Raw genomic sequence first — 144,179 nt, forward strand, 5'->3', positions numbered from 1 at the left:
CACAGAAATGGTACAAATGGCATGGAACTCGCCATAGAAGTAGTGATGTAACAGGATTATTACCATGTAGAGTTTGGGCCAGACTATTTCTGAATGTTTCCCTGCACTTTAGTCTATATGAAGACTGCGCATGCCCTCATAACCTTTGTATGTGTGCAATCTCAGATTGAATACAGTAAGCCAAAGAATTAAGGTACCAGTTGTGTTCATCCCTGTATATCCTAATTAAAGGCAATTATGTCAAAATTAAAACAAGCAACCAATACCTGTACACTTCAGCTCTGATTCAAGTAGGGGGGGTGTGTTATTTTGTGAAAATGAACTTTATATTTTGGGGCCCCCTTCAAATTATGGTATGACCATTGTGAAACTAGAATATGAAAAAATTTTATGAAAAAAAGTTGCAGAACCCCCCTGTACATGCCCCTTGAAAATCAAGATCTTATTTGTTGAAATTGGTTGAGAATTAAAGAAACGGTGATCTAAATCCTGATGAAGAAACTAAATGAAAAGTTGCATTTTTGTGTTCTAATCAATCAGAGCACGACGCTACTTTGAACGTGCTAATCAATGGGAAGCACGGGCTAGTTATCATGTTTCGCGAAGCTTTGTGTACAAATCAATAGGGCATGCAATGCAGCAAACTGCATCTCTTTTAAATTCGCATGTTCCATGGTTTTTTGGATTGCAGCGTCTTTATTTCTTCCCAATTATGACATATCTACAGGTCTTTGTTTAGGATATATAGAGGGGGTGAACATAACAGTTACCTTAATTCTTTGGCTTACTGTGATATATCACTCTGTTCAAGGATGCTAATCCCCCGGGGGGTCACTCCCATTGTGGCCTGTACACCATCCGCGATAATCAACTTTTGAAAAGCACCCAAAACAAGGATTAAACAGGGATTTTATTCCTTGCATCAAATTTCATACCCTAAATTTCATTTCCGCGTATTAGCAATTGGAATTTTGCAACCCTTTTTTCCAATTTTTCATGTTTTTGACACCCTAAACACGATACGTGTGTATCGTGCCTACCCACCCTTTTTACGCATTTTCATTATCGCGGATGGTGTACAGGCCACAATGGGAGTGACCCCCCGGCGCTAATCTTACAGGTGCAACCAATGGTGCTTTAAAAAGTCTTGATGTCATCATATTTGCAATATAAAAACTTCACAAAAAGCAACACAGCCATTATAAATACGCCTATAGCTTCAAGACTATATTAATCGTATTCACAGTATTTTAATTATGCATACATTGTGGCATGTAAAACCCACTGAATTCAAATCAATACAAATAACTGCAACTTTTAAATTTTGGTATAATTCTTTAAAAACACTCAAAAATGCATTGGATGTATGGGGTGTCAAAATGTTATGAATACAATAGTTCTGAAGCTATAGACGTATTTATAATGGCTGTGTTACTTTTTGTGAAGCCTATTATGTGAAAGAAGAGAAGGCCACATATTTGCAATTGTCACTCTGGCATGTAATGTCATCAGTGGCAGGTGTCTGTGTTTTTAATCTTATAAGTTTTATGTTCTGAAAGAAGAAAAAAAAGATTTTTTTTTCAATACTTTATAAAAAATAAAGTTTTCAAAATAACAATGTGTGTATTGGTTTGTTTGCTGGTGTGATTACTTTGAATATACTGTCAACTGTTGTGGGGGATGGGTAGCATATGAGTCATATTATGAGTGGGGTATTTTTGTACATCTCAAGACAGAGTCTGAAGCAGTATACTACAACTGTACTGGTTCTATTTTGGAATTATGTGGTTATATTGAAGCACTAGCGAGAAGTTAATTTTTTTATATCCATTTTATATTGAAGTGCCCCCTGGTCTCATGTGCTCTGGTCCACAAAAACACTGTGCAAAGGAAACGTCGCTATCCTATTCAGTGATAAAGCTCATCCGGATAAAAATCATCCAAATTAGTCGGGTTTAAAATGTTGAATCTTGTTACATTTATTTGAATATGGGCTTCAACTGTTTCAATCGAAAATACTTAATGTCAACACTTTTTTTTTAGACAATTTCATCAACAATTTTAAGTGTTTTCACACTGCACAGGATCACTGAATAGGTTTAATAAGAAAGGGTGGAAGAACTACTAGTAGAACATACAGAGAGAAACAAGAAAGCGAGAACAGGAAAAGAAAGAACTTGAAGAAAAACTTTCAATGCAAAGGCAAGTGCCTATATAGAAAATCCAAAAGTAGAAACCAGAAGTTCAACTTTGGAAAAAGAACTAAAGAAAGAAAACAAGAATCAAGTGAAATGTTCTCGCTAGCTGCCTGTTCTGTCCGGCCTGCTCTGAATCAGGAAGTCGTAAGTCGAAGACTGCCCTCTCACACTTTCACCGCTGATCTTGTTAAGTGGACAATTCCATTTCAGATCTTGAGGGACTGTTAGTGTGATTAAGAAATAAAGGACGATTATAAATCGCACTTTAACACTGTCCTAAACCCATTTATAGTAAAAGCAATTGATGAAACATATAGGCCTATCAATATGTACAAAATACGTTATATTATGGTCGAATATGGAATTTATGGGAATCTGACTGCATTTATTCAAATAATGTTGCCCCTATTTAGCAGAATGAACTAGTCCATCAAGTTGAAAACTTGTATACTTACTTCCGGGTACGAGGACAAGTGGTTGTTGTTTTGCTTTTTGGGTGATCAGCAAAGCACACACACTTGGCAAATACTACAAATTCACGACTTGATTTGTCATTTGTGATCAAAGTTTTCGTGATGTGATGGTAGTGGTCTAGAGAAGACGCAGACCATCGTATACACCATAATACATATATTTTTGGATCATTATTGTCGTACGTTGGCCTGGAATGATGGCACACGTTGTGCAAGATACTCCAGAGTCTCCATCAAGGAGTGGAACATACAGATATTATGAAGGATTTGTTGAAAAGAAGGGACCCAAAGATAAGGTAATAAATTTATATCCGGGGTTTCAATTGTAGGCCTATTCAATTCATGCAGTACTACTACTAACAGTAGCTCTCATGTCATGACATATTGTATTTTCAAGGTTAAACATTGTTAAATACAAAAACTAACTGTGGTAAAGTCTTATTCAGATTTCATTTGACAAATCACGATCTCGCGCCTGGGGTCACTTGCATACCAAAGTGGTATGCATGCTTGTCCCAGCACCTCAAAAATGGACCCTAAATGGCGTAATCAGTGTGGAAAAATTTCACCCCTTTAATATTGGCGTAAGGCTCTGTAAATCTTACCCCTAAAATATGGCGTATTAAATTCAGCGTAAGAAACTAAAATGGACCCCTAAATCATGTAAATGGCGTAAATTCTGAAACAAACCCACTGAAGTTGAAAAAATATACCCTAAACGTCGAAACTTTACCTGAAAAGCACCCTTTTTTCTAAAAACGTCGACGCCGCCACAAGCCAAGGGCAAGGCCAAAAATCAACCCTTTTTCGACGTTTTTGGGGACGAGCATGCGTACCACTTTGGTATGTCAGCGACGTCAAGCGTGTGCATTGGACCTTGTGCAAATAATTCGCGCTGGACGGCTAGCAGTACGCTTAATTTGTAAAAGGGAATCTGAAAAAGACTTTATGGTGCAGTTGTAATGTAGGTCTACTACAAATTTCATACGTTAGGACTTGTTCTCAAGTTGAAGTTGTATGTCCCAAAATATTAATATTGACAATAATTAACAACCTGTTGACCTATCCATATATATTCATACATTGCTTACCTGTGTTTTCATGTTTATTCGTTGCGACAGCTAATTAGTATGCATGTGAAATTGTGAATAATAATAGCTGAATTCCTCTAGTAGCCTTCACCACTCCGCACGAAGGCTAGAACATCATTGCATTGAAAAACACAGACTTGACCCGGCAGGTTTGTCAGTAATAAGACCCGGCGGGAAGAAAAGAGCATTTCGTGATCCACAACATCATCCCCCACTTTTCGCAAAAAAAGTTGAGATTTTTATATTGATCACTGGAAACCTGTGGCTACATAATGTTTATGTACAAAAAATCTCTTGCAGATTAATTTGTTTAGCAAAAATATTGTCAAATTTCAATTTCGTTTTGGTATACCAGAACGAAATTACAACACATTGTCTATGGAGCAGTGTACTGTAACGTAATCAAGCATAAGGCCAAGGAAAGTCGATTTTGAGTTTCCCGTCACCCGCCCTCACTTCATTTTCTGACCCTCACTTGAATTCATTATTGTGATTTTCCAAAAAAATACTGATAAAAACTGGTTATATTTGCAGAAAAAATTATGAATATCCCTTTATTTTTTGTGGAAAAATCAAAATCAAAACATGCATTTTGCTGTCAACCTTGCAGACTCTTTTTAATATACTTTAAAATCTCATTTGGGGTAAACATCCATCTTCAAGTGAGTGAGCGGCAAATAACAATGTATTTTACATGTGTGTTGGTCATATAATGAAAGGCAGAAAAATAATGAATAATGAAAAAGTTACCTCACTTGTTTTCAGAAATTATGTGACAGGAAACTCAAAATTGACTGTTAGGGGCCTAACGCGTAAACACAAAATCGGGATCAACTGAAATTTTGGGAATAAGATTTTTAATCTACTGAAAAATGTCATAAAAAGAGGATGTTAGGATCACGAAATACTAGACTTTAATAATTTACTACGATATCTTCTGTTTTTGGTATGCATCGCCTTCGATTCCATAAATTATCAAGATTACTATTTATTTTCACGTAACCGGCATATGATGAAGGAAGTATATGTAACAATTTATCCCGCAATTTATATAATTTGGCCAAAGTGCATAACATGTACAAGAAAGCCTCATCTACAACAAGTTTACTTACTATTTCATGATTGATTAAAAAAATTTTGCATATTTTCTGTGTTGTCTGGATGATTTTCTATGGTACACAAGTTCAATTTCGCAACCCTTCTAAGGTTTCAGACCTAATATAGCGACATCCCAATATTGGAGAATATCAGTCTGATAACCTCGGACTATCATGTGAATGCATACAAAACCGCAGCGACACATACACATACAGCACTTCTCTTCGAACTCCCGGTCGGAGGTGAGAGTTTCGAACTGGGTATGGTGCAATTGCAATCAAATCTTAAAGCCATATTGTAACATTCGCTGAGGTAGTACAAGGTTGCTCAGACTGATATTCTCTAAATATATTTGGACACATGGCACATAAAAATGCGGGTTTTTTGTAGCCCACACTACTGCACTTTTTAATCAATGTTTTCTGTGACTTTATCTTTCAATTTCAAATTATATAAAATCGAATGGTAAAATCCTAATCTTGTACAAAAAATGTACACATTCTACAATCTAAACTACAATCCAAATACTGCTCGGTGTTCGCTTCCCTCGCTATTCGAGAGGCGTTGCGGTTTGTAAACAAGGCTAGTTCTACTGTGTCCACCACAAATTGAATGAGATGGGTCCAATTACATTTGTACCGTCCACAGCTTTTTCACCTTTTGAGATATAAGCTACGGACAGGTGACTTTTCCTCAAAATAAAAAATAAGCTTTACATTGATAAATGTCTCTGTTGCTGGTTTGCAAGTCAGTAAAAGAGTTGGGAATCTCCTCAAGTTTATTGAGAGGTTCAATGGACCATATCACAGAACAAGCTCTGCCAACATTACAGCCCATCAGGATTCACAGTTTATCTCCTTTTCGCGTCCAGGATGCTTTTTGAACTCACTGGACCCGGAAAAAGTAAGATTATGTAACCTGAATGGGTCCAGCAGGCTGTGCTTGGACCCGGAAAAAATCCCATCCAAGAAATATAAAATATCATCATAAATCGTCATTGTGCAATAACCCAGCTCAATCATTTTTTAACGACTTTTCATTCATAAATTACATACAATTACAAAAATCGCTGCAACATGTCATACACACCTCATCGCTATTTCATGCACAGATATTTGATATACGAGGGGAACTGTGGAAGAGGTTGACTCATGCAAATTTTATGTGCCAAATAATAATGTCAACAAAACATGGTCAATTCCTGGTGACATCGTAAAAACACGTTTTTGCGGTACCGGTAGTTGCATATTTCAACCGAGCAAATATATAAACAAAATAACCAAATATTTAGATGATTTAAGTATGGTAGTCCATGTTATTAGGTAGTAATTGTAGTTCTTTATGAGAAAGTCGGCCGGTTGCGGCAAGTCGTCTTTTACCCGTAAAATTTGACTCGACTTTGGTAAGTTTTGGGTGCAGAATTCGCATACTTTAATATTTATCGCTTGCTCCAGTACTGAAAATACATTTCGGTGTTTCTGAATTTTCAGACACAAGTACAATTTGGACCCACAAAAATCAATTTGGGACCCGCAAATTTCAACTAAATGGGATCTGAATGGGTCCAGCATAAAAAAGTGGACCCGCTTATTTGAGAGCAAACTGTGAACCCTGCAGCCCATTCCTTGTGGATGGTCAACTTAGTCACATACCAACCCTTGAAAGAGTTGGGAATCCTTTGTTTATATTGAGAGGTTCAGTGGACCATATCTCAAAACAAACTCTGCCAACATTACAACCCATTCCTGGTGGATGGTTAACTTACCAACCCTTGAATGACCCAGGAATGAATGAAAAGTTTTGGATCTACATAGCTTCCAGGAAGGAAGTGAAATTTGGGTTCAGATAATATCTTGGCACATACTTTGGCACATCTTTCATTCTTTCCTAAATTTTTTTCTTTTCTTAAATTCTTAAATTTATATAAGATTATTAAATTTAAAACAAGTTTTTATGAGAATATTCAGTCATGATCACAAATGACACAATCACATACTATCATCCATGGAGGATCCAAAAATTATCTATTTTTGAATTTTTGTTCTAATTTTGGAAGATCAATCTCAATGTCATGAACCACATGAAGATGAGCAATGCATAACCTTTCAACAAAGAACACTTGCATACACTATGCAGTAATATACACATAGGGTCTACACAATGTGTAGGTGGCTGCTTAAATCATCAGCTCAAATCAGCAACCCTTTGGGCTGCTCAGCTATACTGTGCATACATAATAAAGTCTACATCCACAGTGTAATGTTTTAAAAATACCTTCATAATGTTTGTGTTTTTGGAACGACCCCTTGTCAAGGATTTAGTGCAGTTTGGTGCAAATTTGACCCCCAGCCAAATTTGAGCCAAAGAATAGTCGTTCATGATAAACTTGGGGGTAAACCAATGTGGATTAACCAACTTGCAGTGCAACTCAAGTGCATGTACATGTACAATCCTTGGGCACAGTCGGGCTTGATCCCAGGACTCAACGGTGCAATGCGAGAGAACAACTATTGCACCAACTCGTTTTCCATGATGACTTTCATTAGACTATAAAATCATATTAGCAATTATTTCCCCGTCTTTATTTTATAGTGCAAGACGATCTGTCGATCTTGACCAAACAGCATGGTCATTCCACTACCCGGATCTTTAAGATAAGATTTGTTAGTGGTTTACTAAGTATACATGTAAGATAACATACTTACAAGTTTATCTGGTTTGATATTCAGTGTGTATGTAAGTCCTGTTTGACATTGACATCAAGGAACAATGTATTATTCCTTTGCTTGGTTTTAGTTTGTTTGTTTGGTTATTTTATTTTGCTTTTTGAATACGTAACGGTACATGTAGACCTACTTGAAAATTTGGGATACAAAGCTGGCTAAAAAGATACAAAGTTTGTAAATAAACAATTTTCCATCAGCCCAAAATCGGTCAAGTGACAATGAGCATTTTTGTGTTTTTTTAACCATTCAGGCATGGAATTGTAGGTATTTACTTCCACAACAACAAGTCAACAAATACATGGGACAGGGAAGGGAATGCCTTGGAATTCTTTTGAATATTTTTTGACAAGGACACAACATAGGATGCCCTATTTTAAAAAATACACAAATATATTCTATTGAAAGTTTTGTGTTTGGGAAATCCACTGCACATAATACATGCATTTATTTAGAAATACACAAATATATTCTATTGAAAGTTTTTGTGTTTGGGAAATGCGCTGCACACACATTGCACATATGCATGCATTGCCTGTTTTGAATTGTCTCTGAAATGGTTTATATCTCTTTTGATTCAGATTTAAAATATTTATTATTTTTTACACTCACCTGATAAATGAAAAACTAGTACAATACTACAAAATTACAAATATTTCATGGACTTTCAAATGTGTAATAATCTTAAGGATATCTATGTGTAGGCCTGCTTGCAAGAGATTTTTGGTCCTGCTACAAGTATCTCAAAATGCTAAGAAAATGACCACGAGCAGTGTCAAATGAAAGACAAAGTAAAAAAACAATTCCCCACCAGGGGTAACACTCTTCAGAAGACATGGGTCAATATTTGTGGGTCCTTTTCATATCTCAAAATGTCAAGAAAGTATGGATCCCAGTGGAAGAAGTAAAGAATGTACATTAAAATTATTTTCCCCACCGGGGGTGACACAACTCATAAGACACGGGTCAATAATCCTATTTTGGGTCCTTTCATATCTCAATATGCAAGAGAAAAAAGTAAAGAATAAATTCCCCTCCGGGGGTGACACTTCTCATAAGCCCTCCAGGGGTCATTATTCATATTAGCCGTGTTCAGACGGGCTTAGGGGTAAGTTTGTGTTAAGCTAACACGAAGCTACCTCTAAGGTAGCTTCGTGTTAGCGACCGTCTGAACAAGTATCGTGTTAACTACCTCGAAGCTTAACACGGAAGATTTACCACAGAGAAATCTCTGTGGTAGCGCCACTAACACGGCGATCGTTCCCGTGTTAGTGCCCGTATGAACAAGATTCTGGGGTAAAGCTTGACCTTATGGATACAACACTTACAATTTCGCAGTATTTTAAATTTCTTTAGCATAAATTCACAATAATTTATCTCCGTTTCTCACCGAGAATGAACATAATGAAAGAAGCACCACAAAAACGAAAAAACAAACAAACAAAAACCTAACCAAACAAAACATTAAACTGGTCAAAAGAAGAAACGGAAGAGCTGATATTAGTGTCTTGAAAGACAAAGAAATTGAGTGGAGAAGAAAATAACAGCTAAAAACATGTGTAGGACATAATTGCCCTGAAACTAAGAGACATGGCTTCCACAGTGTACTTGCAGTATAGCAAACGGCCCTAAAACGTCCAGGAAATTCCTATATTTACCACGAAGTAAAGACCGAGCCGTGCAGCTAACACAGAGTGCTTAGAGTTACGAGGAAGGACCGTGTGGACAAGTATCCGTGTTAAGTCATGACCTTGCACTACCTCCGTATTACGGTAACACGGAGGTAAGCTCCCGTGTGATCATGCCTATTGTGGGTCCTTTTCATCAGAGTTTACTCTCTCTGGAAATTGGGTGTGCCAAGATCTGTGGCCAGAAGCATTTTGCCCTCAAATTAGCCCAATTTTGGCAAGTAATTCCTCAAATTGTAATACAGCATTGCACATTTGTGTGTACCAAATCTAATTTTCACTGGGCCAAAATTGCCACATGCAGCCTCTGAGTCCCGGTCCCCGCACTCCGTGCATCCGCGGGTATTCATGCTTGTCGAAATTTTCGCGAAATAAGGGGTGTTTTCAGATGAAGAAAGCGCGATTCATGAAACACACAAAAAAGGGTGTTTTTTCAAACCATGTGTTCGCGAAATTAAACAAAAGGGTATTTTCATCGAGCAGCCTACGCGCTTCTGCCAGAAAAGGGTATATTAAAGATATCGCTCGCGTTTAGCGAAAATAGGGTATTGTTGAAGGGCAAATAATTCGTGAAATCGCTAAAAAAAGGGGTCTTTTTCCCCAAAAAACTTCGCGAAATGAGGTGCAAAAGGGGTGTTTTAAAGTTCACCGACAAGCATGAATACCGCGGATGCACGGAGTGCGGGACCGGCTCTGAGTAAACACTGCTTTTCATATCTTAAAAGCCAAGAAGGTATAACGCTCATACTCCTCATACGACTCTGGTCAAAATTCCTATTTTGGGTGTATATCTCGAAATCCCACCCCCGGTGACAGTGGCACTATATACTGCCGAAGCCCCATGGTTCAGCTATGGTGTGGTACGTAATACACTAGTCAACAGGATTGTAACTCCAGCACTTACAGTACATGGATGGTAAATATTAATTTGATGTGATCAAAAAGAATTAGGCCTACCGCTTTTCAGTCAGTTACTTTTGAGGGGCACTTGTTTTTTTAAAAACAATGAAACAAAATCAAAGGTTGAAATTGTGCACATAAAAATTGAACAGGAACATTGTTTCAAAATGAGCAATGGCAAGTGTTTTCAATTATGTGCAGACATGCACTCATGAACTTGTCCAGAAATGGATTATTTATGGACTTACATTCATGCAAATATGCATTACACTTTTTAATTTAAAAAATATTTATTACGAGAGCAGCTGCATACATTGGTGCTGTTGATCAATCAAAAGCAAAAGAGTCTTATTCAAGCAAAATCAGTTTTTACCTCTCCATATTCTTGCCCAAAGTGCAAAGATCCAGGAATAATCCACAAACCGACAGTTTTTTCATGATTTTTCAGAAGTAATCGGGAACATTTCAGGATGCAAAATCTCATCAACAATAAGGTAAATCGGGGTTAAGATGAGACTATTGATTGGGGCACAGGCCTTTATGTAAAATCATTCAAAATCTGCTAATTTGCTAACACTTGTTTTGGCCACTTGACTTGATTTGAATACAAATTGGATCTGGATGTTATAGGCCTACTGTTAAGCTATGCTATCAATAACTATAAAAAACTATTTTATTATTTTCATTACCCACAAAATGTAATGATATAAACTTTCTATCTCAGTACAAAAAGTCTCTTACTCTTTCTTACTATACATGTAGTAGTTGTTAAGGCTACAGGCTGGTATTTTGTGGTGCCATTGCCAGCATTTTGTTATATTTAGGACAGATTGTGCAAACAAAAATAATAGATAGGCCTATGCTTAATTTCCGATAAAATAGAATATTGTCAGGAGTCAGCCATGTGACACACAATGTTGAACCATTGAGTGGACTGTACTAGTATTGCTGCCAGTGTCTGAAAAAGCCTGACTAAAGAAACAAGACTGCTGATTGTGTATCCATACATCTGCATTTTATACAATAATTTGTCTTGTCTTTGACTTTGACTTTAACTTTGTTCTTGATTTGTTACAATAGGCCTATTCTTGATGTTATTGTAACATGAGACCTTTTTGGAATATTGCTAAGCGTAGTTTTAGATAAAAGTTCAATGAAACAGGAACTAACTTTCAGCCAGACAAGATTCTTGGCTTGAAAAATGCTTAGTGATTGTTCAGGATGGACAAGACCTCTGGGCGGGTTAGTGTAGTGGTCTTCTCACTCGCTTCTCACCACTGTGGCCAGGGTTCAATTCCCCGCGGTGCCACATGTGAGTTTGGTTGCCGATCCATGCTCGTCCCTCGCAGGTTTTTCTCCGGTGCTCCGGTTTTCCTCCTGCATCTAAAATCGGACCTCTTCCCATATCCCTGTCCCGTCATATCCGGATGGCGTCCCTTGAATTTAGTAGCCTCTGAGCACTATTGGGTTTAGCCTGGCTTCGGCCGAATGTTATAAATAAAAAATAAATAAATATGATCAGGGGTGGTTGTTTTTTCACCAAATGACTGTCTGAATGTCGTCAGCCCAAGTAATTTTGAGAACAAAGTACAAAATGTGGTTCAAGCATCCATTTAAACATATTTATTATTCACCAATCTTTGTGCAAGAATGAATAATAATGATACAAATTAAAGTGAATAATCCAAAATAATTAGCTTGATTATGAAATTGATGCATGCTTCAACCATATTTTGTACTTTGTTCTCAAAATTACATAAAATGACTTGTAGAGAACTCAGTAGACTGATCGGAGATCAAAGCCCTTTAATTAATGTAATTCCATGGTCATTTCAATTAATTTTACCAGGTGCGAATCAAAAGAAAGAAAGAAAGAATGAAAAGGTGAACCCAAACAATAATAGTTGTGCACCGTAGAATGGCATAGGAATGAGTAATCAGATTGTTCATCCATATCATGTAAACAATGGACAAAAAGTGAACTTTCGCAGGGCAAGAGTATAGGACAAGTGCAAGTGGCTAAAAGGTGGTAAAAAGTTTGCTGGGTTTGTTTTTGTGACTCCGAAATACAGGCTGTATCAAAATGATTGTTGCCCTCAGATTGTTCTCCAAATGTTTTTAAATTGTTTTGAAATTTTGTAATCATGTTGCTGAAATCTGTTGGCAATTTTGTTTGATTAATATTGCTAAGAATATCAGGTTTAGTAAGAATTTTAACTTATGAGAATAGCACACTTTGTGAAGAAATTGTGCACTTTTTATTATTAAAAGGAAGGTCTGATTCTTTGCATGATTTTGTCACAAAACTGGCTTGGTGGCGTATCCCTACAACAACAATGTGAATTGGCGGGGAAATGTTTGAAAGCAGTTTGTTTTTTCAATTATTAAATAATTACATGTACAGGGCCTATAAGTATTTATCTTAAACATGTTTACAACCCTAGTATTATATTGTTTGAAAAAATTAAACTAAATTATGACTGCAAAGTACAGAAATTATCATTTTGCTTTGCACAGTAGAAGCACTTGTGTAATCAATCTTGCAAGCAGTGAACAAATTATTTTGAGCTGGGAGTGAAATTTGCATTCACCTTCATTCATTCAAAGTGCAATATCTCTAAAATGCAATTTGGCAAATTCCAACAAAATCAACAAGTAGTTGGTCATAATTTGCATTCCAAATGAAATCAATATAACTTTTAAAATATTTTCTTGAAAATGACTCATGAATGTGTCAAGAACAATCAATTTGATGCAGCCTGTATGAAAGATAGAAATGCTGCCTTTTTCACAAGGTTTGTATCAATTATTTTGTAAATCAGGGAACAATTTGGTGGAAAAATAAAGAATATTGAAATGTCAACACTTGTGCAAATCTTGGTTAAGGTTTTGTCCAAAAAAGCCATTTTTGAGGGATTGGAAGAATGTCTTAACAGGTAAAATAAGGGCTGTGTGTCGAAAAGATTTTTAATTTTGCCAAAAGATATTGACTATTGTGATTCACCCTTAAATTTCGACTTTCAACCTGCATAAAATAACACATGGTAGTGATTTCAATATTTAGCTGGCAAATAGTTGTGGCAATGGCTCTGGCAATGGCTTTGTATATGGCTATAGGGTAAGGCTGGTCTCTGATTACTTTCACCTCTGTGATCATTCACAAATAAAACGTTAAGTTCAATTGTTGTAACAAATGTTTTGGTCATTGTTGTGGCGCTTTAATGAACTCCAGTAACTTGTAACCCTGGTCCTATTGGCTCTTTATTATGATCTCTGCTTTTGGTGTGTTAATGTTGCATAGAACTTGGGTTAGGTAGCTTCCTATCCCAGAGGCATTTTGGTAGCCCCCATCTTGACCCCGTCCCCAATGTTGGCTGATAGGTTTATATAGCTTGAATATCACTTGCCAAGATTTTGTGTAATTTAGTAACAAGTTGTACCTAGGAAATAACTCCCTGAAATAACTAGCATGTGTTCAAGAAGGACAGCAGACTGCAGATTTACAGCCTCATTTCAAAATCATCATGATCCCCTCTGCCCCATGATCCCCATATCAAAATAAAAATGGATAGAATAGTAGTACCCTAGTACCCTACACCCACAGAATGACCCAAATATGTTGGGCACAAGCAAGTCTGGAAATAAGCAGGTCTGGACCTGGACCCACAAATTTGGGAATATCGACTCCTGGTCCTGGGATTATCTAGTGAATTTTTTTAAGGTGCGTATTTTGGCTTCTAAAATCATGTTTTAAATCATGTTTCCTCCTGTGCATTATGAGCTACACTTATTTTTGGTGTGCAATTGTTTCTGAACAGTTGCATGAGAGTATGCATTGAAAATTGAAATTGTCTTTAGTGGTAAAATTTGGACCATGATAAAAGCAAAGGCATATTGCTATGGCACCCATATACCAAACTTGTGCATGTAGCGTACTGGTGGGATTTTGCTCTGTGAATGAATTGACAAGAAACCAGTGTACATAATAGATCCCACTTAATTTACAGGTGAATTTGTTGTTATTTATTCAAAATTTGCAAGCTGCGTCCAAGAGTTACCAATTCAACATTTGTCAAATTTTTCTCTTTATCAATGGTTTCTATGGGACAGGAAAGTAAAGAAGCTACCGAAATTTGCAGTGGTCAATGTTGAAAAATCAATTAATTTCTTGACAATTGTTTTCGCCAGCCCATTCGGGCTGGTACCTGTTTCAGGTTTGGGGTCAGTTTACTCAAGAGATTATATTTTAGTGGTATTGGAATGATTTTTTTTATTACTTTTTGTGGTTAAATTTGTTTTTAAATATTTTAATTCTGTTTTGTTAGGAAAAGTAAGTATGTTTTGCCGTTTCAACGAACGAAAACGAGTGAGTATTACCAAAGTTATGTTTGAACTAATTAATTATGACTTTAAAAGTTTAAAGGCCTAAATGTAACAATAATAGTTAATATATATAGCATCATATGGTCAGCAGAAGAAAATCTGACATCACCTATGATGTCATATCAGTGTCCTTGACCGGGGTCCTTACTCCTTGACCACTGAACAGCGTGATATCATGTTGATAACAGATCTATAGAATCAAAATCTTCATCATATCCTCGGATCATATCACAGATTCTCAACAATCTGTGATCATATGGACCATATTGATGTGAAAGTAGTTATCTATCATATCCTGTGTCGTTTTATGGATAAAAATGACTCAAAATGTTATTGATGAAATGGTTGCTATCATAAACATCAGTTTTGTCTTTTCAACGGGAAAAATCCGATGCAAAATAAAGTTTTTAGGGCCTAGCTATAATATGGGCATAATTTATGCATATAGTATTGAACAATGTACCCCATTTGACATGCACTTATAGATAAATAAATTGTCTTACTTTATTAATTTAATAACTTCTTTATTATAAATAAAATGACACATAACTAAATTAACTATTTGATTCATAAAATTACATTCAACAAAATGATTGAAGAGAAAACACACAAGGCACTAGGCAGACTGTTATAGAATGGAGTATGTAAGATGCCATGTCCATAGCTTCATGAGGAGTTTCCGACTAGCAATCAACATGATCAGCACATTCAGAAAAACACAGTTTAAGAGTGAAGATTGTAGTGAGTAACCAGTCCTTTATAAATGTGCTGGCCACTATCTATAAGGCTTAAACTATACATTGCGAATTAATTAAGTTATTTTAAAATAAAATGTACATGTAAGTTAACTCAAACCGCAGTGTATATATCGAAAAGCAGTGAAATCGGACATTCCTAAGCGAAGATATTGAGTTCGTAAGTTCTGGTATTACAAAATTGGAAATTGAGATATCGTGGGTAAAAAGCTGAAAAGACAAAAAAAACCAACGACAACAACAACAACAACAACAAAACAAACAGACCAGAACAATTTGAAGTACATGTAATGAATTAAAAGAGTTGACATGAGATTAGGAATTAATGTTTTCTGCTGTTTCAGTGTGCATGTTCTCATCGTTGATGGTTTGGTGGACTGTCATGTAGATGTAAGCGTGATCCTAAAAATGCCTTTCACATTGACCAAAACTAATTACAAGACCTCTTCTACATTGAGGCTGGCTTTCCTTTTAAAGGGAATTTTATTATGAATCCGGATTGGGAAATAGTCAATAGCCCAATGGGTTTGGTAAAGTTTTGTAAGTGTGCAGGCAAGGGGTATAAGTTGGAAAGTCAGTAGCAAATGAGTCATCGTTGATAAAATGGTTCAGTTCACACGCATGACCCAGCTACTTCTTGCATGGCTTCATTGCTTCATTGCTTCAATGGGATATTCTGTTTGAAATCCATACACCACCTATGGAAGATATCATCATAATCTTCCACACATGGAGTATGAATTTCATAAATGGGGTTACCCAAATTGGTGACTCTATGTGAAATCTACACCACCTGTAGATTAAAGGCATGTCTTCCACTGGGGGCACAGTGCACTGGGGGTGTATGGATTGATATTGAATAGCCCAATGCGCCAACGGTGTTCTACCAATATTGAGAGTACATGTAAATGCTTGCAGATGATACCAAATGGTATCACCTCTGGCAACTGGCTCCAAATTATACAGTTTAGGACTTCAAATTTTTAAGTGACAAAAATTCCTTTGCAAGTGTGCAAGTGCTTAAGGGACCATTCACAAACACTTGTTAGGGGGGGCTGATGCAAAAAGGGGGCCCTGAAAAGTTTTGACCCTCCTGGGGGAGGCTGAAAAAAATGACCACAAATTTTCCTGGGAAAATTGAGTGTATATATACTTTTCTATGGGGTTGACCCATAATTTTCATGTCAAAAAGGGGGGCCCTGAAATTTTTGAGGACTGTAAAGGGGGGCCCCAAAAATGTTCACGATAATTTTTTTGCAACAGGCCTCCCCCCTTTAAAGTGTTTGACCAGGAGTATGATGAAGTAAAAAATTAAATTCAATGTGGATTGCATTTTCCCCCTTGACATATACTTAAGTCAAAATAAGTTTGAGATGCTCCAAACTTTCATAAATGATTGTTTTCACCAATTTAAAGTGTGACCGTAATAACACAATTCTTCCAACCACTGCTTTAGAAACATTTATTTTTTTGTGGGAAAAATAGAATGCGCACCATAAAACACAAAGGAGCGGCAAGCTCTGAAACACACTTCTTTCCCCGAAAATCATAGTTTTCCTCGTAAAAATTCATTCTTTCCACTACAATAGTATCTCTCCGGATAGAGGACCTAAGCCATGTACAACCTGCAATTGTTATTTCTGACTATTCCAAGGTTCAGTCATGTTTCTGAGACTAGTTCTGGGAATTCCCCTTACAATATGGTATGATTCCAAACATGCTTAATTGTTTTGATTTGACTGAGCAATTAAAACTGAAAGTTTGTTTTATGAATTGTTTTCTCATTAAAATAGACTTGTTATTGGTTTACTTCAGTGTGGTACTATATGTAAGTAGGTCATTATAGTGCTGTAATCGATTGTCGTAAGTATCGATAGTCGGAAAATACATAGACTTCCGACATGTCGAAACACTCAATGTCAGTATCGATACACAAACGACATGGCACACATGCTTAGATTATCTCAAATTGCGGATTTGCAATACCACTTTCGTTTGTTTGATGCATGATCCATGTAGTTTTAGCTGTTAGGCTTCAATACACTTGTTGTTAACTTGTTTCTGGAACTTACTGATAATAAAATTGGTAATTAAACTCAAATCCGTGTTTCAAACTGCGTGAGTATCGATAATAGTATCGACATGTCGGATGTTTGCCTCCCGACATATCGATACCCAGAAAGCTTATCGATTACAGCACTAGGTCATTAGAGAATATTTCTTGCTAGTTAAAACTTCCTACTCACTTTCAAACCCTGTTTCAAAGATAAATAAAGCGCATCTGCATTGGCTGATATGAAAGAAACACAACTTAGTAGTAAAAATCCGAGAATTTCAGGGCACTAGGATAGTTCTTAATTAGATCGATCTACCAACAGTTGGTGTTGTAAAATAATTATTTTCAACCGTGAATTGGCAGATTTGTAATTATACCTAACTGAAGAACCACAGAATGAAGCATATGAAATGTATTTTGTGAAGTTTTAAGAAGGTTTGTCAGCACAAAATCCAATACATAAAATCCCATATTACTGATACTTGATGTTCTTTCTTTTTCAGAGTTTGGAAAAAAGATGGGCCGTCTTGGAAGGAGACAAAATGTATTTTTATCAAAACAAAGTTGGCAACAGAGAGTTATCAACACAGAAAGTAAGTATCTAAGATACACAGGGTGAATAGAAATCATATGTACCCAGCTTTACTCATCAATGGTCAGTCCATGCCAAACAGACGGAGTGTACACCCACCCTCTTGGATTTTGCTCTCCTTTGGCTCAGAGGTACCTTTCGATGGATCCCTAGGTGAGGTCGTAAGAAAAAAATTCAAATTCCATTTCGTTTGCGAATGGTAGGCTATCAAAGTTTGGCGACCTTGACCAAAATTGGGAATTTAAGTGGTCCAGGTCCAAATGACAAAGTGCTCTCTTTGATGGGCATTGTTCTTCTCAGTCTGTTTTGGCATGGACTGAACCTATTTTGTTCTGGAATTTTGGACTGATATGTTTGATAGATTTTGAAGTTGGGTACAGATCCCCGGGTACAGATAATTGTATAAAAACCCTTTTTTTACTTTGAGATGAATACCACAGTGGTCTGGCTGGACAACAATGGTATTTTTGTTTGCACCGTGTCTCAATTGATTACAAGTGACAAATTTGCAATGAACTGCTTTGGCCGAATACCAAGAGAGCATTTTACTTTTTCTGCAATAAAAACACTGCAATGATAAGTAGCTAGCCTTGCATTCATGTGATTTTAAAATGCAACAAATATAGTAAGGTATAATTTTAATCTCACACTGTAGCTTTGATTGGAGACTCAAGTTAAGTTTTTGACAAATCAAAGCAATAGTTTCACCAAATCAAAAAGGCAAACTTTTTGGTCATCCTGCAATTTCACCACAACCACTTTGAATTTTGCATGCAAATTCCAGAGTTCTGTATCATGATCAAGAACTTTTAATCAACTTTAATTTGATGTCAATCCATTCATCAGAATGATGTATATGACCACAGATATTGGAAAGACCCATCAAGTTTTCATAATTGAAAACATTGGGTATTTATAAAAACCTCAAAAATAAGTTTAAACTTAAAGACATTGTTCTCATTTAGCTTGATCAGGCCACATATTTCCCCACCATTTATGATAAAATGCAACAAGATTATTATGGTAGGATTGAAACTGCAGCATAATTTTCATTCCAATCCTAGTTTGTTTTGACCTGTCAATTCCATTTCATGAAGACTTCAGATCATTTTGGGGTTTTGACATCCATAATAACATGTGCTCAGATGGGCATGAATCTTTCAAGGGTTTGACCACAGATCCTCGAAATGTGGTTTGTCCCTATGTATTGGAATTCAAAATTACTCTGAATTGTGTCCACACAGAGGTTTTTCCAGCTAAAAGCCCTAAAATACTGACTGAAGTGGCTAACATGTGTATTGTTTGTATTAAATGTTCCCCTCTAATAAATGCCCCCTCCACAAAAATGCAAATATTTCCATGCAATATCATGTGAGTAAGCGTAAAACTTGCATCAGTCATATGAATGTGTGTGACAATCGCTAAATTGCATGGACAAAACCTATTATGACTCAAACTTCCATCCAGTTCATTACCTAATTATGGTAGAATTTAACTAATTTCATCAGATTCTTGTTTGAATATACGGATGCAATTTTGTTGTATATGCTGTAAAAATACCATGTTCCATGTGGTTCTGTGGGTGCCGCCATCTTGAATTTGATTTTTGAAGCTTTTTAAACTGAAAATTCACTTATACACACCCCATTTTAGCATTATTACAAACAATATAGTAAATGTGCTTGCCCCTATATCTTAGGCTCAACCTCCAAATTTCCCTTGGTGGCTTGGCATGTAGAAGTGCATCCAATCCAACATGAGCTAAACCCCCTGACTAAACCAGTGGCGTGCGCAATGGGGGCCGGGCACATGCCCCCCACTTTTGTTGGTCATTCGGGGGACGGTGCAAAAACATCAAAATTTGCCCCCTCAAAATAGGATTCCTTGGCCTTTTAAAACGCTAAGCACCCGTGAGGGCTTCGCGGCAAGCCGCTCTAGGTGCGGGCTACGCCAGCACTCCTAATCAGACTCCATTACACTCCTAATCAGACTCCATTCGGGGGGACTGAACAACCTGGCCCGCCACTTTCAATGTGCTGCGCACGCCACTGGACTAAACCTTCATGGTTCTGATCCTCTTGAGTTCCCTCTGAGTGTCTGCCTCAGTATGGACATGCCTATAATTCACTGTGGACAAATTTGATGAATTATGATTTCAAGTGTGTCTAGCCAGCCAGGTAGGCCACCTTGGCTGTTGACATTGGGTTGCTTGGTGGTGGCTATAACTTTCACCTGTCAACATCATTAACAAGTTCAATGTCTTGTTTAGTTGTGGAATTACATATTTTTAATGGGTTTATTTTTGTGATCTAGGTATCAATCCACTTTGGTTTTGAATTCTATTTTATTAAAGCACTTTGTCAAATTTGTTTATTTACTATTTTCTCTGGTAGCATAATCACCGGCGTGTCCAGGATCTTTTCCTCATGGGGGCTCAGCCCTTTTTCAGATTTATGGGGGTTTATGGCTAAAATCGCCAAAAAACGGCTGATTTTACATGATTTTTAACAAAGTGCGGGGGGCTTCAGCACCCAAAGCTCCCCCCCTGGACACGCTACTGATAATTATATTTTGCAAGTATACATGTAGGTAGGTTTCTAAAACTTTGCAAAGGGGTACAAATTTGAACAAAACATGCATCATGCTATGTGATATCAAAGGCATCCATGAACATCCAATGCCCCCTTGCTCTTCTCATTGCATAGATACAGGCCTATGCCCAATATTGAATCAGATCAAAACATTAAAGTGAGATTTGTGATACATGGCAGTGTTATGAACCCAGAATTTTGGTCGGTTGGTTTGGTCAGCCCCCCACATTTTGAAAATCTTCCTATGAAGCCAATGGTATATGAATATGAAGGGAACGTGAGAGGGATGTTACCCATCAATCTGCAAAATCAGCCTATTTTAGCCCTAGGTACCAACCATCCCCATTTGGAAAGGCCACCTGTGTTCACCACTGCATTGCAACATAGACCTGGACCTGCAATGTATCAGTATGTTGTAAGCTGTTTCGGAATGCAAATGAGGACATACATTTATTTTTTCCAGAAAAGACATACGTTTTTATAGAAAGAGGAAAGTCATAGCTTTTTTGTACGCTTATGTGAAAATGTTTGTTTGCGAAAATTTTGTGACTTGGCAGTCATTGCTTGCATATTTGAGCATTGAGATCATGATCAGATGACATAATTTCAAGGTATTGCATTTTATCTATCCCAACAGAATTTTGGAATGTTTTCTCTTTGGGCACAGTAAACATTTCATAAATTTGGGGATCCAAATAATATGATATCATAATATGATGGTGCAGTATGTCAAAGTGAATAGTAAATGTTGTTAAACTTTTATAAAGTGACCCATAAATCTGTAGTAAATTGAAGTGTCTGTTAGGTCAAATAGGTTTTAGTAATACATTTATCAGTTTGAGAAGTATTTGAACTTGATGTTTTGACAACTTGTAGCCATGTTTATGTAGCAGACATGTACATGATTAGTGGTCTTCAGCAATAGGGAAAACATTTTATGGAAATATGATGACCTATCATTCTTGATGGGTCTCCATGTATTAAGGTAGAAAACTGTCCACCATATGATAAAAATGTACCTCCCATGTCTTAAATGAATTCAAGAATTAAGTGAATACTCCCTATTCCAGATCATAGGCTTAGGAACAGGGGGGGGGGGGCTCAGCCCTCAATAATTTTGGTGTGGGGTGGAATACCTTTCAGCCCCCCAATAATCCTAGGTGAAGTTAAAAAATTGTGATAAAATAGAGGGAAAATGGGTGTTTGTGACCTATATCTTGCATCTCTCTGAAGGGGAAACCCGGGGGGTCACTCCCATTGTGGCCTGTACACCATCCGCGATAAGCAACTTTTGAAAAGCACCCTAAACAAGGATTTAACCCTTGGCTAAAATGATACCCTAAACAGGAAACATGCGCCTGTTTTCACACTCTAATCAGGGATTTTATTCCTTGTATCAAATTTCATACCCTAAATTTCATTTTTGCGTATTAGCCATTGCAATTTTGCTACCCTTTTTTCTGATTTTTCATGTTTTTGACACCCTAAACACGGTACGCGCGTATCGTGCCTACCAACGAACTCCCCTCGGACACCCCCTGGGTGGCCCACCAAAAAATTCCTTTTCAAATAGTAGTGTATTTTTCTGGAATAGGAGTAGGTGATGATGCTAATATAGTTTACATGTCTGGTTTTTGTGTTAAAGAAAGTAGACAAAGTATAGGACTTAATTAATAATTTGTGATGCTTCTTGCGAGATGCCACCAGAAAATTCTCAAAATAAAATATTTTGATATTAATCCGTGATGTTATAAGGCCCGCTGATTATGAGCTGATCAAAGTATAGGTGGTGATGCTACACTGTTACATGTCAGTATTATTATTATCACATCTTAGTGATTGCGCTGTACAACTTGACCATTGTACTATGAAACTGGTGAGGAAGATAATAATGTTGAGAATTTAATATCATTTCATAGATAGCGGAAGAGGAAGTAATCGAGGAATATTGTGGTTATGTTTGTTGATATTATGCATACATTTACTATCTGTGGCCTACACTATTTGTTTTGTGTTTTTATAACTAAGGTGGAATCATATTTTTGATATTCAATTCATAATAAGTAGTTTTCTCCTTGCACTCGCATGAGCAAAAAGTGCAAACACAGTAAGACTCAGTACACCGGTCGATCTTACCGTTTCCGATGTTGATTAAGATACTTCTTGCATCGATCCCGAGATGCGGAAAAAACCAATAGTCATTTTGTCCCACATAAATGAATAAATAACAAAACCCCCGATCCCCGAGTGGACTCACCCATTCGGTGACGTCCACACACGATAATCACCCTTATCCTCCTTGGTTTCTAGATGAGATAGACGTGTGGATTTTTCTTTACCAACGCTTAAGTATCATTACTGAACCAAAGGATTTAGATATACAGTTTGTTTGTTACACTGAGGTAAAAACCAACCAGTATAGTCGCTAGGAGATAGTTTTGACGACATTTTTCGCTAGAAAAGTGACAAAAACGATCCAAAAACTTAGCTTGTATGTGTGTTTCCGTTAATATACGGGACACACGTTTTCAAAATGGCCGCCTTAGGGCGCCATTTTATTTTTGTTCTCACGTAAAACAACTATAACAGACTAGTAAGTTACAATAGATGTTTGTACAGTACTGTGTATACATGTATGGTGAGTGATTATCGCTATGTTTATGGTGTGCTCTATCGTTATATCTTTCAGTACGCGTCTGATGACGAGTTACTGCTAAGAGTTCGGTGGGTTTCCGAAGGGACCAGCCTGACAAATCTTCCCCAAAAGGTTTTCAGTTTTTCATCCCTTTGTATATATATTTTTATATCATACCACTACATCAGCGTCAGCCACTGTGCGTGTGGGTCTGTTTATTGGGCTTGAGCTTGTGTTCGGGGGTAGTGCTGTACGCTCCCGATTACTACAATGTCTAGGCCTTGTCAATCATGCCCTTCCTTGTGCCAGAGTGGGACCCGCATCCACTCTGCTACTCCCACAGGGATTGCTCTAAATCAAATAAGTGTGCTTCCTTTTGCATAGGCTTATCGGACATCCACTTGAGGATTTAGAAAGTAGCGCTCGTTTAGGTCTTGACACAGACAGAAGACGAAGACTAAGAAACAGAAGCCTACAGGTAAGATTGATATGGTAGGTACTAGCGAGGCGGCAAGGGCCACGCTAAGGTAACCTCTGGGGCTCCGGTCCCGGGCAAGCAGGCGGACCCTCCGGGGACGGCTAGCGAGCCCGAAGGCCTAGCAGCCAGCGAAAGCACTGACTTTACGTCTAAGCTAGTAGCAGGCAGCAGGGCGGTACTTGCCCTAACAGGCGAGTACCAGTCTACCAGTGAGATCTCTAGCGAGCTTCTTGCAGGTGGACACCCGTCTATTGCTGGCGAGCAGCGGGTCTAGCACCCGCGAAGTAGCCGGCGACGGACAGTATGCCAAGGGTACCCGGGCTTGCCTGGGTTGAATCTAGCATACAGCGTGCAGCGGACTTGCCTCGGCCGGTCTGTAGCACGCGGCGTGCCAGCGAAACCCCGGGCTTGGCTGGGATGAGCCACTGCACGCAGCACGCCTTTCGTTCCCGCAAGGGTCGAATGAAAACGCATGGGTTTAGCAGAGACGATACCGGGCTAACGCTTCAGGTGTAGTCTTAGCAGAACCAACTGGGGTTGTCACACGGCAGCGTTCCATGGTGGGACCGCCGAGTGATTCCCTGGGCCTTGGAATGGCTGCCGGCTGTCCTCCGGGACTGGCTAGCGGCTATACCGGGTTGGGCTCGCAGTCTCTCACGGGACAGCGACCCAAGTGCAAACAGTGGCAGCTACCGAGGCGAGCTACGGCTTGACTTCAGTGGTAGCCACTATGCACGCGCCCATAGCTGCCGTGAGTGGTCCGCCACACACAGCGACCTTAGGCGAGGCTCAAGAGGTTAGGGTAGGTAGTTTGAACAGCCTGGCTGATCAACAACCCACTTATGTCCTCGAGAGCCAGCAGAGCGTGGGTGATCCATTACAGTCAATGGGTCAATTACCCTCTTATGATCGATCACTATCTATTCAGCGGAGCATGGCTCCATTGATTGATACTGCCTATTCAGGTAGCGAGGTGACTGATCGAGGGTATACACGCTCAGCTACCCGTGAGACTAGGCGGGCTCCTTTTAGCCAAGGGACAGCCAGGATGGCGGGGTACCCAGACACACGGCTTGGTCCTCTAGCGGGGAACGCTGTGAGGCATGGGTACAGTGGTACGCAGCCGAGCCCTACCGGGCACCTACGCTACAACCACGCAGGTACCGCAGTACTCGTCCTGGTTACCACAGTCTCTGTGGCAACAGGGGGGGGGGGGGCGGGACGGGTACTGCCGTTCCATGGGGTTTCCCTGGTGGCGGATCCTTTCAGGGTCAGCTACCAACAGGGTATGCCCCGTGGTATCCGCCGCAGGGTGGTTTCTTCCACGGTCTTCCACCGTGGCAAGTGCCGCCTAGCGTTGGGCAAGCAGTACCACCAGTTGTTACCCAACCCGGCGGCGAGTGGCTAACCCTGATACAGCTCAGGGTAGGCCGCACACTGCTATGGCTAGGGCGACAGCAGCGAGAGCGTCGCGGATCCCGGGTGCTATAGCTAGCATCTCGGGGTCTAGCGGAGTACTCCCTCTTCTGCTGGTGTTCAGTTGGCTAGCCACACGGTGGCGACACCTCCCTGTCCACCTTCAGATGCCCGTCGTCAGATCTCTTCCTCATCAGAGAGTGAGTCAGAGTCTGAAGGCGAGGGAAAGGAGTCGGAAGATGAAACCAGTAGCGACTCACAGTCTGATGAGACTGTGCAGCTAGCTTCAGGTATCCTTCCCCGCTTCCCGTGAGGAACTTCGCTAGCAATGGTCTGCCTGCGGACACCGCTGAGGTGATGAGCCGTGTGGCCCAAGGTTTGGGCCTGGCTTTCTCTCAGGAGGAGTCCGTTCAGGAGGACCAGGGCATCTTTTCAGTAGGATGCCCAGCTAGCGCGTCCACACAAGGGTCGCCTGCGCACTTGCATTCCCGGACCTCAAGGGTAGGTTTCAGTAGGGCTGTCAGGCTCGCTGGAGCTTCGACGCCGCGTGCTTGCACGCTTCCACTGCGTGTTTCGCAGGAGGACTACGAAACCTACCTCAGGGTCCCTGACATGGATCCAGACGTTGCCAAGCGCCTGCCGCTAGCGGCCAAGGCGCACGGGTCGTTCTCCCCCCAGTGGGAGGAGGAGCTAAAGCTCATCGATAAGCGAGCACGCTCGCTTATCAGAGTCTCTAGCGTCGCTACCACGCTTGCCGAGCACCTCGGTAGGAAGGTAGCGAATCGACCACGGGCAACGTCGAACTCTTCCGCGAGGTTAATCTGTTAGCGGTGCTAACAGCTAACCTCAACGAGAGTTCTATGGGCCTAGCCCATAGGATGTCATCTCGCCGCCGGGAGAAGGCCTGGCTGTCCCTCCAGTCAACTTACGGCTCCGACTTTGCTGATGCAATGAAGAAGTCAGACTCGGTGGGACAGGGGCTACTCTTTGGACAGGCCTTTTGCGCTACGGTTGAGGACCGGGCAAAGAAGGCCACCAATGAGAGCACTCTGAAGAAGTCGGAGGCTGCCCTGACCCAGGGGAAGGGCAGTAAGGCGAAGAAGAAGCACAAGAAGAAGAAGTCTTCTAAGCGTTCTTCAGCGCCAGCTCCGGCTTCAGCAGGACGCGCACCACAGACTACACCCGAGCCCGAGGCTACTCCAGCACCTCCCAAAAAATCTGGGAAGCGCCAGAGTAGTGCTGGACCGTGTGGCAAGCCCCCTAAGAAGAGCCGTTCTTCTAAGGGTGGCAAACCAGATCGGTCCTGAGGGCACGGCGGTCGACAGTCCATGCCGGCAGGTTTGGACTTCCACAGGGATTCCCCTGTGGGCGGCCGCTGTGCATTACGCCCAGAGATGGCATGCCATCTCACCGGGCGCCTGGGTATTGTCAGTGGTCAGTGGGGTTACAGGCTGGAATTTACCAGCCACCCTCGTGCGCCTGCACGATTCAGAGGTCCACGGTAGTGCCGCCAGACGGCCCACAGCGTCGGGCACTCATGTCAGAGGTCACTCAGCTTCTCACGAAGCAAGCGATTGTCCCGGTCTACCCCCTTTCACCAAGGGGTTTTGGAGCACGTTTTTCTGGCTCCAAAGAAGACCGGCGACTGAGGCCCATTCTGAACCTCAAGCCGTTGAACGAGTTCATCAGGCCCAAGAGGTTCAGAATGGAGACTCTCGCTTCGGTGCTAGCCTGCCCCATCAAGGGTATGTGGGCGGCATCGCTAGATCTCTCGGACGCATATCTGCATGTTCCGATCGCACCTCAAGATCAGAGGTTTCTACGCTTCAAGGTACAGGGTCAAACTTACCAGTTTCGATGCCTGCCATTCGCTTGTCCACCTCCCCAGAGTGTTTACACTCCTGGTCAGGGCGGTGGCAGCGCATTCCCTGAAGCGCAGGGGAGTCAACATGTGTTGCTACCTGGACGATTGGTTCATTTACGGACGCACCCGCTGGAGACACAGTGTCTCGTGGAGTTAGTAGTCCGTGCGGTGCGGGACCTGGGATTTCTGATCAACGCCAAGAAATCCAATTTGGTCCCGACGCAGACACCACTATTCTTAGGGGCCCAGATCAACCTCAAGGAGGGGATCGCGGTGCCCTCACCCGAGAGGGTGACGAACATGGCGAGGTGTGCCCGACTCTTGGCCGAGTCAGAGGGGCACCCGCTGTGGCATGGATGAAGGTTTTGGGCCTTATGGCCAGTATGGTAGACCTCGTGCTGCACTGCCGCTTTCACATGAGGCCTATACAACTACACCTTCTAGCCTTTTACAGGCCCAGTCGTCACCCAATATCCCTCGCGGTTCCGATGTCGGAGATCGCGCGCGAGGAACTCTGGTGGTGGACCCATCAGCCCAATTTGACTCAAGGTGTCAGGTTTCCTGCACCAGCGGTGCGTCACGTAGGGTCGACCGACGCGTCAAAGCTGGGCTGGGGGCCACATCCACGGGACTCAGTCTCGGCCTATGGTCGGCCACGGAGACGGAGTTCCATATCAACCTTCTCGAACTTTGGGCAGTGGAGAGAACTCTCCAGCATTTCGAGAAGGTGATCGTGGGATCTCATATCGTTGTCCAAACAGACAACACAACCGTGGTGGCCTACCTCAACAGACAAGGGGGCACCAGGTCACCACGGTTATGCCTGCACGCACTTCGCCTGATAGGGTGGTGCAAGGCCAGGCAGATTACGTTGAGAGCGATGCACATAGCGGAGTCACCAACATCCTCGCGGACGATCTGTCACGAGGAAAGGTGTCGGGACCTACAGAATGGTCCCGTGCTCCGCAGGTCGCCCAGACGATCTTCGGTGATGTACCACCCCTCGATAGATTTGTTCGCATCTCATCGAAATCATCAGCTGCCGTGTATTGCTCAAGGGTCGCAGACCCACAGGCATTCGCCGTGGGCGCTCTGTCCGTAGACTGGGAGGAATGACTGCTTACGCTTTCCCCGATCTCACTGCTCGCAAGGGTGGTGACCAAGATCGGGAGGAGGATTGCAACGTCATTCTGATAGCACCGTTCTGGCCAAACACCTGTGGTTTCGACCGATGGTGGATCTACTAGCGGCTCAGCCGCCTCCCCGAGTTACCAAATCTACTCCGGATGCCCGGAGGAGAGGTACCAAGTCTACCACTAGAGCACCTGCAGTTAGCTGCATGGCCCTTATCAGGGAACGCGTGCCGCGGAGGGAGGCTTTTCATCAGAAGCTGCTTCTCTCATCGCCGGGGTAGACGAGTCTACCCTCCGTCACGTATAGTCAGCGCTTTGGCTCCCTACTACGCATGGTGCGATGAGAGAAATACATCTCCCACTAGAGCCCCTGTGCCTCTAGTGGCAGATTTTCTGACAGAAAAGTTCAGGTCAGGACTTCAGCAGGCAACGATAGCCAACTATAAGTCAGCCATTCTCTCGATTCATCGGGATTTGAAGACGGGTCGACTATCAATTCAGATGGGTCCCTAAGTCTTCTTCTCGACGGTATGTTCAACGAGCGCCCGCCGAAAAGGAAGGTGGTCCTCCATGGGACCTCAACACAGTCTTGGAGTATATTAAGGGTCCCCTTTTGAGCCCCTGTCAAAAGCGACCCTTAAATACCTCACTCTTAAGGCGGCCTTTCTTCTGGCGTTGGCTTCGGGACGGCGCTGCTCAGAGTTGCACGCAGTCTCGAAGTCAGCCTCCGTATTTACTAACAACGGAGCGACGCTGTTTCTTCGCCGGATTTCCTTGCAAAAATGAGCGAAGCATTCCGACACTCGCCTCTTCCTCCCCAATATTGGGCAGGGTTCGTCAATAGCCAAGACAGGTTGTGGTGCCCGTGAGGCGCTACAGCACTACCTTGGCCGAACACAAACCTTAAGAGGGGCTCATGACCGCTTATTTATCACTCACGCAGAACCGCACGGTCCAGCCGCTAAACAGACTCTGGCACGGTGGCTGGTCCAGGTGTTGGTGGACTCGGGGCGGCAAAAGACGCTTCGCCCAAGGCCCACTCAACCAGATCTATCTCATCTTCGTGGGCCTACCATAGGGGGGGGTCCCCATAGAAGAGATTTGTCAGGCTGTGTCTTGGAAGAACCCGTCGTCCTTTTCCACGGTTTACTACAAAAACGTAAACCAACGACCAGGCGATAAGTTCTCCAGGGCTATTCTGCGGAGATAATATGGTGGTTGGGTATCAGGTGTTTTATGGACAATCAGAATTCCAACATGGTAAGAACCAGTGTTTCTATTCTTAACCACTGAACTTTCAGTTCAGGGGTTTTTTGTCTGTTCACGTAGTCTTTCTGTTTCCCGGCCGTGAGGGGGGGAAATAGTTTGACCTCGCGATTACCATGCTACCCACTCTCCCGATCCTTATCAGATGCTGGCCAATCTTGTACCTCCATCCGTCGGTTACTTGCTAGATCGATCTTTCAGATGTTGATGCAAGAAGTATCTTAATCAACATCGGAAGCGGTAAGATCGACCGGTGTACTGAGTCTAGTCCCAAACAAAAATGTTTGGTAGACTCATAACCGGTGCGATCTTACCTTTCCGATGTTGATTATCCCGACCCCGCCGCCCCTACAAGTTTGGCCGAGTAGGGCTGCCCAAGTCGGATAAGGGTGATTATCGTGTGTGACGTCACCGAATGGGTGAGTCCACTCGGGGATCGGGGTTTTTGTTATTTATTCATTTATGTGGGAAAAAATGACTATTGGTTTTTTCCGCATCTCGGGATCGATGCAAGAAGTATCTTAATCAACATCGGAAAGGTAAGATCGCACCGGTTATGAGTCTACCAAACATTTTGTTTGGGACTATTAAAACACACGCTTGACAGGCGTGACGCACACAACACACACTTTGCAGGTACTCGGTTTTTTTTAGATGACCATGCAAAGGGTCAATACCACATTCAGGCATAAAAAAAAGATTGCCCTTTTCAAACAAACCCAAAATCCAGAAAAAGAGAGTTGTCCCCCATGATTATTTGAATTTTCATATAATTGGTATCAAATTTGCAAAATGTTTTGCCTGTTTATAATTTGTATTGCACAACTCTGATGACAAACCTTGTTGTTTTAGCTTTGTATGTAGTTTTGTTTAGGGCTTAATAGAAATCTTTTGTTTAATGCCCTCCGTAAATGTTCCCTTCTATATATTATTACATGTATTTTATTAAATCATTATTTACCATCATATTTTGTAGTGAACTTGCATTTTGTAATATTGCACTGGCGTGTAGCCAGCGTTGTCAGTCCGTTGGGGCAAACATCAGTATCAACCCTATTTTCCCCTTTTCTTTTTCCCTCCCTTACCCTTCTCTTTCCCCTCTCCTTTCTCTTCTCTTTCTCCTTCTCCCCCTTTCTCTTCTCTTTCTCCTTCTCCTCCCCCTTTCTCTTCTCTTTCTCCCTCTCCTTCCCCTTTTTTTTCTCTCTTTTCTCCGCTTCTTCTCATGCTCATTTTCCCCCTTCTCTGTCACCATTTTAGGTGTTGGGGGAAACCTCCCCCCCCCGCTGGCTACGCTACTATAATAGTGTATGTGGCATAATGTAAAAAAAAAGGAAAAGAAACAGTAACTGATCCTGACTTGGGAGCTTTAATTATGTTAAAGGCAACATAAACATTTTTATGCCTATTTTACATAATAACATGTGCCTGGTCATCATATGCATTATATAGTCCATCAACTCGGAAGTACAAAGTAAATAGACCTCGGAAACTGGAGGTATAATGAGAATAATTATTTCAGTGCAATGCATACTATGCGTGCAACTGCTGCACGATTTGTACTTGCTGAGCGCAGTCAGCGCACCATGCTCTTTATGCATCACGTTTTTTTAAACACACTGCATGTGACGCAAAGCATGAAGCCCTGATGCCACAGATTTTGTACTTCTAGGTTGAAGCAGAAGTTTTGTTCAAATTAAGCATACCGTATCTGTGAATTGATTCTTGTAAAGATTCTCACTTCAAACAAATTTAGGTTTTAAAATCAAACTTGATTCTTGTGAACTTCTTTTTATGTCTGGCAATGTGTAATGAAATTCTGCCCCAGATTGAACTGGGGGTTCACAACAATTGTCATCAAAGTAGACAAAGATTGTGTGAACAAACTGACTTATGACCCCCATCCCCCATGCACATTAAATTTGTGATATTTTCATTATGAATACTGGTATATACATTATCAATCATGATTTAAAAAGTGCATGCATATACTAACTTGCAGAGCAGAACATGGAATTGATGTGTGGGAAGATTCCCAGGGTCTGAATTAGCAATTGTGGTTAAATCGCTTCTGCTGTGAAGTGACAATCAGGAAGCTTCATATCAAAATATTACGGATATTATTAAGTTGATTTTAGAAAAATAATTGAAATTTAGATTTGAAAGACATACATTAGGGCAGGTATGTTGTGAATAAAAATATCATTTGTTAAAACAAAATTCCAGTTGATTTAGGGTGTCAAGTCTTCAAAAAATTAGGTATCATTTTTGCCAAATGGCCAACGGGAGTCAAATCCAAGATGGCCGTCAGTCACGATGGCTAGTGATTATAGAGCCCCCTCCCCAAAAGTCATTTGGCCTGGCCCTGTGATGTGGGCTTTCTTAATATTTTTGTAGGCATACATCATGTACATGTTGCATAAGGACACTTTCAACAATAAGTCAACATGGCCGACAGTTCTGCATGAGTGATCAAATCAGAGAGAATCAAAACAAACTGATATTGTTATGGCAGGCAGGGTTAGATATTCAGATCACTTGCTTTGATTCTCAAGCTGTGACTATGTCTCCAATTAGCAAGATAACTGAATAGACACAATTATTTGTATTCAAATTTGATAAACCACAGTTTGAAAAAAACACAAAAAAACACCAGAACTGACCTGCTCCCAAAACCAGTAGTTGGTCAAAAAATTTAAGATTTTACAGAATTTGGGATGGAATATTACCAAAAATCTATGAAAATGGGGATTTTAGATGTGTATACATACCCCAAAAGTCAGATTTTGAATGAAGAATTTGAAGGGCCAGTCCATGCAAAGGCACACTCAAAATCTTCTTTTGAGTGAGTGACTTGAATGAAAACATAGATCAAAGCAACTACCCTGCTTCAGTTATGGATTTGAACCATGACTTTGCAGATAATATTACTTTCAGAGGAGAGCTATAGAAACACAAATCTGTGCTACAGACCATGTACCTGAACAAATTTTAATCTTGACCCAGAGCAGCCAGCGCATGTAAACGTGGAATAAAACCAGTGCATCTGGCCAGATTCGAACCGGCGACCTTTGTAATACCAGCATAACACTCTAGCGTACTGAGCCACAGAGGCACGCTGGAGAAGGGCAAAAGATATAAATCTATTATAGTGAAACACACTACTATGATACTTTTTTATCTATTTTAGAGGTCCCTTATAAGTTATACCCATCACAGAACAAAGCCAGCTTTGATGCAGAGCCATCGTTTGTCAATTGCCCCTGTTATTGGTACCAGTAATTGTAAAAAGGGTGTTTTTTTTCTCAAAATTTCATCAACAATTTCGGGTCTGTTTTTCATCAGATTTGATAGTCGGGTAGTTTTTCTGAGTCCACACATTCCCACTCAAACCAAAGTTGAGAACCCTGTCCCAGGAGGCTGTTCCAAGATGCCAGCAAAATTAAATAGCTACAAATTGGGAACAGTTCCTTTATCACCCCAGGAGTAAACTCTAGGTTTGTATATAATTTATAAATTCAAGTTTTCTCTGGATCTATTGTCACATAATTTACACAGTCACATAGTCACTAGTTTCCATTTTAGTCACCTGAATGAATAAATTGATTACTCCAAATACAGCATGTCCCTGGCCTGACCCACACTGATTTATATCAGGTATAGCAACAAAAAAGGTAATTGTTCAAAAAAAACCAAGTAAGCCAATAGTAAAATCAATTCAAGTATTGTGTCATATTAAAATCTGACATCTTGGAATTTGACTTTTATGCTAGTAAAAAAAAATCAAAATTGAGATCACAGGTACCAGAATGGCTGGAGGAGATTGCAGTTTACTGATAATAAATGAACCAGCCAACCCAAAGTCAACCTGTTCATTCACATGAAATAACCATTTCTCTAGTGTAGTAAACATAGCCTATATATTAACCCCCGTATAAAAAAAGCCATATTGTAACATTTCCATAAAAATAGATTAGGATTTCTTTTCCATAAAAATTATGTTAGTTTTTACTGTCAGATATGCTCCTTTTTAATTTTAGCCAAACAATTGAGGTAAAACAAAGCAAATTCGAATTTACTATCAGCGCTGATGTCGCTAATGCGTGTCACTCCGTCCGTCGTGCTACGGTACGGTCCTTTGATGTGTGTATGACCATCCCACACACCATGAACATACTGTGTTATGAACATCGTGTACGCATTTGAATTTTGCAGGGTATGTTAGTTTACTAATGTACATTACAGTTGTGTAAAAAAATATTGAGGGCGTCCTCGTCAGCAAGTGTTACAATATGGCTTTAAGGGGTCAGTTTCATCAAAAATGTTGCAATGGTAAAGATAAAACACTGATAGGACTAGATTGTAGTAGTCCCTCATTTGCTTCGACAAAAAAATGCTGAAGTCACCAGGCACCATCTGCATAAAAAATTTATTACAATTAGGACTACTGATTGTGAGAAGTGTAGGCCTATTAATATATCACATTATATACCTCATATATAGATTCCTCTCATCTGATTGGTTAAAAGTGGAGTCATTAAAATAGCTGTGCCCCCTTTTTCTATCAAGATGACGTCATACAACAACTGTGCCCCGGGCACAGTTGATTCTATGCCCGAAAATAATTGGATATTCGCAACCCCGAATACACAGATCGCTTGTATACATTGCGCACCCACTATACGGCCGGCGTTGATTACGAGTGTTGACACTATCGCGTCACAGTTCGCAATGAATTTGACCTCTCCTTGCTTGACGACGATCTTTCACCGGCCGCCGTAGTGAGTGCAGTGATTGTTTACAAAATGTTACATGTCAAGGATTTATACCTGCCAAATGTCACTTTTTAGACAAATTACTACGACCTGGAGACTAGGCAGTGTGTGATGTTAGCACAGAAACGGTAGGGTTGTTTTAGATTATGACATCGGTAGATATCGGTCTAAATTCTGCACCCTTGCTCTTGCATGCACTGTCATGCTGTGTGCATTTAAGCCTAAAGGCCTATGCAGTTAAAAGCTTGTAGGCCTTGTCAGTCAGGAAATCTTTTAACCAATCAAATGAGAAGAATCTATATTATTCGGTATATAAAACAAATATTGACTGCTTAATATTAAGGGCACAGTTTAAAATTATAGGCCCTCGGTGATGTCAAAACCATGACTATGCCCTCAGCTTCGCTTCGGGCATAGTCATGGTTTTGACATCACCGAGGCCTATAATTTTAAACTGTGCCCCTCATAGCAGTCAATATTTGTATACCATTCACTGAAGTATTTACAAGAACATCACAATTTCTATGTGAAAATAAATCAGAATAACTATTTCTGTAATTGGAAACTAATGTGACTGAAGATTAATTCAGTCAAAATATCAAACGGAAATGTACAGCCTATCATGTTTTAACAATGGTGACATTTTAATGGTTGTAGACTCACCATGCTTAAGACCTGTAGCCTAATCGCTTTGTATGAATGTCAAAATCTTATTTGTTTATGATGTTTGATCAATTTCATATCCAGTGTGACATGTGACCATATTTAAAGTTCAGACTAAATTAGAATGTGGGTGCATATGTTGCTAGGGTGCCAATTGGTAATATGAACCATTCAAAAACTAATAATCCCTCTACCAAAATGTAGAATTTCTTCCTGCAAATATCCGTTTGTAACTAAGTGACCCACAGAAGTCCAGGCTATAATCTTGATTGAAAATAGCATACTGTAAAATTCCATCTGCAAGCATTTACCTCAAAATTAGGGTTTTTTTTACAAATGAGAATATATTAATGGGAATAGTTAATAAAGATATCAAATTGTGATATATATTTGATGTCAAATACTCAAAGTCTGTAGTGGCCTTAAGACCTCTTTTAAAGTGACAGAGGTGTCATCAAAATTGGAATATAATAATACTTCTTAGAATTGGCATGTTTATAAAACATAGTCACATGCATGTTCGTTAATGGTTACTGTTTAAAAGAAAGTGGAAAATATGTTTCTCTTGTGACATTTGGCATCATTTTAAAGACATTTTGAGACAATGGACTTGATGGAGCTTGATCAGTTAGTATACTTGCACAGGTTTACATAGATACGGGCAATTGTCTTAAATGGTGCTCAATTTATTCTGTAAATAAGTATAGGAAAAGGTGCATTTTTTGGAAATAATGTAGGCACTTCAAAATATTGTTTAGCAATATTCTTTGACATTTTGTGTATCATTTCCCCATACGAGCAGGTCAGAGTCCATGTAAATATCATTGCAACTACCAATCAGATCAAAGTACTTTTTTGGGAAATTCCAAAACTGTGCCACTTCTGATGTTCACAGTGCTCTGTACCAAGGTTTAGTTGGACCTGTCTATCATATAGCAGCAGTCGGAAATGGATGCTGGTTGACAGAAACTTGAACTTTAATTTGGGCCTATATCCTTGTTGCTGTTTACTTGTGTTGACTTATAGCCATAGATGCCATGTTTCACTTGTATATGTGATGCAATCCAGCCTGACCCATGGGTGACAAACTAATAAACAATAACAGACATAGGGGGGGGGGGGAGTGAATTTCAGGGGGGAATCAACAAGAGTTCTGACTACCCCCTCCTCATGTTACCACCACTGATAATAACATCTGATGACTTTGGAACTAAGAATGCTATTGCTTGTTACCTCAAGATTAGTAGTGACATCAAAAATAAAGTGTCTCTGTTAATGAGAGAGTATTCTGATTTCTGATTGTGCCGTCTTAACACATGTGTCTAATGCTGTGATTCCGAGAATGGTGCAGGTGTTTCAAAGCTACAGTAGCACTTGTTCAGTGCCTGTATGGGACCATGACAACCCCTCCCTGACATTACAAAATCCACCAGACCTCGCTCACGCACCTCGTTGGCCGCTTCGCGGCCATGCGCGCTTCATGTGCACCCCCCCTCGAGGAACTAGAACTAGTTCTAAGCTACACAACCTAAAGTTTAAAGGCTTGTAGGAATTATGGAACAGGTGCAATGTCAAGATAAATGTACATAACAACATTGTTTCCTTTATTAATGTGATATGTTCAATTTGTATTTTTCAGCCTTTAGACACATTAGTACTGGACAGAAATACAACAGCAATACCAGAACAGAAAGATAGATGTAGGATGACGGTCAAGTGTAAACATGCAACATATAAAATAAAGGTAATTTTGATATGCAGCTTACTAATTATCTACCATATTTTTATCTAACTTTAATATGGTGGTTTGTGTAATTGTTTTCTACCAAGTTCAGCGATGTTGAAAGAAAGTAAATTGGCAGGCTTTTATGTAGAGATCTCGTAATTTGTTTGATGACACTTCAGGTTGGCTTCAGAGCAGATCAGGGCCGTAGCAAGGTATCAAAATGTGGGGCGGCCATCAAAATGTCAGACGGCCAAAATACAAATATATGCCAAAATGGGAATAAAGCTATAAAGAAAAACATAATAAATTTTGGCCCTTGAGCAGATACCTTTCAAGTAGAACATGTGGGATGCTAAAAATCTTGTAATGCAAGGATCAAGTCATATTCTGTTATACAGTACCTTGACATTCATGTACTACTATTGCTTTCAAATGTAACACTTGATCCAGTTGCTATCCTGTATGGTATTATTAGCAATGTGTGGGCAGTCCCATAACATGTTGGCAAGTCTACATAGATATGGATTTTGGAAATACTATGTAGGCCTACACGTAGATGGAAATTAAGCTCCCAGTGTAGATTGCCCCCACACACAAGAATTAAAGCGATATATAGTAAGCAAATTTAAACTTGGGGTGTTAATCATTTGGGTACATATACATTGTTGTACATTGCAGTTACAATATGATTATCTGATTTCTACAATTTTGTTTTGTTCCTTATTGCAGGCATCGTCAGCAGAAGAATTAGAAAACATATGGCTCAAAGTAGTCGCAGTATCGTCAGTAAGTTAATAACAAACTTCATAACCAAAGTAAATGTAGAATTGTAATGACATAACAATGACACAAACTTTGACAACTGAATATCAACTGAAGGAAATCAGACACAAGTAGGTGGGCATGCCATTCACGGTACTGTAACTTTTCTCAATGTGTTCAGTGAATTGGCTTAGCTGGCTGAGCTGGCCTAGTCTGACATGCATGTGTAAAGATCATTGTGAATATCCAGCCTCATGCTGTGTGGCTGAATGGAAATAAAAACTTCCAACATTTAAAAGAAAACATCCCTGGGATTTGAAGTGAATGACACAAGCAATACTTGAGGATCAAAAAATGCACAAAAATGGCAACATTGGGAAAGATAATTATTTTATTGAAAATCACTTCCAGGCTAGAACACAATTACGCTTTAACTTCAGATGTTGAGTGCATGGTGGCGCTGCGGTAAAGATCTGGACTCATAATCGTGGGGTACCTCAAGGCGTGGGTTCGAATCCCAATGTCAAATCAGCACCAATGTGTTGGCCCTTTGCCTCATTTGCTTGCCCACCCAGGTGAAATACTGTTCGGAAATAATTAGAACCTTAAATGCTGAGAGGACCTGTGCTTTGGTTGCACCCAATGTTGAAGCAAAATAATTCTGATGTATCTCAGTGGTAATAGAATAAATTATTGTGTGCTGGTACCTAAGGTGAAGTGCACGATAAATCGCATACACTTGATATTTTATTTATGTTCACACTTGTATTGAAATCCTACTTGTTCTTGATTTAACTCATTTTTGTATCTCAGCATAAATAGACCATCATTCTTGCATATATAAATCACTTTAATTAACAATATACTTAGACCAATCAGTGATATAGTGTGTATTCCTTATCGGGCATCTGCTGAATGCAACATAAAATAGAAAAGCATACACACTGTTGTATTTGAGTGTATGTTGCATTCAACAGTTTAGCCATCCTTGTTTCTTAATTCTTTAGACTGGATCTGATTCAGCCACAAAAAAGGTGGCAATTGAGAAATCAAGATGCAGGCAAAATTAGAGCGCAAAAAACAATAAAAGTTAAGTGGCATTGTAAAAGCTATTATAATTTGCAACAAACTGTGTTATGACTAAGGATTTCCACAATGGCACACTTGGTCACTGTGCAAATTGATGATGACGAAATTTTCTACTTTGCCTGGTTGGATCAAATCATATACATTCTTGTTTCTTTAAACTGTACATTACATTTATATGTCACCTGCAGGCAAATATGCCCAAAGAGAGGGATCTTCTACCAGGTCAGAAGCAAATGTTTGCAGACATAGCAAGCAAAGAACAAGATAGGAAGTCGATGCCACCAGTGGTTGCTAGCGGCGATAGCAAGACTCCAGGTGGATCAGCAAGTTTTAGCAGGAGGCCACTACAAAAATCTAATACAACAATTGGTTTAGTTTCTTCTGCGCCACCAACACCATCAAGACACAGCGCCCCTGCAGGAGGGCAGTGGGACGAAAGCGATGATGTGGTAATTGATTCACTTTGCTATAATGCTTCTCATCTTGAGATTGGTAGTAATGTTAAAATGCGTCTCTGTATGTGAGAGAGCCTTATCGATGTGCTGCAATGACATGCGAGCATATTTTGCTGTGATTCCAAGAACAGTGCACTTTTCAAGGGTATGCAACCTAAAAGCATTGACATCACAACCTGTGATCGCAACCAATCTGGAGGAGAGAAGTAGTATAGTTTGTACCTTTAACATTTACACAGCCAGGCTACTCCTCATGGGTACAATTTCACACATGTACATATTTCTTCATTCAAAATCTTTCACCTACAAGACCCATTTCAAACTTTGCTGAAAAATGCGGAGCTGAGGTGCACTGTCATATTAACCCAAGTGTAACAAATAACATTCCCAGATGGCTGATCTCCCATTGATAGGATTACTGAATTAGATATAACATAATATTCTGTTTTCTCCCCTTGAAGTTCTTCAGCTGTGTAGAGGTGACTGTCCGGAATGTTTTCTCTTTATTAGAAATTTCAACAGCAATGTGGAGAAGTACAATTAGACAAAAAATGTTGTATTGGGGCATGTTCCAATATCTGTGATCGGGGTAACCATACTTACCCTAAAAGTAAGGGATGACTCTGGGTTTTGTTTCTTTAGGGCAGGGGAATTTTAAATTAAAAACAAAATAATTGTTTTATCAAATGCAATTTACAGCTTTGAATGCTCATGTAAAAATAAATAAATAAGAATCAAAAATCCCTACCTACCTGCCCTTTTAATTCTGCCCGTTATGTCAATACAACAATTTTGTTGACTTATTTATTTGTCTTTCACAACATTCCAGAGTTTAGAGTTAAGAGTTAACAGAACCTGGAACCAAGCCTCATTATGGCTTTTCCTGCACAGCACTTTATTCTGTTTAGCAAATTACGAACTTGTTGAGATAAATTAATTTAAATAGTTCTTTTGATAAGCTATTTATATATTTATTTATTACCGTTTCACAGATATTGCCATAAATAGCAACTTGAATCTAAAATACCCTGCAGCAGCTCGCCTAATATTGTTTTGCTTGTTACAAGTCACTAGTTAACAATGAATCTCCCAACTGATTTACTATTGCATTACTGTAGTATAGGTCTCTTCATATTACTCTTATCAAAAAAACAGCATAGGTTTTCAATCCTAGTGACCTAGTTTATGGGCCAGTTGCCAGTGTACAATAGTTTAGGTAGAAAATGTAGAATCAATAGATTTAAGTTCATTTGTACATATTGATCAGCTATTTATATCATCTTTTCTCCAAATACTTTTATTTTGTTTAGTTGAGGTCACACATTACAGGTCAGTACACAAATTGTCTTCAAAATCAATTTCTTGCTTGGGCTTCTGAACGGGTGTCGTTACTAGGTGCGGATTGCCACGCAAAAACTGATAGTATGAAAGAACAAAACAACACTTCTGGCCCAATGTCATGGCTGTATTTAAGGGATTGGCCACCTGCCTAAGGCTAATCCTTTAGTCATGGAAGCACTATTTTTAATACAGGGACACTTATTTAGATGCCTGTAAGGCTGTAATTCTCATCATTTTACAAATTTGTTATATCAAATTTGTGGCCATATTGCTAAAATATCTGCTTTAGAGATGCATTCCAATAAGAACAAACAGTCCCAGTATTGGTTCAGTGGCTTCAAAGATATGCACCGATCAAGTTTTTGGAGGAACCATTTTTAGGAGTGATGAATATTTATGTTTTTGAAGAGATCCAATATCATAGCTGGATGGAATACTAAATAACTATAATGGGGAAGTAGGATTTCTCTGGTAGATGCATGTAGTTTATGGGGGCATTGAAGGTGCGACAGGGTAATGTTCATTTGTTACATGTCCTGAACCAAGGTTTTGAACTTTAAACAAAATGACCTAATCTTTCTAAGAAGCAACAAAAATAGACAACAAGTTTAGGCAACAAGATTGATGAAGCTTAATAAGATATGAATAGTTATGATTCACTTGTACATCACTTCATTCTTATTTTTAACCAATTTAGAAGTTTGAACCAGCTGTTTTAAAAAATTACATAGCAAAAATTCTCTTAAAGGAAAGTGATAAACAAATCTGAAGGTGAACTGAGATTGTTTGAAGAAATATAAAGAAATATAGCAGCATGTTAACTGACATTGGACTGACATGTTTGACATTTGCTTAAAAAGTTACCATATTCAGAGTCTTGGTCAGGAGCAACGGAGCTTGCGATGTCATCAGCGTCTTCATTCAGCGTAGTGTTTACGACCGTCCAGTCACATGACCATCCGATAACGAACCCGACATCAGTCTGGACAATGTGAAGATCATCTGTGGAACAGGAAGATCAGGGAAGCCATAGAGATAAAGACTCAAACATGGGTGGTCATGTGACTGGAGGATTACAAACTCTATGCTGAATGAAGACCCTGTGGTGGCATCGCAAGCTACATCGCTGCTAACCAAGACTCTGAAAAGGGTAACTTTTTAAGGAAATAAAGAAATGTGTTACAATGTATGTGAGTTTATATATCTGCCATAGAACCTTTGAATTCGGGAACCAAACTTAACATTTTATTTTAACAGAAGAGTGTGTTTTTTTAAATAATGAAATTGACCTACAAATTTGTTGTTGTTGATTAATTAGAGCAGTTTGGCAAGAATTTGTATCCAAATTTTAAGTTCAACTAAATTTGGGCCCTTCATGCACTGTGATATACAAATAAAATACAATATCAAATATTTGCACTACAATTGTGTATCTACACAAGTCTGATGTCGTTCTGAAGGTTTTATTATGTCATAGCTAGACTGCCATGCATATCATCACAAAAGTCCTACTGTTCCATTTGTATTTGCCCATTCATTTGAAGTAGATTTAATTGTTTGTGCGGTGACCTATGAGTAATAACTGTTTCTCCTGTTCCTTAGGTGAACATTTTGTTAGTGGCAGTGACATTGGGCTATTCCCGTTGAAATCCATACACCCCTCTATGGAAGACATGACCTTAGTCTTCTTAACAGGGAGTGTGAATTTCAAATGGAGTTACCTGAATGAGTGATTCCATTTGAAACCTACACCCCCTGAGATGGGATTAAGGTCATGCCTTCCATAGGGGGTGTATGGAATTCAGCTGGAATAGCCTATCATTTTGAGATTAATTGGCATGGCTGATAAAAAAAACCTAGATAAATAAGGACCTGAAACTTTTATATATATATCCCTGTATTATTTTACAATTTTTACTGCATTTGTATAATAGTTTATAAATGAAGCAAACTTGCTCAAAATACCACTATAGTTTGTCTGTCTGTCTGTCTGGTCTCAAGTTGAGAGTAATGCCATGTTGGATTTTGGAGTGGCAGATTCGAATCGGGCATATACACACTCATGGAAGGGTAATTTTTGCGTACGCCTGAGATGCAACCATGTAAACACACTGATTCAAATCTACCACAGGAAAATCCAACATGGCGTTACTCTCAACTTGAGATGAGATTGAGTATAGTAGCAATATGGCCAGTAGTAACCAGTCAGAGCTGAGGCTCTGGGAAACTTAGCAATCAGCTTGGCCAATACCCAAAATCTACATGCTCATCACTCGCAATATGTGTAACATTTGAATCTAAGGGACCTGGGCCAGGTCTGAATCCGATATCAAACAATATAACAACTTTATTCACAAGCCTCGACTGCAGTGTTTGTGTGAGCTATGTCCTTGAAATGTGATATTTGATGCTAGGGAAAACAAAACAAATGAAAAATAAAACGAGAGCCCCTGCAGGATGCATTGTTTGTATTGATAAGAGTTTTCCATTGTCAAAGTTGTCATGTGAAATAATATGCTATTGACAAGAAATATATATTTGTGCATTGCTCGTAATTAAACTACTGATAAAAAATAATAGAAACAACAATAACAAACAACAATGGCCTTGTTTGCTCGGTATTCTAGTTTAATAGCTTGATATGATGCCAACATTTTTGTACAGATGGATTTTGTTGCAAATATTATTTTACCCTTCTGAGTTCATGTAAACATGCTGCTTAGGTATCCGTTTATTGCATTTGACTGAAGTTTGCTATTTCGGCATCCCAAATCACTTTGAATTATATCTGCCCAGCACTAAATATGCAAAGATATTGACATAACTTATTTATTCTTATTTTCTATTTTCTTTCTCTAGTATAAATTTTACCCAGATCACCTAAAATTGCAACTGCCAACGCCGCCACCATGGTTCTTTCACAAAATTTCCAGAGATCATGCGGAGCAGATTCTCTTAAAGAACCCCGACCAGGGTCACTTGCTTATTCGAGTCAGCGAATCACATCCTGGGGAGTACTCACTCTCAGTGAGGCAAGACATGGGTGGAATAGTCGTCAAACATTACAGATTCCGATGGGAAACTAACACATATAAGTTACTTATTGATGAGGTGGTGAGTTGAAGACATTCATAAGGACATAGAAGTATTTTTATTTATTTATTTATTTTTTTTTTATGTCGAGCATATCTAGGCATTAACAGCTGAAATCAAGGAGATAAAGCTGAGGAAACTTCGGCCAGGTACAAGTGACCTGGTGGACGAAGGGGGTCACCGTAGATAGCTGGTCGGGGATTTTACAGGACAGTCAAGTGTAACCAACAATCAGGCATATTACCCTGATCCGAACCGACTGTAACAAGGTTTTTTATCATGGGTCATCTGCACCGCCATTACCAGATGAGCCACGGGGAGAGCGTTTTTTGCATACATGCACTTCTCAAACGAGCTTTCACCCTCAACTTGCTGCATGTTGTGTGTTCATATGCTGTTCATGCACATGAATTACTCCATATATTTTGCAAATGCCTTCTGACATGTTGCTTGGAAGGTGTGAAAAACAAAAATGCACTTTTTATGCACATGCGATTTTAAGTTTTCGTATATACACTTATGCATAAAAAGGACATATTTGTGTGTTTTTATTTTTGTGGTAGCTGTTTTGAGGGTGAAAATTAAATACTCCTTTAAAATTGCCTCCGCCATGTGATTGAAATCTTGTTCTGTAAATAAATAGGGAAGTTCTGCGAAAAAAGTAATTGCGACCTGTGGAAAATGCAAAATAGGGGTCAAAATTGTTTCGTTTATTTCAGCTAACACTAATTCTGAGACTGATGATGGACGAAAAATGTGTTAATGTATCTTTTGGCAGTTTGTAGTATTATGTGCTATTGAATAACTTTTGATGGCACACCAATTATATGTTGCAGTTGGACCAAAGTTGGCAATTGGGAAATTGAAGTAAATTGGCATTACAAAGCCCATAACTTTTGTCAACTATAATAGTCCATTTGGTTTCATTGAGACAGTATCGTCTGTGTGTGATATACATGCGATCAAAGGCGATGTATATGTAAGGCCAAGTCACTTTGTGCCGCATCACACGCTAGATGCACCGCTACTGTCTTGAGGAAGTCAAATAGACTATTGTCCTGCTAATCATGCAAGAATGATACTATGTATGAATACTCATGATGATATCTCAGTTGTCTAAATTGCCTCTTTCGGCCTGATTGGACCATTCACATTATGGCATTAGCACCAATAGAGTACAAGTTATGTCTAGATCCATAATATTTCTCTTATCTAATAAACATCCTTTTGTAAATTTGTGTTGCCAATTTGTGTTGTCCTTGAGATAATGAGAGTGGACAACTATGAAGACCAGCACCAATTTGTGGTCAAGCAAGTTTCCTGTGTATAGGACCACAGAGATACAGAAATTTTGAATTTATAAATTAGTTTATAGTGAAGCTAACACAACTTTGACAATAATAATGCCTTCTCCTTGTATCTCACACATAACGGACCAAATGCTGGGTTTACTTTTATGGTTTATTTAAAAAACACAGTCGCAGCTTAAAGCTGAATTGATGTACAGTGTATACAACAAACTGTAAGACATAGAATATCAAAAAACACATAACGCACAAACTTTAGACCATGGGGCAAGACCACCTCCTCGCACCGAATGTTGCGCCTTTGGCCGTTCAGCCCCCTCGATCTACCTATATACAACCAAATCCCAAGGTCAGAAATGTCTGTAGCTGAAAGTGTAGACATATTTGACACCTTATACACCAAAATAACATTGAAAAGTACTGAACGAGTAATGCTTTAAACTGGCTCCAGTCATATATTATATAGTCTTCAAAACGTCTACGTTTTGTATGCCTTGCTACAGTGCTAGGATATAGCACATAAGTTTTGGATCTTTAGTAAGAATTTGGAATGACTGCAGGCCCAATAGAAATTAGGGTTAGAATGAGTTTAGATTTGTGGGTAGCAATTTCTGTGTTTGCTGCTATAATTCTTGTATAAATTACAAACACAAAAAATGTTTTGCAAATTTTCAAAATTGTGGAAATTAAAAAATGTGAATCAAGATATTCTTTTTTTGGTCGGTCAGAAAAGGGCAATACAACTTTGTCATGTGACCGCGGGTTACCCCATTGGTCACATGACTAGTTGTTTTCCACTCTACCTCACTTTCTGATGAAACCCCATGGATGTAGGATAAAATATCAAATAAGTCAAATATTTGTTGAGAGAACCGTTTAAAATCTCTGTTTATCAATACAGCTTTGTTTGTGTCTAAATGGCAGAGTAAAGATTGCCAACACACTCAAATTTGCCAACTTTATTTCCATGTATGTAGTAAATACCATGTTCTATATGGATGTATGCCACAAAGGTCAAATTCCAGCTCTGCATTTCAGCTGAAACCTCTTCATTGTTAGTGCTCTTGTTAATTGTATGAAATGCGCTATTCTGGTTATAATCCATACACCCTCTAAGGAAGACATAACCTTAATCTACCTCCCAGGAAGTGTGCATTTTAAATGGGGTTACCTGAATGGGTGACTTCATTTGAAATCTACACCCCCTGTGTGTCTTCCATAGGGTGTATGGATTTCAGCTGGGATAGCCCAGTGTGATTTGGTTGCACACATAGGCCTACATTTATTGCTTATTGCAACAAGGAAGTATTATGTGTTTTTAGGATCATTCTTTCTTGACGATCAGTAACAGCAACATTGTTTGATTTTGAATAAAGTGAAGAATAGACTTATTCATTGCCATATCACAAAGAGAGAAAAGGGGGAAATCCTTCACAAGCAATTCATTTTCATCATGGCAAATATTCTGGTCTACTCTGTATGGAAAATGTATTCATTAGTATTATGCAAAGAATATAAAGCACAAACTGTGGACTTCAAATCTTCAAGAAAATTACAAAGAATCTAACTTGCAATTAATTATAATGATACTTTAACTGTGATTTCTAAAGTGGTGAGTTTATTAGTTTGAGAAGCATGAGCTGCATGTTTTGTTGTTGTAGCAGGTCCACTATTTGTTGTGTAAAGGTAATTAAAATATTAATTGATGACATTGTTTGTCTACTAGAATTCAAGTTGTGAGTACCACAAAAGACATTAGATAATTAAAACTATTAACCACTGAGAAAGAAAGTAATTAAATGCACTGTTCTTTAGACTAATGATTCTCTCAGTGACAACAGAATAGGGAGATAGGCTGACTTAATGACAGCCAGCAAAGGTACTCGGAACTGAAAAAAGGCTAATTGAGATTTGTTCTGGTGGATCCACACATCCCCTTTGCATGTTTATAATTCTGCAAATGACAAATCTGCCAGAATTTGCTGTAAGGTTTTACTTTTAAAAGCTAGCAGACGACGGTATTATATGTGACGTGTCATGTCAAAAGGAGACACTTTTGGGCAGGTTACCAATTTTGAGGTTTTTACATATCTTAAATATAGAGATATTTTGCTCCACACTGCAGTTTTCCCCAATTAAATCGGACATTCCTAAGCGAAGATATTGAGTTCGGAAGTTATGGTATGATAAAATTAGAAATTGAGATATCGGCCTTTAAAAATATTATTGACAATGTTGAGAGTGGGAATTAATTTGAAAAATGTCTCAAAAAATACAAGATGTCAGTTATATTCTGGTCTAAAACTATCAGACAATATTTTTAACTATAATAACATCACAAATTCGCAACAAACCTAAATTGTGAAAAAATCACCCACTGGTAGATTTTTGGCTATTTCTCCATTTACGATCCTGCCCAAAAGTGTCTCCTTTTGACATGACACGTCACATATGCCAACAGTAAAAATGATTTCACAAGCTGTTTTATAACCTTTTTGACCTATTTGATCAACAATTTAGAGCAGTTAACTGAAATTTCTGCATGTTCCTTTAATTTACTGAATGATAGTATGTAATTGACCTTTTTGGTAAATGATGTGCACATCGGCGTGACGTCAATGATGACATTCTGGGTCTACCGCAAAGGCTTATGGGATTTACCAAAATGTCAATTATGGGAATTATTAAATTATGATTTCACAGAGGTTGACCACGCAACCACCATACTTCACATGATTGTGTGTATGCACATGTGCTTGATGTACCATATACTACCTGTTGATTAATGCCCTGGGCACTTAATAAGTCAGTAACTTTAGGGTGCTTGATGAATAAAATTTGAAGCAATTGAAGTCAAATTCATCATAACCCAAAACTGACAGGTTTAAATGATAATTTTACTTAGACATTTTACATAATTTACTTATAATACAAGTGTTTTGAAAAATGAATGCTTAGACAGTTGTCACTTGAAAAATGTCTCCTAGAGACCTTGCACTGGCTGTTTAAAATCCTTTTGTACGTCTATAAATCTATGCAACATCAGAGTCCCAACTACATCTCGGACTACTTTACCGTTTATGTTCCTCCTCATAACTTGCGATCATCTTTTGACAGTAACTGGCTCGCTATTCCAAGATGCAGCCACAGAATGACTGGTGAAAACAGATTTCACATTGCACATAAAATCTGCTGTGACCACATCCGCGTTCAAGTCTATGCTAAAGACTCATTTGTTTTCTTGAACTGTTTCTCTTGTTATATGACTTTTTGTGTATTTTTGTTGTAAGTGCCATGGTATCTTGGTGAATGGCGCCATAAATGCCTGTAAATGTAAAATGTAATAGGAAGTGACAATATTCATCATCACAAAAAATATGTGCAAACTATTTTTCATTTAAAATTTTTACTTTTTTTTCTCTCTCTCTCTATCAGCAACCAGAACTGCTGAACATGTATGATCTAATAATGTTCTTCATAGAGCGAAGTGGCGGCAACTTAAAACCAATACAAACCAGAGACCCCAAAGTACTCAAACTACCTGATAATTTGTATGAGCATAGGTTTCAACAATGTAAGTATACAGAAGAATTCATTTAATGCATGTCACTCACTTTTTTTTCTCTTCACAAACACTTGATTTTCTAGTAGAAACACTTACACTAACTCCATTTTGTAGAGTTTTCAATTACAGTTTAAAAAGAGGATAGAAAAGTGTGACTTTGTATTCATGATATTACAATCTAAATGTGTATATCTCCAAAACTATATACTTTGTTTGACTTATATATGGCAAGACACATAACATTGAGGATTTGTTGAGCGCAGCACCTGTGCTAGTTGAGCTTTGTGTAATGCGTGACTGGCGCAACAAAATCCAAATCGTTATTGCCATTAGAAGTTGATCAAAGTATGAAGGAGTTGATCATAAACGAAAACAAAATATTCCAAAAATAATTAAGTAGAAGAACATTAACATGGAACATAGTTACAATGTTCAAGTCACACTTTTTATCCAAATCAGTTTGATTTAACAAACCCATCTTGCATTTAATATTGCCTGCTTGTAAGCATTTCATAAAACATTTTCATGATGGGAGTTTTTTGGAGGGAAACCCCCAAGTCAAACAAACCAATATAAACATTGAAACCATTGGTGCTCCAAGCAAGGCAACAAATGTACACATGGCATAAAGAGTAATACTCGGTTGTATAAGCCACCATTGTTTGTAAGTCATTCAATAAAACAAAAATCTGAAATGTTCAATTTGTTACAGAAGATGGCTTTAATTTGGCACCTCATTTGAGCAAGAATTGACACAGAAAACAGGCCAGCAAGTCTGTTTATCGTCCAATTGACACCTTATGAAATTGTCAATGTGCATGGTACAACACAGAGAGTGAGCATTTATACATGCATGCGATCCTTACAAGGGATAGCCGTGCTGTGATATAGCACTTTGTGGCCTGATCTCACAATTGTTTCTTGCTTAATTTTCACAAACGAGGTATCAATTTAAAGAAGACATTTTCTGTAATAGAATGTAGGCTATATTTCTAAATTTTGTTGATGAAATGACTGACCAACAATAGTAGCTTCTAATTTTAGTAGTTACTTTTTATGCCAGGTATATGCAATCACAATCATCATGATGCACACTGCTTCAAGCAGCTTGCAGGCTTAAACGCAAGATATTTGAACTAATTTCTCGCACAAATCACACATATAGTTCATTTTCTAGTTGGTGGGTCCTTTTGATGGGAACATTTTCACATTATTAGCTTAATATTTGAACATAAACCGCAGAATTGAAATAGGTTTTTTTTATGGAATTCATTTATTATCGTTACAAAAGATTTGTAACATTTCTTGCATGAAATTTTTTATTTTTTAAAGCATGATGTTTTTAATTAATTATGATATAATAAAATCAGCATGCAGAATATAATTTATTTTGATAAAAATTGTTTTTTATTTAAAGATGAGTTATTATGCATGACACAATGCAGTTAGCTATTCCAGTTGAAATCCATACATCCTCTATTGAAGACATGACCTTAATATCCCACACAGGGGGTGTAGATCTCAGGGCTCGGTGGTTACGGCCTTGGACTCATAATCCGAGAGCTTGCTCGACGTGCGTGGGTTCGATTCCCGTCCCACCACCGTGTTGCGCCTTGGGCAAGGCGCTTTGCCTCACTTGCCTCACCCCACCCAGGTGCAATGGGAAGCTGTTAGGGGTAGTCACAGTCGTTGTACTGATGGACCCTGCGCCACTTGTAGGCTGCAAACGTGGTTCCGACATATTCTAATGACGGCGAATAAATGTAAAGCGCTTTGAGGCTGTTTACGGCATAAAGCGCTATATAAATATCTACATTTATTTTATTTTTTTTTTAAATTCCATTAGAAATTTAAATTCACACTGTGGAAGACTAAGATTATGTCTTCCATTGGGGGTGCACAGATTTCAACTGGAATAGCACAAATTTTGCAGACAGCATGCAGATAATTTAGTTGATGGGTTTGGATTTTGGATTGCTGTAACTGAAACCATTTCATGTTAAAGAATTAATTTAAAGAGGTTTTGTTTAAAAATTGTTTGATTTTATAGAAAAATTAGTATGCATGATTTCATTTTCAATTAGTTCAATTCTCTCAGACAGCATGCAGTTTATTATGAAATTGAATTTTGTTTAATCGAAGCACCAAACAAAGATGAATTTGATGTTTTTGTTACCAAAAGCACTGCAGTCTCTTTCATGTACTGAAAATGTGTGAGATTAGAAAAAGAAATACATTCTTTAGTCACAGTTGCATATTGACCAATGAGAGTGGGGAGAGTTTCCCTAGACTCGAAATATCAAATATTGCTATGTTTTAGACCAAAATCAACTTCATTCACAAAGTCTATACACATTCATTGGACTCTCATTTGAATTCAATTGCAGCTCCTTATATTAATAATTCTTTGCAGCCTACTGGATGGGCAAGGAGTTCAAATATAGCTTTGATTTATGTACTTTACCCTTCTATTTTTAAGTTAACAGCCCTTTTTTTTTATGGCTACTAGTCATTAATAAGTAAGCCAGGATACCCACATAGTATATCAAAATACACCTGTTGATTGAAACTTACATGAAAGAGACTTTGCCTTGGTAGCAACCATATCCTATTCATCCTTGTCTTTTTCTGCTCTGCAGTAACACAAGGAATAAATCCTGAAAATGGCGAGGCCCCATATAGAAACAGATTGTCACTACAGCGGTCTAAGACCGTCAACAACGGCAGGCCGCAAGAGGGTACTTATCTTATTCCCGAAAATAATTCTTCAGGTATCGGCTTCTTAATTTTTAGTGCATGCTAAACAATTTTTAAAAAAATTCTGCTTTTTTAAATAGAAATGTGCACATTGTTGGAAAGTTGACATCTACAAAAGTCAAATTTTTATTATGAATCAAGAAGAATATTAATTAATATGTACACAACATTTCAAAAAGTAACATTGGAGATGAATTGAGGTGTATCAAAAGAGATTAGTCCAAAGAGTCCCGACTCAGAATTGCCCTGTGTGTAACACTATCTACCACATTGGTCTGTTATGCATGAAGAGCAGAATAGCAAAATCAAATTTGCATCTTTAACCCTAACAGTCATAGATACCACAAAATACCAGGATGAAAACCACTGCGCATGCGTCAATCCCAGGGTCTGCAATGACGCAATCACCCTCAGTGTTATATGCTCATGGAATGGCTGCCCGGGGCAGCGTTACCTGTGGAGCTACCGGTCAGTGATCGTGCGCTTGGCATGCGGGGGGTCAAAGGTCGAATCCCGGGGGTGCCAAGTAATTCTTTCTTCATCTTCTCTCCTTTTTCGTTTCTTCTTTAACTTACGATAGCAAAAAGCAGGGTTGGGTGTTAGGGTTAAGCTTGCGTGTTACAAAAGGTTTGCGGATAGTAGTTTGCATATATGCTATCATCATCACAAGGTCTGGCACACAAGACGCAATCAAGCACATGCCTTAAATACATAAATGGTATTAATATTCATGATGCAATCATTGCAATGAAAGAAAGTGAGCATTTGATAAGTGCTTTTCTTGCATTCATTTCATTTTGTCAGTACACAGATGTGTTCGCATCTTATTGTGTGACATGCACCATCTACAAAATGCTGGCTTGATGTGTACCAAATTTAATTTTGATATTACTTTTCCTGTTAATTTTTTAATACCTTGATAATAAATGGATTTATAACAACTATGGTTTTATAATGTTTATAAATGAAGTTAATGACTGATAGTATTTCGCTGATGTTCAAATGACAAAAATTAATGCTTTTGCCCTTACATTTTATCCATTACAGTGCACTCCGCTTTTGGGGTTTTGCATTGTTCGGTGAAAAATTATAGGGCGTGTACATTGGTTTATGTTATTTTCACTACAACAAAATGATATTCAGTCACTAACCTGTTATCAACGTTTGCTGAGTGGAGGTGCACTATTTTGCCCTCCGACACACAAACATGGCAGAGTCTGAACTCTTTGGTTCTAATCTCTTTTGGGTACCTAATTGTCATTGTTTTTGCATTCAATTGGTCTTGAATTACACATGAAACAACCATGTATATGTCATTCTATACATGCTTCAAATACCAAATCAGAAACTTCCAAATATATTAATATGCTAAAAAATGTCATCAAATTATGGTCAAATAAGCACCCAGAATCTTTGTAGATGTCATTTTCATTCTTAGTGTGTGCTTAAGCTGTATAGTAGGTAATAGCTTTGGTTTTTGAAGTGTGGGAGGTTAATGGAGTTGGGTGCTGGATTCTAAAAATCTGTTGTGCTGTAATACTGTAGCTGATCTAAACATCTTTCTAACAACTTTGTGTGGTATTGCTGTGAAAAATCTTTGTGGGAATAAGTGGGAATAAGTTAGAAGCAACATTCATTTTTACAGTATTTGTTTTGTGTTTGGTGTTGTGAGCATGAAATGGGACTTTCATATTTCCTTAAAACATGTTTCTATTTTAGATGACACATATAATTTTAGGAAAGAAATATGCAACTTACACACAATTTTTTGATGTGTTAGAAATTGAAAACTGTTTTGTTCTTTAAAAATATCATGAAAGAAAACTTGTTTTGACATTAAAAGCAGAGTTTAACGACCTATTAAAACCACAATCTGCCCAACATTGCAAATTTTCCCAAAATTGGATATTATTTGTATTCAAATTTAACAATATATAGATTTAAAAACCTTACGTTTCTTTCATATCTTCTAAATATGATCACATTTTGAAATGAAGAATAAAATCTTTGTAGTTATCTGAACACATCATGTTTAATCTCACTGTGGAGGGAAACTCACATTTATGCACTGGAAATCAGCCATCAGTTAAGCTTCCTCACTGCACACTGTCTGTCATCACAAATGCTTATTTTGAGGTATTTCAAGTTATTTTGGGTCAACATTTATTAAAGTGTTATTTTGATCATGCATTCCAAGTGAAACCTTACATTAATTTTAAGATAATTTGAGTTATTTTTAATTTAGTTCATGTGCAAAATTATTCTTATTTTTGCATTGGAGTCATGTTTGAATTGGGTGGGAAATGTTTATCCTGTTTTAATTAACAGTTTGTAAAAGTTATACTTAATTTTTGTTTTGCATGTACAAGTTAACTTTTATTTAAAATATTTATGTCCAAATTTGATACTGTATCTGCTGTTATTTTCATAATTTTAGCATTTTGGGAAATTGTGCGAGTTGTTTATTTTGCGCAATGTATGCAAATGTAAAGCTGAATTTTTACTTGATCACTTTTGCACAAAAGCGATTCTCACGCATGCTCAGTGTTTACTTCTGTTTTCAGAGCATCAAGCCAATCAATCGATGTCAAGTCAACCAATCATTTACAACCATCTGGATCTATTATTTTGCTAATTAATTTGTTTCTCGATTATTAACTTCTGGTGATGAATTAATTCAAATCAATAATTATTGACAGCAATGGATGTTGTAAAAATGTATTTTGGCATTTAGTAAAAAAAACTGTATATTTGTGTCTTGTTAAATAAAACCCTTGTGAAAAATAATAGCATTTAAAGTACTTTGGATTTTGGTAGGTATGTAGGCCTATAACTTGTATTACAATTAATTGACTGATTTAAGTATGAGGTGGTAAAGTTGTGTGGGCATTTGCAATGCCTAAAATGGGTGATTTTCTGGCTTATCATTTCTAGCAATTTGAACAAAAACCTAACAGCCTGATCTGTACATATTTGACCAATGGTGACTCTGATGACCTTGAAATGACCTTGAAAATTTGTAGCCCAATGTTGATCAATTCCACCAAGTTTAGTGGGAATTAAAAGTTTTTGCCATTTTGCCATCTAGTTGTTTTTGATTTCAAAATTATCGCCTGTAGGTAAATTTGCTGCAATTGTTTTCTGTGAGCTAGCTTAGTTCATGCTGATATTTGATGTGTGTGTTTGCTAAATTGCAAAAGCAAAATTTGGGCATGTTGAGCATTGACTTTGTTGCAAGCATAGCAAGCGGCAGGCATAACAATGTTTGATATGGGATGGTAATAGGAAATAGTTGGAAGTTCCGTACGTATTTGTTGTATATGGTAATTAGCTTTCCCCATTAAACTAAATCTGTCTAGGGTCCTTGTAGCATGAAATTTGGTGAAATTCTATATAAAATGACAGAAAATCTCTTGGGGACTCAAGTTGCAATAATTGTGATCATACAATGTATGCTCCTCTCACTGGATCCCACTCAATAGTGCCCCTCCCCCTATATTCATGTTAGGCCAACAACAGGTGGAACTATATACAACATAAATTGGTAGGTCTTTTCTGTTTGCTGTGTATGCTTCCCTAAATTAGCACAAGTGTAGAAATACATTTTTGAAATAATGAATTCAGTACCTCTAATGTTCATATTTCCTTGTTTAGATGTTTGTTTTATGATATTATCACATTTTCAAAACCAACATCAGAGCTCATATGATTTTATTTTAATGTTGAGATTTGGTGAAAATTATCCAGGGCAAATTATATGGGAAATATATGACTTGTTAAGCCTGTATTTGTATCCTTTCTAAGCAATAAGTCGGTTTAGCTTGTGTTGTTGTAGGCTTGGCATAGCCTTGAAAGGTGCACACCGTTCTTGGAAACATAGCATAATACTCTCGCATGTGAAGGTGTCACAATCAGGTTGCTCTCTCAAATCCAGACATACATTTTGATATCACTACCAAACACAAAGCAACACAAGGTATAGAAAGTATTGTCAGATTGATTAAAGTTTGTTAAAAAAGGGTACCCCAGATACATTTTAGAAACATAAAAGGGACCAGGTACAAAGAAACAGCAAAAAAAACCCATAAACATAATGTAAGTTCACATCAGATGAATGTCAGATTTGGTCTTTTTTTGAGATTGCTTTCACATTTGTTCTTTCACATTTGTTGTCTCACGGTTTAAATAGTGCAGTACAATGTGGCACAATGAATGGCTTTTTAGTCTTTGTATGTATGTACATACTGCTAAATCTGGTCACTCATTCGTACATACTGCTACATCTGGTCACTCATATTTGTCTTAGATCTTGCTTGTTCATATTTTCTCTGTTTAAATTGACCTCATAACTTCATACACACAAAGCAAATCAGGATATTCCTCAAATCTTCAAGGCTTAAATATGATTGCAATGGTAATTAGTAAGGAACCAATTAATACCGGACAGGAAGGAGACAAACAGCAGCAGGTGGTTTTATTGAAGGCTAGGGTGTACGTACTAAATTGTGTCCGCTATCAAAATGTTACATATTTAGGTACAATTCTGGTTTACCCTGCGCATCCTGTATTCCTATATGGTACAATTCCGGTTTACCCTGTTGTAGGGTTAGGTTACGGTAGGGTTAGGGTTAGGGTCATACTTGTGTGCAGGGTAGCAGGATATCAGGCATATACCCAGGCTTTTATACATAAAAAACCAAACAAAACAACATGTACGCAAGTGTATAGTTATTCCCTCAATATAAACACCTGCACAAAAAGAAAGTGTATACTTGTTTGAGTGGTCATAATTCTTAATAGGATTGATTAAGAACATTGCAATGTGCCAAGAAATTGTTAGCTGCAGTTTAATATCTCACTTGTGTATTAAGAGTTCCAAATTGTACAGATTTGAATGATTTTTTTGGCAATTTGTTCGATTTGAAAATGTCTATTACTGTGAAGATTTACTTGAGAACTCTAGCTTTGAATTTGCTTACATTTATTACGCATTCAATGCTAGAGTAGGCTGCCATTTTACAGTAGACCAGCATTGACATTTTTTGCAATTCGTTAGAAAAGGCCGCATATTTTGAAGTCTAAAATCGTGTTCTGCTGTGTTTACTTCCTAACTTCCACGCTTTACACAGTGTCAAGCTTCATTGATTAATACTAGATTATGAATGCAAATGTTGCTAGCCTCGAATGTGAAGCTATCGGTGAGCAAATTCATGGCTACACTTTCGGAGCAAAGAAAGATATGTTTTTTAATTGATATATAAAATGCTTTAGTGAGGAACTAAACTGAAGCTGACCAAATTATTAGCATGTTCATATCTATTTCAATGTTCAAAATCATGATCACCGAAACATGTGTAGACTTGTGCTGTGTTTATATGTAATTTGCAGAGTCATGAATGTTGCACAATTTTCTTAGATTATGATAAGTGGTGAATCACTTGACCAAAATTTATTAAAATTAAAAGCATTGCAGAATGCTCCCTTTCATGCTCACAGTGTCATATGATTGATTGATTGATTGATTGATTGATTGATTGATTGATTGGTACTTTTTTTAAAGGAATCAAGATAGATATCTATTTCTTAAACCAGTTTTGTGATTAAGTGCCCATCCATGAAAGCAATTTTGTGATTATGTAACAATCTATCATTTATATTATATCTGCAGATGCTAATGGTTCTGTCAGACCAAACAGAGTGTCATTACCAGCAACTTTTAACCAGGGTTATAATGGCAACCCTAGTAGAGGTACCATTCCTCAGCCAATACAAGAAGGGGTACAGCAGGATGAGTTCACAGGGATAAACAGGGTAAGTGTCATTACTAGTAAGTTCTAACCAGGGTTATAATGAAAATCCTAGTAGAGGTATAAGTTCTTATGAGCCAATACAAGAAGGGATACAACAGGATGAGTTCACAGGGATAAACAGGGTAGGCCCTAAGTGTCATTACTAATATAAAGTTCTAACCAGGGTTATAATGAAAATCCTAGTAGAGGTAACAGTTCTCATGAGCCAATACAAGAAGGGATACAACAGGATGAGTTCACAGGGATAAACGGGGTAGGCCCTAAGTGTCATTTAGTAAGTTCTAACCAGGGTTATAATGAAAATCCTAGTATAGGTAACAGTTCTCATGAGCCAATACAAGAAGGGATACAACAGGATGAGTTCACAGGGATAAACGGGGTAGGCCCTAAGTGTCATTTAGTAAGTTCTAACCAGGGTTATAATGAAAATCCTAGTATAGGTAACAGTTCTCATGAGCCAATACAAGAAGGGATACAACAGGATGTGTTCACAGGGATAAACGGGGTAAGTTTCATTACTAGCAAGTTCTAACCAGGGTTATAAGCAATTCCTCAGCCAATAGAAGAAAGGTACTGTGACAACAGGATTAGTTTACATGGATAAATATGGTAGGTGTCATAAACAGGGTTCTTGTAGGCATTATATTGCTAAACTGACCACTGACACCTGTCAGAACCGATGGTATAACCATGGGGTAGATTTAGAAAATAAAATTCACATGCTCAAATGAGCTTTTTTTTCCTAAAATCTAGCTAAAAAGTACATTCACAGCAACAAAGTTACATGCACACCTAGAAACCTACATGCATTTATACATGTAAAATCCTTCTAAATAAGCCCTGAAACCAGGCCTAATCGCTGGTTCTGCCAGCGTGCTGGCAATCATGTTTTTAAGTTATCCCTAAATGTGCATGTAGTGTTGAAAAATGTGGGTCTATCAACTGATTTCTGCACATCCTGGTAAACTGATGCGATGTCACACAAATGTATGTATGAGCACACATACCCCACACGCATGTTTACTCCAAACACCTGTGCATGAACATACACTAGTATGTCACTTGCTACAAACATAACTGCAAGAGGGTGCGAATTTGATTGTTCCAATGATATAGATCACTTATAAAGGAAAAGATGATGTCAAAACGGTGCATAGTAACTCAACAATGCAAGGCCAAGGACAAACATGATTTCCCATCAAATTTCCCATTGATGGGGAACCAAAAGGTGGGAACGGAGTCTGGACATATTATTTGATGATTTTGATGGTGGATCCCACCTGGGGCACCACACCTCCAAATATTTTCGGACACGACCATTGAAACAAACTAAAAAGAAAAGGTCCAGACCCTGATCCCCCTGAAAAACATGCCGTACCTGGCTGAGCACAAGGCTGCAAGATATCTTGCCAGCCCACCCCACATCCGAACGGGACTGCATAAAAAGACCTGGCCAGCTGCCCCAGACACCACCAGTTGGGGAACGACCCCCCAAACCCTCCCCAGCTACAATACTGGGTGGGTTTGGAGGGATTTTCACACGAACTTGACCACTTCAGCCGAAAAAGTGAGTAGGGAAGGAACAAAAAGCGCGAAAAACCGGACGCTTGCTAACACAAGATCCGATTGGCCTGAGCCAGGCCATTAAGTCGTAAGGCAGCCAATCAAAATCGCTGATGGAAAAATAATAAACCCCGCCGCAGTTACTACCTCACAAGGGTGACATTATTGATATGGCTGAGGCTGGGACAATTAAGCTAGATGCCTTACTCCCCCCGAAACAGCTAGAAAAATCCCAGCCAAAACTAACCCAAAAAGGGGAGACCCCATGAAGCCAAAAACGCTTTTGAATAGACAAACTATTAAAAACCGCACTTACATACACACCTAGAAACCGACATGCATTTATACATGTAAAATCCTTCTAAATAAGCCCTGAAACCAGGCCTAATCGCTGGTTCTGCCAGCGTGCTGGCAATCATGTTTTTAAGTTATCCCTAAATGTGCATGTAGTGTTGAAAAATGTCGGTCTATCAACTGATTTCTGCATATCCTGGTAAACTGATGCGATGTCACACAAATGTATGTATGAGCACATATACCCCACACGCATGTTTACTCCAAACACCTGTGCATGAACATACACTAGTATATCACTTGCTACAAACAAAACTGTAAGAGGGTGTGCATTTTGATTGTTCCAATGATATGGATATAAAGGAAAAGATGATGTCAAAACGGTGCGTATAGTATCTCGACAATGCAAGGCCAAGGACAAACATGATTAAGTACATGCAACAGTCAAAAGGGTTCATTAACCAGTGTGGATATTGCTCATGTTGCTTATTAGGCTACTTGGAAATAGGTCAATGAGATTGGAGAGGTATAGGACAACAATTTGAACTGTTCAACACACTTTTTTTTGGTAGGAACTTTTTGATTAATCTTCATCCTTCCTGGGCAGTGTAGTTTAATTGATCCGCTTTTGATCCTAGATATATGTAGCCACCTGTACTGGGCTCATGCATGGGAGTTGAGGTGATCAGGTGGCCCATGTGTAACAGTTTGACATTTTGTGTGAGTTTTTTTTCCTGCTACGAGGTGCAGCCATAAGCTATAGTTATCAAGAATAACAACAAAGCTGTGAGCAAAATTCATTATTTGAGTGAAATGATATTAGGTTCTAAGGGCACCTAGAAGCTTACAAGTTTGTAGTTGGAACAAGAATCTTCATGACCCACACAGTTTAGTCTCCTATCCCAATGCATTATTTCTGCAAACACCCACATCCAAAGTAGCCATATGCCATGCAGCTTATATCACAAAGTACCTTTTAGGCTTTATTGGCAAATTGCTATATCTTAACTGATAGTCTTGAGGTCACTGAGCACAGCAGCTGAAGGGGCTATCCCATTATGCTTTGCAGTACAGTAATAAAACTACATGTGCCATAGAAAATGTACACAAAATCCCTCACTTCAGCTTCCAATTACTTACTTATATCAGGAGTGCTTAGACTTATATAATGAAAAAATGTGTCCTCTAAAAATAGCTCTCAATATCTAAACACTCTTATCACCGAGATGTGCTTTTTGTTGTATATTTGCTATGGAGCAAGCAGAAACACTGCAATGCATGATGGGATACTCGCCTCAGCTGCTTTGGTCACTGAGAGTTGTCTAGCACTTATAAATGATGTGTTAAGTAGGTCAGCAACCTTAAGGTCAATGGTCTGAAGAAGACTGACAATGATAGTATTATACATAGGCTTTTGCTTTAAGACATTGTGTTACATACACATAGGACATATGCCTACATTAATTTGTAAGGTACCTTTTGCTCAGTCTCAAGTGGACTGATTATTGTGGATATCAAAATCAGATCACTTCCTCCAAGACTGACATTTCCTTGCATTCAAGTTAGCTCAATCGGTAAGGCATTAGTCTCCAGTGCATTGATCTTTAGCAATGCAAATTCAAATCCAGTGTAGTATTGGGCTAACTTCAAATTCCCATGGACAATAAGTACCTGCTTCTTGTCTCGGTTACCCGTACAAGGACTTGTGAGAGCTGATCCAGGGTGCGATGGTTTGATGTAGGCTAACTAGGGGCCTATTTAGAGCTATGTCCTTGAATGATGCTACATGGTTTGTTTACACAGTGGTCAGTGAATTCCTGTAAAGTCTGTTGAGGCTTGTGGGTTTATGCCTATAAATCACTGTTTTTAATGAAGCCAAACTTTACTTAGATTTTGGATATCCAAACAGCAAGTCTTAAAATCAGTCGTAACTTATGTCGCATCGTAAAATCCATTTCACTTAAATGACTTACGAACAGTACCCATCATAAGTAATAGGGATTTACTACATTTACCCATTGTAAAGTAACATCTTGTAAAAGGGTATTCATAGCTTACGAACAGTTACTTGAGTTATGAAGGGTTAAAAGTTTAGTGAATTAAACGGCATGAAGATGACATGCCAACTCAGTTTGATTGTGTATTGGCAGGTCTGTATAATACTGAAAGAAAATTGTTGCTCCAATTTTTTACTTTAGTATACCATGTTGAAAACTTAGACAGCACAAATGACAAGGATGACTGGCTTGATGCCATGTGTTGATTCAGGAATCATAAGAAACTTTCAGGTCCTTATTTCATGAGTAACAGTATGACATGTGTTTTGCTGAAAGTTAACAATCACAAATCACACAAAAATGCATGCAATATTGTAGGAATATCCGGGTTACTGATAGTTGTCAATCATTTACTGTAGAGATGTTGCATTTTGTCACGTAACGTTTTTGAACCTTATAAGCTTACATCAACCAAGGGATATATAGGATTAATTATTTCAAAACCCGTACTTCTATCTGTATTGGTATATGTATGGCTTTACCTACATCTTCCACAATGGAAGTGAGTATTTCTATTTGAAGATACTTAATTGTCTGTTTTATTTGAAAACCTTTGTTAAAAAGACTGTAGCTAAATCTTCCACAGGGGAGTGGTTTGCAAATGAAATAGCTACTACTGAATTGCAAGAGACCATCCGTTTTGAAATGTTTTGATGTCAAATTGGTAGCCAATGGAATTCAAGTAGTGTCACTAGACGTGATCTCTCATCAGATATTGCAGTTGACCTTTTTCGGTAAATCCCATAAGCCTTTGCGAGTACACCTGAGATGTCGTCATTTGACATCAGTTTGCGTCAAGCCAATGCGCACATTGTTTAGCGAACATCGTTACTGCGCATTACAAGTCGGCGTGACATCAAATGAAGACATCTCAGGTTTACTCACAAAGGCTTATGGGATTTACCGAAAAGTTCAATACTCTGATGTTACTGTAGTGTCAGACTTTATCATGCTTGCAGGTCGTGATCGGTAGTTGACTAGTACAGTGATAGGATAGATAACTTTGTCCTTGGCCCGACATAATGGTTTGTAAACTAGTATTTTTTTCATGCAGCATTATTTTTGTTGATTTCCTTCAAAAGTATTCCTTTAGATGAGTTTTGGATAATTGATGCAGAGCTAAAGTAAAAATCGCTAAAAGAGGCATATTTATGATACATTTTCTAGGTTATGGTTCTTTGGTATATGCAAGGGCAGCATCTATGTACGTTTTCATGATTTGGATGCTTTCTATCAGTTCTTTCTGATCTTGGCTGTGCTGTCTTACATGTATAGTGGGGCGTGTACCTTTATCTTAAATACCATGCAGGAAGTTCATGTTTGTGGTTGCATATGATGGTTCATGATGTCTTAAGCCATTGTGATAAATTAAAATATGGTAATTTTGCTGAGGCCATGTATGTTTGGTATAGCACACTCTAAATCACCAGTCTTTAAAAACATCTTTGTGCTGTTGCCTTTAATTTTACATATAAGTATAACACTAATATCAATTTCATGATAGATTGTGACAGTCAGGGGTTAACACCCTACTCTTTTCTAAACTGACTGTAATCTACATGTACTGTACAGGTATGGCTCGCTGTGCACAGGACCAAAGGCTTAACATCACCTCAACATCAATTCTAAGAGAGCGAAAGTCTTACTTCTATTGATGTCACCAATAAATTCAGCCTTTTTTCCCCAAGTTAATACCTTGGCAGCAAGTTACCACTGTCAGAGATTGAGCCTGGGACCTCATGCACCAAAGGGGGTAAATTAACTATTAGGCTTCCTAGTCATAGCTTCAATTCCAATGGAACTTGAAAGGGAAAACATTTACATTTCCAAGGCTGAATTATCAATAATGTAATCAATTGCAAACTTCTGGTATTTACAGCATTGTTTTTGTGTGACATTTATTAAAAAATAAAAGTAAATAAAAAATTGAAATAGTAATTTTAATTGTACTTCCAAATATTATATGCACATACCTTCTTATAACAATAGCTAACAAATTAAAAATTTGTCTGTGTAAAAATATGAGTTAAACTCTAGATGCCTTATTTAGTATGGTGTTTTAGGCTGGCAGGTAGGGACTTCCTTACTAATATTGTGGATGAGTAATATGTGGTGTAATATGTCTGTCAAAACATGCTATAGTTGATAAAGTAGTTGCCTATGACACGTGTTGTCATCAAGAACAATTGGGTGTTAATGCTCTGCATGCTGGTCATAGACTTCAACATAAAAAGTTTTGAGACATGTTAATATCAAGAGCTATCTCAATAACCACTGAACCAATACCAGGCTTGTTTGTACTCATTTATAAATGCATTTTTCATGCTGATTCCAAGTATGGTCATGCCAATTTACCATTCTGAATTTTTTTATTTAAAAAAGAAATTGAAACTTGTCGTGTGCAGTGGACATCCACATGGAAAAGGTTAACATTGTGCTGCACTTTAAGTTGGAAGACATTTCTCAGTTATCTATGATGTGTTCAACTTATTATTTATGTAATTGTGTCTCGGGCTCTCAGCATAAGATGTTGGCAAACCAACATATGCCGGATAGGTGTAATTTTACTGCGTAAAAATATCCCTTCACTTTAAACAAAACCGATATCTTAAAGACACTAGACCTAAATTATTAAATAAATTTTAATAGAAAAGAGAGCATTTCAAAAGTGACACATAACATAAGAAACATTGTTCACTGTTTTTCCATGTTTATTTCCTCTACAGGGAGCATGGCAATTTATTCTTGCATTTTAGGCCCTACATAGATACTATGGGTATTTTGTGGAGAGTGGTTAAGACACAGATCTCATAAACCTGAAGTCCCGGGTTCGAATCCCAGGTGGGATCACTTTTTCTATATGTCTCCTTTATTATTTGCAATGCCTGGTGAAAAATTATGTTCATTAATATTCCACACTTTAGTCCGATTGTCACTAAATATGGTTTATATGGTGTGTCTTGGGCCACATTGGTCAGCACTAATGTATATAGATTATGCCTGTGTGGAGGGCACTAATGTATACATCACTGCAATTTCTGTAATTGGGGTATAGCAGCCCTTCCCATTGATGACTAGGACAAGGTAATATTCGATTTCAGAAAGTATTGTGCTGATTACCAATACATGACACGGCAATTACATAATTATATGTTGTGTTGATTCATCTGTTTGAGATCATGAATCCTGTGAATATGTATCCTCAACACACAGCCTAGTTCAGTCAGTCTATCTTTTTTTCTCCTTTGCCACACTTGTAAACTAGGAAAGCGTTCCATGACATTGACACATTTGTCACTTAGAGGAAATGCTACACATGAGGTAACATACAGTTCAGAATGCACACTTGTCACATTCAGGAAACGCTCTTAGTATTGACAACATACACATGCACATAAAAATTATTGTTATATAATATCCTATGCAGAATAGGTAACACATACAGAGTACCTCATTACTGAGATGCCCATCAGAGGTACATTGCAGTCATTAGTATGATTCTTACGTAAACAGGATTTATTGGGGGGGGTGCTGATTTTGAAAAAGTGGCCCTTCGGACCTTTTTGAACTAGGGGGCGAATTTTGAAAAAAAATTGATTTTTTTTCAGAATTTGACCAAAAAGGCATAACAATTTTTTTCGCTCGCTACACTCGCAAATGGGACTTTCTGGGTCAAAAAGGGGGACTTTTTTGGCCTTGGGTGAGGGGGTTCTGCTCCCCAGCCCACCTGGTTACGGGCCTGTTAATGCATAATGGAGACAAAATACAAAGAATTTATTTTTTAACATCAGTGACATGTTTTGGACCCAATCACAAAATGTTGACAACAATTATATAATTTTCCAAGTTTTCAAAAATATGTGTGATTTAAATCTGAAATGGATAATTTTGTTGTTAAAATTTATTATGGAACCAAATTTATGATGTGAAAGTATCAGGGACAGGTCCTTGCTTGGGCAATGTGTTTGACTGTAGATTATAGGGAGAGTTTTGCAATTTGGTCATGCAATTTGCATGTGCTGTTACAGGTGCGTGGCTTAATTTTAGTCCAGTTAAGCATGCTGTAATCACACTGATTATTACTTGAAGGTGTGTGATGATGTGCACTTATTCTGCACTTGCAGGTGCCAATTTACAAGGCCTGCACATGGCCATAATTGATAGTACCCCATACGCCAGGCACATTAGCAGACGCAGATCACTGTGGTCATTTAGGCCACTTAGGATAATACAGGACCAACCATAGCGGGTCTGTCAAATAAGATTTTAAAAAAGAAGCAAAATTGGGTCGGTTGAGTTCATTTCCCCACGGTGGACTTATAAATCCAGTGTGTGCCTGCCCAAGCTGTCTGGAGATGGAGTGAATGCATACTCAACATGAGTGATGGAATGATTGATTTAGTGAGTACACTAATCATGTGTAATTCTCTTGCACCTGTTACCCATAAGTAGGATGTACTTTTTGGTTATTCCCTAGATACTTTGGGCTTGAACTTCACTCATTAACAAGTGCTCTTGATTGAGTCATCTACTGCTCATTGTAAACATGCATTGGCTGTCCTCTACTATACTGCCTGCACCAAATTTTGAAAACTGGAAAAAAGTTTTTACTGTACAAAACAACCATGTACAAATTTAATTTTTTTCAATATTTGCATTTTTAATTAGTATGATTTCAAAGTTTTTAAAACTGTTAGATGACACTTGTAAACTGAATAACAACATGATTGAAGGTAATATTATTGTGAAGTAGCCCGCGGCATTAGCCTATAGGCTTCATTGGTAAGTTTTGACCATGTAAAACACCTACCACAGAAAGGTTGTGTATAGAACAACCAAGCAATTTATTCTTGACCGAACTATGAATATTCAACTTAACCTTGAATCCCCAGGATTGAATCTATCATTTTGTATTTATGAACTTTGCTGTGATAAGTTATTTTGATACCCTGAAGAAGTGAACAAAACTTACTGTCATATATACTGACAAATGCTGGTTTGTGAACTGGGTTAAAATGGGTTTGTGAGTCAGTATGTGTGGGTTTCCCTTGGCAGATGATATATTGACATACAAGTGAAGATGGTATATAACTAGGTTAAGAAAGTACATTTGAATTAGGGTTCAACTCAGTGTAAAAAGAGATGCTTGTATGTAATAATTAAAGTATTCATGGGTTCATCTATGTCAAATTTGATGGGAATCAAAGCAGATTTGGTATCAACCATGACCATGAAAATCTTGAAGGATTGCCCAATCAATTATTTAAGCAGTCAAGTTAGCTCAATCGATAAAGCGTTCGACTGTGGTGCAAGAGAGTTGCGGGTTCAAACCCTGACGGTGGTTTAGTACGCTCTTGTGGAAAAATTGAGTGAGCTTGAAATTCCCCTGGACAAGGAACTTACTGCTAATTGTCTCGTTGTAACCCGTACGAAACTTGGGGAGCTGATCCTGGTTGCAGCGGTTATTTGTGGAATGTCTTGAAGCTGCAAAGTCCCTGTGTTGTTGTTAAGTGGGGCTGTAGTTGTCAGCGACGACCTGTAAAGTGTGCCGAGGCTTGTGGATCAACGTCTAGGCATTGTGCCTGTGCGTAGCACACTATAAATCACTGCGCTTTTTTTCAATTTAATAAATGAATAAATAAATAAGATTAATAAAAGTGTTCAGTCAGATATTATGAAAAAAATTTGGGCAAAAATAGATTTTGCTCATATTCTGACAACTGGACCCAAGTGACATGATCCTTTGAAGACTCTGCTAAATAAGTTATCTCTGGTGTCATCACTTCTGAATGATAATAATTTCAATAATTAAAACAAAATTGTACCTTTAAAGGGAGTCTCTGGCAATCACAGCATTATGTCTTATATGTAAGAAAAATAATTATCAAGCACAAATCACGTGGTTTTATTTAAAACAAACTCATATTGACCATAAAAACAAATAAAAACATCCATCTCTCAATACGCGATATTCAAAATTCCCGGACGAGTGCAATGACGTCCCAGTAATACAATGAAGGCTGATGACAATTGAGCACAAACAACCATTACGTCATTGCACTTACACAATTTCGGCGCAGGAATTTTGAATATCGCGTGTTGAGAGCCGACTGTTTTATTTGTTTTTATGGTCAATATAAGTTTGTTTTAAATAAAACCATATGATTTGTGCTTGATAATTATTTTTCTAACATATATGGCATAAGGTTATGATTGCCGGAGTCCCCCTTTAAGCAAGTACATGATTTAGTTTTAGTGTTATCATTGTGGCATTGACAGGGCTTCTGTTAGTGATTTCATTGAGAAAAAGGAAGTACACTATAGTCATCAAACCTATTTCCTCTGTTTGTTAAGAGATTGGTTCAAGAGGAAGTCTTTATAGTTGTACATGTAGGCCTACAGAGTACTTTGTGAGTCAACAAGTTCCAAGTCTTTCAAAAAATTACAGTAATTAGCATTGTATGTTAACAAATATTTAATTTGAAGACATTGGATGTTTTGAGAAATAAAGGGCAAACAGTATTCGTGAAGAATGTATTCAAAGTTTTAAAAAATATGAAATTAAAAATATTTTGAACATGAAATAAAAAACTGCAGTGTACTTCTTTCCAATTTCAAATCAATTCAAGAAACATTTATTTCACAACTTCAGTAATACATGATATAATGACAAATGCCTGAATTAACATAACAATTACATACATAAATATCAAAGCGATATCCGATCACAAGCCCACTGATGACAATCAAATGCGATCACCAGGGCAAAACAAGAGAAGAGACAGGCAAACAAACAACCCTGTGATGGGCAAGGAAGCAGTTTTTTGGCACATATTTGAAGTTGCTTACACACAGTCTGAGCAAACACATATTACCCCTATTGCAAGTGATAGAAAATTGGGCACATAACATTGGGCAACACTCAATATAAAATGTGATGTGATCAAGCAAAATTAGTCGGATGTCGGGAATATTGATTTTGAGATATAATCAATAATAGTATTTAACTTCCTTTGTATTTTATTGTTCTAAGCAACACTAAAATGGCTATATCTCTGGAACCATAAGTCTAATTATGCTGGGGATTTCAGTAAAATAAAGCTCTGAGAATGGCTCATATAGTGAAATTGAAACTGAATTTTGATTTCGATCGACATCAGACTCATTTTGCTTGATCGCATCACAAATATGTCCTTCTTCACTGGGAATTGAATGCCAACAAAACATTATTTTAAATAATGGATCAGTTAAATACATGTTCTATGGGTCTTTTGTAATGTGGGTGCTGCAATATGCAATTTACTTTATAAGATGAAAAATGATAAAAGATAAGAATTATTGTTGATAACTATCTATGTCATTTGTGATTGTATTTTTTGGAAACAGTGTGTGTTTGAAATTAAAAAAGGAAGAGGGAGACGAAACGTAAGTAAAACTGCAACAAATTTGACCGACATGCCATTGCCTGTTTGCATCATGCTAGAAGGATGAATATTAACTATAAATAATTGAATCTATAAAGTACATAGAATTGTATTCATTATTATATTTTTTTGTTGTTTTCAGGGATTTGGCAGTCAGAGTGTTAGAGTGTCAGGCAGCAATGGATATAATTGTAAGTATCATATGAGTACATTGTCATGTAGCTCCAGACGATACATTCACTTTGCAAACAAAATGACTTGATGATCTGAAAGATAACCACATTTCTATTCCTGAAACTATACTCTGTTTGACTTATAAACGGCAAGACTCGTAACATCGTGGAATGATATTTAATGGTATGAACACAGTTGGTGGGCAGCACCTCCGCTAGTTACACTTTTTGAATGCATGACAGGTGTACGTTATGTGAATTTACATGAGCATAAGTTGGGACTTTATTGACAAAAACCGAATATTTTTTGCCATTTATAAGTAGAACAAAGAATAGGATGAAAATCTCGGGCTTATAATCCAGGGATTCAGATTTGGGTTATGGTCAACAATTGATCTATGCACTGATGAATTGGAGATGACCTTAACTCTTACGATTAAAATTAGTAAATTTTAAGGGCCATTATATGGTTTGACATTTTGTGTGCATTTTGACAAACATAGCGGCAGTCAAGACATTGAGAAGAAAGAACCCAGAAAGTTAACAATTTCAGTCGAATATCAATGAAGAACTGAGAAATAGAGCAGAGAACAGGATAAACAGCTTTTGTATACTTTGTTTAACCTAAAAGTGGCAACAATTCTTAGGGTTTTGTTACACATCATAAAGTTCCAACTTCACATAAGCATGTACCAGTCATGCACATGCAGAGCATACATCGCATAGGTGTTGCACCCCAATGCATGCACGCTATTCTAGATCAATCCACATGAGTCGCGCCAATGTATAGCAATAGTGAAACGTACAAAAGCGTTATGTATTGACGCTTGCCATAATTAAGTGAGAATGTTAAAATACTGATCATTTGAACATTAAGATATTGATTAAGCTTGCTGTATTCTTACTAAATCTGAATAATAAGTCCCTGATGTCTTCGAACTTCCCAAGCATGAGCTGTAAGCGCCCTCAGCCTGGAAAATATTGGATAAAATGTAATGTAATTGGCACCCTATTCAATTCATAAGTTGCCAGAGTATTTGATTTGGCTAATACCTTTCCTGGATTACTATTGTCTTGTCTACTCTTGCCTTGTCCATTTATGTGGTGAATTGTATTAATGACATTTTGTGTGACTAAAATCTGTTTTGTATTCTCTGTAACTCAAATATGAGAGTGAATTTGGGTAAATTCTTGCACCAGATTTTGGAAGAAACTGGTGACTAAATGCATCAATAAGTTAACCATGGTTGATGTCAATTTGCCATCAATGTGCTATGTGTAATCTGATTATTATTTTGTCAACTGGATCACACTTTTGAGTCCTGAACTTCAATCAAAATGATCCCCACACAAAGTCTGCCCATGTACTATCTCATTCCAAAAGGTGTACTATCCACTTACGATCCACTTTGCTGGCGAATAGACCAGGAATTCCCAATTTATTTGGATACATGCAAACCTGTTCCTTAAATATTCTATCACTGTTGACCCATGTGGAAATTATCTTACATGAATATAGGCCCAAAACCATTGCATTGCAAGTAGCTGTATTTGGGTTTGAGTAGCCTTTGGTGCATTTAGGTATTTATTGTGAACGGTGCTAATAAGCAAATTTGGGCATTTACAGAAAGCTTTTGCCCCATTATTTTTTATTTTTTCCCCAAAATATGGTCAATATTGTAAGATTTGTATCTAGTGTGAGTGTTCCTATATGTTTGTGTACTAATAATGTTTACCCGTAAATGTGCTAACACTTTGTTATCGTTTGTTGCGTTCTCTTCTTTTCTCATTCTTTCACTTCTATATGTGCTACCTGCATACCCATATGTCCCATGCGATCCTTCAGTGGCTCCGCCTGAGAGTCCAGACGCAAATAATGGCTACATGATCATGTCAGCAAACCGTTTGGGGAATGTGGATAAAGGCCCGTATGTTAATATACCTAAAGTATCTTCATCTAGCGATTTAAATAGTGAGTAGACTAACATATTCATGTACTAATATCATTCAATAACAATTCTACTTAAATGGCATACTATAAGTATTAGTAATGAGTGTTGAGTTAGCTCTGAGTACTTATGGGGTACTACACCCCTCGATAAATTTGTGTCTATTGTTGCATTTTTCTCAAAAACTAATAACACAGTGGTAACAAAACTTATGTATATTATAGGGGCAAGGAATCCAATTACTACACTGGAATTTCAGTGACCCAAGACAAGCAGTTTGTTATTTATGATAAGAAATAAGGTACCGCTAGCATGTACCTTGTTTCCTATCATATATACTGAACCGCTTGTCTTGAGTCACTGAAATTTCAGTGTAGTAATTGATTCCTTTGCCCCAAAATATGTATAACTTTTGTTACCAGTGTGTTATTATTTTGTGAGAAAAATTAAAAAATAGTCACAAATTTACCACAGGGGTGTAGTACCTCCTTAGCAATCATGGTGAATATCATCATGGTGGGGACAGGTAAAAGGGTGAGTTACGGGGAAAAAAATCAAGTTGAAAAAGCATGTTACCCCCACAAAGTGACCTCTTGCTGAGATTCAGCAAGTCTCAGTGGTGAGTTAGAATATTTACACCAAGTCCCAGTAGCGAGTTAAGGGTAACTCGCTTTTCTAGTTAGCCTTTTCCCTAACTCGCCTTTCCTTAACTCGCCAAAATCTATCCCGTCATAGTGAACATGTCATTGTGATTTCCACATATTGGTTAATAACAGGTTATCGTAAACCATCCTTATGAAGAGCACTTGATCATTACAACATTATGATCATGCTGCCCTCAATGGATAGCGCAAAGGAATGGCTTGTAGTTATATGTGGTTCATTAATTTAAGAAAACCACATTGATATTATGTGTATAGGATAATACAGCTTTCCATAATTTAACTTTACTCACATATAATTTGTGTATATACCGTAAGAACTTGATAGTTAGTATAGGCCTATGTGCTGACTATTGAGTGCTTTTAAAACAGAGCCCCATCCACAAAAGTGTAAAGGGTTTTGAGCAAATCATCAATACACATAGTTATATATGAACAAGTAAACCTGCAAATTTGTGTCTCAACCCCATCAGCTCAGTTGGTAAAGCACCGGACTATGGTACAATTTCATGATTTCAAAAGCGCTCAATAGTTAGCACATATGCTAACTGTCAAGTTTTTATTACGGCATTAAATTGAGATTAAACAAGCCTAAAATACTGAGGCATTTCATGAAGACGTAAATGTGTGCTAATATGATAGAGTAACATTTTAAAATATATTTAATAGTGTATAATATTCATTCCATCTATTCTTTTATATGCTAAGAGATGTATATATAAATAACAAACTATAATACCTCAAACTAAGATTTTGCCAAAAATATGTTGCAATGATTTGAAAAAAAGCAAGCTTTGGCTGTGCTGTGTGACATGACGTGACTGTCTTAACACAAGTCTTGTAAGAAGCTGAGCTTGAGCATGACACTCAAAGAAATACAGTTTTTGCAGCAAGTATTAAATATGCATAATCAGATATTCGAATCTTTCAATTTTTAAGTAAATGAATGTGAGAAATGCTCCCACATTTATTTAATCTACTAAACAGATCAGTTAAATATTCATTACCACTTATCTAATCAGATATTTTATAACAATTTTGTTTGTTTTTCTTCATTTTGAACACTCTTGTGTTCCACCATTCCCTTTTCAATATGGCGGCCATTTTAATTTAGTTCGACCACTCCCAGTCCCCCCTCCTGGAAGCAACAGGAAGCGATCTTTGTCAACGACAGCTATACCAACCGGTTTTGTCCCTGAAGCACCAACCAATTTTCTTTCAAATAGTTGTGAGTGCTGTGTTTTATTCTCGTTGGGATGGATTCATAGTGGTGTGGCTTAGCATTTTAATTGTGCACATAGTATATTCCAAATACATATGACATTACAAGTCAATTAGCTGTCAATAACCACATTATTATAAAAGACAGCATAATGGTTTTCAGTAAAGTTTGATTTTAATTGTTTTTAAAAACAAAACAAAAACACTCACATACATCTACCCCACATACCTGCACACCCCCAGACAAACAAGTACCTAGACCTATGACTTTGGTTTGCATAGTGAAGTCAACACTGCTTAGCAACGATTTTGACAAGGGCGCAACCGGACGCAAACAAGCAGACATGTTCGGCGTCTACAGAACATGTTGCATTTGACGCTGAGCGATAACGGCGCAGCAATCACGAAAACGATAGTTTTTCGTTCCAGACATGACCGCTTATTTCTCCGCGTCCGACCACCCGACCAAAATCACCTTGGATATGTGGCTTGACCTACTGCCATGGTTAGGGATGGGCAGTCATAGGTCTAGGTGGTATGTCTATGTGCACACCCACATACCACTGATGACTGATGTGATCATACATAACACCACTAAACACCGGCAACTGTGTGGCTCGAGCAACCCAATTGACTTTTTCTTATCCAACTACGGACACATGTGTGAGTCAGTTTAACCGTGGACTCTTACTATATGAGTGCAAACCTAACCCTGCATCGACAAATGCAGCTGTATTTAAATGTGTTTGTTCTTATGTCATTTTGGATCTAGAAACACTGTCCATGAACTGCAGATATACAGAGAGATTCTCATGTGTGTATCCTTATTTGCTGGTGTTTACAACATAGATGCACACACACCCCACACACACATACCGGCCTATTATTTCAAACACACACATCTAGACGCATAAGATACAAAAATCAAGATTCACATAATCTGTCTTTAAACTGAACCACATTCAGGCATTGGTGTATTTTGGATATGATAAGGTGCAAATTATATTGCTAGTCACGCCACTAGGAGCCATCCAAAGCCCTGCATTGAAGCTTGGATTATGTTACCTCATAGGCCAGCTTAGAGCTAGTATTATTAACAACAGTTTTATTTTATTTTAAGAAAGCTTTTGTTTTGCCTTGCAGCTATAGCTTGGGTATAGCAGTTGTTTTAGTCTGTTTGTGATGATTGATATAGCATACAACCAAAGAGATAAGACCCAAAGAGTATTGACTCAGAATAGTCCCATGCATAATGATGTGGTAAATGTGCCATTTTGGTTTGTCACTCATGGAGGACAAAATAGTGTACGGCTGGCATTTATGGGCTAAAGCCCAGAATCAAATGATAATTGGGAGTCTCTAAGCTTGAGTGTTACAGAAGGTTTGTGCATGCAACACTTAACTTGCATTACTTAGCACAATGGCTACATGAAGGACTTTAATTCATTATTATGTTTTGATGTGAAAATATTGGATCCTAAACACATTAATGATCAAATTGGATGCTTACACAAGCCCAATAATTATAATCTTGCTATGAGTTTCAAAATATTGGACTCATCAAGTCTCGTCCAATATTTTAAAATTGTTGGCTGAATCGATCTAATTTTATGTCAAAATTTGCCTGGCGCACACTTTTTTGTCCTCCATGAGCGACGCACAAACATGGTGGAGTCAGTACTCTTTGGGTTTAACTTCTTTGTATAAAACAAAAAGAAAGTCAACATTTGCATGTTCAGTCCTTTTATTCATTCTCAAAGACATGATTTTAATTCAAAATGCTTTTTTACATTATAAATAATATTTATAATGTAAAAAAAGCATTTTGAATTAAAATCATGTCTTTCATATTATGAAAGAAAGGTTTCTGCATGTCATTGAATGCAACAGGATTTCTAGCAATGGAATTCTATATTTAAATGCAAACAGGAATTAGAATAACAGAAGCAAGTGGACTTTCTATTTGTGAAGTGTTATAAGTTGGATATATGGTGTAGATATTTTTAGTTTCACATAGATACCAAGTTGAAATACTCAAATCACCTGTATATGATATTCAATATTGTTTTCTCTAACAAGGGGAAATTTCGTTCAGGGATTATAGGAATTTGCATGGAAGGAATGTAGCAAAACTTGACCAACTTGTGCATATAAATACTAATGATTGCATGATGGATTTGAAAACTTGACAGTAAATGATTTTTTGCATAAAATATACGGGTTCAGTCGATTAGCGAAAATTTCATGCACGCAATTTGTTTTCTTTCTTAGTGCATTACAGCTTGCTACAGTGTGCGTGTAAGGCGCTCATTACACAGTGTCTTCTGCATCTGGCTTCTTGTGTGTACGTAGTCTCTCATAGGTGGCTGTTACTACTGCTTGATTAATCATAGTTGTGTTTTTTCTTCAGATGCTATTTACTGCTTTGATATGCTAGCAGCTCTCTACACATAGAAGCAAGGATGACTGTTATTGAGCCCAGGGGAGGTTACTTTGTACTCAGGTTGGGTGCTATGCTCATATTATTACAGGAAAGTGTGTGGAATTACGGGAAAGTATGTGGAATTCATAACTTCAAAGACATTCCTAGAAATAAATGTCAAATTTTGCTGTTAACCGTGACCTCACATTCTTTAACAGTCCTGGAGACTGGACAAAATCTCAGTGATCAAAGTCAATATTTTGCTCTGCAGAACCATAGACTATAGTCTATGGCAGAACCCTCCTAAGGGTAGGATATTGGGTCAATTTTATACCATCTTTGGATCCTGCAAAGGAGATATCCAAATTGTCTCAAGGATGAAAGGTTACATCCTTATTCCCTGTCAGAGCATGAGTACCCAACCTCAATTCAAAGAAATCTCCCTGGGGGAGAATGGGGGATGGTTATAATAGAATGCAGTATTGAACTTTGGCCATCTTAATTTAATAGTTTGTCTCAAGCCCTTCTGAAGTTGAAAACCTAATGCGGAATGCGTTTTTTTTTACTTTAATTATTTTTTTATCAAAACTGGGACAAGCTAATTTTTGTATGGTGAATTTTGAGATAACAGTGCAGGAATAACACACAAAAATAGGGGTGATTTTACTCATCCACATAGGGATTTTAAGACAAATTATTAAATTAAGATGGCCTATTGGAAAAAAATAGTTGTCTTACAATCAGAATGTCAAATGAATGAACAAAGTGTGACAAATGCTTGTGAACATGGTGTGACACAGAAGGGAATCCAACTCACTACTGATTGGTTGGCATTTCCGATCATGTCTTTTGATTGGTTTGATCAGTATTTTCACCAGCCCACATTTTGTCCTTTAAAATATGGTAACTTGTTGTGTTCATTCATTCACCATTCTGACTAATTCATTATTTGGGTGGGTGTTACCTACCTTATTTGGGTAGGTAGTAGTTGGACTCACTTCAAATCATTCCTAAGTCACATGGTTTTAAATTGGAATACAGAGAACATTCCTAAACCATGTGACTTTGGAATAATTTGAAGACGCATGAAGCAGCCGGCAAAATAAGTAACAAATAATAAAAAAGCGGAAGATAATAGGCATTTTGAAATATCAAAATTTCAACCAATTATATTGGAAAGTCGGGGATATTCAGTTCACCATGGCAGTAAGTCATATTAAGAATTTTATAATAATTTTTTTATTCTAAAAAAATGGTGCTGTATTTTTCTGGAATCGGGAGTAAGGATGGGTTGAATGACTAACAATTATTACTCTCTTTGAAACCATGGCACATAATGTTGCTATTGTTATTATTATTAGTTTTTGTTTGTTTGTTTATTTCTATTTATTTTGCCTTGTCATGTTTTATTGTCTTGTGTTTTGGTTTTCCAGCTGAAAGATCTAGGAATAATGACTTACATTGCTCATATAAACTTGTTTAAATTATTCTATTTTTACTCTTCTATTCTAACATCTTATTGTTTCTTTTTCATTACACTCCACATACATTTCTAACCCAAGTATATAACACTTGTTACTTGAATATTATAGCTCACCAACCCTATCCTTACCTTACCAAGAGACGAGCACACACTGTGGCTGGGCATACTAATATACAGTATAATGGTAAACTGCCATATGCTTTGCTAAAATGAAACAACATAGAGGTCCTGTTTGGTTACATTTTACAAGTTCCAAATAAACCTTACAACTGGTATTTAGTATCATGATGTAGGACAGTAGAATAACAAATATATGGTGATATATCCAATGACCCAACAAGAGCATGATTTCATGAGAAAATGTCCTAATTTTTTCCTGCGTTTTTAAAGTAGTTTACAGTAAGGCGTGCATGTGTATATCTATATGTTAACTAGTAACAGCATGCAATGTTTCACTCTGTTGTGATTCAGATGCTTGGGGTTCATTATCATGATAAATAGACAGCAGTTGGACCAATCAAATAATCATGCATCATGTATTTGAATGATAAACCCTGAGAGTAACTTGATATACATGCAGTTGAACGCTCTCTATAGTACAAATGCACAACTTCTTGCAAATACAAGCACATTTGGAGTTGGAGGGGGTCATAGGGTATAGCTGTTCAGACCCATTATGTAAAAAATCTGGATGAGCTACCATTTCGTATATATACCGTACCATGAGATATGCTCTTACTTATTCCATAGGGTTTGATCATTCATTGGCTCTAAACTTTCACCCAATTTATCCTTGATTCCTTTGAAAGGAAATATTTGTAGTTATTCCTGTCTAATTTAAATTAAATACCACCAAACAATACATTAAATTATTGTTAAAATTACATTTTTCGTTGAATTACAAGTGTTATATAGTGTAAACGTATTAATAGACAGGGCCTCTATTGTCACCATGCTTATTAATTGGCAATGCTTTGCTATGTAGATTTGTGCTTTTGTGATTTATGTTGATCACAGTTAGTGGTCCTCATTATCAGATCATCATTGTCATCATCGATGTTATTGTCATCATCATCATCTTAATGTTGTTGTCATCATCATCAATTTTGTTGTTGTTGTTGCAATTGTCAATGCTTATTGCTAAAAAATATATATCAAAATAAATTTTGCCTTCAAATGTTGAGATGCTGTATTTGTTATGCATAACAAATATAAACAGCAAGATGAGCACCATACTGCACCATCAATCTACCTAACTTCTCATATCACCTTAAAATGTCTGAAATAGACACATTTTAACTTCCTTTACCCATGCATTAACAAAGCTTTTAATATGCCTCAGGGCCCATTTCACAAAGTTGATATTCATTTTGTTTTGTCAAGTATCAAAACTTTATGAATCAAACTTAAGAGTGACTATGTTTTTGTGAAATGGCCCTCAAAGCATCTAATCCATATTTTCTTTGCTAACTAACTAATATCATACCTGTGTGTTTGCTTCCTTAGCTTCAACCCCACCATCTCTTCCTCCCAGACCCAGATCCAATATTAGCGACACTGATGATATTGGTACCTCTGCTACTCTTAACAGAGGTAGAGCAACCAGCTCACCCCCTGGTGTTGGAGCTAGAGGGTTTCCTTTGCATGGACTGGGTATGAATTAACTAACAGCTTTTGGTGTTGATTGTTGAATATTGCTAGACACACATACCTAGAATACCGGCTATACCTGGTGTTGCTTTGAGTTTGGTAGTGACATCAAAATGTGTCTCTTTTGTGCTTAGCAGGAAAAGGTTCTATTTTTTCTAAGATCCGTCTCATCACCATGACCTGGCTCTGCCAGTTATTGCACAAAATTTAATTTAACATAATGGGTGTTTACAGTATTCAACAATTAACCCCAGTATTTTTCTAATTAATACCACTAACTTATAACATGCCTATCGCTAACTTGAAGACCTTACAATTTATAACAACAGCTTGTTTTGTTTTCGTTGTTGTTGCTAGTTTGTTTGGATTATTTTATCACTATTATTATTGTACTATGTTACATTTTACAAGACTGATAATTGTTGTAATAAATGGTGTATTATATAAATGTACATTGTTTTTGGGTTTAGCAAATACATGTGCAAAATATACATTGGGATATATGGAGACTAAATCGATTATTATATTGATGAGAAGGTGGTGAGAAGCTACATAGAGGCATTATCTAATGATAGTATATATAGCCAATATTCTTGGGAGTATATGTAGCATTGACCCAAAGGTTAAGATGCATTAATATTGAGTAGAGCATGGTACAGACGTATTTGCACATTAGAGATAGTTTGAATATTGTTGCTTGAAATTGATAAAACACAACACTTTTTGCACATGGGTGTTTATTTGCCATCTTCAATTGGACCTTGAATATCATCTCATCAAACCAAAACTGGAAATGTTTCTTATTAATATGTTATGTTTATTTCTCTTACAGCAAATGATGCCCAGCTTAGGAGTCAATTTGATAAACTAGGAATAGACAGGCAGTGATGCTAACAAACTTCTGCAAGCAATTAAGGACTTTACCAGACTAGAAGGCCAGCCATTGCTTTAAAAGGCATCTTTACTGAAGCCTGTATCTGTACAGGTAAACCGCAGATGTACTGTATTCATATGACATGGTGTGGTAGAAGAGGTGCTGCAGAATAAGAAGGAAATAATGTTAATGAACATACATATTGTGTTGTGTGCAAAAGAAGTGAAACTTTTTTAATCAAAGAGCAGGATGGCTTTTCCAAGGGAATAGCTGGAATATAGAGGATGTAAAATATCTATGCTATTCTGTCGGTCAGACATCTGAGTCTTTGCTCCATCTATGGCTCTTACTCCCTGGATTACCATTTTCTTGAGCTGAAATTGAAACTGGACAATATTTTACAAGTCTGAACTTTTTCATGAAAAGATTAGGATGCTGCTTCAAATTCTGTTAACATTCCCATTCACCACAACAACTATCTTTCAATCCAGTGTCAGGAGGAGGCTGAAGAAAAGCCATGCAATTACCAAGTTATGACGACAGTCCAACCAACACCTGTAAATGAGCGCCCATTTATCGTCATCATAAAAGACAGTGATATTATCAAATCTTGATCAGCATGTATGTATTGCAACTATGTGGAAATAGCTGTAAAATATGATATCTTGTAGATAGATATACATTACACAGCTTCAGGTACTCATGTGATGGAGTCTTGTCATGAACATGAGTGCTTTTCATGTGACACCATTGTATAGAAAATCCCTGTCACATAGATTTTGTATTTACGTGTCTGCCTTGATCAGCGCAGAAAAAGAATCAAGCAAATTTGCTCAATCAACCAAAGAGATGCTTAAAATTTTGTTACATAATTCAATCAGCCAATCAGAATCCAACTTCTGTATTTGCATATTCATGAGCTATATCACTTTTCAAAAGCATGTGACAGGGATATTAGTATTAGGTATATTGATATCTCCAAGTGTACCAGGGCACATACATAGGTACAGAATGTGCTTTTTATTTATTCCATACAGGTTGCTGCATGTTTATGGATCAGCGACACAAAGACTTATCTCCATTAGTTGCTGTATCTATGATGGAATGCACATTGCGTTCCCTATATGAGTGTTTTAATGCATTAGCATGTACAACATATACAACAGCTAATGGAGATATCGCTCTCTGCTGCTGAGTCATTGATTTACATTTAGTCTAAAATACAGGGAAAATTAGTTGGCATATTTGTTTAAAACTGTTAAGTGCATGCTCTATCACTACTATACAAATGCCAGTATAGTTTTCCCTGTGATTGCAGATTTGAACAGCCCAGATTGATATGTGTGTAATGTGTAAAAGATTTAGAAACTTGTATATTATACAGTCTACATAATATGGGGTTTGGGGCTCGTAATTATTCATCAAAAAGGACATACTCAAGAGCAATATGTATTATTTATTATTTGTGCCTTCCTTTTGTATTTTAACAAAGATTTGTTTTAGAAATATAACAAAAGATAAATGTTATTTAAGAAATTGTGTAATGTATAACCAATGTTGTATGTTGTTCCAATCATCAATGCCAGTTACACCTTTTAGTTGCCATGATTAGAGCATGTTTTCTTAATCAAATGGACGTTGCTCATCATACTTACAAAGCTTAAGTAGACAATTTTCTCAAAAGCCTTTGTGAGGCATGTCGTTTGTGATTGCTACTGCGCATGTCAATGTGCACATATTGATGTGTGAATTGATTACAAAGCACTCTGAGATTTACCTTAAAAGTCTAGTGAAAATAATGCTTTGAGTGTAACAACATGTTTTACTACAGGTTGTAATTGTCAAATTGGAAAGACACTTATGAAGGCCAAACTTGGAATTTGTAGTGCCACTTTGATTGTTAAGAAGGTAAAAATGTTTAAACAATGCAAGTATATAGTGCTCAGTAATGACAGTAAACCTCAGTGTGGTACATATGAAAAGGCGAGCTTTATAGCTTTGACCAACCAGCTTACAAGGTTCCATCAGACACCAATGTCAAAGAATTAACGGTTTGATGAATGAAAATTTAATATTTCCTTAGATGTATTGTGAATGAAATGTGATGTTTTGTCATCAGTCTTTCTGCAGTGTATTATTGGAATTTGATATTTCAGTAACAAACAAGGATACGGAAAGTGTGTGCTCGATGTCATCTTATAAACTCTTCATTGAGATACGGATACTTATCTCATTGTGATAATCATGTTTTGCATGATTCAATTAAATTTAAGATTAAGGGTCAGTTGACACCATCAATAGATGACCAATATGCCACCCTAATGCTCCCCATTTTTTTAGATCAGTAAAGAGATCATTCTTACTTGTCTCTATGCAAAATCAGTGTTTTGTATAAGGGGAAACAAGCCAACACACATGATGGTAAAATATAAATAAATAAGGGCAGAATTGTTCTCTCCCTTCTATCTATTACAATCCTATAATGTTGGGTGATGTCAAAATGCTTCCATTCATATTGAATTGAGGGAGGGTTGAGCTATACTTCCCCTTGATAGTAGTAAATTCAAAGTTGTAAGTACTTTATTGTTATATACTTGCAGCCCTTGTAACCTTCCCCATTGGAAGCTGGTTTTGTACGTCAGCGATGTATGTTGCGGTGGTGCATGATTGGCGCAGGCTACATATTGTAATTTGTTTGACTTATAAATGGCAATTCTCATAACATCCTGGATTGATATAGAATGGTGTGCACGCAGTTACTTGTAGCACCTATGCTAGTTGCGCTTTGTGTATTGTGTGACTGGCATGTGTATTATGTAGTTTATGTAGCATCGCGTAAGTTAGGATTTCATTGACACATACAGTAACAAAAACCAAATGTTGCCATTTACAAGTTAAACAGAGTATATCGCTCAATGTGAACTTGCAGTGGGCTAATCCATTTTAAGTCGACACTCCCCCTGATGAAGATTTCAGTAATATCTTCTACAGGGGGAGTATTTATTTAAATGGAATTAGTACATTAACCAACTATATTTGAAACTCATCCTCCTCCTATGTAAAATTCAGCTTGACCCTTTCTCTGAGGGTGTATGACATTCAAATGGAGCTGCCTAATGTGTTCATTCCATTTGAAATTCATACTCCTTCTGTGGAATATATTCCCAAAATCTCCCACAGGGGTAGTGTGGATTTTAAATGGAATAGCCCAATGTCAATGCCAAGTATTCTTTTTATCTGGCAATATTTGTGCAAGTCAAGGTAAGCTGAGAGATGCAGGTGTGGTTTGCATAGATAGAATATTTGAAAATAGTGAAATGATGAAAATTGCAAAATATATTGAATTTATTTTTTGTTTGTATTTTTTAAACATATATTTTTGTGTCTTAAAACTTTGGATATATATATGCAAATAAAGTAATAAAAATGGTTAAGTGCCAACTTTGTTCACATTGACAGTAATGTTTTGTAAATTTGTTAATTTCTTTGTCTTCCAATCATCAAATTGTGCTTAAATTTGATTAAAATTTTGTGAAATTTTGTATAGCAAGTCGTTATTGCTCTGTATATTTTGCTGTACATACATCATCATGTCTTCTATGTGATATGCAAAACTTAACCATAGATATTTAACGCAAGGGACATTTTGGTTATATAATTAATGATTAATTAAATCTGTTGTGTGTGTTCAATATCCTCAGATTTTGAAAGTAGAAAAAAGGCTTTCACTCACATAGCCCCTCTGTCTCTACATTCGATTCCGCTCACTCCACACATTAAGCTGCTGCCAAAGTTTATGTATAACACAATTTCTGATTGGCTAAGAGAAATATTCACTCGGGAACTTTGAGCCTTGTTTCAAGAGCCACATCTTGATGACATCATGGGAAAAGTTTAGTTGATCAAAATGGCTTGTGATGTTATCATTGGTTGACAGTTTGTGTGGAGCGAGTGGATTCAAACTAGTGACAGAGAAGACCGACTCAGACAATTGTGTTAAATCTGTGTGAAGTGTTATCACCCTTGTGTTTAGCTTTTGAGGATATGCTGCTCATTTGTGATTGCAACACATGTAAAAGTTGCATGTAATTGTAGATATACCTTATATCCTGGACAAGAAAACATTGATTTTGTTTTGTGAATGTTTTGTAACAGGGTCAGATTTTTTTAGAAACTTTGTCAGAAACTCGTAGATCTCTCTGTAGCCAACAGATAGTTACAAATGAAATTTGTAAGATTTTTGGTAGAGATGATAATATTATACATGTACCTACTATTTGCTCTTCTTCCCCCCAAGATTGTTAACCAAAGAAATTCAGATGGGAGTAGTCAGATTTTAAATATACCCCTAACATAGCAATATGGGGAATCCGCCATGTAGGATGGCCACAATATGGGGACCAATAGAGTGTACCAGGCTCATAGTTCTATCAAAAGGTGGACACTGATGGTGTATTTATAAGAAAGAAAATGTTTATAGTATTGTAAATGTGATCAATGACCACGTGGTACAATCTCACCAATCAAATGGCCAGAATCTATGGATGAGTTGTGATTTCCACAAATGGACAAATACCAGATTATTATAAACCATTCCTATGTAAATACACCCAATATCTCCCAAATACACCCAACCTCTCCGAAATACACCCAATGTCTCAAATACAAAATGTCTTGTAAATACACCCAAATGTATCATAAATACACCCAATTTCTCCCAAATACACCCAGATGTCTCACAAATGCACACATTGCCTTACTTGATTCAAGGGGATAATTAATAGATGTCTACGAGGAAAGTAACAATATTTTACAGTGCAAATCTTCTTAAAATCTGACCCTGGTAGGGGAAAGGGTACATTATACATTACAAATCTTCTTGAAATCTGACCCTGATTGGGGAATATGGATACATTGAAGGACCATACATCACAAATTTGGTCAAATTTCATGATGTTATAGGTTAATGTATTTTGCCATAATCTGATGAATGATTGGGTCTTTAGTGTACCTGTCATGATTTAGATTTCTTAACTGTGTTAGTCATTTGTTTGTAAATTTTATGTATGTAAGAAAGCAAAATGTTCTTTGAAAAAGAAAAGCAGCTCTATTCCTTAAGCTTAACAAATTCCCAATATGTCTTTATTTTGAACATAGATACGGAATTTTTAACTGAAATTTAAAATGCTTGTTTTGGTAGCTGTGTTATGAAAGAACATTTTCTTTCGTGTGCTACTAGAGTAAGATTTGACAAAGTTATGCAATGAATTTATATGAAATGAAATGTGCTGTTTATGTGTGAGGGTTAAGATCTTTTTTAGCTGTTGTTCATATTTTCAAAGACAGCTATTTATGAGATATCATGCTCTGTCTATCTGCCTGCACCTGGAAAGAATTAGAAAAATAAAATTAATGTTATTTGGCCTCTGAGTTTTAGCTTCCTCAATGCTTTGATGCACTTGCATGATGTTATTGGTTAAATTCCAGCGGAAAATATTGAAATCTGGTGTGATTTTACACATTGTGGCCCTTGTATCCGGGGATATTGGTTTGAATTCCAAAGTAATCCACACCTTTCCACTGTATTTGGATGAAAATGGTTGGATCTAGAATTGCTATAACAGTTTACAGAATAACAGAATATATTTGGAATTCCAAAATACTTGGTTTTCAAATAAAAATAATCTAATGCTCAGTATGTGTGTGCACCCCAACATAAGATTTCACACACTTAGCTCACTGCCTGGGGAAGAAAATATGTATTATAAAAAAAGATCTTACTTCAGGTGGTTAAAGTGCATGTTTCCTATAAAGTATGGTCTGTGGACTCCTATGACAATTAGAATTATTGTCAACTTTTGAACACACAATATTTTTAATTGAGTATAAAAGTGTCTTAGTCATACAGTTATGAAAAAAAGTTAACAGTTAGTTTCCTACATAAAATGTCTATTTTAAGGGCTTCCATTAATTGTCTTTCTAATTAATGTAACCATGAAAACAAAGTCTTCCTGTGACAAGGTGTTTTATACATTTGGCCCATTAAATGGTAGCCACTTACATACATTTGGCCCATTAAATTGTAGCCACGTACAAAAATAGAATAATGAAATTTGTAAGTCTTTCCACTTTTTGAGTAGTTTTCTTTGGCTTTCATTTTTCATAACTTGTATCTTTGCAAAGAATTCATGTAGGCCTTCACCCTGATGTGGCAGTGACGTCAGTGCAGATTTCATTGGACGCAAACTCAAATCACTAGCATTCGCTCAAAGGGCTGGTGTATACACGCACACGCTTAAAGATGCTGCATTACGTATAGATGTGCGGGCAAAACAGTTCCTTCAACGCATTGACATCACTGCCACATCAGGGTGGAAAATGGTATAGTTTAAAAAAGCATGTTGGACATGTTCAATGTTTATATCTCTTCTGTAGTTTATGTTATTTTAATTACCTAATTATACTAGGATTATTTTAAAACAGAAGATTCTCCAAACCAAAAACGTTTATTTTGATGTTTATTTTTTGATGTGACGCTTTTGCCAATTTCAAATCTGTTTTTGTGTTTTATCAAAATAGGAGATTATTTGAAAGAGGTAAACAAGGAGAGTGCAGATTTTGCCATTGAAGGGGAAATAGCATATCACTGCATTATTTTGCTATGTGCTTGGCAAACCTGCTAGAGGTGGTTACTTGCTCACTTTTAAGGCCATGGCATCTATTTGTTGCCCTTAAGACTTGGCCATGGTGTCCCTCAATGTCATTCTTCAGAACATAGTGGCCTTTGTTCACTGGCCTGAAAATGAGTGCCTTTGAAAATTTGAATTTTGGAAGAGATACTTAACTCTACCCACACTTCACTCACTTGGTGACAGGCGAGACTCGTAACATTGTGAATTGATGTAGAATGGCATGCGGACAGCTAGCTGTTGCAGACAGTCACTGCACTGAGTATAGAGGTGCATGATGTTTATACAATATGCACAATAAATATTGTACCAGTTTTAGGACACGACCCCACCATTAAAATGAGGGTAGATTTTGACAATCAGGATGTGTGCAAGAATGTTTTCTTTCAGATATTAGTGACAGCATAAGACAAAAACTGATTAAAGCGGAGCGTAGCAAGCCCCATTGTCCACTCTCTGACATGCATTTGACTGAGTAAGGTTACTGTTGTGGCCTGGCACTCATGTACAATTCAATGGGGTTTGTCAGAACTGAAAATTGCAATTTTTTAATATGTACCTTTTTTGGTTTTTGTTTTATAATTTAGTTATTTCTGCATCATTTTTGTCACTGATATCTCAAATTGAATAAAACATTCTTGTGAACAATGTGGTTACTATTATTCTCAAAATCTACCCTGATTTTGGTTGTGTGGTCATGCTGTAAACTGAAAACTGGTAACATATTTATTGTGCAGACTAGTTCAAATTACCATTTTAATTTGATTTGTCCCTTTTAGTAAAATTTCAACCTGTAGCTAAGTCCTCAGATGTGAGTCAAGTGTCTCGAGATATTTTATCTTAGTAAATTGTATGGAATAACAAAAGATTATTCTTGTTATATTGAATGTGACTTGTGTAGTATACTTCTCTTTCTTTGTCATTCACATGTCAATATAAATATCATATCATTTGAACCATTTTGTGACTATTTTATAAAGAGGTGGGTATCTAATAAAATATTGAAAAGTGTATCATAACTTACATTGTGTGGACATGATTCATGAACTGTGTATATGCATTTTCCCTAAACAATTTTCAGGTCTGATTTAGTAAAGTTTTGATTTTTTTTTTGCTCTTTGCAAGAAAGCATGAAAAATACAGTTTTACATTTTTTTACTTTGGATTACACAGGGATGCAAGCTGGCCTGAAGGAAAAAGCCTGGAAAGTGTGTGAATCTGGGCCAAAAGCCTCCAAAGGGCTGAAAATAAAGAAAAATGTAGGAATTTGGACTTCATGAAAGCAGGAATTCCTGCAAAAGCAGTAAAACTTGCATCCCTGATTACAACTTGTGGCATCCTTATAGTAAAAATTTCATTTGAATGAACACAGCTGCGAACAGCTGTATGCAATCCAACTGCAATTGTATTTCAAAATACAATGCAAATGCGAGCCCTTGCATACTTATTGTAAATACTAACCAATTACAAATGAGCGTCATGTCACATAACAATATCATATTTCAGAGACGTCTCATAAATCACTCCCTAGTTTCAAAACCCAGTCGCAAACGATATTTTGATGAACGTGCCAGCGCAGTGGGAATAATTTTGTGTATAGGCCTTATCAGGGTTGTAGCTAGCCCAAGTTGAGTGCCTGCTAATTTTACTATCCAATTCATGAATTGGATAGTAAAATTGGGATTTTTTACTTCAAAACATTTGATTTTGGCCATTGCAATCTAAGTGTGTTCTGGGACCATTTGTCAGAATTTGCACAGATAGATATAATTTTTGCACAGGTAGATATTTGCTAAACATAAGAAAGCTTATTCTAAATACACTCAGCTTCGTTCCGATGTGCTGCATCAAGTGCCCAGCTGTCAACAAAGCTCGACGTATGTGATATCACAGACCCCCGTATGTGAAATCACTGACCCGTCTTTGAAATCAGAGACGTCCGGTTATTACGAGTGCCCCCGAACTGATGTAGCTCTGTTCATTCAAATGAAATTTCTAGTATAATTGTCCCAATTAGTGATTTCAGGCAAATGTATGCATGTAGTTAGTGTCTTGGTTTCACTTTCTTCCAAGTCAAACAGACGAAACTAAGGGCTTCTCATCTTGTCCAAACTTATTCCCCAAGAAGTCTGTGAGCCGCATTTCCAATCTTATTTCTGGGTAGTCTTATGACCTTAACGTGGAGTTAACAACCCACATGATTGGAAACCTACCTGGACTAAAGTAATATAAGGCCAAAAAAAATAATGGTTTGTCTCAAAGCTCACGAATGGTTTGAAAACAAATGCGAAATGCAATTTTTTTTTATTCCCGACTTTTTTCATGGTATTTGGAGAAAAAAAAAACAGATTTTCGGCGAATTTTTCTGGAAAAACTAAAAAAAAAAAAAAAATTTGTTTGGAAATAAAAAAAAATTCTGCTTTTCTTTTTTTCCAAATCTCACGAATTTACAAATGCGCGCGCGAGCTTTGAGACAAACCTTTTTTTGGGGGGCCTAACATTTATTACATATTTGTCTTCAGAAATAATAATTTTAAAACACTCAAAAATAAGACAACTACAATATTTAAACAAAAATTTTAACATAGCTTTTTTTATTTTCCTTCTTGAAACAGTTTACATTTTTCAATAGATCTGATTGTGCCATTTTATTGTCTATACCTAAATGTCCATTTTAAATATTAAAATAATATTATTAAAATAACAGTAATAATTATTATTAAAATAACATTATTTTGTAAACCACTGTAACATCCTTCATGCGTAAAAGAGAGGTCCTTTGGCCCCATCTTCAACACATTCAAATATCTGCTACACATCTTGACACTCTCTCACAAAATCCTTAATGCACTTCACTGGCTAACCAATTCAACAATGCATCAACTGCAATATTTTGCTTATATGCATTTACAGTACAGAGATGAGTCTCAGAGTCTGTGATTTGGATTAGTGGCCATAAAAATTAAGGGACCACTAGGCTATGTTTAAGATTTTTGGAAAATGAAAATGGCTGCAATCATAAGAGAACAACCAAAAAGTTTTTCGGGTTAGAATTTTGAACTTAGATGTCAGGGAGGGGAAGGGGTCAGCCTTATCAAACATTTGATTTGTTATTTAAGCATATTAAGCATATTGCAAATCACCATATAACTACATTTGTAGACCATTTTCATTGCAAAAACTACTGCACCATTATCAGAGGTATATATGTGTACATCCATATCAAAACGATGCATTTGTCGGCTGCCACATGTGTCTCATTTTACATAACAGCTAGGAATAAATAGGTCACTTCAAATCATCCCAAGTCACATGGTTAAGGAATATTCTTTGTATTCCTAAACAATGTGATCTGGGATGGTTGGAAGTGACCTCCACTTCGGAAATGAGTCTGGTATTTATTCTTTGCTATTATGTGAAATGAGACACATGTAGCAGCCGACAAGTGCATCGTTTTGATATGGATGTACACATATACTGTGCACAAAAAGTATCCGAACACTTGAGGGAAAAACCATATTTGGGTAAATTTATTTCTTTAATAGATACCCTATCTAATCCTTTTCAGGGGTTACCAAACCAACCTCAAGATAGCTATACTTAGCAGAGTTTTGGATAATTCTAGGCTATTGCACCAAACTGCCAAATCTTCTTCTTTCTTTAATTCTATGTTTGTTTCACTTCCACGTCTTTGGAATGGAATTCCCTCTGAATTACATCATGTTAACAGCCTTGTCGTATTTAAGTCTGAATGTAAATCGTTTTACTTGAATATGCTTAAATGATTTTATGTGTTACACATTTTGGCTTATGTATTTTCAAATGCCTGTATTTTACTTATTTATAATATTGATTCAAGATAATGGTTATATTATTTTCCAAAATGTTGCTTTTCTATATTTTATGTACTTTTAATTTTAAATTATTCTTTCTAATGTGCAGGATGAGTGGGCACTTCTGTGTTTGGACTTTTCAGCCCATTCACCCATCCTGAATTACTTGCTTTTGTCATGTGTAAGAAATGTAAAGTGTGTATAAGTGTACTGTTATTTTGTTACTTTTGTATTTTGCAAGTAATTCAAATAAATATTATTATTATTATTATTATTATTATTATTATTAAGAATATCAGGAACTGAAAGAAGCAGGAATCACCCATGGTAATAAACATTACAATGTCGTCCTCGTGCAATCATATGCAATGCTCAGGCAAGGGAGTACTTGAAGGCGATTAAAGGTCATACCGGCTACTACAGTTGCAAAAGGTGTATGATTAGAGGAACATGGGAAGGAAGGGTAGTGTTTAATGGCGAGGAAACAAGTTCCCCAAGAACCGAGGATGACTTTAATAATGTACAATATGCACCAGACCATCAAAATGGGCCATCGCCGTTCATTGGTGCCGGGGTTGCATGTATCAGCGCAATCATATGCAATGCTCAGGCAAGGGAGTACTTGAAGGCAATTAAAGGTCATACCGGCTACTACAGTTGCAAAAGATGTATGATTAGAGGAACATGGGAAGGAAGGGTAGTGTTTAATGGCGAGGAAACAAGTTCCCCAAGAACCGAGGATGACTTTAATAATGTACGATATGCACCAGACCATCAAAATGGGCCATCGCCGTTCATTGGTGCCGGGTTGCATGTATCAGCGCAATCATATGCAATGCTCAGGCAAGGGAGTACTTGAAGGCAATTAAAGGTCATACCGGCTACTACAGTTGCAAAAGATGTATGATTAGAGGAACATGGGAAGGAAGGGTAGTGTTTAATGGCGAGGAAACAAGTTCCCCAAGAACCGAGGATGACTTTAATAGTGTACAATATGCACCAGACCATCAAAATGGGCCATCGCCGTTCATTGGTGCCGGGGTTGCATGTATCAGCGCAATCATATGCAACGCTCAGGCAAGGGAGTACTTGAAGGCGATTAAAGGTCATACCGGCTACTACAGTTGCGAAAGGTGTATGATTAGAGGAACATGGGAAGGAAGGGTAGTGTTTAATGGCAAGGAAACAAGTTCCCCAAGAACCGAGGATGACTTTAATAATGTACGATATGCACCAGACCATCAAAATGGGCCATCGCCGTTCATTGGTGCCGGGGTTGCATGTATCAGCGCAATCATATGCAATGCTCAGGCAAGGGAGTACTTGAAGGCAATTAAAGGTCATACCGGCTACTACAGTTGCAAAAGATGTATGATTAGAGGAACATGGGAAGGAAGGGTAGTGTTTAATGGCGAGGAAACAAGTCCCCAAGAACCGAGGATGACTTTAATAGTGTACAATATGCACCAGACCATCAAAATGGGCCATCGCCGTTCATTGGTGCCGGGGTTGCATGTATCAGCGCAATCATATGCAACGCTCAGGCAAGGGAGTACTTGAAGGCGATTAAAGGTCATACCGGCTACTACAGTTGCGAAAGATGTATGATTAGAGGAACATGGGAAGGAAGGGTAGTGTTTAATGGCAAGGAAACAAGTTCCCCAAGAACCGAGGATGACTTTAATAATGTACAATATGCACCAGACCATCAAAACAGTTGCGAAAGGTGTATGATTAGAGGAACATGGGAAGGAAGGGTAGTGTTTAATGGCGAGGAAACAAGTTCCCCAAGAACCGAGGATGACTTTAATAGTGTACAATATGCACCAGACCATCAAAATGGGCCATCGCCGTTCATTGGTGCCGGGGTTGCATGTATCAGCACAATCATATGCAACGCTCAGGCAAGGGAGTACTTGAAGGCAATTAAAGGTCATACCGGCTACTACAGTTGCAAAAGATGTATGATTAGAGGAACATGGGAAGGAAGGGTAGTGTTTAATGGCGAGGAAACAAGTTCCCCAAGAACCGAGAATGGCTTTAATAGTGTACAATATGCACCAGACCATCAAAATGGGCCATCGCCGTTCATTGGTGCCGGGGTTGCATGTATCAGCGCAATCATATGCAACGCTCAGGCAAGGGAGTACTTGAAGGCAATTAAAGGTCATACCGGCTACTACAGTTGCGAAAGATGTATGATTAGAGGAACATGGGAAGGAAGGGTAGTGTTTAATGGCGAGGAAACAAGTTCCCCAAGAACCGAGGATGACTTTAATAGTGTACAATATGCACCAGACCATCAAAATGGGCCATCGCCGTTCATTGGTGCCGGGGTTGCATGTATCAGCGCAATCATATGCAACGCTCAGGCAAGGGAGTACTTGAAGGCAATTAAAGGTCATACCGGCTACTACAGTTGCGAAAGATGTATGATTAGAGGAACATGGGAAGGAAGGGTAGTGTTTAAGGGCGAGGAAACAAGTTCCCCAAGAACCGAGGATGACTTTAATAATGTACAATATGCACCAGACCATCAAAACAGTTGCGAAAGGTGTATGATTAGAGGAACATGGGAAGGAAGGGTAGTGTTTAATGGCGAGGAAACAAGTTCCCCAAGAACCGAGGATGACTTTAATAATGTACGATATGCACCAGACCATCAAAATGGGCCATCGCCGTTCAATGATGCCGGGGTTGCATGTATCAGCGCAATCATATGCAACGCTCAGGCAAGGGAGTACTTGAAGGCAATTAAAGGTCATACCGGCTATTACAGTTGCAAAAGGTGTATGATTAGAGGAACATGGGAAGGAAGGGTAGTGTTTAATGGCGAGGAAACAAGTTCCCCATTAAGAACCGAGGATGACTTTAATAATGTACGATATGCACCAGACCATCAAAATGGGCCATCGCCGTTCATTGGAAGAATATCAGGAACTGACAGAAGCAGGAATCACCCATGGTAATAAACATTACAATGTCGTCCTCGTGCAATCATATGCATTGCTCAGGCAAGGGAGTACTTGAAGGCAATTAAAGGTCATACCGGCTACTACAGTTGCGAAAGGTGTATGATTAGAGGAACATGGGAAGGAAGGGTAGTGTTTAATGGCGAGGAAACAAGTTCCCCAAGAACCGAGGATGGCTTTAATAACGTCCGATATGCAGCAGACCATCAAAATGGGCCATCGCCGTTCATGGGTGCCGGGGTTGCATGTATCAGCACATTTGTGCTTGATTACATGCACCTTGATGCCTAGGTGTAGTCAAACGAATACTGAAATATCTTGTTAAAGGACCAAGGCGATGCAGACTTTCAGCAGGCCAACGACAGCAGTTATCAGCACATCTTGTTAATTTCAATGGCAAGATGCCTTCTGAATTTGCCAGACAACCCAGAGGGTTGGAGCATTTAGATCGTTGGAAGGCAACAGAATTTCGACAGTTTTTAATTTACACCGGTCCTATTGTTCTATTAGGTATAGTTTCTCGCTCCTTATACAACCACTTTGTCATGTTATCTGTTGCTATGGCAATCATGCTGGACGACTGCGATGTTAGGAGATCAGCTTACCTCCAATACGCTCGCCAGTTGATGAAGGAAGGTGAGATTCATCTATGGCAAGACCTTTACTGTCTGGCTATTCAAAAATCAATGGATTAAGACTTCTGGTTTGAAAGTGGTGGATGGCTAATTTATGCACACTTTTTTATTTCAATTTTAAAACCAATTGTTTGAAGCATGGTGCATCAATTGATAGAAAATAATGGTGAGATTGAGGACTTTGAAAGAAGAATGAATCTCCATTCCGATCAAGAAGTCAGTGCTCCAAAGGTAGGCACAAGCAGTAGTTTTAGTTTTTGGAGCATCCACTACTGCATTTTGGAGAGACTGGTTCCAGACTACTGGCAATGTAAAAAATCTTCAAAGGAGCGGGCAGCCAAGAGTAACTTCAGCAAGACAAGATGCCTCCATCATCAACAATGGCAACCAGAAAGAAAACATTTACAGGTACAAATTGATTCGGAGGTTTTTGATAAGTTAGATTTGTTTGAAGGTTTTGAATGAGACATCTCAAATGTTTTTTTATGTCTATTTCACCCATTTATCACATGCTTGCATTGTGTTTTCTTTCAGCTGCTCAAATCAAGAAGCATCTACACAGAAGGAGAAGACAACAACCTGGCCAGATTAGTGTCCAGATGGTAATGGTTAGAAACCGGCTGCATAGAGTATGTTTGCGATCCAGAAGAATGGTTACAGGTGTATACTCCTCCCACATCAAAAGCAAGCTCATTTTGCATTTGTAAGATCGCATAGGAGGTGGAGTTGTTGTCAATGGCAAAAGTGCTGTTTACTGGCAAATACAGAGTTTGTCTTCAAATGGTTGATGGACGCATTCAGGTTTGAAACAGGTGAATGCCCAGTTTGTGGGTGGAAGCTTGATGGTTTGGGCAGGTATAATAAGCAAAGATGGTAAAACCAACTTTTTTAGAGGTGGAATTACTGCTCAGGTTTACATCAACAAAGTTCTTCAACCAGTTGTTGTCCCGTATGCAGCTGCCATTGGAGATGGGTTTTGTCTAAACGGACAATAATGGGACACCACACAGAGCACGTATCACCAACAACTTCTTTGATCAAGACGGCATAGATAGTCTAGATTGGCCTGCAAAGAGCCTTGATCTGAACCGTTTGAAAAACTTACGGGACATTTTTAAGAGAAATAAGATAATAAGATTTACATCGCATCCTACTCGGGCAATGGAACAACATTGACCAAGGACAGATCAGACGCCTAATTGGAAGTATGCGACGGCATTGCACAGCATTAGGCCAAAATCGACCGACCCTAAATCCTGAAAAAATGATGATTTTTACAGATTTGTTCAAAAAATCAATGTTTTTTACTTTAAATTAATATTTTATTGAAAGACTAGTCTTAAATTGATTATCTAACATGTATAACAAGTATTCAGAAGTCAAAATTGACAAATGTCCCTGTTTGAAGTAAGCATTATTTAATATTTGAGGGGATTTTTAAAAACTGAAGGTTTAAAAAAAAAATCTGACCGACCGGCCCAACTTTCCATTTTTCCCACTTATGGACAATAACGGTGGCCACACAAGATATTGATGGAAGGAAAAGAACTGAAACAAATTGCACTAAAGAAAACTGAAAAAAAAACCCACTGAAAAAGAAGAATCTTGGAATCATTTTGCCTTGTAATAGGCCAGTTTGTCACTTTTAAAATGCGACCTTTGGCCATTCAAATGCTTGTAATTTTGCTTGTTGAGGTCGCAGGAGATGCAAAGGGGCTTCAAAATGTGCAGGATAAGATATTACATCAATTAATAAAATTAATTTACCCAAAATATGGTTTAGTTTTAAAATTATTTTTTTCCAAGTGTTCGGATACTTTTGTGCACAATAAATATTTTTACAGAAGGGTGTACGTTTTCCCAAACCTTAATTGTTTATTTGTATTGCTTATATTTCCATGATTTCTTCAGGATATCATTACCCACACTTAATCTCACCACTTCACTATTTGGTTCTCAACCACTTCTGTTATCTCACCTGTTACAGTCGTTCTACTCTAACATTATGGAATTCTTTCTTGTCACATACATAATGATTTTTAATAATTATAAACAATTTTATTCACATCATTCATTTTATCCAAGAATGGTTTTAAATTCTTATACATGATTAAACAACCTTATTTGATTCCTTATCAGATTTTCTTTATATTTCATTACAATTCTTGCTATATAAAATGTTTAAATTATTCAAAACATCGATTACCAAAATGACATTGTTTTCCTTGACTTTTGTAGTCAAAACTGATTGCCATATGGCAGTATAGGTGATTTAACAGAACACAGGGAAGTGACCGCACCTACCATGATCATTGATATCCTGCTAATTTGTCCTGTACACTACATTTCAATTACAATTACAAAAATTAAATTACAATTATAGTGTAAGTACAAAATTATAATTTATGTTCAATTACATTAATTACACTTCCTTTCTTCAATTACAATTTTTAATTTTACAATTTGTAATTCCAATAGCTAGATAGGTGCCATACCGGTTCATTTGCTTCTCCAACATTTATGCAACACTTTTTCTGTTCACATTTAAACATGTTGAAAAATTATGAATATCAGTGATTAAACATATCTATGTCTGAGATATCATCAATGGTTTGGGATACCCCACACAACTAATCACTGATTCCTTGTATTTTTTCCTGTTACAGACTAGTAGTGTCAATGTCATGGTATATCAACAACCACAAGCAGGATCTCGTGATGGACATTTCATTTTAATGCTCTTTTTGTACCTACCAACACTGCTGTGCAAATCAGATGCAAGAATACATTCGCACCAAACATTTAAACAAAAGCCCTGATCAGAATCAACCAGTTCCTTCCCAATATGATATGATACCCCACCATTGGCCATCGCCGGGCCACTGGTGGCACCACCACAAAATAGATACTAAAACCTTGCCACAATTACCTGTAACAGGAACCACAAAGCAATTACAACTTTATACAAGGTGTCCCAGAATGATTTATACTGTGTTTGAACAAAATATCAAAAATATATAGTCAACAGTGTGTCTAATCTTAATAATTCCAATACAATGCCACACATGTCTCCTACTTATTCTGTGACTTTCATGGAAATAGCTTGATTCGTTTTTGTGTGACATTGCTATTACTGAAAATGGACGAAAACTGCATGTGTGTAATTTACAGTGCAAAAGCATCATAACACATGGATCCTTTATCACCATCGTCCAGCCGCACTGTGCAATATATTGGAGAAATCCTACATTCTTTTATAGGAAATACACCAAATTTGGCACAGATGTAGAGCTTACAATGCTAAATAATTCTTGATATGGGATTAAGTGAAACATTTCAATATGACATCAGATATTTAGGTTGAAAAACATACTTTTTGTGTGATTTTTACCCCAATTTTGACCCAAAAATGTCATTATTACAGAGGATGTAACTTCCCCAAGGATCCTCCGCAGTAAATTTTAATCTTCTTTGTTACGTAGCTGTGGGTTTGTCAATATGTGGAGTTATTTGTGGACATAAATGCATGCTGTGATACTAAGGACGAACCTTCTCTATTCTTTTATGAAAAATCCATCTCTGTCGGCATTTCAAATGATGAAACTCACACACCGCAATAATTGGCTGCAAAACGGCCGCCAAAGGAAGAATAGTTTAAGGTCACTCAAGCATATAGCAAATCCTTTATTCCATACAATGATTGCTTCGTAACATCATAAATAAACGATAGATATCGACTATTTAGTAGAAGTAAGAACAGGACACAACAAATATACTGCATAACATTTTCCAAATAACTTTGTGCTGAACGGTTAGTAATTTTACAGATTTTCAAAATAGATTGCTTTGTCAAAACTTGGAATTCACCATTTTTACGCAATCCTCTCTGAACTTCTACTAGAAACGTCCAATTTTTAAAATCTAAAAAAATCTGAGAAAGCTAAATATATGTAGAACTTTTAAGTAACATAAAAAAAAATGCAAAACAATATGACCAATAAAAATGCAAAACAATATGACAAATAAAAATGCCGTTCATACCTAAAAAATTCCATCTTTCAAGGTATAAATCATTCTGGGACACCACACCCTGTATTGATCAAGCCAGATTGGCAACCTAAAAGAAATTGATTTTCAACTTTATGTTGACACACAGATGTTCAAGAAGCTGCGAATGTTTGGGATTACTGCTTCACAGGATATTGCCACATCACACAATAAATATGACCAGAAACTACAGAGATGGAGGAGGGCAATAACTGAACAAGAGAGTATAAAGGTATCTATGAACAAATTGTCGCTTACACCACATACTGTCGTATCTCTCGTTTTTTACATTCTTGAGATATTTGGCATATATTTATATTGTTATGTACTACAAATACACCACATTTCAAATGTTTAAATATGGTCTAATTAGTGAGATAATACTAGATATTAATTTGGAAATTACATTATGTGCATTTCAACATTTTGGGTTTCACATACTGTCATAACTGTGTCATACCTGTGAAATAGTTATCTCTCCAAAGGTAAGTCAAAGAGACAATGTATTCAATTTTATGTATGTATAGGGATGTGTGGGTAGCTGTTATTGTATGCAACAAATTGGTTAAAGTTTTGGTTAAAAAATACTATCAGGTGAACAGTTCAAATCCTATTGCAACCATATTTCATGAATGTAATAAACACACCCCAATTAAAAAGAAGCGTGATAGGAAAGAGAAATCTCCTTGGCTTACTGATGATATTGTTAATCTCATGTGTGAGCGCAACAACCTCAAAAAGAAAGCTATATTGCATGGTCTTAGTAGTGACTGGTCTAATTTTCATGCAATGAAAAACAGAGTTAATTATAATATTAGGTACAGTAAGCAATGTTATAATGCCCCGTAAAAGTGGTGAAAACACTAAAAAGGTTTGGGATACAATAAGACATATAATTCCCAAGAAAACAGTTATTACAAATATTACTTTTATGAAAAGTATTAAGGGTGATGAAACCGAGCTTAAGAAAGTAGACAATGTTTTGAATGATTTTTTTGCAAATATTGGTCCCAACTTGGCATCCAAAGTCCCCGCTACGGGCCCAGCGTAAACCAGCACCAGTGAAATGAGGACTCTTTTAGGTTTCAACCTGTCAGCGAATGTTATGTCCTCAATAAGTTACAGTCATTACCTGAGGGAAAAGCTACAGGTTCTGATGATCCTCCTGCAAAACTCCTCAAAATGGAGGCCACATCTATTACTGGACTTGATGCCTATTTAATTAATTTCTCACTGGCTACAAGGATATTTCCAGTTTACTGGAGTTAAACCTACATTATGTGACACAAAGCACTGACAAATAAAAGTTTAGTTTTGTGAAGAAACTTTTATATAGTGATGCATGTTTGATCGGAGAATCTGATTCCATTTTATAGGATTTAGTGCTGTATTTAGCTCCAACAGAAGATCAGATAGCCTAGGAATTGAGGTACCAACACTGCATAGTAGTTAGAACCCAATCGTAGGACGGAAATAATTGACTCTTCACTACTCATTTACAGTTTCTGAGCGAGGGTCACGCCACATGCAACCGCAGACATATTCAAGTTTCAAGCTTTTCAAGTTTCACAAATGGACTCACAGGGGAAGCTTCCAATTACAGGACGAAGTGGAAGGACAGTTCATATATACTGATCCGTCCAATGGATTTAGAGTGAAATTCATTCAAAAAAAGGGAAGAGCAGTTTTCACTACAAAGGGATTTAAAAGAGGTGAATTTCTTCTATATTACGGGGGAGAACTAATTACGCACCAAGAAGGCGAAAATAGAGAGGCTGTCAAAGAAACTGACTTCAGATATTTCTTCACACACAAAGGGAAAGGAATTGTCGGGATGCATATCAATTTCCAAACCCACCAGAATATATCCGAGGTGAAGCAGAAGAAAGTGAAACCGTTGATAACTTGGAAATGGAGCTAATGGCAAGATGGGAGCGTCAAGACTTGATTAAACTTCTCTGGCGATTGGGGAATACAATCAGGAAGCGGTGAAAACTTTTAAAAATGTTAACTTTTTAAAAAGGCGCGCTTTAGCTCAATGTCAGGTCAATGCCCGCATGTTAGCGTGGATAGCCAGGCAATGTATTTCCACGGGGGGATGGGGTTGGAAAAAATTTCTTGAAGTATAGTAAATTTAGCACCTTTTGGTGACATAATAAGTTTATGGTAGACATGCCATCCCATACCAAATCCCATCCGTGGGTGTGATGCACTCAGAAAGTTTTCCAATATGTGTGGTGCTTCCGAGCCAGACCTGTTGCGGTCTACTAGATTAAGAAAACACGTGGCTGTTATGAGCCAAGTTATGAACCTAGAAAACAATGAGTTAGATGTTCTTGCAAACTTCCTGGGCCATAACATTAACATTCATCGGGAATTGAGTATTACAGGTTTCCAGACGCAGTGCTACAGGTCGCTAAGGTGTCAAAGTTGTTGGTGGCAATGGAAAGGACAAATGCCACCACAGTACTCCAAGGGGTGTCCTTGGATGAGCTGGAGGTCACTGCAGATGAAGGTATGGACTGTGATGATGTTGATGCCTTTTGTTTTAATGTGATAAAATGCAGCAATTTAGCCAGGTCAAAAAATTTGCCTGTGTGTCCATTAATTGAAATAGTTAGCCTTGATTGGTTTGGAAAATTGGGTTACCCTTTCATGATTATTGTCAAATCAATGCAAAATGTTGTTAAAACACATATTTATACACTTAGCGCCCATGGATTTCAGTTGGGGCAAATTAGGGTTAGTTTTCTCATAAAAATGAAATGGCGATCTGATAAGAAATCAACAATTTTTATGGCATGGTTAGGAAAGTTCTGGGGTCCAGTAATTAATGCAATGATTTATTCAAATAAATGGTTAAAACATGATTTTAAGGGAATTTCTTGATTTGTGGCTGTTTTTGTTTATTTTTCTAAACTGATAAAAAGGTATAATTATGTTTGGACTCTTCTGGACTGGCAAGATGTGAAAGCAGACATGAAATGATCGATTTTGTGTACGAGGCAGACAATGGTTGCTAAAGTCAAGGAAGGGCTGGAAGAGTTCAAGAAGGAATTAGACTGTTTGAAGCTAGAAACAGGGACAAGGCGATGGGAAGCGGAGGTCAAGGTAGCGGAGGAGAGGAGGGAGTGGGAACTAGAATAGAGAGCGATAAGGAAGGAGTTTGTGGATAGGTGGAGAGAGGAACAAGAAAGACGGTTGGAGTCGTTTAGGGAGGAACTGAAGGTCTGGATAAAAGATGTAAAACAGAGGATGGGGAGGCTACTCGAAGAGGAGGGAACAGGCAGAAGATAAGTGAACTGTGGAATTCTGGTCCTGCCTGACCCCCAGAGAGCGGTTTCCCTGAGTGCAGGAGAAGCAGCCCCCTGCCCTGGGATAATTCTGCCCTTTTGCGGGCCATGTTCAAATCAGGGAAGAACTGCCACTGACTGGCCAGCTGTAAAAAAATAAATATATACATGTATATAGAGTTGTTTGCGTTGAAATGTTAATTGAACATGTGTTCTACTGTAGAATGCTTTATGTTTTAGAATATTTAATCATGAAATGTCCACGGCTATTGCATAATTTTTTTAGCTGGTGTAATATCACAATTATGATATATCAAGGTGCTGGCGCTGTTAGCAATTACAATTTCCCTCGCATGTATATGTGCAAAATTATATTATGCTACAGTATATGCAAAAATAACACTACAGTCCAACTTCTTTTATCCGGCCATGATGGGACCAAGCATTGTCCGGATAAGTGGAAAATCTGGATAAGTGAATTATATGTAATTCTGTATTGACTGTCCCAAGTACTGAAATTGTGATAAATATTGTTTTAAGGGATGGGGTATGAATGTTTGGACAGTATTTATTGTGGGACATTAGAGCACATCAGACATATCGAATTGCATTCTGAATACTGAAGAATGTCCTTCTGATATCAAATAATTTTGATTTTTGAAATTCACAATGTAATACACATTTTATGGCAAATCATTAAAAATTGATTTGGCTGAAATGGCTGTTCCATTTAATTCACATAGAATGGAATCGTTTTCCCCTAATCATGTTGTATAGCCTCGCTGTGAATAAGAGAGACTGACAACAGCAACCTATGGAGAGTAAGAGAGATGCTTCCCCTGGGAGGGGCCTTTGACAATTTCTTTATTTTAAGTGCTACAAGAGTGCAACCTACATTAAATTAAAGCTTGTGACTTGGACTTTCACTTTTTACACATTTTCCACCCAATTGGGCGACTTTTTATAATTTCTTTATTTTTAAGTCCTCAGCAAATAAGGACTGTAAGTTTTCATGCGGGTATAGCCGTATTTGTGTACAAATATAAGGCCTTCTAGTGTTCTGTTCTCATTCAAACAGAATCTGGAATATATCTCGCCCTGGCTTAAGGGATCTGGAATGAGCGTTTTGAGTGTTTCGACAGTATTTTTTGTGGGACATGAGAGCACCTCAGATGTATGATTTGCCATAAAATGTGTATTACATTGCGAATTTCAAAAAATCAAAATTATTTGATATCAGGACATTCTTCGTATTCAGAATGCAATTCGATATGTCTGATGTGCTCTGATGTCCCACAATAAATACTGTCCAAACGTTCATACCCCTTCCCTTAATCAGCTTAACATTTGCCACTGCTATTTGTAACAGAATATCCCTCTATGGATTTTATCCATTTTACAAGGATGAGAACAACAAACCTCTCTCTAATCATTACTATGAGTCTTTCAAATTTAACTTTACGTCGATTCAGTTCACACATATAATGACGAATATTCCTTATTAAGGGAATTAAATAGAACTGGTGCAATTCGGTTGGTAACATCACCGTGTAGCTCTGGTAACAAGATTGCTAATACTATTAATGTACATTAAAGGAACACTCCGGCAATCACAACGTTATGCCTTTATATGTTAGAAGCATGAATCACATGTTTGACCATAGAAACGAATAAAAACAGCAAGCTCTCAAAACGCGATATTCAAATTTCCAGAGCCGAAATTGCTTAAAGGCAATGACGTCATGGTTATTTGTGGTCAATTGTCGCCAGCCTTCATTGTGTTACTGGGACGTCATTGCCACGAGCAATTTCGGTGCCCGGGTAATTTGAATATCGCGTGGAGAGAAACGGCTGTTTTTATTTGTGTTTAAGATCAATATGAGTTTGTTTTAAATAAAACCATGTGATTCGTGCTTGATAATTATTTTTCTAACATATACGGCATAATGTTGTGATTGCCGGAGTGTGCTTTTAAGTTGTATGTGTACGAACACTTTAAGAATACCTTAAGAACACCTGAAGTTGCCTCCTCTATTGTGATTGCCGGAGTGTGCCTTTAAGAACACCTTTAAAAGTTGTCTAATATAATGTACGAATACCTTAAGAACACCTTCAGAATACTTTAAGAACACCTTTTAAGGCCTTAAAAAGCCTTAAAGTACGATCTTATAATATGAAATTGGTTAATTTTTTTCAAACCTGATTTTTTTTGCATATTTGTAATGTTTACACATGTCCCAACTTGTACCTAAATGGTTAAAGTTTGCAGGGCACTGTGCAAGAAGCGAAGAGGAAGCAGCTTCAAGTGTTCTTATGTGGCAGCCCAAACATGGAAAGCGAACAAGAGGTGCACCCAAGAAGGATTATATCAAGATGTTGGCAGATGATACAGGATTAACAGGCCCAGACATCAAGAATTGTATGCTTGACAGAGCAGTTTGGAGAGCCATTATGGGAGTCCGACTACAAGAGTCGACATAAGCAAAATACATAAGACAATATCATACTGAAGATCTAGCCTTGTACATCTGGGGCCAAAATGGGCAAAAGGCACTTCTACAACTTAGGGCCCATACATATGCCACATATGAGCCCTAGTGATCTTGTACCTTTAGAGCTAGGCTTGTCAATCTGTTGCTGCATGCGGGTATAACTACAAGGGCCCCAGGGCCCATATGTGGTACACTTATGGGCCCTACGCCGTAGATGGGCCTTTAGCCCATCTCGACCCCAGAGGTCAAAGGTCACGGGCCCCAGGGGCCCAAATGTAAAAACACAAACTATGCTGTTTCTCTTCAGATGAAGCAGCCTCAGGGCCCTGAGTTGGTACACTGATAGCCTTAGGGGTACTCTATAAATACAAGTAGACATGAGCCCCATATGTTATATATGTTAAAATAAGGGGCAACAGATTGACAAGGCTAGCTCTAAAGCTACAAGGACACTAGGGCTCATATGTGGCACATGTATGAGCCCTAAATTGTAGATGTGCCTTTTGCCCATTTTGGCCCTAGATGTTCAAGGCTAGGGGCCCCAGAGGCCCAAATGTTAAAACAAAGGGCCGGCCATTTCTCAGTAAGCAAATAAAGCAGCTACAGGGTTCATATTTGGTACACTAATAGGTCTTCAGCATTATATTGTTATATTATATATGAGCCCCATGTGTCACACAATATTGGCCCCAGGGCCCCAAACGCTAAACCAGAGGGTCGGCCGTTACTCAGTAAATAAAGCAGCTACAATGCCCAGCTTAAGTCTACTGATAGAACTAGAAAATTATACTTCAACATATGTACATGAGCCTCATAAGTCAAATATTATGGGCCCCAGGGCCCCAAATGATAAAACAAAGGGCCGGCCGTTTCTCATCTAATAAAGCAGCTTCCGGGCTCAGAATTGGTACACAGATAGCACCTGAGAATTTTGATTTGGACTTTCACTTTTTACACATTTTCCGCCCAATTGGGCGACTTTTTACAATTTCTTTATTTTAAGTCCTCAGCAAATAAGGACTATAAGTTTGTCTACACCGATAACATGCGGGTATAGCCGTATTTGTGTACAAATATAGGGCCTTCTAGTCTTTTTTTGCAATCTTGTCATCAGAGTTTTTAATGTCACTTTGGTCCACAAATTATGACACTTTCTTTATGACAACATTTATAATGCATCCACCAGGCAGGAAATGTCTGGAAGGATAGTTCCCAATGTTGGCCTACAAATGTCTAAAGTAGGTATATGTAATTAATATGCACATCCACACAATTCTTATTACAGGATAGTTTGCTATGTATCTGAGAAGTCACCTTATTCTAGAATCATGGGTCCGAGTTCTACAACCCTATATATCCAATTCAGTACATAACCTTGACAATTCATAGGTATAGCATAAAATCTAGACTCGGTTGATATGGCAAACTATATATTTTGTGTTTCATTTTATATCATTTGCAATATTCTAATTAATTAGGATTGTGACATGTTTTCTTTGTATCTTTTGATATTCATTTTGTCCAGTGCTTAGAGACCTAATTTGTTTAATACACTTACTAAATTTGCATTATTATTATAATTATTAAAATGTGTAAAAAATATTTTGCATTCATTCATTAATAAGAAACTTCATTATTTAATAAAGACTCATTCAAAATAACATAGAAATAGATGACAACCTACTGCCATGTAGCACATCTTCCATGGTGACATGTAAAAGTTGTGCACAACCCATCCCAATCAACTACTTACGATCGCATGTGGAGCAATGTAGTCTTGAAAAAGATAATGAGGTAAATTTTGTCTTACAAATTCAGTCATACATACATGTATATGGTTATGGAAAAGTCAAGTGTTAATTATAAATGTACAAAAGATTAATGCCCTTTTATTTTTTATTATAGATTTTTATATCAGAAAAATCAGGCGCTGATTTCAGGAATCATGTCTGTCTAGCTTTTGTGTTTGCCAATGGAAACAGAGCATGCGAGATACACAAGGTCACAACTGATGACTATCACAGGAGAAAGTAATTTGTTAAACAACAGCGAGGTGCTGATTTCAGGAATCATGTCTGTCTAGCTTTTGTGTTTGGCAATGGAAACAGGGCATGCAAGATACACAAGGTCACAACTGATGACTATCACAGAAGAAAGTAATTTGTTAAACAACAGCGGGTGCTGATTTCAGGAATCATGTCTGTCTAGCTTTTGTGTTTGGCAATGGAAACAGGGCATGCCAGATACACAAGGTCACAACTGATGACTATCACAGGAAAAGTAATTTGTTAAACAACAGCGGGTGCTGATTTCAGGAATCACGCCTGTCTAGCTTTTGTGTTAGGCAATGGAAACGGGGCATGCCAGATACACAAGGTCAGAACTGATGACTATCACAGGAGAAAGTAATTTGTTAAACAACAGTGAGGCACTGATTTCAGGAATCATGTCTGTTTAGCTTTTGTGTTTGCAATGGAAATAGGGCATGCGAGATACACAAGGTCACAACTGATGACTATCACAGGAGAAAGTAATTTGTTAAACAACAGCGGGGCTCTGATTTCAGGAATCATGTCTGTCTAGCTTTTGTGTTTGGCAATGGAAACAGGGCATGTGAAATACACAAGGTCACAACTGATGACTATCACAGGAGAAAGTAATTTGTTAAACAACAGCGGGGCACTGATTTCAGGAATCATGTCTGTTTAGCTTTTGTGTTTGGCAATGGAAATAGGGCATGCAAGATACACAAGGTTACAACTGATGACTATCACAGAAGAAAGAAATTTGTTAAACAACAGCGGGTGCTGATTTCAGGAATCATGTCTGTTTAGCTTTTGTGTTTGGCAATGGAAACAGGGCATGCGAGATACACAAGGTCACAACTGATGACTATCACAGGAGAAAGTAATTTGTTAAACAACAGCGAGGTGCCGATTTCAGGAATCATGTCTGTCTAGCTTTTGTGTTTGGCAATGGAAACAGGGCATGCGAGACACACAAGGTTACAACTGATGACTATCACAGAAGAAAGAAATTTGTTAAACAACAGCGGGTGCTGATTTCAGGAATCATGTCTGTTTAGCTTTTGTGTTTGGCAATGGAAACAGGGCACGTGAGATACACAAGGTCACAACTGATGACTATCACAGGAGAAAGTAATTGTTAAACAACAGCAAGGTGCTGATTTCAGGAATCATGTCTGTTTAGCCTTTGTGTTTGGCAATGGAAACAGGGCATGCAGATACACAAGGTCAAAACTGATGACTATCACAGGAGAAAGTAATTTGTTAAACAACAGCGAGGCGCTGATTTCAGGAATCATGTCTGTCTAGCTTTTGTGTTTGGCAATGGAAACAGGGCATGCGAGATACACAAGGTCACAACTGATGACTATCACAGGAGAAAGTAATTTGTTAAACAACAGCGGGGCGCTGATTTCAGGAATCATGTCTGTCTAGCTTTTGTGTTTGGCAATGGAAACAGGGCATGCGAGATACAAAAGGTCACAACTGATGACTATCACAGGAGAAAGTAATTTGTTAAACAACAGCGAGGTGCTGATTTCAGGAATCATGTCTGTTTAGCTTTTGTGTTTGGCAATGGAAACAGGGCATGTGAGATACACAAGGTCACAACTGATGACTATCACAGGAGAAAGTAATTTGTTAAACAACAGCGAGGTGCTGATTTCAGGAATCATGTCTGTTTAGCCTTTGTGTTTGGCAATGGAAACAGGGCATGCGAGATACACAAGGTCAAAACTGATGACTATCACAGGAGAAAGTAATTTGTTAAACAACAGCGAGGCGCTGATTTCAGGAATCGTGTCTGTCTAGCTTTTGTGTTTGGCAATGGAAACAGGGCATGCGAGATACACAAGGTCACAACTGATGACTATCACAGGAGAAAGTAATTTGTTAAACAACAGCGGGGCGCTGATTTCAGGAATCATGTCTGTCTAGCTTTTGTGTTTGGCAATGGAAACAGGGCATGCGAGATACACAAGGTCACAACTGATGACTATCACAGGAGAAAGTAATTTGTTAAACAACAGCGGGGTGCTGATTTCAGGAATCATGTCTGTCTAGCTTTTGTGTTTGGCAATGGAAATAGGGCATGCAAGATACACAAGGTCACAACTGATGACTATCACAGGAGAAAGTAATTTGTTAAACAACAGCGGGGCGCTGATTTCAGGAATCATGTCTGTTTAGCTTTTGTGTTTGGCAATGGAAACAGGGCATGCAAGATACACAAGGTCACAACTGATGACTATCACAGGATAATGTAATTTGTTAAACAACAGCGAGGTGCTGATTTCAGGAATCATGTCTGTCTAGCTTTTGTGTTTGGCAATGGAAATAGGGCATGCGAGATACACAAGGTCACAACTGATGACTATCACAGGAGAAAGTAATTTGTTAAACAACAGCGAGGTGCTGATTTCAGGAATCATGTCTGTCTAGCTTTTGTGTTTGGCAATGGAAATAGGGCATGCAAGATACACAAGGTCACAACTGATGACTATCACAGGAAAAGTAATTTGTTAAACAACAGCGGGGTGCTGATTTCAGGAATCATGTCTGTCTAGCTTTTGTGTTTGGCAATGGAAATAGGGCATGCTGAGATACACAAGGTCACAACTGATGACTATCACAGGAGAAAGTAATTTGTTAAACAACAGCGGGGTGCTGATTTCAGGAATCATGTCTGTCTAGCTTTTGTGTTTGGCAATGGAAATAGGGCATGCGAGATACACAAGGTCACAACTGATGACTATCACAGAAGAAAGTAATTGTTAAACAACAGCGGGGTGCTGATTTCAGGAATCATGTCTGTCTAGCTTTTGTGTTTGGCAATGGAAATAGGGCATGCGAGATACACAAGGTCACAACTGATGACTATCACAGGAAAAGTAATTTGTTAAACAACAGCGGGGTGCTGATTTCAGGAATCATGTCTGTTTAGCTTTTGTGTTTGGCAATGGAAATAGGGCATGCGAGATACACAAGGTCACAACTGATGACTATCACAGGATAATGTAATTTGTTAAACAACAGCGGGGTGCTGATTTCAGGAATCATGTGTCTAGCTTTTGTGTTTGGCAATGGAAATAGGGCATGCGAGATACACAAGGTCACAACTGATTACTATCACAGGATAATGTAATTTGTTAAACAACAGCGGGGTGCTGATTTCAGGAATCATGTCTGTCTAGCTTTTGTGTTTGGCAATGGAAATAGGGCATGCGAGATACACAAGGTCACAACCGATGACTATCACAGGAGAAAGTAATTTGTTAAACAACAGCGGGGTGCTGATTTCAGGAATCATGTCTGTCTAGCTTTTGTGTTTGGCAATGGAAATAGGGCATGCGAGATACACAAGGTCACAACTGATGACTATCACAGGATAATGTAATTTGTTAAACAACAGCGGGGTGCTGATTTCAGGAATCATGTCTGTCTAGCTTTTGTGTTTGGCAATGGAAATAGGGCATGCGAGATACACAAGGTCACAACTGATGACTATCACAGGATAATGTAATTTGTTAAACAACAGCAAGGCTGTTCAATTTGTGATGTTCATACTCATAGTAAATCACATGCTAGGGTGTGTTTTCTATTCATTTGACAATGGTATCTATGGGTAAAGTCATAAACATTTGGGCCAAACTAGGAAAAAATAAAACTTGTGTGATTTCCTAATCGTTTTCTTTTCAGAGCGGGTTGAAAAGAGAAATCCTGTCTCGTCAGGAGTGTTACATCAGAATTTAACATAATTTTTTTCATACACCAAGGTGGCAATATTCATACATTTCTTTTTGTTTTATTATTAGTGCATTGTGATAGAAACTCAAAAACAAGAAAAATATGTGGCAAATGGTGGTCATAGACCACAAACCTAGCTGGGGCATGTTGGTGTTTTGGAGGTATCTGACCCCTGCAAAATTTTCCAAAAATGTTCCCCTGGTCATGAGGTTTGTTGTCACCAAGTTTGAGCCGTGTACTCCTTACAGATGTCCAGATAATGAAATTCTAAGATGACCTTTGATCTGACTCCTGCAAAATGTTCCAAAAAATGTTCGCCTTGTCATCAAGTTTCTTGTCACTGAGTTTGAGCCCTGTAACCCCTTAGATGTCCAGAAAATGCATTTAGAGTTGACCTCGGCATGACTTTTGACCCGACCCCTCCAAAATGTTCCCCTGGTCATGAGGTTTGTTGTCACTGAGTTAGAGTCATATCCCTTGCAGATGTCCAGATAATGCAATTGTAAGATTTTACCCCTTAATGTCCTTTGACCCCAATTCTGTGTACAATCTATAGGCACTGGGTATAGCTGATGCCTATGTACAAGTGATGTTATTTTGCTATAAATTTGTGGCAGAAGCATTTTGAAGGTATTTGATTTTACCGGAAATGCCTCTTTAATGACCTTTGCAGGCATGAGAATTTTCCTGCTTTTGCAGGATTTCCTGCTATTTTGTGGTCCAAATTTCCGCACTTTCTTTTAATTTCAGTCCGTTTTTGGCCTTTTTCAGTGGCGTAGATTTCTTTTTGACATTGGGGGGATGGGGTTGCCAACAAATTCCTGGAAGTAAAGTAAATTCAGCACCTTTTGGCTATATAATAAGTTTAAGGTAGATCATGCCATCCCATACCAAATCCCATCTGTGGGTGTGATGCACCCAGAAAGTTTTCCAATATGTGTGGTGCTACAGAGCCAGACCTGTTGAGGTCCACAAGACTGAGAAAACATGTTGCTGTCATGAGCCAGGTAATGAACTTGGAGAACAATGAACTAGACATTCTCACCAACTTTTTGGGGCACAATATCAACATTCACAGGGAGTACTACCATCTTCCAGAAGCAGCTCTACAAGTGGCAAAGGTGTGGAAACTATTAGTGGCGATAGAGAAGACAAATTCCACCACAGTGCTCCAAGGGGTGTCCTTGGACGAGCTGGAGGTCACTGCAGATGAAGGTATGAACTGTGATGATGTTCATGCTTTTTGTTTTTGTGATAAAATGCAGCAAATTAGCCTGTATGTCCATTAATTGAAATAGTTATCCTTGATTGGTTTGGACAATTGGGTTACCCTTTCATGATTATTGTCATGGCATTTCCTGTTATTTTATGCCATTAAATGCTGTTAAATACAAACAAGTTTTAATTATTGTTATAACCTACCCTCAAAAAAACTTGACATTTAATAGGGCCGACACCAAGAGTTACCAATCACAGAAGCGCGACAGCATCTCGTGGGCGTATGTGTTGCCTTAACGCTTAGCGTATACATGCACGTGCATGCAGAATTCATTGTAGCGTGTATCTGTCATGAACACCATGTTCCAGGAGTCTTTGTGAGTTATTAATGTTAAGTTGGTTGCCTAAGCTTTGGATTCTATCAAACTATCAGTTTGCCTAAGTGTAGAATGGACACGCTGATAATGTTTGTGTGCCATCATCATCCTAATTTAATTATTTGTGTATTTTATTCATTTACTGTAGGAAGAAGTGTCAAGAAGAGGCCATGGAAAGACCAAGAGGTGGCAGCTGTAAAGTGTCATCTACACAAATACATCGCAACAGGAGTTCTTCCTGGAAAGATCGAAATCACCAAGTGTAAAGAGGGGGAGCCTATACTCAGAAATAGGACATGGCAAAACATTAAAGACCATATAAGAAACCAGATCACCTCAAAGGCATGGAAGAAATTGTAATTGGACTTGTTGGCAAAGTCTTTTTGGTTTTCTTGGAAATGTCAGATTTAAACAAAAATGTTTAGTTTTTGAAAAAATCACAAAAATACACTTTTTTGCCTAAAACATCAGGCAGGAGAAATTTTTTTAAAAATAAGCTTTTCATAAATTAGAGACATCAAATCAGGGAAGGTTTTTTTATTTTTTGGAAATTAGCCTCGTTTTTCGAAATATTGGAAAAAAACCACTTTGTCACTCTATTTCAGCAAAAAATTGCACATAATGGTGTATATTTTTGTTTAAAACATATATTTTGAAAAAATGAGAAAACCTTCCCTGGACTTTGATGTGCTCTAAAACATAGTGCAAAAAGTTTACCTTTTGCTTGCATATTTTTGAGTTATTTGTCACAAAAATTGTGCAATGTTGTCAAAAGTGAAATTTGAGAAATCAATGTTTTAGTTAAAAAATGTCAAAATTATGAACAAAACATTCTTATATTTCAAAACAGTAAGACTTTCAGGCTTGCGAAAGCTGTATCTGGTACATGTCGTCTTAATTTGCATCCTTTTACACCAATGAATCCAAACTGCCTGCTTTTAGTGCGTCAGGATTTAATTGGATACAGTGGTGGTGCCAGGAATTTTTTTTCGGGGGCAAAGTGAATTTCAGGGGGCAAAATCAACAAATTTTATGCAAACTTACCGCAAAAAGTGGAAATTTCTGTAATTTTAGGTTTTTTCTTAGGGGCAACAGGGGAAAGAGTTCTGACTGGGGCATTTGCCCCATGCCCCCCTGATTGGATAAGAGTTGATATTGTAAAGGGTATCTGGACTTGTTGGCAAAGTTGTTTGTTGGGTGGGGTCAATCAAGGAGCATCCTTCCTAGTGAATAGGGCTGCTTACAGTGACTGGCAAGATGTGAAAGCAGACACTAACAGAGTTTATACTAGATGTAAAGGTTTAAGGGTTCAGCCTATAGGAATAAAGACCAATCGAACATATTCTTGTTTATGCCATAATATTGTAGTCTTTCAACCCTTTCATAACTTCAGCTGTGTAACTTACGAAAATTCCCGCTAAAAAGTGGTTCTTTTAATTTTTGAAAATCTGGATTTTTCGTACTGATCATACTATAATGATCACCAGACAATAATGTTCTAATCACACTATAGACTGCGTTGACATGAGACGTCAATTGCTAGGCAATTTCGGTCATATGCCCACGGATATGTTATGTTCAGTACGGTGTACCATGAGGAACATGCTAACTTAAAATAATTTTTGCAAACTTTGATAATTTTTACAAACTCAAATGATTTTTTACAAACTCGAATAATTATTACAAACTTTAATTTTTGTTGTTGCAAACTTTAATATAATTTATTGTGCATGTAGAGGCCCATTTATTGTCGGATTTCTGTATTTAGATCACGCAGGGGACGCACCATTAGATTCTCAGGGGTGCATGGGAGTTTGGGTCAGGCAGAATTTTTTTTGTATTTTTTTATCGCCTCCAAAGGGAGGTTTTATTTTCACCGCCTTTTTTTATTTATTTATTTATTTTTCAATTATAATGTATACCTTTATACAAAGTTGGGTGGGAGAAATTTGTTTTACTCACCAGTGAGGCAACAAAATTTCCATCTCACTAGTGGGCTAAGTTGTTTTTTCGTCTCACTAGTGGGCCAAGTTTTTTCAAAAACTCCCATGCCCCTTGAAATCAAATGGTGCGCCTCTTAACGCTGTGTGTACTCTAGACATTGTTTCTTTCGCAAAATTGAGGTTTTTTTTTATGTTTGCACTTTGTTATGTTTTTTTATAAATAAAAGGAATGAAAATCCAGATTTGTAAACTCCAACTGCAATATTTTAAGGATTTTATTTCACTATTCCACTCGTGTTTGAAATTGAAAAGGAAAGAAAATCTTTGTTGAACCAGCAGGGTACACGCCCAACAACGCATCGCGTTAATATCGCGCAATTTGTTAACGCACAAATACGCTTACGCATACGCGACGCTTATCTGCATGCGTGGCGCATCTTATGGAAACACCACGGAAGCACTGATTTCACAAAAACCTAGTGGTCAAATGGCTCCGTTTTAGCTGATAAAATGTGGGTTTTTTCAAGTTCTTTCCCCGATTTAAATATCAAGTTATGAATGGATTTCGCTCAAACTTCTCAAGGGGCTGTGGATTTACCCGATGTTCACGTAATATAAGGTACAAAAACGAAAACTGCCCTATTCCCCTGTGAAATTTGATGAAAGTGCAAAATGTGACCACTTTAAACTTCAACGGCCATTATTTCAATGTTCATTTTCTCGGTAAAATGACGATTTAGGTACACGATAACTCAATAAATACAGCATCTATAGGTAAGCCAATATGATCATCGTAAAAAGCACGATTGACTCAAGAAACGGTTTTCTAATTTTTTTTATATTTTGGTCTATTTCCGATTTTAGGCATCATTTTGTGCAAATAGGCGTTTGTGAATTTTAAAAAGTTCATTTTGATGTCTTATATGGTCAATATCTCAAAATATAAGGCCAATTGATATAAAAAAATATAAAAAAACCGCTTTTGGAATGGAGCCTCAAGTTGAGCTATAAACAAAATAAAATATTTTGGAAAGAGTGTTTTTTTGTTATGATGTACCTAACAAATATTGCCAAAAACTCACTTTTTTGTGATTTTCTTCAGAATTGTTGTTTTTACCCCAAATCTGTATTTATATTAAGATTTATTGATGTCTTGCCTTCATACAAATGTATACTTTTATATGTCTTGTGCGAATAATTACAAAGTTATTGCACTTTTACTACATGCATGTCTGAGAGTACACAGCCTCCTTAACAACAATTGGGCGCTATTAATACACATGAATGTTCTTAAGCAAATAGAATTCCAAAATATGGTACGTTTTCTGTCGTTGCTTGCCACGTGGTAAGCCTATGTTGAGGTTATGATTATATGTAAAAAAATTCAAGATGGATACCAACAAGTCGTGTGGCCGAGCGGTCTAAGACCCTTCTTTTAAAAAAAATCATATCGCATCGCAGCATAGACTCAATCTCGATAGCCTGAGTCTCGCTGGGAGTCTTGCTCTCTCGTGAAAGTCAAAAAAAAAAAAAAAATATTTCAAGTTTGTAAAAAAATATTTGAGTTTGTAGAAAATCATTTCAGTTTGCAAAAAATATTTGAGTTTGTGAAAATTATTTTAAGTTTGCATGTCCCTCATTGTACACCGTAGTTCAGGGACTGTGCTTTTAAAAAACCCGCCAGATCGCAATCAGGCCATTGACCTGTGTAGTGGTCATACGCTGCTCGCTCAACCATAACATCATGACTGTCCCTAATAGCTACTCATTAATAATGCGTTGCGTCAGGTCATGGACTCTATTCAATAATTTTAATCCTTTCTTTAAGGTCAATAGATGAAAGGGAGACCTTGAAAAACAGATGCCTGTTTCTAGATAATATTTTATCATCCAAGCTGGTGATCTAAGATATTTCTAGGAGGCGACACTTATTAATTCATACCGCTCACATCTTTCTTCATCCAATGGACTTTGGGGAACTGCTGAGATAATAAGTGGATGTTACAATCTAATCGGCTACAATCGGCATAGTAGATGATATCTGATTCTGATAATTCACTAGTAGCAGCGAAATTACAGCGCTTTGTATCCTCTGGTGCACTATATAAATCTTATATTGATTCATGTTATTTATTTATTTTATAAATATTTCTTGTAAACACAATCTAATGTGGTGCTCACTACATGTAGAAGGCCTGGTCTGCAAATGTTCAGTGCATAAATCTAGTAAAGATAAAGCTTCATATGTTTAGTGTAATCAAATGAAATACCAAAGCTGGATATTATACAATCGTGATGCATTCCTTCTTGTTATGGACGACAAGTATTAACTTTGATATTATTATGGCAATATCCATTCCCTTCTCAATTGATTATGCTTTCTTTTCGAAAAATAAACCATGAGGCCTAGTGGCCATGATATAAACCTATATTCGGTATGCGGAAACCTTCCACGGTTGGGGCGGCGCTTGCACTCGCATATTCGCTAAACTGCCGCCTCCTTCATTTGCCAACCTTTATCGAGGGGCGTGTTTGAGGTTTTATAGTCATACATGTAGGCCTACCATTTTTCACCCTGATGTGGCAGTCAACGTCAACGCGTTGAAGCAGCTGTTTCGCTCAAGCGCATCTATGTGGCGTGATGCGTGTGCATGTGTACACCAGCGCTTTGGCGAACGCTAGTAATTATTTGGCTGTGCCCAATTAAATGCTCACTGTACTGACATCACTACCACATCAGGATGAAAAATCGCATATCGCAAAAACCAGCCAAATTTGTCATAGGTTTGAATTGTAATAGGAAAATCGTGAATATATGGTCTCAAACTCTGAAACATCTGAGCAGAAACGTGTCCTTTTTACTAGTTTAAAGTGAGTCTGTAGCTGTCGCCATCTTTGGAATATAATACAACATTCTCTGGCCAAACATCGGGTTAAATGGAAGTAAATAGTTCAAATCGTCTAAATTCAATAATATCAAACAGTCACGGACATTAAGTCAAGGCTACATGAGAAGTTTGGGGTAGGTCACGCATTTCCTTGGTATAAAAAACAGCCAAAAGGATGTCTAAATTTCCCTCTTTTTATCACAACGCGATTTATTACTGAAACAGCATTTTCATAGGGCATACGCTGGTTCTTTCAATTCTAGTTTAAAATCTGTTCGTCACATGCAGTCTGATTTGGTATCTATGTTTTCATCAAAGTCTTGGGAACTAATGTGGACAGTAGTTTTGTTTAAAAAACGGATACTGTTTAAAATATCAGTATTTACGTGAGCGACATTTTGAGTGTGTAAATTGCATTGAAAATTGTCGGCTAAAGAATGCATAAATTAAAATCGCGAACAGTAATAGCAACAATAACTATCTACATTCCAAGCGGAAACGCTTTTCATAAGCATACCACCTATTTTTGGGCAATCGCTGCAACCGAAATATGAAATTCCAGGCCATCTGTAAAAAAGAGCGTGAGCATATTTTACTATGAACTTGGGACATCAAAACACATGTTTTAATTGGTGTCAGACCTATTTTAATGATACGATAATTATGCCCCCAATAATGGCTTTCATTTGAACTATTATTTGTTAAACTGCTATTTTTACTTTTTGAGAAATTAATGAATTTATCGAAAAACTCGACGGAGAGTGTCACATTAACAGCTACAGGCCTTAAACAAGTCTGACATTTGTAAGCTATAAGGCCTATGATCATGATGATGGCATGTATGTTGGCAAATGGATTTACTTTGTATGTTGGCAAATGGATTTACTTTATTGTTTACTATGATGATGATGTATGTATATAATGATATATGTTGTTTATGTAATGATACACTCCTGCTCCTCTATTGTATACACTGTATGTTTATTACAATGAATAATGTGTTGTCTCAGGTTGAATTTCATTATGTTAAATAACTGCAACTCTTGTCACAGAAACATCCTACCCCATCAGTCTAATATTTTCTGTTGCCTATGTAATTCATTTTACCACACTAGATGCATTTACACAGAAATAAGGGATAATGATGATTGGTTATGTTTCAATTGTACAGGTGATTTATTTCCATTTAACCATTATGTAGACGATGATGAATTTAGGTTCTCATTATATTATCATGGTAATTCCATCGATTATAATCGTTTGATGGGTATGAGATTGAATCCATTTTTGTTTGAAGAAAATCTCCATTCAACTCATGATTCTAGACATCTAAATGATTATAATGTCACAACTTCATGTAGATATGTACTTGATAACAATGATATGACTGAATTATGTAATGATGACTTTTCTGTTCTACATCTTAACTCTCGCAGCTTTAACAAAAATTTTGATAGTATACATAATTTTATCGCTAGTTTCAATCATACATTCAGTGTAATAACTTTATCTGAAACTTGGTTTTATGAAGATAACTCTAATGTAATTGATATTGAAAATTATATTCTTTTAAGTGCCCCAAGAAAGGAGAGGAAAAGTGGTGGAGCGGCTATTTATGTCCACAGCTCACTTTCTTACCGTATCAGAGATGATTTGAAACTTTGTACAAATGACATTGATTTGCCACATTCAGAATCGGTTTTTGTCGAAATCCTGAGTCCCACCACCAAGAATACAATTATTGGTTCAATTTATCGTGCACACAGAACTGATGTTAATTTATTTATTACCGATCTTGATCATAGCCTCAACACTATTTCTGCTGAAAACAAAAATTGTTATATTTCCGGTGATTTCAATTTAGATCTCTTACAACACAGTGAAAATGATATTATTAATAATTTTCTGGAAACATTCCATAATAATAGTATGTATCCATTAATCGATAGACCCACCAGAGTGACACCTACTACTGCAACTTTGATTGATAATATTTTTACGAATGTTCTTACCCATCAAATCAAATCTGGTGTGTGTGTAGTGGGTCTAACTGACCATTTTCCAATCTTCCAATGTACAAAATCAATGCCACTTCGTTTCATTAAACCACACATCGGCACTACTCGCACTTATAACCAAAGTTCAATTGAACATTTTTATAATCATTTGAAATTGATTGATTGGAAGTTTGTCACTGATATGACATCTGCTGATGGGTCGTACGAAGCATTTGTTAGTAAATTCCTTCGTATTTATAACACTCATTCTCCCGTTAAGGCACGTGGTACTAGAAATTCACGTAATCGGCATATTCCACGTAAACCATGGATCACTTCTTTAATTCTCAAATCAATTCATAGGAAAGAAAAGCTGTATAGAAAATATATTGGTCATCCTTCACCAAGCAATAAAAATGCTTATCATTCTTACCGTAACAAACTTACTACCCTTATACGAGCCGCAAAAAAGAATCATTATGCGAACAAACTCGAAAATTGCAAACATAACACTAAACTTATTTGGAATACCCTAAATGATATTCTCGGTCACAATAATAAACACCCCCTACCGTCATTTTTCTATGATGATAATGCTCACCAGGAGCAAATAATAGATCAAAATAAAATAGCAAATAAATTCAATTCTTATTTTGCTAATGTTGGTCCTAACCTAGCTCGCAAAATCCAGACTCCTGATGCAAATTTTCATACTTTTCTGCACAATATTAATTCCCCAAATAATTCTCTGTTTTTTACTCCAACTGACCCAGAGGAAATAATAGATATCTGCCGTTCATTCAAATCGGGTAAAAGTAGTGGCTTTGATGAAATACAACCCGATATTGTTAAATACGTCACGCACAATCATAGCTTCTCCTCTTTCTCATATAATTAATTTGTCATTAACCACCGGCATTGTCCCAAATCAGTTAAAATGGCCAAAGTCATTCCTATTTTCAAGAACGATGACCGCACAAATTTTGCAATTATAGGCCAATATCCGCCCTCCCTGTTTTTTCGAAAATTCTTGAGCGAGTTGTGCACAATAGATTATATGGTTTTATTTCAAGTTTGAATATTTTGCATCAATCTCAATTTGGTTTTCGCCCCAAACATTCTTCTTTTATGGCTATTATGGATGCATACAACAAAATTGTCACTGACTTAGATAACAATCAGCACAGTGTTGGTATCTTCCTGGACCTCTCGAAGGCATTTGACACGCTAAACCATGACATTCTTCTATCCAAACTAACTCATTACGGTGTATGTACGCAGGCGTCAGCCTTCGAGTGGTTCAGGAACTACCTCATGAATAGGCCACAATATGTTTCATTTAATAACGTTAAATCATCATTAATTCATTCAACTTGCGGCGCTCCTCAAGGCTCAATTTTAGGTCCTTTACTTTTCATCCTATATATGAACGATATTGGTTACGCCTCCAAGTTTTGCAAATGTATAATTTTCGCAGATGACACTAATCTCTTGGCTTCCCATAAAGACTTTACCTATCTTATCAACACAATAAATCAAGAATTATGTAACATTTCCAACTGGCTTAAGGCAAATAAATTATCACTCAACATAAATAAAACAAATACCTTATTTTTAAAAACAGTTTTAGCAATCGAAGATATCACGACTCAGCCATATATGTTGACAATGTATCAATTTCAAAGGTTTCTTCTATTAAATTTCTTGGAATCACACTGGATGAGTCCTTACTTGGAACCACCACACAACATATATAGCTAATATTGTGTCCAAATATTCTGGTATTTTATTTCGCTCAAACATGTCCTACCTTTAAAAACATTATTTACATTATATATAAGTTTGGTTTTGCCACACATTAATTATTGTAATATTATTTGGGCTGATCAAAATAACTGTAACTTAAACAAAATTCACATTAAGCAAAAGCGAATAATTCGATTATGTTCAAATTCTCACTTTCTTGCCCACACTCCGCCCCTTTTTGCTTCATTCAATAGTCTCACAGTATATGATATCCACAAACTGCAGAAAGCAATATTCATGTATAAATTTTATAATGATCTTCTACCAGATATTTTTTCAAATTATTTTACTAAAGCTAGTACGATTCATGCATATAATACTAGGTCATCGGAAATGTATAGAGCTCATCATTTTAAAAATGATTTAGCCCGTAACACTGTTAGACGACAAGGGCCTATACTATGGAACAATATTAGTTTAAATACCAAAAATTCACTTACTCTGACAAGCTTCAAAAATAAGTACAAATCTGAGTTATTATCTCATTATAAATAATCTCATTAGTTTGTGTAATGTTTCATGTAATTTTAAAATTATTATTACTATTATGTATAATAGGTAATCTTAAACCATAGCCAACATTGTCTGTCTCACGTGTCCTGTCCGGTCTTTGTCTGCACATAATTATGTCCTCATGCGTCTTTTGATTGTGTTTCGTCCTGAATGTTTAACTTAATATTGTAAAGGGTGGCCAAAAATTGTCGAGCTCTGCTCTGTTTGGTCTCCTACCATATGAATTTGCTTTACTCTGTAATAATTATTTAAAGGTGAAATAAACTGAAACTGAAACTGATGATCGATTTTGTGTAATGGCGAAGCAGGCGATGGTTGCCAAAGGAAGGGCTGGAGGAGTGAAAGAGGGAATTAGACTGTCTGAAGCTAGAGACAAGGCGATTGGAAGAGGAGGTTAAGGAAGCGGAGGAGAGGAGGGAGTGGGAACTAGAAAAGAGAGTGATAAGGAAGGAGTTTGTGGATAGGTGGAGAGAGGAACAAGAAAAACGGTTGGAGTCATTTAGGGAGGAACTGAAGAAGAGGGAGAAGGTCTGGATAAAAGATGTAAAACAGAGGATAGGGAAGCAACTCGAAGAGGCAGCCCCCTGATCTGGGATAATTCTGCCCTTTTGCAGGCCATGTTCAAATCAGGGAACTGCCACCGACTGGCCAGCTGTAAAAAAATAAAATACATGTATATAGAGTTGTTTGCGTTGAAATGTTAATTGAACACATGTTCTACTGTAGAATGCTTCATGTTTTAAAATATTTAATCATGAAATGTCCCCAGCTATTGCATAATTTTATTTGCTGGTGTAATATCACGATTATGATATATCAAGGTGCTGGTGCTGTTAGCAATCACAATTACCCCCGCATGTATAATGTGCAAAATTATATTATGCTACAGTATATGCAAAAATGTTAAATTAGCCATAAATACATGTCCGTATGTTCTTTTTCCCTTACACCAGGCCCAAGTACAGGTGAATGAAAATGGAAAAACAAAACAAACAAACAAAAAATTAGCCATAAATATGTTCGAATTTCCATTGTTAACGGTGCTTTAGCAACACTGAGTTGTCAGCAGATGATACAGCGGCTAGTCAATGATTAGTGGATGCTTTAATATGAGTTAGCAAAATTTCAGAAAAGGAATTCTGCATTTTGCCTCACATTATATAATATAATAAGTTACTTTCTTTTTTGTCTTGTCATCAGGGTTTTTTAATGTCACTTTGGTCCACAAATTATGACACTTTCTTTGTGAGGACATTTATTAAGCATCCACCAGGAAGGAAATTTCTGGAAGGATATACCCTAATCAAAGTATTCTAGCCTAATGTTGGCCTAGAAATGTCCAAAGTAATATGTAATTAATATGCACATCCACACAATTCTTATTACAGGATAGTTTGCTATATCTGAGAAGTCACCTTATTCTAGAATCATGGGTCCGAGTTGTACAACCCTATATAAATATATCCAATACAGTACGCATGTAACCTTGACAATTCAGAGGTCATAGCATAAAATCTAGACTCTGTAGATAGAGAAAACTATATATTCTGTGTTTCATTTTATATCATTTGCTAATATTCTAATTAATTAGGATTGTGACATGTTTTCTTTGTATCTTTTGATATTAATTTTGTCCAGTGCTTAGAGACCTAATTTGTTTATTGCACTTACTAAATTTGCATTATTGTTATAATTATTAAAATGTGTACAAAATATTTTGCATTCATTCATTAACAAGTTTATTTCAGAATAATTGCTTTCCAACAGAAATTCCTTAAACAACAGCGAGGCGCTGATTTCAGAAATCATGTCTGTCTAGCTTTTGTGTTTGGCAATGGGAACAGAGCATGTGAAATACACAAGGTCACAATTGATGACTATCACAGGAGAATAACACAAATTTTCAATCACAAAGCAAAGTGTGCAGCTGTCCATCTGAAAGTAATACCAAAGGCCACACCTTCAAGAAACATAAGGACAACTGAGAAATGAACTTTCTGGCCAACCAGACAATGAGCAATGCTGAATATGCTCTTGGTAAAGACTTGGGTAAGGAATTGATGGAAGGAGAACCGCCACTAGAATTTAGCACATAAGTGACCGATGGCTATTCGCACCTCCACAAAAACATACACAAAAATTGAATCCACATTTTGACTTAGAAATCAATATCGACTCAGGCTATCTGAAGCAGAGCTTTCAAGGTTTCTGTTCACTCTTGAATCAGATTCAGACTCCGAGAGCAGTGATGACAGCGAACACGATTATTTGAAATATCAGCCAATAGCGACATGTAAACAGGTTTTGAACTTAAAAATTGAGATAGCACAATTTCTATGGGGTAATATTCTTTTTTTAACAATTAATGTGTGTCTCAATTTCACTGAATTGTTGACCCCATTGATTATTCTGTTGTAATGCCAATACACAATACTTGATTCAACTAGATGGCGAAATCTGGCATGGATTGAGGTCATTACCTTTATTGATGGCAAGGATATTGGTGCTGACCAAGAGGAATATGTCACGCTTTAAGACATTCTGAGGCTGCCAAGCTCGGCAATACAAGGTGTATTGACAGCATCGCCATTTGTAAAATATAAGTACTGCATAAAGGAAGACAAGTCAATTGCTCCAAATGATTGCTCTCCCAGTTAATCTCAGAAAATACCAAGGAAGAATCCGGGCCGAAGAATGTATAGAGCTAGAGAAGTATGTTAAACCCTAATATAGAAAAGAAAATCTCTTTCTGAACTTATAAATAATGATCAATGTACACTCGTACGCGATCTCGATCTCCAAGATCTGCTTCACAAAATTTACTTCACAAACTCCCCAGCAAAATGACTACCTGCAGAAGGAGCTTCGCTGTAACTGCACCATAGCTGTGGAATTTGAAACTCACTGTTTCAAATTGTCCTAATGTTTAATCTTATGCAGATATCGTGCAGCTTTTGTTCATTTTGTGATTTTCATTTGTTTGCCATTCTGTTTATGGCATTTTATATCATTTGCTTATGATCTAATTATGTAGCATTATGTAACATGTTTTCTTAGTATCTTTGATATTCATTTTGTACAGTGCTTACAGACATAATTTGTTAAATGCCCTTAATAAATTTGCATTGTTATTACTAATTAGTAAAATGTGTAAAAAATATTTTGCATTAATTCATTAATAAGTTAAATGAAACTTGATTATTTTGTTTTTAAATTGATCATTCAGACTTTATCCAGTAATATTTTAATTATAGGCCTACAACAATGCCACCAAGGGCCAAATGGTCTTACAACCAGGAACCTAAGCCTACATTTTTTGTAGTCCCCTGTTTTATAAGTGAGCCAGGCATTCAATCACAGAGCAAAGTGTGCAGCTGTCCATCTGAAAGCAATACCAAAGGTCACACCTTGAAGAAACATAAGGACAACTGTGAAATTAACTTTCTGGCCAACCAGACAATGAGCAACGCATTATGCTCTGGGTAAAGACTTGTGTAAGGAATTGATGAGAGGAGAATAACCCGGGGGCACTCAACACAAATGACTATACGGGTATGCTCCCGGAAAGACCCCCTTTTGGGTTTCGCAGCTCGAAAGACCCCTATATTTGAACAAAATAAAGCTCCGAAAGACCTTTGATTTTGATAATTTCAGCTCTATAAGACCCAAAAATTGCTCATTCCTCATATTTCTTGTTTTTTCAGGCGATTTTCAACCAAAAAGCCAAGAAAGACCCTTGATTTTGACTTTTCGCAGCTCCAAAAGACCCCATTTTACTTGTTCACAGCCCGGTTCGCAGCTCCGAAAGACCCCCTTTGCAGTGCGCCGTCAGCTCCCAAAGACCCACCACCTCAAAATTGCGGGGAGCATACCCACCAAAAATTTTGATGTGCCCCCCCCCGGGAATCACCACTCAAATTTAGCACACCAGTGACCAATGGCAATTCTCACTTCCACAAAGGAATGAGAGAGGTGTTGCATGGAGTAAACACTAAGAAGGGAGATTGCACAAGACATATTACAAGGTCGATCAGTAGGAATATTCGGAGGGGCACTCTAAGTGACAGATGCTTGGGGAAGGGAAAACAGCTCAATAAAAACACACAATAAGCAGACATTGGCAAATTTAATCAAAAGATGAGCTGCTCGATGGAATTTAGGGCAGCGCATTGAACAGTGAAAACTTGGAGAGACTAGTGGACACTTGCAAAGATAGGAGGCATCTTACGGTGTATATAGGGTACAGCTATGTCAACCTGGCAATGGCATTCATACACATTATGGAATCAACATATTTTCATCAGCTTTGTGAGCACACTGACTGCAGAAAATCTGCCAATTGTGAATAGAAAGGAAAATTGTAGGAAGACAAGGTGAATGAATGGTGCATTAATATCCTTAATATTCATGATATTGTAGATTTTTTTCTGGGTAACATTAAGTTCAAAGATGAACTATGAACCATGTACAACTTTGATGGTAAGCTTATGGCCACCAGGAAACAGCTGCCTTTGTAACTCAGTTACAGAGTGCATTTGCTATCAATGTGCATAGGGCTATCACTGTGTGTAGGGCATTGTCAATTCCCAATCTTGAGGGACTTCTTTGAGTTTGGTCAGGTCTATATTGTCCTCTCTCATGCTACATCACTAGCAGGTCTGCAGGTCTGGCACAGGCAGCAAGCAAAGCTAACAGAGCCTGCTCCTTGAATTGGACCTAATGTTCAATGCTATCCATTTTTAGTGGATTCATAAGCTTACATATTTCCTCTGCATTGCTCCAAACATATAAACTTCAGACATGGTTGGTTGGCAAAGGACTCATAATTTTATGCATTTACTCTGCATAAAGTCTATTATAAAGTAATTAAATTTTAATTGAATTATTAAATAATTTATTAATCTTATGTATACCTGTTAACGTGGCGGAGAGAAAACCTTTTATATGTCAAGCTCTAAGCAAAAGAAGCAATATGATTACAAGTCAAAGGGTATGGTACTATAATCCAAGAAAACAAAAAGGGTTATGTCCAAAACTCCAAAATAGGTGGAGAGGTCCTTGCACTGTGGTAAACCGAATAACAGACATCCTCTATAGGATACGGTTATCAGATTCAACTATGTGTACTGTAGTACACATTGACAAACTCAGAAAGTATACACAAAATGAAGGTGACCTCAAGAAAAAACCCGGTAGACAGAAAGAAGATCATAAAGATACATCCCATTATCAGAGTAGAGCGGGTCGAACCAGCCAACCTCCTCAATGGTATGGAATACCAAACTAATTATGACTTCATGTCTTTTCTTTTGTCACCACAGAATGATGCACCGTGCAAATAGATTGGTACTACCACCGGTGAACCACAACCCCCGGAGGTACCAGCCCATTGATGATCAATATAAATGTAATCTGTGCGCACTCCGGTGCATGAGTGTGGAGGACTTAACACAGCATGTGTTATATACTCATAAAAGGCCCCCAAAGTATCAATACTGCAAGGTTGGGTCATGCAGATACCGCACCACCCATCCGGAACACTCATCAACCATAAAATCAAATGTCACACCCAGAGTAAATCAGGTGTATTCTACTGCCTAGGGCCACACCCATACCACAACGAGGAAGAAGACATGAGAGAAGAAGGAAGAAGCAAGGAGCGGAGAGCAAGGAGATATGAAAAGAGATCGGACGGAGGGAAAAGGCATAGGGATAAAGACAAAGAACATAGCCACAAAAGAGACACGGAAGACAAGAAATTGGACAGAGAATGAAGACGCAGAAGTAAAGAAGACGAATATAGATACAAAAAGGATAAATAATGATCAATGTACACTCGTACGCGATCTCGATCTCCAAGATCTGCTTCACAAAATTTACTTCACAAACTCCCCAGCAAAATGACTACCTGCAGAAGGAGCTTCGCTGTAACTGCACCATAGCTGTGGAATTTGAAACTCACTGTTTTAAATTGTCCTAATGTTTAATCTTATGCAGATATCGTGCAGCTTTTGTTCATTTTGTGATTTTCATTTGTTTGCCATTCTGTTTATGGCATTTTATATCATTTGCTTATGATCTAATTATGTAGCATTATGTAACATGTTTTCTTAGTATCTTTGATATTCATTTTGTACAGTGCTTACAGACATAATTTGTTAAATGCCCTTAATAAATTTGCATTGTTATTACTAATTAGTAAAATGTGTAAAAAATATTTTGCATTAATTCATTAATAAGTTAAATGAAACTTGATTATTTTGTTTTTAAATTGATCATTCAGACTTTATCCAGTAATATTTTAATTATAGGCCTACAACAATGCCACCAAGGGCCAAATGGTCTTACAACCAGGAACCTAAGCCTACATTTTTTTGTAGTCCCCCTGTTTTATAAGTGAGCCAGGCATTCAATCACAGAGCAAAGTGTGCAGCTGTCCATCTGAAAGCAATACCAAAGGTCACACCTTGAAGAAACATAAGGACAACTGTGAAATTAACTTTCTGGCCAACCAGACAATGAGCAACGCATTATGCTCTGGGTAAAGACTTGTGTAAGGAATTGATGAAAGGAGAATCACCACTCAAATTTAGCACACCAGTGACCAATGGCAATTCTCACTTCCGCAAAGAAATGAGAGAGGTAAAGGCATCACACGGAGTAAACACTAAGAAGAGAGATTGCACAAGACATATTACAAGGTCGATCAGTAGGAATATTCGGAGGGGCACTCTAAGTGACAGATGCTTGGGGAAGGGAAAACAGCTCAATAAAAACACACAATAAGCAGACATTGGCAAATTTAATCAAAAGATGAGCTGCTCGATGGAATTTAGGGCAGCGCATTGAACAGGGAAAACTTGGAGAGACTAGTGGACACTTGCAAAGATAGGAGGCATCTTACGGTGTATATAGGGTACAGCTATGTCAACCTGGCAATGGCATTCATACACGTTATGGAATCAACATATTTTCATCATCTTTGTGAGCACACTGACTGCAGAAAATCTGCCAATTGTGAATAGAAAGGAAAATTGTAGGAAGACAAGGTGAATGAATGGTGCATTAATATCCTTAATATTCATGATATTGTAGATTTTTTTCTGGGTAACATTAAGTTCAAAGATGAACTATGAACCATGTACAACTTTGATGGTAAGCTTATGGCCACCAGGAAACAGCTGCCTTTGTAACTCAGTTACAGAGTGCATTTGCTATCAATGTGCATAGGGCTATCACTGTGTGTAGGGCATTGTCAATTCCCAATCTTGAGGGACTTCTTTGAGTTTGGTCAGGTCTATATTGTCCTCTCTCATGCTACATCACTAGCAGGTCTGCCAGCAAGCAAAGCTAACAGAGCCTGCTCCTTGAATTGGACCTAATGTTCAATGCTATCCATTTTTAGTGGATTCATAAGCTTACATATTTCCTCTGCATTGCTCCAAACATATAAACTTCAGACATGGTTGGTTGGCAAAGGACTCATAATTTTATGCATTTACTCTGCATAAAGTCTATTATATAGTAATTAAATTTTAATTGAATTATTAAATAATTTTTAATCTTATGTATACCTGTTAACGTGGGGAGAGAAAACCTTTTATATGTCAAGCTCTAAGCAAAAGAAGCAATATGATTACAAGTCAAAGGGTATGGTACTATAATCCAAGAAAACAAAAAGGGTTATGTCCAAAACTCCAAAATAGGTGGAGAGGTCCTTGCACTGTGGTAAACCGAATAACAGACATCCTCTATAGGATACGGTTCTCAGATTCAACTATGTGTACTGTAGTACACATTGACAAACTCAGAAAGTATACACAAAATGAAGGTGACCTCAAGAAAAAACCCGGTAGACAGAAAGAAGATCATAAAGATACATCCCATTATCAGAGTAGAGCGGGTCGAACCAGCCAACCTCCTCAATGGTATGGAATACCAAACTAATTATGACTTCATGTCTTTTCTTTTGTCACCACAGAATGATGCACCGTGCAAATAGATTGGTACTACCACCGGTGAACCACAACCCCCGGAGGTACCAGCCCATTGATGATCAATATAAATGTAATCTGTGCGCACTCCGGTGCATGAGTGTGGAGGACTTAACACAGCATGTGTTATATACTCATAAAAGGCCCCCAAAGTATCAATACTGCAAGGTCGGGTCATGCAGATACCGCACCACCCATCCGGAACACTCATCAACCATAAAATCAAATGTCACACCCAGAGTAAATCAGGTGTATTCTACCGCCTAGGGCCACACCCATACCACAACGAGGAAGAAGACATGAGAGAAGAAGGAAGAAGCAAGGAGCGGAGAGCAAGGAGATATGAAAAGAGATCGGACGGAGGGAAAAGGCATAGGGATAAAGACAAAGAACATAGCCACAAAAGAGACACGGAAGACAAGAAATTGGACAGAGAATGAAGATGCAGAAGTAAAGAAGACGAATATAGACACAAAAAGGACACTTAAGACAAGAAACTGGACGGAGAGAGAAGGCGCAAAGAAAAAGAAGATAGGAAACCAGAGAAGAAGGAGCAAAAAGAGAAGGCAAAATTGGACATAGAGAAGCAAAAGAAGACAGACGAAAGACAAGGGCAAAGAGAAGAGAAAGAAGACAAGAAATCAAATGAAGAACAGAATCACGGCAAAGGCAAAGATAAGAGACCAGAGAAGAAGGAGCAGAAAGAAAAGGGAAAATTGGATAGAGAGAAGGAATAGAAGACAGAGACGAAAGACAAGGGCAAAGAGAAGAGAAAGAAGAAAAGAAATCAAATGAAGAACAGAATCACGGCAAAGGCGAAGATAAGAGACCAGCATTATGTAACATGTTTTCTTAGTATCTTTGATATTCATTTTGTACAGCGCTTAGAGACCTAATTTGTTTAATGCACTTATTAAATTTGCATTATTGTTATTATTAATTAGTAAAATGTGTAAAAAATATTTTGCATTTATTCATTAATAAGTAAAAATAATGATAAATGATTTTGTTTTTATAAATAGACCATTTTGACTTCATCCGGTAATATCTTAATTATATGCCTCCATCAATCCCACCAATATAACCAAGGGGCAAATATTTTCACAACCAGGGACCCAAGCCCTGGCTCCCTGTTTTGTGCATTGGAAGTATACCCACTGCATCACAGAGCAAAGTGTGCAGCTGTCCATCTGAACGAAATACAGGGCCACACCTTGACGAAAGATAACTGTGAAATCATAGACCCTATATGGTGAAATGAACTTTCGTGCCAACCAGTTTGTAAATGAGCAATGCTGAATATGCTCTGGGTAAATGCTGAATATGACTTGGGTAAGGAATTGATGAAAGGAGAATCTCCAACTCAAATTTAGCACATTAGTAAGTAGTGACCCTTAAATTTTGGGAAAAGTTTGGGAAAATTGTGAAAATTTTGGCTAGATTAGGGGAAAAGTGGGCTATTTTCCGAAAAAAATGAGAAAATTTTGAAAAAAGGACCCATTCATATACCAAAATAGGCTTTGAAAAAGGGGTCATTGATATACCAAAAGGCTGAAAATGCTACCCATATTTATGCACGTCCCGTATGGTCATTTGTACTGAGTACCCCCGGGAAACAGTATATTGTGTTACTATAGATCTTTATTACTACATGTACTAGTATAATGTTATCATCATCAAGCTTCAACCAAGAGTGTCTCAACATGGGATTTCTCCCTGTATTTATACACATTTATAACAATGGTTAGCACAGATTTAGTAGGCCCTGCAAATAGTGTGTCAAAAGACCCTATTGGCAGGCTCCACTTATCATTGACCTAGATTTATTAATGCAATCATTAGCTCTTAGAAGTGGTTATCTCACAGGTTGTCAAAACAATCCTTTGGTAGAGTTAATACCCTGCCAAAGGGCTCTTGTGTACTCACCCTGTCAAAGGGCTCTTGCGTACTCACCCTGTCAAATGGCTCTTGTGTACTCACCCTGTCAAAGGGCTATTGGTAGAGATAATTACTCTACCAATAGGCTAAGTGTTGTCAATAGGCACTGTCAAAAGATCCTTTAGCATGGTCCATTCACCCTACCAATAGGTGCTGTCAAAAGAGCGTGTCAAAGGGCCATTGGCAGAGACAATAGGTGCTGTCAAAAGAGTGTGTCAAAAGGCCATTGGCAGAGACAATAGGTGCTGTCAAAAGAGCATGTCAAAAGGCCATTGGCAGAGACAATCACTCTACCAATAGGCTATTAAGTGTTGTCAATAGGCACTGTCAAAAGATCATTTAGCAAGGTCCATTCACCTTACCAATAGGTGCTGTCAAAAGGCCATTGGCAGAGACAATCACTCTACCAATAGATGCTGTCAAAAGGAAAGTACCCGGACAAAAGATCTATTGGTAGAGCATTAACTATGGAATGAAAAGGTCCATTGGCAGTGATTGAATTGCTATATATTACATTAACATAAGTGTAAAAATAGCCTACATGACTCTTGTAATCACAACTATGTAATTAGCATTAATTTGGTAGGGGGGTTACATAATTAGAACAATACAAACTCAACAATATGTACATCATTTTCTGAAGCATGTCCGTCTAGTATTTCGCTAGGTTTCACTGATGAAAGTTTTAATTTACCGGCAATATCGATAAGCTTACCATTTTCTTCTGCGCATTATTTCCACTGCAGCATGTTAACCCCCAAATTTGGTATCATCATGCAGCGCTGAACCTCTATTTTCCAAAATATGGCTTTGTTTACTATTTAATATTAATATATGTTTGTTATTTTGTCAGTTAAAACTAGTAAATAAAACATGTTTGTTGTTACGATTTTGCAAATATAGCGCTCCGATTGGCTGAAAATGACCTAGAGGTCAATATTTGCATAATTATGCATAATTAGCATGCAGTCGCCTGTCGGGTCACCATCGGGTCACCATCACTCCAACTCAAATGTCAAAAACAAAGGCGCAAGATATTGCAAATATCATTGGCCAGCTTGGCGATGGCGTGGCAGGAGGGGAGCCAGGATTGAAGGACTTAGCAGACATGGTAGAAGCTTACTTTGTTGACGATGATGATGTTGACATGGATTCGGAGGAGGAAGTTGAGGAGGAAGTTGAGTTGAGGATTTAGAATTGGATGTTGACGCAGCGGCAACGACAGAAGGTAAATTTTCATCTTCTTATAAATTAATGAATATTCAAAATAAGCTTAAAACTCTGATCAGAGAAGATGTAAAAGAAGGAGATAGATCCAGCTATCCTCAAACAAAATATGTGTGTTGCCGCTCATTCAAAAGCAATCACGCTATTTAGGTTTAACAATAAAATACAACAAAAGGGTTCGAACCCATGACGGGTGTGATACACAAGTTGCTGCTTACTGGTTTTAGGGAAAGGTCAGTGTCTGTATACCATCAATACCATGCATACCATGCATGCAGATCCTAACATCCAGTTTATTTCAAATAAAATATGACCGAAGTTCCATGGCAAATAATAATTTTGCACGCTTGGTTACGCTTTCAACCTCTACGATTTATGATACAGACTATTTTCAATTATCCAAATATCTTTATTAGGTTTGCAGGAAATGACAGGAAAATACATTAAAACAATAAAATATAGATGATCAAAAATCATCCCGTTTCTAACAAAATCCTAAAACACTCTCCTAAATAATTAATATATATTCCAAAATGGGCGGATTTTTTTTGGATCTTTACAAAACTACATTTCTTTCTTATAGTATCCACGTGCGGTATCCCTGCAGAGCAACATCAGGTTCTTAACACACACGTGTCATACTTTCAAGGAATTATCTATAGAAACATTGGATATGGTTTCAATTCTGGAGTGAAAATTAATCAACCGTAGTCGGCAAGGCACATCACATCAAAGGCTACTTTCAAGTAGATGTGTAACTACTTGAGAATAAAGGACTATGAATAGGTGCGAGAGGATAACCTACGGGATTATCTCAAGGATATAATTCCGTTCTTCCTCCTTCTTTTTCAACTTTCCTGCTCTGATACATCAGTGTACGTATGATCATGGAACTTCCGTATGTCATGTATGTAAACAATAACATGCTGATGCATTGTTTATGTTTTGGTTGATGTATGATTGAACTTCATTGTAGGGCTACATGGATACCTCGATTTGTGAAAAAAACAAACATAAAACACACATTCCTAGGGTTCTTGCATCATTACGTAGCTACGCTATGCTAGCGACATCAAGCGAGTGCCATCTGACCATGTTGATGGTCTAAATTACATTTCAGTACTAGTGACGCGAATGATGTCAACATTTTTCCCGGCTTCATCGCAAGTGTGGTGACAAACAGCCCTTACCAGCCGGGGCCTGACACCCAGACTGACGTCGGTCTTTCGGCCTTTAAAAATAAAGAAAGGGGAACTCGAGCAAATTGGAAATTAATAAGGGAGGGAAAAATAAGAACTGTCTGCTCATTTCGTTCGTTTATTTTTAAATGTTATTACTTATTTATCTGATCTCACTTTAAATGACAACTATTCTGATTTGAAAGTTTCTGTCAGTGATTATAACTTCTAATAAAAGTTAAGGGCCTATAATAATTCTCAAGACTCAATAAATTATTACTAACGAAACTATACCTGGTTTAAAATTAAAAATCATAATAGGCCTAGTCCATAATCCCATTCCCATTGACCCCATTCCTCGTACCATTATGCCCAATTATAATAGACCTACATGATGTAACATGTAGCCCCTACCTAATATTAAAGGAACGCCTTTTTAACAGTGCCCAGGCCTGCAGACTTAACCCTAAGGCATGCGCTCATCACTAGGATTATCCTGATCCCGTCATCCTGCATACTTGATTGAGTTGGTTATTTCTGCACACCACAATGGTAAAAATTGTCCAAACTGAGGCTATGAAAGCCAAAAATATGGTGCCAAAGCGGTTTGCAACCAGTGCTGTTTGGAAATACTTCGGACAGCATTCAAAATACACGGGGGCGAAGGGCGATTCGCCCGTCAATTCTAAAAAATAGCCCCCTTGAAATAGTAAAGTCAGATGCTACAAAATCGCCCCATTGAAATTCAAGAATAAGATACTGATAATTTTGGTTAAATAAATGTTTCTGGCTAAAATATAACAAAAAGATGATCGTCTTATGTCGTAAAATTGCTGCACCATGAGTAATGGCGGTGGCGTCCATTCTCCTGAATGCCCGCAACAATAAATGCAACGCCATTCAAAGACTGATCAGCCTGTTGCTATGGAAGGGTCAAGTAAAGAGTTTGGTTAAGTTCTTTTTCAAACATCTATAAAAAATATATGTTTAAGGATTTTTAGATTGGTTCTTGAAAAAGGCTGGACAAAAAGAAAGATAGAGAATTTCATCTTGCAATTTGCAAATACATTTGTAGCTTTGTACAGAAACAAAGGTAATTTAGGGCCTCACTGATTGACCTAATGTTTAATCTTATGCAGATGTCTTGCAGCTCTTGTTCATTTTGTGATTTTCATTTGTTTGCCATTCTGTTTGTGGTATCATTTGCTTATGTTCTAATTATTTAGCATTATGTAACATGTTTTCTTAGTATCTTTGATATTCATTTTGTACAGCGCTTACAGACATAATTTGTTAAATGCCCTTAATTTGCATTATTGTTATTACTATTAGTAAAATGTGTAAAAAATATTTTGCATTTATTCATTAATAAGTTAAATGAAACTTGATTATTTTGTTTTTTAAATTGATCATTCAGACTTTATCCAATAATATTTTAATTATAAGCCTATAACAACCCCACCAAGGGGCAAATGTTCTCACAACCAAGGACCCAATCCTGGGCTGCTGCTGCATGAAAAGAAGATATCCTTGCATGCAAACATCTTAACATACCTCCATATGGTCTAACCATTATATATATATAGCACTTGTATGAATCAGACACACTTAACAAGTCATAGTTGCTCCGTAGATTTTTTTATTTTGTCATCACCTCTGTACAGTGTTATTTCCCCTGCATCTCCTTTCAGACGTTATTGACAAGTACACAATTTCTTCAACTGAGTGCTTTACCATACTGTCCAGGTTTGGTGTAACAGTATTGAAGGGTAGTCTTTTAAGATACCAAACCTGCATGGGCTTCAAAGCAAGAAATGGCGGCAAAGAAAAGTATTCTATCTTCTTATGCGTGGTGCTACAGAGCCAGACCTGTTGAGGTCCACAAGACTGAGAAAACATGTTGCTGTCATGATCCAGGTAATGAACTTAGAAAACAATGAGCTAGATGTTCTTGCCAACTTTCTGGGCCATAACATTAACATTCACCGGGAGTATTTCTATTTGCAATGCCTTCAGGATCACCAAATCCCATCCGTGGGTGTGATGTACTCAGAAAGTTTTCCAATATGTGTGGTGCTACAGAGCCAGACCTGTTGAGGTCCACAAGACTGAGAAAACATGTTGCTGTCATGAGCCAGGTAATGAACTTGGAGAACAATGAACTAGACTAAAGCCAAGAATTTTCTGCGTTGCGGAAATTCCGCGAAAATCGCGGAATTCGGAGGTAAAGCGGAAAACGCATTTTTGAGAAAAAATAAAAAAAAATAAGCAAAAATGACCTAAAAAAAAAAAAAAAAATACAATTGAAAAGAAATAAATAAAATACTAAATGAAATGGGTCTTCAAAATTCATCAAGATAAAGTAAAATCCGTCATAGATTTACCGTACAACGCTCGGGTATCCCACAATCCTTTGCGTGCCCGACTAAAAAGTAAGATTCTTGTGGAATTTTATTATGTCAGAAATGTGCTAAAATTACAAAGCGGAGAAAAGCGGAATTTAGCATTTGTAAAGCAGAAAATTCTTGGCTTTAAACTAGACGTTCTCACCAACCTTTTGGGGCACAATATCAACATTCACAGGGAGTACTACCATCTTCCAGATGCAGCTCTACAAGTGGCAAAGGTGTCAAAACTCTTAGTGGCTATGGAAAAGACAAATTCCACCACAGTTCTCCAAGGGGTGTCCTTGGAAGAGCTGGAGGTCACTGCAGATGAAGGTATAAACTGTGATCGGGACTGTGATAATGTTGATGCTTTTCGTTTTTGTGATAAAATGCAGCAAATTAGCCTGTGTGTCCATAAATTGAAATAGTTATACTTGATTGGTTTGGACAATTGGGTTACCCCTTTCATGATTATTGTCAACTCAATGCAAAATGTTGTTAAAACACATATTTATATACCTAGTGTCCGTCCATGGATTTCAGTTGGGGCAAATTAAGGTTAGTTTTCTCATAAAAGTGAAATGGTGATCTGATAAGAAATCAACCATTTTTAGGCATGGTTAGCAAAGTTCTGGGGTCCAGTTATTAATGCAATTATTGTTATAACCTACCCTACAAAAAAAAATTGACCAGGCAAACTTGACATTTAATAGCGCCAACAACAAGAGTCACCAATCACAGAAGCGCGACAGCATTTCTTTGGCGTATGTGTTGCCTTAACGCTTAGCGTTTACATGCACGCACGTGCAGAATTCATTGAAGCGCGTATCTTTCACGAACACAGTGTTCCAGGAGTCATTGTGAATTATTAATGTTAAGTTGGTTGCCTGAGCTTTGGATTCTATCAAACTATCAGTTTGCCTTATATAAGTGTAGAATGGACATGCTGATAATGTTTGTGTGCCATCATCATCCTAATTTAATTATTTGTGTATTTTTTTTTCATTTAATGTAGGAAGAAGTGCCAAGAAGACACCGTGGAAAGAACAAGAGGTGGCAGCTGTAAAGCGTCACTTGAAATACATCGCAACAGGAGTTCTTCCTGGAAAGATCAAAATCACCAAGTGTAAAGAGGGGGAGCCTATACTCAGAAATAGGACATGGCAAAACATTAAAGACCATTATAAGAAACCAGATCACCTCAAAGGCACAGAAGAAATTGCAATTGGACTTGTTGACAAAGTTTTTTTGGTTTTCTTGGAAATGTCAGATTTAAACAAAAATGTTTAGTTTTTGAAAAAATCACAAAAATACACCTTTTGCCCAAAAAAATCAGGTTGCAGAATTTTTTTTAAATAAACTTTTCATAAATTAGAGACGTTAAATCAGGGAAGGTTTTTTTATTTTTTTGAAATTAGCCTTGTTTTTCTAAAATATTGGAAAAAAACATTTTGTTTCAGCAAAAAATTGCACATAATGGTGTATATTTTTGTTTAAAACAAATATTTTGAAAAAATGAGAAAACCTTCCCTGGACTTTGATGTCCTCTAAAACATAGTGCAAAAAGTTTACCTTTTGCTTGCATATTTTTTGAGTTATCTTGTCACAAAAATTGTGCAATGCTGTCAAAAGTGAAATCTGAAAAATCAATGTTTTAGTTTAAAAATGTCAAAATTATGAACGAAACATTCTTACATTTTAAAACAGTAAAACTTTTACGCTTGCGAAAGCTGTATCTGGTACATGTCTTAATTTGCATCCTTTTACACCAATGAATCCAAACTGCCTGCTTTTAGTGCACCACGATTCAATTGGATAAGAGTGGATATTGTAAAGGATATCTGGCTGATAAGAGTTGATATTGTAAAAAATATCAAATTTGAGTGGTGTAGATAGCCCAATGGTGAGCATTATCTTTAAGAGCGAGGCAACACAAACTGCAATTACACACAAGGATATGGAACACATTTTTGAAGAGGAAAAACAGCAGGGGGATAACAGGGGTACCATACAGTTGGTCCACGAGGAGTTTGTCAAGCCTCCTATGTCGGAAGCGGGGGAGAAGATAAAGAACTTGAGAGATATTTTGAAGAGGGTAGGTGTAGAATTTATTAGGGATTATAACATTGGTATGATGTCGAGTGGGCCATTTGGAGGAGGATAGTAGAAAGGGTAGAGGATGGGGGGAAGGTATATTCAGTAACGATGTCGATGACCAAAATCGATGCAAGTCATTTTGTGCCTAAACCTCAGCACCAGATTATACAGTAGAGTGGTAGAGAAATGAGAAGTAAATGATATTTTAGAATATACTCAAGATCAGATAATTGTATTAAAAAGTTAAAATATAAATAAGTTGTAACGTAACAGTTCATTTTGAGGACAAAATGGACTTTTTAAGGTGGGGGTAATTGTAATGAAGTGCAACCCCCCTTAAAAAATCCAAGTTGTCCACATAATTTGTTCACTTCTCAAGGCAGTTCTTTATTATTGTACCTTGTAAAAATTAGCGTTGACATGTTTATTTATAGGTGCAAGGCCATAGCTCAGAATATGACATTGATGTAGGCCTAGGCTATTCACCACATTTAAGCTTACCTAAAAATGTCAAATCCCAGCTGTCTTCATGACATGATCTTCTCACTTTAATTCCGATTTTTTATATTTGTGAATCATATATGATGTTGATTTTTCTTCCATATCCATCCAAAACATTGGCCTGTTAGCCAGTTTATCGTCACACAAAATTTTACGTTCTTTACGGCCATCTTGGTTTTTCTTGCAAGGTTGCTTAGAAAAACGTTTCTAGATTCAGTGTGATAAAAATGGAAAGTTTTATTCATTATCACATTCTAAAATGTGAGATCTGTGGTATGTAAATTTAGATTGTTCCAGGAGATATTTATAGGCAACACATTTTTCGCGGAAGGTTTGTTTATCCACTTATTTGGAGATCGTAGATGCATATTCAAGAGCATTATTTCCAGATAATTTCAAAATTTAATTTAGCAACCATTATTCTTTATTTCATACTATCAGAAGACTACAAATCAATCAGGGAAAACACCTTTGAACTGTTTTCGTCTGGACCTTCTTTAAGAACTATAAAGGTAACACCACAGAACTGGTCTAAAGCAGTTCAAACATACATAAAAACTTGAATCCACATTTTCGACAAAGAAATCAAAATCGACTCTAGGCTATCTGAAGCAGAGCTTTCAAGGTTTTGTGTTCACTCTTGAATCAGATTCAGACTCCGTGAGCAGTGATGACAGCGAACACAGTGATTTGAAATAGCAGCCAACAGTGACATGTAAACAGGTTTTGAACTTTTAACAAAGTGTCTAAATTTCACTGAATTGTTGACCCCTTTGATGATTCTGTTGCAATGCAAATACATAATACTTGATTCAACTAGATGGCGAAATCTGGATTGAGGTCATTACCTTTATTGATGGCAAGGATATTGGTACTGACGAAGAGGAATATGTCACGCTTTAAGACATTCTGAGGCTGCCAAGCTCAGCAATACAAGGTGTATTGACAGCATCACCATTTGTAAAATATAAGTACTACAGAAAGGAAGACAAGTTAGTAGAGCTAACTATAACATGCACCAAATGATTGCTCTCCCAGTTGGTCTCAGAAGATACAAGGGAAGAGTCCCAGCGGAAGAATGTATAGAGCTAGAAGTATGTTAAACCCAAATATAGAAAAGAAAATCTTTCTGAACTTATAAATAATGATAAATGTACACTCCATCTCGATCTCCAAGATCTGCTTCACAACATTTACTTCACAAACTCCCCAGCAAAATGACTACCTGCAGAAGGAGCATTGCTGTAACTTCACCAAAGCTGTGGAATTTAAAATTGGCCTAATGTTTAATCTTATGCAGATGTCATGTAGCTTTTGTTCATTTTGTGATTTTCATTTATTTGCCATTCTGTTTGTGGTATCATTTGCTTATGTTCAAATTATTTAACATTATGTAAAATGTTTTCTTAGTATCTTTGATATTCATTTTGTACAGTGCTTACAGACATAATTTGTTAAATGCCCTTAATAAATTTGCATTGTTATTATTAATTAGTAAAATGTGTAAAAAATATTTTGCATTAATTCATTAATAAGTTAAATAAAACTTGATTATTTTGTTTTTAAATTGATCATTCATGCGTCACTGTGTGCGTATATTTTATACACGCTTATAAGCGCATTTTTTACGCATAAAGTCGTCAATGTAATTCTTTTTGTATTTTGTATATGTAATTTTATTATTTGCATCTGACGATTAAACTGAAACTGCAGTAATGCAAAACAGCTCCGTGTATCTCCATTAATTTTTTAACTTGAATATATATTTTCCAGTGTTGAGGATTTACTTACCTTGAACTTTATATATATATATATATATATATATATATATATAGTGTGAGAGATTTGGTCTTAGCTTTTATACGACTTGGGTCATCCATTACGTGAAATATATAGGCGTAAGAGATTTGAATAAGCGACAAACGTAGCTGTGTAACATTAACTTTTATTCCAAGCTTTCGCCCTCAGGGCTTCATCAAGGTATAGGCAAACGAGAGAGGAGATGCAACGTTTGTGTGCTGGTTACGGAAAGACAATGACATCATTGTCTTTCGTATATATATATATATATATATAGCACTTGTATGAATCGGACACACTTAAGTCATAGTTGCTCCGTAGATTTTTTTATTTTGTCATCACCTCTGTACAGTGTTACTTCCCCTGCATCTCCTTTCAGACGTTATTGACAAGTACACAATTTCTTCAACTGAGTGCTTTACCATACTGTCCAGGTTTGGTGTAACAGTATTGAAGGGTAGTCTTTTAAGATACCAAACCTGCATGGGCTTCAAAGCAAGAAATGGCGGCAAAGAAAAGTATTCTATCTTCTTCATTCTGTGTGGCTTTCATTGATAATATCAATAGGAATGCTGCTGTAAAAGCCTGGCGATATGGATGTGGCTTTTATGGCACATCAGTTCAAGCTGTAGGAAAGCATTTTTTCCTATAAAAGGTAACACACAGGATTGGTGTAACACAGTTCAAACTTGTACAGAAACTAAATTGGAATAAAGCATCTTGTGCGCTCCGGACATCTGATGAGACTCTTTTTGAGGATACTCACCACAGATGAAGATGTGATACAAATTAATGACATAGGACTAATCGAAACATCATCTGTGGACCAGGAAATCTCATCACCGACTACCACTCATACAGATGAAGATCTGAAGCAAGTTAATGACATAGGCCTAATCGAGGTATGTGAACAAGATATAATTATCGACAGCATGTATGCTACTGTGCCAACGGTTACAGATGTTCCTCGTAGTAACCGTGCATTAACTGATAGTTCTGTATCAATCCAGATGGAAATGGCTGAACTCAGAACTGTAATTAGTATTAGCCGTGAATTTATGAATTCCTTCAATCTGAAAACAACAAGCTTCACGAAGTAATTACAGTCATAAACTTCAGACACAGTTGGTTGGCAAAGGACTCATAAGTTAATGCATTTACTCTGTATAAAGTCTATATATAATAATTAAATTTTAATTCAATTCTTAAATAATTTAAAAAACTTTATGTATGGAGAACAAAATTATCACTATCGCCAATAATTTCATTTCCTCTACTGCAATTCTGTTTTATATTCTACTACACCACATCTTTCTTTCTTTCTCATATATCAGTACAGAGGGCATTTATGTGATTTTGGATTGGAGATATTTCCTTTCAAAATTGAAGATGCAAGTCAAGAATTGGAACAAAAATGCCCAATCCTTTGTAGCTATCTCCAAGCTATTGGGAGTCCCACTGGGGGAAGCTCGCTCCAAAGGTATACGCAGCAGCAATGCTGCTGCTTAACACATGCAACAACAGGGTCAACGCTTTCCAGAAGCTAGTCACCCTCCTGTGGAAAGGTCAATTAAAGTCTAATGTGAGTAAACATCTTTGTATCTATTTTGGTTACCGTAATTAAGATGGGGTCTGGTGGAGCATGCCTGTATGTTCTTTTTCCTTTCCACCAGGCCCAAGTACAGGTGAATAAAAATGGAAAAAAAAAGAAAAAAATAGTAAACATCACTTGTAATGAAGGGATAGATAAATTTGTAGTGCTATATAAACATACCATTGTATAAATTTGCTAGTTTAAAAAGATATTTGGTGGTATTTTATAACAATAGGTTTTTGAAATACATTTTGTACAGCGCTTAATTGTTTAATGCGTTTAATAAATTTGCATTATTGTTATTATTAATCATTAAAATGTGCAAAAAATATTGTGCATTATCTCATTAATAAGTTAAATGAAACTTGATAAATGATTTTGGTTTTTCAATAGACCATTTTGACTTTATTTGATAAAACTTTAATCATAGGCCTACAACACCCACACAAAGGGGCAAATAATCTCACAACCAACTAATCTTGTAATCAACATGGCTTCCCTTCTGGGCCAAGGAAAGGCTTACTGCCAACAAGCACAGAAGGTCATTTACAATCTGTATCAATATTTCACTAGCAATACAATACAACACAATAAACGGAATTTATATAGCGCCTTAGCATAAGTATGAACAAAGCGCTTTACAATGATCTGGCATAAGCCTGGCATATTCGGTCGGGAATCGGGTACCCGACCGTGACTTCACTACCCGGGTAGGAAAGTTGGCAACGGGTTACCCGATATAGCGCCCACCTGATTTCATTCACAGGCCACGAGGTCGGGAAATTAAAAATGAATAATTAATCAGCAGAAATCAGCGCGTGCGCCCATGTGGTACCTGATCTTGTTTTGCTTCAATAGTATGACCACCACGACATTGTAAGCACTAAGCACACACGGTAACCACCGCCCACGTGATTTAATCACGCACATGGCAGAAAAACCCCGGGAAAACCACGATTGAGTGACAGCGTGCATTGCGCACAATCAGTATGTGTATGTGCGGATGGCCCATTCATAAAAACCAGGGAAGATAATAACAATGTTAGTGGTTTAATATTTTTATGAAGCAAATATTGTGATTGTCTTGTTTGCTCACGAAAAATAAATATTAGATTGACTTTGCACTTTTACTGAGGAGATTTTCAAGCAATAATAATAACTTGAATTCGTCATTTACAGTCAAAGTAGTCATTTTCTTGAAAAAAAGATGGTCATATAAAATGTACTGTGAATCTTTTAGGGGTTCAGTAATTGATACGATGACGTCATTGGTAGAGGGCCTTCCCAATCAATTATTACGACGTGCTTTTTACGACGAGCTTCGTTTGCCCTCTGGTAACGATAAAAATAAAAACAAAATGTTTTTCGAAATCAGCACAAACTTTTTCATGACATGACAGCTTGTTAATTTGCTCAATTTGCATCGGAAATAAAACATAGACACATGTATTAGGGGAACTGTAATTCAGACTGGTCATATTTATGTAAAACGACACTAGGGGAGTAGTGCATGCAGCAGTGATAACCCGGGTGAAATTACAAGTTATGGTGGCACGTTTTGCCGACATACGTGACAGTCGATTTTTAAAACTTTTTTTTATCATGTCATTTCGGGTATCCGAAAAACCCGACCAAAAAATGCGTCGGGTACCCGGGTACAAAATTACCCGAAAATGCCAGGCCTAATCTGGCACCTCGAACAAAAATACATGGGATCGCTAAAAACATGCACCTTTGCAGGAAACTGTACATCTTGTGTTCATGGTCAAACTCTCCCAAAAGGACTGTGGTTTATTTGGTATAGGGCTCAGACCCAGGTTTTCAACCAGGTGAGAGCAGGTTTCAATGTTATCCATTGTTAGTGGACTCTTGTATTTCCTCATTGTGTATGTATTTTCTTTGCATTGCCTAAAACTGTGCTGTAAAAACTGTGCCTATATGCAAGTCACTAGCACATGTGGAGACAAAAATCAGAGCAAATGCTATACCGTAAGACAAGAATTTATATGCAGTACCAATAATGTTGTCTATCTTATTCAATGTGCCAAATGTAACATTCAGTATGGAGGTTAAACTGGTAATAATATAAGAGAAAGAATGCGAAACCACAGATGTACCATCAAGCACAACGCCAAACACGCAGACAAGCCAGTTGTTGTGCACTTCTCTCTTCCAGATCACAGCATCGATGATGTCAAAGTCACGGTCATTGAATCCCTAGGTTGCCAATCCAAATTTAGACGCCAACAGCGTGAGAAATTCTGGATCAACAAGCTTCATTCCCTTAATCTAATTGATCTGCAACATTTTTAAGTCACAATTTTTTCAAACTTCAAATGATGAATATCATGTTAGAGTGATAGAAATGCCATGTGTAAGACAACCTATAAAGACATACATTTGTGAGTATTGACACGATTGATAAAAATGCAGTGCTTTATCAAGCCAATAATTTGGCCTTATATGTTGATTGAGTTAAAGTGCTGCAGAAATACAAGCAGAAATAAGTAAATAGGTTTATCCTTTTAATACTTCTTTTTTTTGTGTTGCTATATTCAGTAGATAGCAGTTTCCCTACCAATAGACACAAGGCATACCATGCTGATTAAAGTTGAACAATTTATCCTTTTAATACTACTTTATGTTGCTATCTTCAGCAGATAGCAGTTTCCCTAGCAAAAGACACAACACTGATTAAAGTTGAACAATTTATCCTTCTAATACTACTTTATGTTGCTATCTTCAGTAGATAGCAGTTTCCCTATGATTAACGTTGAACAATTAATCAAGCCACAGTCCTCCTCGTGCAAGTAAAATAGGGGCGATGTTTAGGGCTATCTACTAGACTAATAAGAGTAAATGCTACTTTTTTACCTTTGTATCATTTATATTTTTACCTTTGTATCATTTATATTTACAGAGGTCATTGAATCTGTGTGCTGCAGGGAGGTGCCTGTTATTAGACAGAAGATGGCCCTGACCGACACTCCAGATGAGTGCATCATCAAGCATGAAAATTTTGATGTCGTTGTCTTGAACAGGGATGTGCTAGACGTTGCATATATTGGTTACAGAACCAGAGATCGACGGCGATTGCAACAACAACATGAGAAGGAGAAGGCATAAACTTTTCCATACTTGCTTGTATATATACTTGTTTTTTTGGAAAGAGAACTAACAAAGTTGCACCATGTGCAAAATTCTTTCATTTTTATTATAAAAATGCTAGACATGTGCAACCAAATTGGTCTGTGCACCTCAACCTCCATATTATAGCAGCATAGGGTGAATATAGGAGTAATTTAACTTTATATGATAACATGTTAACTATAGGCCTACAACAACCTCACCAAGGGGCAAATGTTCTCACAACCAGTGAGCCAGGCATTGGAAATGTACCCAATGCATTTCAATCATGGATCAAGGTGAGCAGCTATCCATGTGAAAGCAACACCGAAGGCCACACCTTCAAGAAACATAAGAACAACTGTGAAATGAACTTCCCTGCCGACCAGGCAATGGGCAACGCTGGATATGCTCTGGTAAACTGATTTAAAAAGATTGTTGGTAGTATTTTATATCATTTAATTGCTTATGTTCTAATTAATTGGGATTGTGTAACATGTTTTCTTTGTATCTTTTGGTATTCATTTTGTGTACATCACTTAGAGAACTAATTTGTTTAATGTGCCTAATAAATTTGTATTATTGTTATTACTAATTTTGATTATTAAAATGTGTACAAAATATTTGGCATTTTCACACAAATCTGATGATCTATAGACATATTTCAGTATCTCAGCCTTTTTTAACAGTTATTTCATGATAAAATCTACTTTCTATTTTCCAGCAGATGACATCAATATTCAGCATGAAGAACCACCTCTACAATCCCCATTAGCCCGTGCACCACCATCATATAGTGCAGCTGTCAGGTTAATAGCCCAAGCTGAAAACAGAAGTAAGTTGAAGGAGGAAATTCTGAGAATGCTAAAGAAATTTCCTGTCAGTAATTAAATGGAAATTTTAAAATACATGAATATTGATATTTTTGATCAACACAATCTGCACATATTATGCATGTAACATCAAAAAAATATTTGTATTATAGATTCCTCATAAAAACATTTATAATGGTAAATCTCAATGAATTTTGCTTTTTAAGGGGCAAATGTTCTCACAACCAGTGAGCCAGGCATTGGAAATATACCCAATGCATTTCAATCACAGAACAAAGTGCGCAGCTGTCCATCTGCAAGATGCATAATTCTGCCTTAAAAACTAAGCCAAATGAATAACTTGGAAATTTTCATGTACCCCCTACCATAAGCATTAAAAATAAATTATTATTGTTGATAATTATATGAAATGTTTGTTTCTTGTTATAAAATAATAAATATAAATAAATTTCGGATTTATATAGCGCCTTTTTCCAGGTAGATCTTGAAGGATTCAAAGCGCTGTAATTTCGCTGCCATGGTGAATCATCACAATCAGATCGCATCATCTAGGCCAGTTGCAGCCGAACCTCAGG

The 144,179-nt window shown here is 37.5% G+C and overlaps 1 protein-coding gene across 9 annotated transcripts; it reads left to right on the forward strand.

Moving 5' to 3' along the window:
* The first annotated feature begins 2,679 nt into the window (after positions 1 to 2,679).
* On the forward strand, positions 2,680 to 83,781 carry LOC140158552 (signal-transducing adaptor protein 1-like). 9 transcript variants are annotated; one of them, XM_072181678.1, is made up of 14 exons: positions 2,680 to 2,967; positions 17,869 to 17,958; positions 36,415 to 36,519; positions 37,231 to 37,287; positions 38,541 to 38,801; positions 43,008 to 43,262; positions 47,984 to 48,122; positions 50,753 to 50,884; positions 56,539 to 56,681; positions 67,981 to 68,019; positions 68,161 to 68,209; positions 70,038 to 70,163; positions 71,917 to 72,030; positions 78,411 to 83,781. In XM_072181678.1, the coding sequence occupies exons 1-14, from the start codon at positions 2,866 to 2,868 to the stop codon at positions 78,464 to 78,466; spliced, it is 1,668 nt and encodes a 555-aa protein (XP_072037779.1). In that variant the 5' UTR covers positions 2,680 to 2,865; the 3' UTR covers positions 78,467 to 83,781. The 9 variants fall into 9 exon arrangements, with proteins under 9 accessions (XP_072037779.1, XP_072037780.1, XP_072037783.1 ...); XM_072181679.1 differs by having other exon boundaries at positions 50,753 to 50,851; XM_072181682.1 differs by lacking the exon at positions 71,917 to 72,030 and having other exon boundaries at positions 2,681 to 2,967.
* The last annotated feature ends 60,398 nt before the right edge of the window (positions 83,782 to 144,179 follow it).

The sequence above is a fragment of the Amphiura filiformis genome, chromosome 8 (assembly GCF_039555335.1).
Source record: "Amphiura filiformis chromosome 8, Afil_fr2py, whole genome shotgun sequence".
Taxonomy (NCBI): Eukaryota; Metazoa; Echinodermata; class Ophiuroidea; order Amphilepidida; family Amphiuridae; genus Amphiura; species Amphiura filiformis.

What these genes read in the sequence shown, in the direction of transcription:
- LOC140158552 (XM_072181678.1), top strand. Translation starts at nt 2,866, where the DNA reads ATGATGGCACACGTTGTGCAAGATACTCCAGAGTCTCCATCAAGGAGT. An exon ending in AGGCAGCAATGGATATAATT is followed by an intron (nt 68,210 to 70,037) that starts GTAAGTATCATA and finishes GCGATCCTTCAG; the next exon opens with TGGCTCCGCCTGAGAGTCCA. An exon ending in TTCATCTAGCGATTTAAATA is followed by an intron (nt 70,164 to 71,916) that starts GTGAGTAGACTA and finishes ATTTTAATTTAG; the next exon opens with TTCGACCACTCCCAGTCCCC.